The sequence below is a fragment of the Pongo pygmaeus genome, chromosome 11 (assembly GCF_028885625.2).
Source record: "Pongo pygmaeus isolate AG05252 chromosome 11, NHGRI_mPonPyg2-v2.0_pri, whole genome shotgun sequence".
NCBI lineage: Eukaryota > Metazoa > Chordata > Mammalia > Primates > Hominidae > Pongo > Pongo pygmaeus.
This window is the reverse complement of record NC_072384.2, coordinates 76,636,024-76,780,202: the sequence shown is the minus strand read 5'-3', so window position 1 is coordinate 76,780,202 and position 144,179 is coordinate 76,636,024. Positions and strand designations below refer to the sequence as shown.

The 144,179-nt window shown below is 39.6% G+C and overlaps 1 long non-coding RNA gene across 2 annotated transcripts; it reads left to right on the top strand.

Annotated features, from left to right (window-relative positions):
- The first annotated feature begins 26,480 nt into the window (after positions 1 to 26,480).
- On the top strand, positions 26,481 to 138,214 carry LOC129031525 (uncharacterized). Of its 2 annotated transcripts, XR_010122972.1 has the most exons (5): positions 26,481 to 26,550; positions 33,164 to 33,310; positions 35,702 to 35,755; positions 136,616 to 137,221; positions 137,760 to 138,214. It is a non-coding gene; the product is annotated as an uncharacterized LOC129031525 (long non-coding RNA). The 2 variants fall into 2 exon arrangements; XR_008501070.1 differs by having other exon boundaries at positions 136,616 to 138,080.
- Positions 138,215 to 144,179: the final 5,965 nt, after the last annotated feature.

The window sequence follows — 144,179 nt, the reverse complement described above, 5'->3', positions numbered from 1 at the left end:
GATTTAAAATTTTAGAATGCTGCAGTTAGATAATACTTTGTGGCAGCGTTTCTCAAACTTTCATGTGCATGTGAATCACCTGGGGATCCTGTTAAAAAGCAGATTCTGGTTTAGGTGACTGGAAGTGGGGCCTAAGCTGTGGCATTTCTCACTCATGTCTGTGTGACATGGGAGCTGCTGGAGTGAGGACCACCTTGATTGCAGTGGAGCTTTAGATCGAATACAGATGGAATGCTGCCTCTGTGCCAGACCCTGTGCTTAGTGCTGTACATTCATTGCATTCTCACAGCCTCTGAAAGAGGTACTGTTTATAATTCCATTTTACAGGTGAGTAAACTAAGGCCTAGATAAGTTAAGCATCTTGCTCAGGATCATAATGCTGGTAAGTAATAGAGGCAGAATCTGGATCTAGATGATCTGATTCCAGAAACTGTGAGCTGAATCACAATGTAATACCACTTCAAAGGCAGGATGGGGCTCAGGGGAGGACCTGCAGTTGGAAGAGGTGTTCAAGGACTTGTATTGAAGCTGTGTTTGTGTAACAACAAGGTTTTGTTTTCATTCGAGATAGCCCCTGGAAGAGGGGAATAAAAGCAGGTATTACAGAGGAGCTAAAGCACTCTAAGCCACTCCTTGGCCTGTCCCTGTAGGCCATGCCTTCATGTTTCTGGGCAGGAACAGGAGTTCATTGCAAGGTGTATATCACAATTCAATGGCAATATATTTCAGGTATCGCTGTATATCTCATAGATAGCCAGGTGGCTTCTGACCTCGTGATGACTTTCTTGTCAGAACTGAGGCCCCTTGGATCGTCATGACCTGGCCCTTGCCTGCTTTTCCCCCTCCTCTTCCACAGCTGCCTCCCTGACTTACCCAATGGCAAGCTCTAGACACATTAACTGCTTTCAGTTCCCTGACAGTATCACAATTTTATACTTCATGAATGTTGTCTTCTCTATTGGATGTCTTTGTTATCCTTTTCTTGCCAGGTTAAATGCTATCTTGTTCAACATCACGGACAATGTAGTTCTTTCAAAAAGAATTTTCTAACCCTCCCAGCCAGGATTAAGTAATTGCCCCCCTCCTTTGGTCTGCCATAGTCCCCTGTTTCTTTTAATTAGAGCACTTAAGTAATTTACTTTTCTATTTAATCAGACGGTGAACCTCTCTAGGGCTGTGCTTCATTTATCTTTGCATCCCAGGGCTTAGTATAGTATTCAGTAGGTGGTGAGAAGGCTCACAAGCATGTGTATTGAATGAATGAGTGACCCTTTTATTCCCAGTCCAGTGTTCTTTCCAATTGATAATTTGACTAAACTAGTAGTTTTCAATCCTGACTATAGGATTTTTAAAATAATCTGGATCACACCCAGGTCAGCTAAATCACAATCTCTTGGGGGTGAGGCCTAGGTGTCTGTGTTTTTAGCAAAGTTCCCCAAGTGATTCTAAGATGTAGCTAGGTTGAGAACCAAGGGATTAACCTTTCAGAGTTACTCTTGCTGTGGTTGGAGCGTAATAGTTGAAAGTATCGTAGAGGAAAATTGTTGTCTCTCTTCAAAACTGAAAAGGAGAAATAGAAGGAAATATATGGGTAAACTGATCACTTACCTAGGTCTTTTGAAAATAAATACATAAAATAACAGCATTTTAAGGCTGGGAATAAGGAAATGTCATAAAACCCAATAATCAATTACGAAGTATGACACTTCTAAAAAGTTGGGAATCATTTTTCTAAAATTATAGTGGTATATCATCCCAATCTGTGCATTTTTGGCTATTTTTATCCATATATCATTTGCCTTGAGTGCCAGTGAATGATCTTTAAAGGCTTTCAACAAATGACTCACCATTCTCTTACTTTATAATATAGTATGCTAATTGGCAGTCATCTTAGGAGTGTTAAAATATGGCAACAATAACATGAAGTTAATTGTAAAGGAAGGGAGTTGGCTCTTTGTGACTCTAGATCATTCCAGGTATAAGCAGACTTGTAAATACATCTGTTTATTCATTCTCCATGCAAACATTTAGTAGTTATCTTCTCTCGGACAAAGTGCTACATATTGGAGGAAAAAGGTTAATATAAGACTCCCTCCCAGAAGTTCTCTGTCTTAAATATGAATAATTAACAGTGCACCATGTTATGCACAATGGAGGTCCACTCCAATGACCACAGGAGGGAAGACGTGTCAGGGAAGGTTCACATGAAGCTCACTTACACGCACATAATATACAGCAGTGGTGTCAGAGGGCACGGATGACATTTCAGATGGTACTGAAAGGACAGCTCCAGGCACACAGCCCAGGTTGCTGGGATCTTGGCTCATTGCAGCCTTGACCTCCCCAGGCTCAGATGATCCTCCCACCTCAGCCTCCTGAGGAGCTGGGGCTACAGGTGCCACACCACACCTAGCTAATTTGTGATTTTTGGTAGAGACAGAGTTTCAACATGTTGCCCAGGCTGGTCTCAAACTCCTGGGCTCAAGCAGTCTGCCTGCCTCAGCCTCCCAAAGTGCTGGGATTATAGGCATGAGCCACCACGCTCAGCCTGATGTGTTTGTGTATGATTAAATCCATGGCACAAGATTTAATGTGGCACTACAAATGCTGTAATCTCAGCATTTTGGGAGGCTAGGGTGGGAGGCTCAGCATTTTGAGAGGCTGAGGTGGGAGGCTCAGCACTTGAGTCCAGGAGTTTGAGATCAGCCTGGACAACATAGCAAGACTCTGTTTCCACCTTAAACAAAAAACAACCATAGCACATCCTAGTGGAGTTTTATTGGAGACTCACTCTCAAAAAGAGCCCTAAAAGAATTCAATAATGGTATTTAACTGACAGACACATGAAAAAATCTGGTTTCATATCTCAAAGTAACAGTAACAGTTTCTTATGCCAGCAGAGGAAGATCATGTTTTAGAGAGATGGAGGTTTGACCATCTTCAGACAGTGACCTGCCCCTGCAGTATTTCAGAGCTCATCAAAGAGAGGAAGAGAAAAATGGAATCACAAACTGCCAATTACTGCTTTTGCCTGGAAACAATGCATTTCACTTCCTTTTCTCATTTCATTGGCCAGAAATAATTACATAGCTATGTATAAAATAAGGGAGATGGGGGAATTATAATCTTTGTGTGTCCTGAAGTGGAGAACACTTGAATATGGGGGAATGTTACTAATGTCTACTGTAGTCAGTCTCTTCAGCTTCACCCATGTGTGTTGGAAATAGAAGGGTGTGCTCTTCAGACATGAAGAAGCAAAAAATGACTTCATTACTATTGGTTATTATTCTTTTTATATTCTAATATATGTAGGATTGTTGCCAATAAGATTTTTATTTAAGATTAGTAACAAGACCTGTCTTCATCAATATTAAAACAATTATTTTAAAGCTTTGAAATTAAGTTAAAGGCTATTACTTAAAGCAGCATGAATATGAATTCCAAGTAACAATCAGTATGATGATTGCCTTACTAAAATAACTTTAATTTAATCAATGTGCCCATGTGGAACACCTAGGGATTACAGGAACAACTTTCATATAGAAGTTACCTCAGTGAGCTGGTTTCAAGCATGAGCCAGCAATGCAAATGCAGGCATATCACTTAAAAAAAAAAAAGAGATGAGGTCTGTCTCTCTCGCCTAGGCTGTAGCACAGTGGCAAAATCACGGTTCACTGCAGCCTAGAACTTGTGGGCTCAAAGGTTCCTCCTGCCTCAGCCTCCCAAGTAGCTGGGACCACAGGTGTGTGCCACCACACCTGGCTAATTAATTTTTTTTTTTTTTTCAGACAGGGTCTCACCGTCTTGCTCAGGCTGGTCTTGAACTCTTGGCCTCAAGTGATCCTCCCACCTTGGCCTCCCAAAGTGCTGGGATTACAGGCATGAGCCACTGTGCCAATGTGCCTGGCCCATTCGAAATACAAGATGTATGCATTGTTTTGGTTTTTTAAAATTGCTTTCAAAATCTCTCACACACTACCACTTCTTTCCCCACTGTGGTCAGGAACAAGGAAAGATTTGGGGAAGAGAAAGGATGGAATCCACTCGGGCTAGTTTTGGTGGAAGTAAAACAGTTTTCTGAGGAAAAAAGGGGACTACACTGTTTCTTTCTTTCCTCCTCCTTGGCTAACATGTCAAGTGGTTAGGGGACCGTTATTCCCCTCCTTAGCTGGCCCTCTGGAGACTAGCGCTGTCCAATAGACCTTCCTATTCCTGCAATAATGAATATGGTAGCCACTAGGCACAGACGGCTATTGAGTACTGGAAGTGTGGCTACTGCAACTGAGGAACTAAACTCTAATTTTATTGAATTTACTAACTTTAAGTAGCCATGTGAATTCAGGTGATAGGAGAGAGGGAGGTTGTTCTTATTCCTGTTTTTGGTGTAGGTTTTTCTGTACATCACAATTATTTTATCTTCTACACAAGATGTTGAAGATGAGCTGAGTCAGTGGGGGATCGGGTGGGAGTGAAGCGTGGACCGAGGCAGAGCCTGCTGCAATGCCTCCCTTCCTAGCCAGTGCAGACCAGGCTCCCTTCATGATCACTGGCGGACAGGACCAAGTGATGCCCAAAGACTTCACAGACACTAAAATGGGGACGATTACATGAATCTCAGACCTGATTTTGTTTTAAAGCCTATGACTTAGGATATGAGAAAAAAAGAAAGAGGCAAATAAACCTAGTGTGGTAACCTTTTAACATAGCATTAGCATCCATTTTTTCATAATATATTTGGATATAAAATCTTTATTGTGCTCAAAATTCTTATTAAAAATGCAGTGAACTGTAGTTTGTACATTTGCAGCCTCTCATTCCTCAAATTGTTCTTTTGTAAGAAATAATTTCTTTGATGGTCATTGTTTAATGAAAGACATGAGCAGTTATAAAAGAAAACTAATGTCATCAAACATTCATCTGGTGACTCCCATGTGCTGGTGCTATGCTAACAATGAATGGCACTTTGCAACACTAATTTTTAGCAAAATAACGACTTCTTAGCTGTAAAGTCCCCATGGATGTGTGTCCTAGAAGCCACATATTCTTTTCTATCTTTGTCTATGGTTCATTTTGGAAAACACCTACTTTTATTACACGATTGTAAAAATTAGTGCTCATATTAAACAATTTAATGAACCGAAGTACCTCAGGCCTTTCGAAGCCTGACTGGCCTCCTCTAGATCTTTGGGCAGAGGTCAATGTAGAGTGATTTGCTGAAATGCTTGGATTTTACTGTTGAGATTTAACGTGAAGGCAAGTGAGTGAAGTGAGGTAGGAAAGCACGTATGATTTCAAGATAATCTGATTTTTAAAAAGATAGAACATTTCACTTTCTGAATTAAAATTATCATCTTAAATAACCTTATCTCAAAGGAAGTCCTATTCCAAACATAATATCTAACAACATCAAATTTTTTTCTACCAGTACATACGTATAAACAGGAAACTATTTTTTAGCGGAAAGTTAATTGTTGATACCACCATATTTGTACTCAAATGCAAGACCATTTCTAGTTCCACCCTCCCCATTGTACATTCCAGAGCCCACCTTTATTTTACCCTGACATTGTACCAGCATAAGATTCCAATATGCTAATTACTTCTCCAGATCATGCCATAGTTCTGATGCCATAAGACAAATATTAAAGGTTTACTTTTTATGTTCAGAATAATTGAGTAATTGTCGTCATCCTGTGACAGGTTTCCCTTTTTCCTGAGGTCTTTTGACTAATGGTTCTATTGTTATTGTTGGAGTGGCTCATGCCCCATTGTGTCATGACGCAAAACTTGATCTGTGGTAGAAATGCCTTACACATTTATTCCCTCCAGGAAACCAAAGGGCAAGAAAGCAACATTCCAGATTGAGAACCTGGCTTTTTGCACCATGACCTAACCTGTTCCAGGTGAAAAATATTAGGCCAAAAATAGTTTCATGAGAAAATTTTTACGTGAGTTCCTGCAGTGGTTTTCAGTACTAACTGCCTGTTAATTAGTTAGTTAATTGATGGGCAGCTTAAAGCAATCACTATCTGGGCCCCACCTGAAACTTGTTAAAAAAGACTGCTTTCTGGGGGCCCCATTATATACTGTTGAAATTTAGACTCCACAGGAGGGTCCTGGGTATCTGTACTTTAAACAAAACTCCCAGATTATCAAATAAATTTGGTCAACTTGATTTAAGATATTGATCTTGGGAAAGAGCACTTCGTACTTTTTTTTGAAATAAATTTAGTGGCCTTCAAGACATATTTCTAATGCCAGTATCTTACTTGTCTTCTTTTACTTATTTGCATATGAATACTATTAAAGAAGGAATATTTAACCATAGAGAAGGTTTGTTTACATTTTTGTCTTCAGCCAAATCAAGCCTTTGATAATTTTATGTATTAAAAATAAAATTTAGATCAGACTCCCATCTCTACAAAAAATGCAAACATTATTGTAGCCAGGTGCGGTGGTATGTGCCTGTAGTCCCAGCTGCTTGGGTGGCTGAGGAAGGAAGATCGCTTGAGTCCAGGAGTTTGAGGCTGCAGTGAGCTATGATTGCATCACTGCATTGCGGGCTGGGCAACAGAGTGAGAACCTGTCTAAAATAAATTGCATTTTCAAGTTGTACTTTCAGCAGCACCAGATAGTCAGTATGCTGGAGCTTAGAGGCCAGGAGAGGAGCACTTTCCCTCTACTTATTATAAGAGGGAGCTTAATACTGATGGAGGAGTGTCTTGGGTTCTTACGCTTGGAGACCAATTTGTCATTCCATTCAACACAAAATAACAAGGGATTCACTAGTTCATACATTACTTCTATTCAACAAATGTCGTTTGACTGTCTACCGTATGCCATACTGTGTTAGGTATCAGGGATACAAAATAAAGTAAATTGGGATTTTTTTCCTGTTAGAACTGGTAGGTTAGAGCAGATATTCTTAAGGTGTGATCTCTATCCAGCAGCATTGGCATCCCTGGAAACTTGTTAGAATTGCAAATTCTCTTGCCTTACCCCAGACCCACTAAATCTGATTCTCCATAAAGCTTGAGAACCACTGGCCTCTAGGAGGAGCGATCAGTTCAGCAGAAAATTAGAGTACCTTGTGATAGATACAGCGGAGATGGGGAGGAGGCTAGGACATTAGGAATGTTTCTGGGAGGAAGAGATGCTTGAGCTCTCTAAAATAGTTGGTGCAGAGTTGGGGGAGGTGTTCCTAGAGAGGTCAGCAGGAGCCACACAAAAAGCCATGTTGCATTTTACTCTGAATGCAACATGGAATCTTTTGGGCCCTATAGTCAGTTCATTTGCAATTATCATCAATGTCAAGTTTTGGCCAAACTTTTAGCTAAGTGGTGCTGGTCTCGAGCTCTGTGTTTCAGGTGCTTCCTCAGATATGGGAAGTTAGAGAAATGCAGGTGTAAAAAATTCCTCTCGCATTAAAATCTAACACAGTAGTGTTAAATAAAGATTTGGTGAATAAACACAAATAAATGAAAGAGTGGATAAAGCTAGGATTTGGGGAAGGTAAGGAAAATGTGTAATGAAAACATAGCATAAGCACTGGTTTTTGAGTGAATTGAAAATCCCATGGCATTCAAAAAATTACACAGATCTTCAGTGGTTTAATCAAACAAAATAAGTATCTCTCCCATTTTTCAGGAGCCGGAGTTCAAAGGCTCAGAGTCACTATGTAGGACGGAGTGGGAAGAGAAGCAAGGAGAACTCTGTCAGTTCTCCCGGATTGCCTTCCTGTCTTCCTGCACATTTGCGCAGCATGGTTAGTGGGCGTTCACTGTGTTCCAGGGACTCTACACATATTATTTATAATACATTCAACACCAACAGAAAGTAGGTGTTTTCCTCCCAAGTTTTAAAAGGATCTGAAATTCACAGGGCTCTGGAGTCTGAGGAAGAAAATGGTTTATCTAGAAATTTCTGGGAAAAACATGGCTATTCACTCATGGTCAACTTGAATTGAGGAAATTGGAATACCAAGAGGTTAAGTGACTCGCTCAAAGTCAACATGCTCGTAACTAAGGATATCTGGGATCCAACACCAGGTTTGTGTAACAGCAATTTGTTCCAGTGATCTGTGTGACCAGGGGAACCCTGAGTGTCCTACCCCAAGAGATGGCCTGTTAAATGTCCCGGCTCTTCAGGATACCTTATACATTCCTCAATTGACCCCACAAAGCATTTTCACTTTCCTGGAAAATTCAATTGCCAGAAACACTTACCCCACTATGATCACACATCACTATCTAAACTCATGCAAAAGACACATATTGCCTGTTTTCAAGTACAATGAATATTGAATTTAAGCTTTTACCATATGGTAGCTAACCCAATGATTTATAGAACTTATTTTCACTTTCTGTGTCTAAACAATAAATGATTGTTTTATATTTATAGCAACATAGGAGCAATCTTCACAGATCTCAGTAACAAGTTTTTAATTTTATTGGCCTGGCATTATATGGCTCTTGAAATGGCCATAAGGTCTAGGCACAAAATGGACTGACTTCTCATGACTGAGGATTTTATAAGTAGAATTTAATTGTTGGCTTTAACTCAATGAATAAATGTTGAAAAAAATGTATGTATATGTATATAGACCAAAACTTTATTTTATAGCAAATTCTTGTACCTAGCATGAATTATGTACCACATACAGGTTTTTTATCAAAACTGACCGGGAAGGGTAATAAATCACATTTACCTTAAAAACCCAACTCACCCATTTAATTCTGTGTTTTTTCTTCTTATACTTAACAAAAAATGGTTAATAAACAATAAAAGAGATGGACTTTGGTTTTTAAAAAATGAAGCTTTCTAAAGTTTAAAGAAGTTTTATAGAAGACATGTTTCCTAACTTCCGAGATTTCTCCTCTGGTTTATTAAAAAACATGACATGATAAAAGCTAAACAATTATTAGTCACTTTCTATCATTTCAATTGAATTATAAAATTTTTTTCTCCAGACACTTGTAAATAATGTCTGTTTTTCTATAGTTGTCTACTATAGACGTTGTGGAGAAAATATAATGGGAAAATCAGAATGGGGGGAAAGCAGAAAAAATAACACCACTCTCAAATATGGGAGCAGCTGCTTCTCAGATGTATGGTGGAGTTTCCTTGGAATCAAGCAGAATTTGAGAAAGTCTGCCTCTGTCTCTTGTTACATGGCTCTTGTCATGATGGATAAACAAAAAATGAACTCAGTGCAGCTCAAGAGAAGAGTTTCCTTTTCTTTTCTTATCCTACTTACCTTTTCTGAGTTAAAACCAGCAGATAGTAACTCAGATTAAAACCCACTCTCTAGATATAAACAGCAGTGCTGATTAAATGGATCACTTTGCCAAGGGAGATGCAGCCAGAGTGCCCATTTTTCATTCAAATGTTCCAGCCTCGTAGAAGTAGCTTCCAGCTCTAAATATATTGAATCACCATTAACCTACTGGAGAAAATAGGAATACGAACACACACTTTCTTATTAGATGAGCATGGCAGGTTATCTGATAATGCAAACAATTAAATGGAAGAATTTATATCTCTCAGAGTCTTGACAAAAATTCCTTCTGTCAGTGAATCACAATTCCTCTCCCTTAGAGCAGTGTAACTGGAATCTTGAGGTGGGAATCCTTTGGAGTTTAGGGATGTGTGCTGATTTGTTTGTTTTGGATATTGGTTAGAGTGCTCAATAAGCAGTAAATGTTACAAGTAGGTCCCTGTCACTCAAAGAATGATCAGAACCACCAGTATCCAGTATTATGTGGGATTTGTTATAGCTGCAGAATCTTGAGTTCCTACTGAACTAGAATCTGAATTTTTAAAGATCCCCAGGTGATTTGTATGCACATTAAAGTTTGATGAGCACTGTTCTAGCAGTGGTTCTTATACTTTACCATGCATCAGAATCTCTTGAAGGGCTTGTTAAAATGTAGACCGCTGATCTCTATCCATAGAGATTCTGATTCAATAGGCTTGGGGTGGGATTTGTGTTTCTCATATGTTCCCAGGTGGTACTGATGCTGCTGGTCTAGAGACTACACTGAGAGCCATTGCTCTAGGGCAGTGCTGCCTGATGGAATTATGAGAGCCACATATGCAATTAACAGTTTTCTTTATTTTTCCTTTTTTTTTTTTTTTTTGAGACGGAGTTTTACTCTTGTTGCCTGGGCTGTAGTGTAATGGTGCACTCTAGGCTCGCCGCAACCTCCGCCTCCCAGGTTCAAGCAATTCTCCTGTCTCAGCCTCCGAGTAGCTGGGATTACAGGCATGCGCCACCACGCCTGGCTAATTTTTTGTATTTTTAGTAGAGACGGGGTTTCTCCATGTTGGTCAGGCTGGTCTCGAACTCCTGACCTCAGGTGATCCACCCACCTTGACCTCCCAAAGCAATGAACAGTGTTCTAGGTCGGCTGCCATGGCTCACGCCTTTACAGCACTTTGGGAGGCTGAGGTGGACAGATTGCTAGAGCTCAGGAGTTCCAGACTAGCCTGGGCAACATGGCGAAACCCTGTCTCTACCCAAAATACAAAAAATTAGCTGAGCTTGGTGGTATGTGCCTGTGGTCCCAGCTACTTGGGAAGCTGAGATGGGAGGATGGCTTGAGCCCTGGGTGTGGAGGTTGCAGTGAGCCGAGATCGCACCACTGCACTCCAGCCTGGGCAACAGAATGAGACCTTGTCTCAAAAAAAAAAAATTTTTTTTTCTAATATCTTTTCTTTAACTCTGAATACATAAAATGTTATTTCCACATCTACTCAGTATAAAAATTATTAGTGAAATATATTCTCTTTTTTGGTAATGAGTCTTTTTTTTTTTTTTTTTTTCTGATTGAGACAGGGTCTCATTCTGTGTCTCAGGCTGGAGTGCAGTGGCCTGATCCGAGCTCATTGCACCTTTGATGCCCTGGGCTCAAGTGATCCTCCTGCTTTGACCTCCCCAGTAGCTGAGACTTCAGGCATACTCCACCACGCATGGCTAATTTTCAGAATCTTTTGTAGGGATGGGGTCTCACTGTGTTGCCCAGACTGGTCTCAAACTCTTGGGCTCAAGCAATCCTCCTGCCTTAGCCTCTCGAAGTGCTGGGATTACAGGCCTGAGCCAAAATGCCCTTTGTAGTAAATCTTTAAAATCTAGTGTGTATTTTACACTTACAGCAAATCTCCATTTGGACTAGTCATATTTGGAGTGCTCAATAACTACATGTGGCTGGCTGGCTAAGGCTACTTATCAGAAAGTTTCTAAATGTTACTTCAGAGACATTGTTACTGTTTGTGAAACTGACCTGGGAGAAGTAGAAAAAATAAAGCTAAATTTACTTAATTTAATTGATTCTCTTTTATTCTGAGATTGCCTCCGTCTTCTTTTTTGCTCCTGAAATGTCCTCTCTTTAATGCAGTGGTTTTCAAAGTGTGGTTCCAAAGAGCAGTGGCAGCAGCGTCACGTGGGAACTTGTTGGAAATACGCATACTTGAGCTCTAAGACTCAGAATCAGAAGCTCTGCAGGTGGGCCCCAGCCATCTGTGCCTTAACAAGCCCTCCAGGTGATTCTGACACATGCTAGTTTGAGAACCACTGCTTGAAGGAAATGATGGTAATAAAATAAGTTGTAGAGTTTAATTATTATTTTATAACTGTAATTGGCAAAATAAGAAATTGGCAATGTTATGCCAGTCCCTTAATTAAAACATTTATTTTTCTATCGGTTATGAAATCTGAAAGCCAGAAAACCAATGCGTTGGAGGTTAGTTAAATAATACTTTGTACTGCTGTGGAGAAAATACAGTTTAAAAAATAGGGAAAGATTGGGAAAATGGTGTGTATATAAGCACACAAATGAGTCCCAGGAAGTCAATGCTTGGTTCTCATTAGTGGCACCTTTATGCAATTACTACTGGAAAATGAATACACTTACTAAACAACACTGACTAAGAAAACTCAGGTTTCCTATGCAAAATACTGAAAATGAATCAGAAGAAAAAATCCCATAAATATTGATGATCTCATTCTCTAGTTCTCTGGTAATTAGTCAATATTTGACTTTTATTGCTATAAAAGTTGTTCTACAGAAATTTTAATAACTGGTCTTTAAAAAATAAAGAAACAAAACCTTTTGGCAATTGTATATTTCCTCTTGGAAACATTACTAAGTATTTAAGGCCAAGAATCAGCATATTAAATTTGGTTCCTTCAGACAAGTAAGGGGTGGGAGAATATTGAAATGAAGTAGAGTAGGTGAAATATGAAATAATATAAGGAATTAACTGTGAATGATTGGAACCAAAAGAAAATCTAATAACCCAAAGGAACATATATGTGTGCTCAGGGTGTCGGCTCAGGGGAGCCGTGGGACTCCGAATCTTAGACCTTGGTTCAGTTTCTGTTTCTAGATGGGATGTTAGCCATTCTATTCTAAGGCTTGATTTTTCTAAATATACATAAATTTAAATGGCAGAGTATGTCAAGACTGTTGTAAGTCTGTTGATTAATGAACCAGTATTCTTAAAATTTTTTAGATTCCTGAGGAAAATGGGTTTAAGAACTCCAAAGCATTATTATTTCCCGTTTACAAGGAGTTCCTGTTAGGCCTAATTCAGAGGAAATTCAGGGATATAAAGAGAAAAGATGTGATAAAAATGACCAGTTCTATTGTTCTGTGTGAATAAGGTACCTACCTCTACTTCATGCTAAAATTAGAAATCTTTCTTGTAGTTTGGAGGCCTAATAGGCCCCAAGGCTTGGTGGGTGGTTCTCTCCTGCTAATTTCTAAAGTTGAAGCTAAGGGGATCATTATTTATCTGGAGACTATAAGGCTGTGCTGTCCAGTATGGTAGTCACCAGCCTCATGTGGCTGTTGAGAACTTGAAATGTGGCTAGTCCGGATCGAGATGTGCTGTAAGTGTAAAATACACACTGAATTTTGAAAACTGAGTAGGGAAAAGAATGTAAAATATTTCATTAATAATTAGAAAAAATATTGATCAGATGTTGAAATGTGGCTACTAGAAAGAATAAATTACATAGTTGGCTTATGATATATTTCTATTGGACAGCACGGCTGTACAGTGTTATTTCTTGGATAGCATGAATGCAATTAAGAATAAAAGGGCTATGATATAATTTTCGAGTATACTTTGAATGACTCTGAGAACCTACACTGCCTAATTAAAACCTATTGCTAAATAAACAAGTATTGTGCATACAAGTACTTATTTGAATTTTGTAATAGGGAACACCCCAAGTTCTATGACTCTCTTTTTCAAGCCCCAGAAGAGGAAACTGAAATAATTATTCTTGCAATTCAGAAAAAAATTTTGTCTGGAAAATTCAGACAAATGTTATAAAACATATTTTATAGGCAAATGTTATAAAACATATTTTTTACTATAAAACATAGCAGGCGTACAGAAGAATGTATAAAGATATATGCATTCAGTTTAAGAAAAACAAAAGGGATTACTTTAGATCTAGTATCCAGGTTGAGAAATAAAACATTACAGATACCATATTCCAGACGTGAATGTGTCCCTCTCCTTCCCTGAAAGTATCCACGATTCTGAACTTTGCTAATCCCTTCCTAACTTTTCTTTATTCTCATTACTACCTATTTATGCCCCTAAAAATTGCATTGTTTAGTTTGGATTGTTTCTGAACTTGACGTAAATAAAAACATACTGCACATATTCTTCTGTGACTTGTTTCTTTTAATTTAACATTTTATTTTTGAGATCCATCCATGCTGATGATTGTAGCTGTAGCTCACTAATTTTTATTGCTCGATGGTATTTTATTATGAAAATATACCACAACTTATTGATCCAGTCTGTTGAATGCATTTAGGTTTTTTCCAGTTTTCTGCGTTGTAAACAATACTGTTATACACTGTCTTCTACATGTCTCCTGGTACACATATACAACATTTCTCTAGGATATATACTTAGGAGTGGGAACATTGAATCATAGAGTACCTGAATATGCACATTTAATTTTACTCGGTAATGTCATGCTGTTTTCCAAAAGTGCTGTACAAATTTACATTCTCACTAGCAGGGTATGAGCATTCTCATGGCTCTTCAACCTCATAAACAGTTAATTTCATCACACTTCTTAAGTCTGGCAATTTTCGAATGGTCTTTTGTGGTTATAATTTCCCTGATTTGCCATGAGTTTGAACATCTTTTCTTGTGTTTATGGACTACTTATGCCTCATTTTTCTGCTTGGTTGTTTGTCATTTCTACTGATTTGCAAACATTTAAAAGTATTTTTTGCATTTTAATACTTTGTTAGTGTGTAGCAATCATCTCTCAGTTTGAGCTTGTCCCTTCACCATTTATAATGCTTTTTGATGAACAGAAGACGTTGATTTTAACGTAGTCAATAATTTCCTTTAAAACTTAAATCTTTTATGTCTAGTTTAAGAGCTACCTTAGTTTGAAATCATAAAGGTGTTCTACTGTATCGCCTTCCAAAAGTTTTACATTCTTGCCTTTCACATTTAGGTCTTTAATTTACCTGGAACTGATTTTTGTTTTTTGCATGAGGTAGGAGTCAATTTAATTTTTTTTTCATATTGAAACAAATTGTTCCAGCACTGTTTTTTTAATGCATTTTTTTCCAACTGACCTTCAACAGCATCTCTGTCGTATGTTAAATGGCAATTATGTGTGGGGTTGTTTCTGGACTTTTTATGCTGCTCCATTGGTCTAAGGTTCTGTGCTCCCGTCCCTTCTTGAAAAATACCTATTACATTGTATATCTCTTCATTAATTAAAGTCTTCTTTAATATCTTTCAGTAATGTTTTGTACTTTTCTCCCTAAAGTCTTGTATATCTTTGGTAGATTTATTCCTAAGCACATCATGTTTTTGATGCTATAATAAATGTCTTTTAAATTTTTTCTGCTTATTATGGATGCCTAGAAATACAATCAATTTTGAATAATGATTTTATATTAGCATATTTATTTAACTTTTAATTTTAATAATTTATCTTTATGGAAAATCATATCAATTTTGAATAATGACAGATTTGTTCTTTCATTCTGAATCCTTAGACCTTTTATTTTTTTCCTCGCTTTCTTGTACTGTATTGAGTATCCAGCGTAATTTTGCATCGAAGTAGATAGAGATACTACAGAAACTTACTTATAATATTTAAATGGAATGCTTTCAAAATTTCAAAATTGAATATGATCTTTGCTGCAAATTTTTGGGTAGATGTCTAGTATCAGAGTAAGGAAGTTCACTTTAATTCACAGTTTACTATAAATTTTTACTATAAAGGATTGTTGGATTTTTATCAAATGCTTTTTATGCATTTCTTGAGATAGTCATATGATTTTCTTTCAATAGTTAGTGTAGTCAGTTATATTTTTTCCTTCTTTAATTCACTTTTATTTCCGAATAAACCCACTTGGCCATAGTGCGTGTGTGTGTGTGTGTGTGTGTGTGTGTGTGTGTCTGTGTGTAATTTTAATACTTTGAGGGATTCAGTTCGTTAGTGTTTTATCTGGGATTTTTGCATTTATGTTCATGAGTAAGATTGGTCTGCAAATTCCCCCTTTTGAATGTCAGTGTTGAATTTTGGTATCGAGGTTATACTAGCTTTAGAAAATGCGTTGAGTAGTATCTTTTTTTTTTTTTTGCCATAATCTGATACAGTTTGCATAAAATTGAAATTGTTTCTTGAATGGTTGTTGTTTATCAATAAACTCTCCTGGACCTCATCCTTCCTTTAGGGAAAGATTTTAAACTAATGACTAAATTTCTTTAGGAGTTATAGGACCATTCAGTTTTTGCTTTCTTCTTGAGTCGGTTTAAATAAATTCTATTTTATAGGAATCATTTCAGTTACATTTTCAAGTTTATTGGAATAATGCTCAAACATCTCCTAATTATCTTATGTCTCTAGCATTAGAATTTATGCCCCCTTGTAACATCATACATTTATGTAATATTATCATTTCATAACCATACTATTTTAATTTTAATTTTTGGGTTATCTCTCTTGTTTCTTATTGTAAGAAGTTTGTAAATTTTACTAGCTTTTTCAGAGAACCAACTTTTGACTATTAAATATTTCATTTCCTATCCATTAATTTTTATTTCTATTATTTCCTTCCTTCTCTTTTCTTTGGGTTTATTCTTCTCTTCCTATACTAACTTCTTAAGATGTATATAGTTTTCATTACTTATTAGATTTTCTTATTTTATACTTTGAGCATTTAAAGCTATACATTTTCCTCTAAGTTTCCTTTAGCTTCTTTGTTTTACTTATAATGTAAGTTTTGGTATGTAATATTTTATTTGTTATCAGGTCTGAATGTTTCCTGATGTTCATTATGATATCTTCTTTGATCCTTAAGTAATTTAGAAGGACATTTTAAAATTTCCAAACATATAGGGATTTTTCTAATTATGTATTTTTTTGGGTTGCAAATCCATTGTGGTCAGAGAGCTTGATCTGTATGATACTATTTATCTTTTCAGAAACCCAGTCTGTGTATGATACTATATATATATTTATATATAATATATTATAAGATATATAATATGTATCTTATATAATTATATATAAATAATATATATCTTATAAGATATATATTATAAGATATATAGATATATATTTATATATATTTTAATTTTTGGAAGCTGCTTTATAGTTTAACATTTGATTAAAATGTTCCATGAATGCTTGGAAAAAATGTTTATTTTGAGTCATTGAAGGCCTGGTGTGGTAGCTCACGCCTGTAATCCTAGCACTTTGGGAGGCTGAGGCAGGCGAATCACTTTAGGTCTGGAGTTCAAGACCACCTTGGCCAACATGGTGGAACCCTGTCTCTACAAAAGTACAAAAAAACTAGCCAGGCGTGATGGCATGTGCCTGTAATCCCAGCTACTTGGCAGGCTGAGGCAGGAGAATCGCTTGAACCGTGCCACTGCACTCCAGCCTGGGCGACGGAGTAAGACTCTACAAAAAAAATAAATAAATAAAAAAAGAAAAAAAGAAAAAAAAAAGCAGTGTTGAGTCATTGAGGACAGTTTCATATATACCCATTAGTTTACATTTATTTATTGTGTTGTTTGAATCTTCTATAAAACTACTAGTATTTATGCCTTGTTTCAGTAGTCAGTTTCTGAAAGTATGTTGAAACCTCTCAATATGTCAGTTTCTCCATGTGGTTCTGTCAATTTTACTTTATATATTTTGGGGCTGTAATTAGGAATAATTACATATATGAATATGTAATTAATATCTCCCAGATGATTAAAATTTTAATAATTAGGTCATGATTGTCTTTGTGTTCAATAATATTTATTTGTCTATAAATGCATTTGTCTACTGGAACTGGCAGGTTTCTTTTGTTTAGTATTTGCTTCGTACATTCTTCTCTACATTTTTACTTTAATATCTTCAATCTTCCCGTATTCTTAAGTTTTACACTTGTCTCTTATAAACAGAATAAAGCAAGATTTTTTTAAAAAACATGGCTTGACTTTGTCTTTCAACTGAAGCAGTTAGTCTATTTATATTTATTATAATTGTAGACATATTTAGATTTGTTTTTACTGCCTTCTATGTTTTATATTTTTTCCACATTTTCTATACCACTTATTTTCTTCTTCCTTGTCCTTTTCTGAATTGATTATATTTTTTCATATTCTATTTTTCTTGTCTACTAGTTTGGAAGCTATACCTTTTGTTTCTGTATTTCAGTGGTTTAAAACATTTTAGCTTGCATGCTTAATTCATTAGTTGCTTTATGGTCTCCCCAATAATATAAGACTTAGAACACTTTAAATTCAATTATGCCTTGTGTGCTATTGTTGTTATGTATTTTCATTCTATTGTGTTTTTTAACCCTGCGTAATATTTTGTTTTATGTAGTTAACTTTTAAAATATTTACTGCTTTTTTTTCTCTTTATTCCTTTGCAAACATCTTTAGTGAGGGTGTGCTAATGGCAGATGTTTTCCATTTTTATTTGTCACAAAAATGTCTTCTTAATTTGTTCTCTTAAAAAGTATAATTTACTGTATATAGATTACCAAGTTAATAATTATTTTAATAATTATTTTCTCAGCATATTTTATTCTACTCCATTCTTGATTAAATTGTTATTGTTGAAGTCAGCTGTCAGTCTCTCTGTCTTTAAGGTAATCTATTTTTTTTCCTCCGGCTGCTTTTAGTATATCTTTGTCTTTAGGTTCTGTGATTTTACTATGATGTACTTAGGTGTGAATTTCTTTTTATTTTTCCTATTTGGGATTTGTAGAAATCTTGAATCTATGGGTTATTGTTTCTCATCAGTTGTGGAAAGTTCTTAGTCATAATCTCCTCAACTATTGCTGCCTCCTCCTTCTCACTCCTTTCTTATGTTTTGGAACTCTGTTTAGACATATGTTAGCCTGTCTTACTCTAATATCATAATCTTTTAACTGCATTTAAAGCCTACATTTTCCAGCCTTCCTTACATCTTTGTGTGGCCACGTGCATGAACATTTTCAGGCCAAGGCTTTTAGGAAGTAATGTGTCCCCTTTATGCTCTTTCCCCTAATGTTAGCTGAATACAGACAATATGGAGGCCTCAGGCTCAGAGGATGGCAGAGTCTTCAGATGGATGGAGGGAGCTGCAGTCACTGAACCACTGCAGGCAGAGAAGTACTCACAGACCAGGAACGCTCAACTTGGACTGTTATGTGACAGAGTAATAATAAACTTCTATTTTGGTTTGAGTAATGTTGTGTTTTGGGTTTATCTGTTTCTGTAACCTAGCTTACTACCTTAATGAATACAAGCTTTCTTTCCATTAAAAAATTTATTTATGTATAAATCACATACCATACAATTCACTCACTTAAAGTGTACAATTTAATGGCTTTTGATCTATTATATTGTTAATTTTTAGAAATTATGTTAAAGTATATATAACACACAATTTTTTATTTTAACGCTTTTTACATGTACAATTCAGTGGCATTAATTACATTCACAATGTTGGACAACCATCACCACAATTTCCAAAATTTTTCTTAGATGAAAACTCTGAAACCATTATGCAATAACTTTCCATTACCCACTCCTTCCAGCTCCTGGAAATCTCTAATTTACTTTCTGTCTCTATAAATTCAACTATTTTAGATATTTCATATAAGTGAAATCATGCAATATTTGTCCTTTTGGGCTTGGCTTATTTTACTTAGTGTAATGGTTTTAAGATTCATGTTGCAGCATATATCAAAAATTCATTCCTTTTTATTATTGTCTCTCTGTCCATATATATATATACATATATATGGATTATTTCCAACTTTTGGCTATTATGAATAATGCTGCAGTGAACATTGCCCTACAAATATGTGTTTCAGTCCCTGCTTTCAGTTCCCTTGTGTATATAACTAGGAGTGGAATTGCTGGTTCATATGATAATTCTATGTTTAGCTTTTTGAGGAAAAATGTTCTGTCAATTTTTTTTTTTTTTTTTTGAGACAGAATTTTGCTCTTGTTGCCCAGGCTGGAGTGCAATGGCATGATCTTGGTTCACAGCAACCTCTGCCTCCCAGGTTCAAGCCATTATCCTGCCTCGGCCTCTGGAGCAGCTGGGATTACAGCCATGCGCCACCATGCCTGACTAATTTTGTATTTTTGGTAGAGACGGGGTTTCTCCATGTTGGTCAGGCTGGTCTTGAACTCCCGACCTGAGGTGATTCGCCCGCCTCGACCTCCTAAAGTGCTAGAATTACAGGCGTGAGCCACCATGCCCAGCCTCTGTCAAATATTTCTATAGCTGCTGCATCATTTTACATTTCTACCAGCAATGTGTGAGGGTTCCAATTTCACCACATCCTTGTTAACATTGTTATTTTCAGTTTTTTAAAAATGTAGCCATTCTAGTAGATGTGAAGTGGCATATTACTGTCCTTTTGATTGAATTTCCCTGATGACTAATGATGTTGCACATCTGCTTATTTTGTTTTCAAATTGTCATTTTATTTTTTATGTTGTTGGTTGTTGGAAATATAGTTAGTGATTTTTCATATGTTTATTGGCCATTTGTATATGTTTGAAGAAATGTCTATTCAAGTCCTTTGCGCCACCCCCCCCCTTTTTTTTTTGAGATGGGCTCACACTCTGTCACTCAGGCTGGAGTACAGTGGCACCATCATGGCTCACTGTGGCCTCAGTCTCCTGATTTGCATGTTTTTAATTTTTTTTTGTCTTTTTTTTTTCTGTTGAATTGTAGGAGTTATTTGTATATTCTGGGTATTAGGCCTTTATCAAATTATGATTTCTAAATATTTCACCCATTCTGTAGGTTGCTTGTTCCCTTTCTTGCTAATGTCCTTTGATACAAAAAAGTGTTTTTAAATTTTGATAAAGTCCAATTTATCTGTGCTCCTTTCAATGTTTAAGTTCTTTTGTCTCCTTGATCTTCATTCTTGATAATTTCTTTTTATCTTCTAGTGACTAATTCTCTCTATTATGCTATGTTTTATCTGTTGTTAAATCTGTCAATTGAGTGCTCAATTTCAATTGCTACTTTTTAAAGTTTCTGATATTAAACATGTTAAACATACTTTTTAATACTCTGTATCTGATAATTCAAGTATCTAACATTTTTTGGGTCCTATTTTGCTATCTTTTTTTTCCCTGCTGGTTCTCACTTATAACATTGACTCCTGTGTGTTACTAATTTTGACATTTGAGTTGTTTAGTTTTCCTTGAAATTTTATCCATGAAGATTTTTTGTGTCCTAGAATGAAAGGGGACAATCCTTGTAGGAAAATCCTTTTCTTACCAGGATTTACATTTGCTTTTGTTAGGTACCTGGGATATACTAGCTTAAGACCCCTTTACATAATATTGACTTCATGTTAAAAAAATTTTTTTTAGATTGCTTCAAAAGTGTGAATTTCTGTGCAAACTTGTGTGAGGGCCAGCTTTTGGTTACAAATTCTTAGGGTATAATTTTCCCCCACTCTACACATTGCCAAGTTTTGAGGCTGTTAGTTTTCCGTGCAATTTCCAGCAGGGGTGAAAGTGGACAGTTTATTTTAGTCCCCTCTTTCGTGAGTGTATGCCTTTGGGCCCCTGTTTTATGAGGATTCTAATATAGGATACTCCAACTTGGGTGGTCCCTGAGTTGTGTCTTCTGTCTCCAGAGCATAAAAATCTATGCTCAAGTTCACTGAGGTCAGCAAATGCCCTGATAATATAGCTGATTCAGTGTTGCTTTCTTAGGTACTGCTTTCTCTTTTGCTCTCATATGGATGCCTTCTTGAAGATGTTTTTATATTTTATCCAGCATTTTTAGTCATTAGTTGGGAAGATTGGTCCTAATACTTGGTCAGCTATATTGCCAGAAACTCGACTACCTTTTTTGAACTAGAATTACCCTGATAAATCTTCACATTCAATAAAGACTTGCTTATCAATGGTAGGTTTGTGGAGGGTGTTGGTAATAGACAGAGTTTATATAATCATAGGTTCTCTGCATTGCTCAAACCTCCAGGTATAGCTGTCAAAGGAAGGAAAAGTAAAAGCAATTCAGGAAAAAATGATCAGTAATCCTATGGTCTTTAAAAGGCAAGTGTGGAAGCTGGGTATGGTGGCTCATGCCTGTAATCCCAGCACTTTGGGAGGCCAAGGCAAGAGGATCACTTGAGCCCAGGAGTTTAAGACCAGCCTGGGCAATACAGGGAGACCCCATCTCTACAAAAAAATTTACACATTAGCCAGGTGTGGAGGCACATGCCTGTGGTCCCAGCTACTGGAGAGGCTGAGGTGGGAGGATTGCTTGAGCCTGGGAGGTTGAGGTTTCAGTGAGTTGTGATTATGCCACTGTATTGTAGCCTGGGTGACAGAGTGAGACCCTGCCTCAAAAGGAGAAAAAGGCAAGTGTGGAGAAAAAGAAAACTATATATTAATCCTTTGGTTAATAAATATTAAATCATTATGCTAGTACTTTACCTATGTTACCTTATTACAATATCCCAGTAAAGCAGACATAATTACAGATTATTTTTACAGATGACATTAAGAGCTGATATTAATGTTTACTGCATGTTAGGTAATTGCCAAGTAAATTACATGTTTTTATTTCAATTAGCACCATTTTATAGATGAAGAGACAGAGGTTTAGGGAGATACTTGCTCAATGTCTCTCAGTCGCTGACCACATATCCGGAGAGTGCTTTTAAAATTAGGGTAAGATGATGGTATTTAGTATACTATTAAAAAACCTTGCTTGCTTTGCTGCCTCACATCCTCAGCAGAATAGTTTTAATTTCTTTACAGGTATTACTCATTTAATCCTAAAGACAACCCTAAGGAAGTTTCTATTATTATCACCATCCCCCTTCCAATAATGAGAAAACTGGAGTTTAGAGAGTTTAAGTAACTTGCCCATGGTCGCCCAACTGATAAGTGGGGAAGCCGGGAGTGGAGCCTGGGCGATCTGTTTCCATGGTCTGTGCACTCGACAGCAGTGTTATGCCACCTCTCAAAACATGAACCAAGACTTTGAGAATGGAAGGAGTGGAGATTCTGTTTTGCAATGGAATTAGGATTTCTTGCTAACAAGTAGCCCAGACATATTCACCAGAATGAGGGAGTGCTGAAACAAGTGAGGGGATAAAGCAAGGATGGATATCATGTTTCAGAACTCTTGATCTTAAACTATAGTATGCATCTTAGTCCATTTTATGCTGCTGTAACAAAATACCTGAGTAATTTATAAAGGACAGAGATTTATTTCTTACAGTTCTGGAGGCTGGGAAGTCCAAGGTTGAGGAGCTGACATCTTGCAAGGGTCTTCTTGCTGTGTCATCCCCTGGTGCAAGGTGGAAGGGGAATAGATTTCTAGAGGGCAAGAGGGTCAAAAATTGCTTTTATATCCAACTCACCCTCATGATAACTAACCGACTGCCAGAATAACAACATTAATCCATTTATGAGGGCAGAGCCCTCATAATGACCGAAATCACTTCTTATTGGGATCCACTTCCCAACATTGTTGCATTGGGGATTAAGTTTCCAACACGTGAACTTTGGGGGACACATTCAAACAATAGCAGAATGGAAAGGCTACCTGTCATTGCTAAGATTGATAACCAGTTAGAAAACCACTGTGCGTGTTGGGGAATAAGTGTATAGAAATAAAGAGCTCGGCAGAGAAAAACAGCCTGAGACCCACTATCAATTACTTCTTGTACTTGCATTTAGCCAGGTAAAAATTATCAGGTGAAACAGAACTCTTGTGTATGTTATTAATTTCTAAGTTTCTTTTTCTTTCCTTTTGAGTAAGAGCCCAAAGGGTTACCAATGAGTTAAAATATTTTGCAAATCATTTATGACACCATTAAATATAAGTGTTTCTGTTTGCCTGGTTTCAGGTATTCATTTACTATGTGAGAGTAGGATTTCATACTTTAAATTATTTTGGTAAAATTATATAACTGATGAAGAAACATAATGACTTGCTGTAATCAAAAAATTATCTCTCTCAAAATAATAAACCCCAAATCTTGATTAAAGAGATCTTCTCTAGAGGAAACTAGTATGTGTTGAATATGTGGACATACATCTTATAGATGCATGGGCCAGCACCTAAAGTAAAATATTTGTGAAGGGTACTGAGGAGCCTCCAAAGATACTGAAGAGAGGAAGAGCCAGGCACTACTGACAAGTAATAGAGGTCTGGTTACTGTGAGGAGCAAGTTGCCTGTAAAAATTAAACCACAAACAAAATCTAAAATTTTGTAGAACAAAGTCACAGAAACATCATGAGTTTGGTACCTTTGAGTGGATTGTCATGTCCATGTTAGTCAACATTAGGCAGAGCTCAGGCAATGTCTCTATCCCACCACACATCTTTAGCACCTCTGGTGGCAGAAGACCAGCAGTGTCTCCTGGCAGAGAGTGCATGTGGGTAATGGGACAGCAGTATCTGGTGACATGGATGCTGGAGAGAGTCATAGCAGATGCCCTGCCAGAGTGGGAGTATTCACGAGCACATCTGAATTCACCTGACTTTAGAGAGCAACTGACTTCAGAGAGCACCTCAACTTCCAGAAGCACTTGCGAAATTCTTTTATAAGGTGCTGAGGTTCTGCTAGGTGGCGACAAGAGCCAATAGAATTTGGGTTCTTATTATTAGTGTGATTCCATTTGTATTCACAGGTTGGGGAGAACTGGGGAAACTCAGCTTACAGCCATATTTGTACCAGAAGATTTTCGGTACAACTAGAGAGCACCCAGTATATATCATCATGCTGTTGAACATGCAGGTGTATTAGAATTTGGTATACTAAAAGAACTTTTGGAACATGTATTAATTGGCACATTACTGTTTTGAAGTTTAGCAGTGTTATATACATATTCTTAGGTTTTGTGTTTGAAAATAGAATTCATAAAATATGAGTAAATTAAAAGCATTATGTTAATAACTTTTAATACTTACATATTACTACTTTTCATCTCATTGAGTAGAGAAGGCTTTGAGGAAGAATGTCTAATGGCTAAGAGTCAGAAAACGAATTAGTGGTTTCTAAATTTCTACGGGTGATATAAATCATTTCCAGCACTTATTTATTTAATAGTGCATGTGAGAGAGTAGTTGGTTAATAAATATTTACTAAATAATTTTCTTCTGAGGTCAATGGGTCACAGGAAGTTTAATCTACCAGTTTCAGGTCAGCTAGCAAGGCAGAGGTCCATAAACAAATTAGGAGGACTGTTCCTTCTAGTGTGAAATTTTAAAATACATCAACATGTCCCAAACTGAAAGAAGCAAACATACAATGTGAAATTTGTTAGTCTCTTGTTACGTTCTTATTATGCATCTTTTGCTAATACAGAAACCAATGCTCCATAGATTTGGTATAAACTTTTCTTAGTTGTTACTTTTAATTAGTGGAAGTATAAATATATCTGATTTATATTTAATTTTATTTGCTACACTGTTGTCGAGCTTTACATAATTATCCAGGGAAATTCTTGTTAGAGTTGACAGCAAGCTCTGGGTGATCCCTAAGTGTCCATTTATTCTGGGGGAAGTTGGGGCCGGAAGGAAGGCCTCTGTCATTTCTGCATAAAGACTGTGGGCAGCAGGGATTAGATTATTCCTGGTGACAGCAGGGACTATAAATTGTCATTTCATTACCACTTGGTTTAATGATTGAAATAATAGAAATAGAAATTTTATGACAAAAGGGAATTTACCTGTTGACTATATTGACTGAAAATGGAGAATAGACTGATAATGTAGGAGACTCCATCTTACTTAGTAAATATTGTTAAAGTAATTTTATGGTCCTATTAGCATTTATGAAGTAGCTGCAGTGCTAAGATCTATAGAATGATGATTTGAAAACTTGTGTAAGAAAAGAACGAATCTGCACTGAGTGTCCTTCAAAAATGTCACAGTAATACTGTGTAATTTTCCTTTTTTATTTGTGTTTGCTTGTTTCGGACTAGTAATCAAAATTGTGGGTCAGGCAAGGTGGCTCATATCTATAATCCTGGCACTTTGGGAAGTGAGAGGATCACTTGAACCCAGGAGTTGGAGACCAGCCTGGACAACATAGTGAGATCCTATCTCTACAAAAATTAAAAAATTAGCCAGGCATGGTGGTGCCTGCCTGTAGTCCCAGCTGCTTGGGAGGCTGAGGTGGGAGGATCTCTTGAACCTGGGAGGTCGAGGCTGCAGTGAGCTGTGATTGCACCACTGCACACCAGCCTGGGCAACAGAGTGAGATTTAAAAAAAAAAAAAAAAAAAGGCCAGGTGCGGCGGCTCATACCTGTAATCCCAGCACTTTGGGAGGCCGAGGTGGGCAGATCACGAGGTCAGGAGATTGAGACCAGCCTGGCTAACACAGTGAAACCCCGTCTCTACTAAAAATACAAAAACAAAATTAGCTGGGCGTGGTGGCGGGCGCCTGTAGTCTCAGCTACTCGGGAGGCTGAGGCGGGAGAATGGCGTGAACCCGGGAGGCGGAGCTTGCAGTGAGCCGAGATCGTGCCACTGCACTCCAGCCTGGGAGACAGAGCAAGACCCCATCTCAAAAAATAAAAATAAAAATAAAAAAGACATCTTGAAATGCTCCTCTATTGTTCTACCATACTAATAGTGTCAATTGAAAGCCATCTTAGATGTTTTTGGGAAGCTTTGGTAGAGAGAATGTACTGCACTTTTTTCACTTTTTTACTTTATCCCATAAAGCAGGGGTCTCTAACACCCTGGCTATGGACTGATACTGGTCCCTGGCCTGTTAGGAACCAAGCCACACAGGAGGAGGTGAGCAGCAGGTGAGTGAGCAAAGCTTCATCTGTATTTACAGCCACTTCCGGTCGCTTGCACTGTGGCCTGAGCTCTGCCACCTGTCAGATCAGCAGCGTCACTAGATTCTGACAGGAGCGCAAATCCTATTGTGACCTGCACACAATAGGTTGTGCGCTCCTTATGAGAATCTAATGCCTGATGATCTGTCGCTGTCTCTCACCATCTAGTTGCAGGAAAACAAGCTCAGGGCTCCCACTGATTTCACATTATGGTGAGTTGTATAATTATTTCATTATATATTGCAATGTAATAATAATAGAAATAAAGTGCACAATAATTGTAATGTGCTTAAATCAACCCCAAACCATATCCCAGCCTGGTCTGTGGAAAAATTGTCTTCCACGAAACCAGTCTGTGATGCCAAAAAGATTGGGGACCAGTACCATAAAGTAAACTTTCTTTGGGAAAGTCCAAGAAAGTTACCTAATACTTAGGTTTCTTTAATGTGTGTATTCCACTTTACTAGGAAAGTCTATGAAGTCCATGTACACTGTAAACTATGTTTTATCATCTTTATATCCTGAATCAGAAGGCACTGCTGTATCTTTTCTTTTCTTGTTTCTCTGCTTCTGCATGTCACAGTCTTAATCACTTGCTCCTTTATTAAACAAACAAATAAACCCAATTAACAAAACAATTCCCTAATTATCAAAATGATGTAAACTTATTAATGTAACAATGAAACAATCATCCATAGTGTCATTTCCCAGGAATAACCACTGCTACTACTTTAATTTTTTTTCTTTCCAAATGGAATGAATGTGTAATTTTTGGTTTTGTTTTTAAACATCAGCATTGCAGGCGGTCTATGATCTGACATTTGCTCCCGACTGATTCAGTGTCATTACATCCGAAGTGGTTCTCACTTTTCTTGGGGCTTTTTAATCCTAAAACCTACTTAGAGAAGTGGAGTGCAATTATTATTAATTCACCTCCTTTCTTATGCTTAGGAAGATAAACCTGCACCAATAATAAAAGTCAAAACGTTCCTTAGCCAAGTCATGTTGATACATGAAAGTTTTCTCTAATTTATTTACTCAAAGCAGAGCATTGTAGACTAAAACATGTTCATTATGACTAATAGTCTTTTCCTAAGGCAAGATAATCACAACAGTGTCCTTAGGAAATCCTCTATATAATTGGAGTCAAACTCATATTCAGTTTTGTGTCAGTGTTTTCAGTAAACTTTGCATTACCAGCATTTTCCATGTCAATAAATATTTTTCAAAAACATTATTTTTAATGGCTTCAAATACCATTATTTACTTAATGACCTTCTGGTCTTTGGATATTTGGGTTGTTTGCATGTTTTAAAAACATTTATTTTGCTTTTATAACACTGTGGCAAAAACACTTGTATATAAACCTTTCACCTTAAGATGATTTCCTTGAGAATATATGCTTTAAGGATCCAATAACCTCTTAATTGGCCTCTATTACTTCAGAGTTTAGCTCCTGCCCATTGCTGCCAGATGAATCTTCCTAAAACATTAATTATGTTGTATCATTTCTTGCTCAACAGCCCACAATGACTTCTCATTGCCTAGGGAAAGAAACTTCCAAATTCTTTAGCTTGGGGATTGAGGTGCTTGACAGTCTTGTTTCTTTCAATTTCTATACTTGATTTTACCCAAAGTAACTGGGCGCTTTGGATGGCTTTGCTCTCACCTAGAACCCACCTAGAGGACTTTCACTGTTATCTTCAACCTTGCCTCCCTTATTTTCTGTTCCAAATCAAACACATAATACAGCTTCATCTCCAATGCTGATGTATGGGTGACATTGCCTATCAGAAAATAAAATAATTTAATTCATTCTTAAACATCTCAGTTATTTTCCCAAAGTTTCTCTCCTTCTAGTTAATGCCATATCTATTCCTTTTTCTTTTCTTTTTTTTTTTTTGAGACAGAGTTTCACTCTTGTTGCCCAGCTTGGAGTGCAATGGCCCGATCTCAGCTCACCATAACCTCCACCTCCCGGGTTCAAGTGATTCTCCTGCCTCAGCCTCCCAAGTAGCTGGGATTACAGACATGTGCCACCATGCCGGGATAATTTTTATATTTTTAGTAGAGACAGGGTTTCTCCATGTTGGTCAGGCTGGTCTTGAACTCCTGACCTCAGGTGATCCACCCACCTCAGCCTCCCAAAGTGCTGGGATTACAGGCCTGAGCCACTGCGCCCGGCCAGCCATGTCTATTTCTAATCAGTCTCCCCTGATACACCCTACCTGCCCCAGCTTTTCTTTTCTTGATATGCCAGGACTGTCTCTGTGTGTGTGTGTGTGTGTGTGTGTGTGTGTGTGTGTGTGTAAATGCATTATAAAATGTCTGAAAGTATATGAAATTCATGAAGAAGATTAAGGAAAACTTTTACTTTCTACTCTATATACCTCTGTATTGTTTGCACTTTTACAAGTATTTATTTTTAGCTGAAAAACAGTCATGTATATATTTGTTTTTTAAAAATATTTACAGGTTTGTATGATATAATGGAGGAAGGGTTTATGAAACTGCTTTCGAGATTTTTAAAGCTCAGATCAAATACCAATTTCATCCATGGCTTTGTTCTGATCATCTAAAAGCACTCTGCTATGTAAGTTCAACTGCTACCGTCTTTCAAAGTCCAGCTGAGTTTCTGTAGCTTATAAGAGTTGGCCTTGATTACTGAAGCCCACCGTTGCCTCCACCGATTCAAAACGTTGTATGAAATTGACTTTCTTGGTCTTCATTTGGGGCATAGGATGATGGAAAGAAAAGTTCATTTGATGGTTTAAAAAAAGATCAATTTAGCAGCAGCGTGAACCATGAAAATTGGTTCAGAATAACTTTCTGTTCATGTAACTCTTTTCTTTTTAAAATTTACTACGTATAGATCATTTATTCTTTGCTTTTTGTGTTTAGTGAGGAGCAATGATTGTAGGTACACTTCTCTCTATGTGATCCTGGCAATGTCACAAGTCCTTTTTGGTTTTCTTCATCCAGAATATGAAGGAGTTGAGCTAGGCATGTCTTCTAATGCACCTTCTGGTTCAAAAATTGTGATTCTGTTAGATGACATGATTTTGCCTGATAACTGACTTAATTTGAAAATGGTGGCCAGACATGGTGGCTCATACCTGTAATCCAAGTATTTTGGGAGTCTGAGGCAGGAGGACAGCTTGAGGCCAGGAATTCTAGACCAGCCTGGGCAACATAGTGAGACCTCATCTTTACAAAATTAAAAATAAAAAATCAGCTGGGCCTGGTGGTATTCACCTGTAGTCCCAACTACTTGGGAAGCTGAGGTGGGAGGATCGCTTAAGCCCAGGAGTTCAAGGCTGCGGTGAGCTATGATTATATCACTGCACTGCAGCCTAGGTGACAGAGTGAGGACTCTGTTTCAAAAAAAAAAAAAAAAAAAAGGGGGGGAGGAAAGAAAATGGTTACTTTTTGTTTATTTATTTATTTATTTATTTTGAAACAGGGTCTCACTCTGTCACCCAGACCGGAGTGCGGGGGTGCGATTATGGCTCATTGCAGGCTTGACCTCCTGGGCTCAAGTGATCCTGCTGCCTCAGTTTCTGAGTAGCTGCACTACAGGCATGCATCATCATGCCTGGCTAACTTCTGTATTTTTTGCAGGGGGTTTCATCATGTTGTCCAGGCTGGTCTTGAACTCCTAGGCTCAAGCAATCCTCCTACCTTGGCCTCCCAAAGTGCTGGGATTACGGATGTGAGCCACCGTGCCTGGCCTTTGGTTAATTTCTCTTTTAAAATGAAGTTATTCTAAATCTTTTTACCCCAACACACACACACACACACACACACACACACACACACACACACACACATATATATAATTCCATATAATTAATCTAGTTGACGTAGTGGAAACTGCATTGACTTTGAAATCAAAAGAACTTGATTTTGAATTCTAGCTCTACCATTACTGAATTCTGTTGTCTTAAACATGTTACTTAGTATCAGTTTCCTTACATATAAAAACAGGGTAATAATCTTCATCTCCCTGGACTATACATGTGGAGGCACCCAAGACAGTGCCTGATATATAGTATGCTCTCTGCAAATGCTAATTTTCTTTCTTCCTTTATCAGTAACTGATTTGTGAAAGGCATACTTTAAAAAGCAGCAAATGCTGTTTTATACATCTATATATCTACAAAGGAGTTTCAGAGAGAACAAAGTGGCTGCTTTAAAACAGTGATATGATAAGTATGAATATGTGCTAAGAGTTATGTAATTCTTGCTCTAACTATATGCAGAAATGCAGAGCTTTTTCCTTGTATGCTGTGGTTACTAATAGAGGGTTATAAAAGTCAAGTGCGTCTTTAATGCCTTATAATTAGTTGGTTAACATATTTAGCAACTAGGAACTTTAGATTGGGGTTTATGACAACTTGGCCTAATATCAAATACTATATAGTATATAGTATAGTATATCATATATATATATAGTATACTATATATTTGACATAGTATATCAAATGCTATATAGTTAGATGTGGGCTAACATCTAATTGGCATAGTAGACGCAGCATCTTGGGCCTACAATGCTTTTAGAGGCTTATGAAATTGTTTTAATTTCTTTTATTATTTATTTATTTATTTTTGAGCTGGAGTCTCACTCTGTCGCCCGGGCTGGAGTGTGGTGGTGGGATCTCAGCTCACTGCAGCCTCCACCTCTGGGGTTCAAGCGATTCTCCTGCCTCAGGTTCCCGAGCAGCTGGGACCACAAGTGCCCAGCACAGGCGCACGCCACCACACCTGGCTAATTTTTGTATTTTTAGTAGAGACAGGGTTTCACCATGTTGGCCAGGCTGGTCTCGAACTGCTGACCTTAAATGATCTGCCTGCCTCAACCTTCCAAAGTGCTGGGATTACAGGCGTGAGCCACCGCACACAGCCTGTTTTAATGTCTTTTAAAATCAGAAGAAAAAAATGAACTTTTAGGTCAAATAAAATGTTTTGATATATAGCATTAATATATTCATCTTTACACCAATGAGTTGTAAAACATAGTTTTATTTCTTTACTTTTCTGTGTAGGAAGGAGCCCAAGAAAGTTATAATATAGTCCTGGATACTTTAATGAAGGTTTAGACTTTCAGGAAACACATCTTCTGCCCTGGTCAGGCTGAGTGGTGTTAATGTGAACTAATTTCACCCTTTCCTGAGATGCACCAGAGAAGGAGGCTTGTTGGTGTGGTCAGAGTCCCATCCCAGCACATGGGTCTTTTTATTTTTTATTTTTGAAAAGTTTGTCTTACTTTTCTTTTTAAAAAAATTATTTTAATTTATTTATAATTTTTTTATTATTAGGATATATAATAGGTGTACATATTTATGGGGAACATGTGATCTTTTGACACAAGCACGCAATGTGTAATGATCAAATTAGGGTAATTGGGGTGTCTATCACCTTAAGCAGTTATTTCTATTTCTGGCTCCACAAGAAGGTAGGAGATAAGCCAGACATGAAAGCAAAACAATAAAAACAGATATTTATAGCAAGCCATAGAGTCTTCTAGCATAAGACTAGAATCTTAGGAGCAGAGAGTTCCCTCTTATCTCATACTTACGTAAATTTAATATATAAACTCCTTCATGAATATTAATGAATTTGTAAGTGAAGGTTTGGGAAAAAATGCAACAACAGCCAAAAACAATTGGTAATCTAATTTTGGCTGAATAAAAGAGAAATATGAACTGCTTAAAAATAGGAAATGCAGAATAGAGCTGACTTTCTTAGATATGGAAAATGGATGTTGTGGGAGGGAAGCTATGATGCAGAATGCCTCATTATAGAGCAAGCTTGTCCAGCCCGTGGTCCATGGGCCACATGCAGCCCAGGACAGCTTTGAATTCAGCCCAGCACAAATTCATAAACTTTCCTAAAGCATTATGAATTTTTTAAAAAGCTCATCAGCTATTGCTAGTGTTAGCATATTTTATATGTGGCCCAAGACAAATCTGCTTCTTCCAATGTGGCTCAGGGAACCCAAAACATTGGACATCCCCGATAGAGGGTCCCAATATAAAGAGGAACATTTAGTCAGTAAAGAAACTGACCTCAGCTCTGCCTCTTAATCTGTTGGCATTAAGGGGTGAAGTAAAATGGGAATCAGACATTATAATTCTATAATCTAACAAGTCCTTGATAGGACTTGATAGGACAAAACGAACCTGAGTGTTTTGTCTTGGGAGTCCTTGTTAATTTAAAATGCAGCCATAAGTGGAGGGGGCTGTAAGTTGGTTGGAGAGGAAAGATAGAAAGTGTCTTCTCCTACGACTGGGTCAGTGAGCTTTACTTTTCAGTTTAAATGGATGATTTTAGGTTAATAATAATTCATGTTAATGATAACTAACATATCAGGAGCACTTACTTTGTACCAGACACTAGGCTAAGCACTTTATATGGGTTGATCATTTAATCCCTGCAGCAATCCTGTGGTGTAGGATCTATTATCATTTCCATTTTACGGATGAAGAAACAACAGAATTTAGGGAGGTTAAGTGACTTCTTTTCAGTCTCATAGCCAGCAAAGGGCAGATCTGGAGTTTGAACCCAGGCAATTTGACCCTGGAGCTTGAATTTTAACTTCTGCCATTACCCAGAGGATCCCATCTATGGCAGGACTTTTAAGCAAAATGCAAGAGTATTATGGGTTGAGTTTCCCCCAACCCCAAATTTGTATTTTATTAAAGTCCTAACCAAAATACCTTAGAATGTGGTTGTATTTGGAGATAGAGTCTTTACAGAGATAATCATGTTAAAATGAGATAATTAGGGTGGGCTCTGATCCAGTATTACTGTTGTCCTTTAAAGAAGGAGACATGCATACAAGGAGAACGCCAGGTGAGCATGAAGACCATCATCTGCAAGCCAAGAGAGGTCTGGAGCAGATCCTTCAGAGCCCTCAGAAGGAACCAACCCTGCTGGCACCTTGATTTTGGACTTCCAGCCTCCAGAATTGTGAGACCATACATTTCTGTTAAGTCACCCAGTCTATGATACTTTGTTAGGCAGATGTTTAGGGGCTAAAACATCTGCTGTGTAGACTAGTCCTATAGCAAGATAAAGTCCTCCAATACTATTTTGGAAACCCTGAATGCATCTTTTATCCTCTTTGTAGACAGAGAATAATCAAAATTTGGGAAATACGATTTTGCTTTTTGTTCTTTCAGTAATTTTGGACAAATTGAAAATAAAAGTAGTCCAATAATTTAGGATCAACAGTGTAAGCACCTTGAATTCATGGCAAGTAAGACTTGGTGCATGGTAAAATTAAGTTGTCTTCTGTGCCTCTCAGACTAATATCAGACATTGTTGCCAAAATGAATTTCCAACTCAATCCAAATAAATGGCAGTGGTGATAGTAAAGTTGTCGAGCTTAAGAACATTTAGACACCCTTGGCGAAGAAAGCTATTAGACTGAGCTGAAGTGTCTTAATCACATTAAAAATATGTCCAAAGATATGCCCAATGATACTGGTTCAGATTGCATCAGATGAAGAGTTACTTTGGCACAAATCATTCAGTGGAAAAGTTGGTAGGATAATAAAAAAGCTATTTCAGGCAGACGATTTTAAAATATTTCTCTGTAAGACTGACTTAAAGTATTATAACCATAGTTGCAGCATTGCTCATATTACTTTTATACAAATTATTTGTATACTATGGAAGGGAGTAGTTTATTCTTCCTAAATTTCTCCTTCCTTCTTCTGTCACACCAAATGTATTGCTTGCATGACTCTGTTGAGGAAGTCGGAGTCTTTCCTAACCACCTTTCTGACAGGTGGCACTTTGAGAGCTCACTTGGTTTCTCAGTGTTTCCTTATAAGCCCCGATATAATATTTATTTAATTATGCTAGTCTCAAGGGGCTTTAACCAGTGAAAGTTCTCCAGAAGGAGATCAAATGCTTTTTTTCTGGCCAGGCACAGTGGCTTATGACTATAATCCTAGTGCTTTGGGAGGCTGAGGTAGGAGGATAGCTTGAGGCCAGGAGTTCAAGACCAGCCTGGGCAACATAGCAAGACCCCGCTTCTAAAATAAAAACCAAAAATTAGCTGGGCATGGTGGTGTACACCTGTAGTCCTACTACTTGGGAGGCAGAGACAAGAGCGCTGCTTGAGCTGAGGTGTTCGAGGCTGCAGTGAGCTATGCTTATGCCACTGCATTGCAGCCTGGGTGATGGAGCAAGACCCTGTCTCAAAAAAAGTTTTTTTTCTTTATTTGTTTGTTGTTTTGAAATATTGAAATATAAATGAGATTCATAGGTGAAAATAATTTCTTAAAAAATCATATATTATTACATAGGTCTTCAAAAGAAATAATTGATCAGAAGGTATTCTCTTAGTTGTTGACATAGTTTGGATATTTGTCCCCTCCAAGCCTCTTGTTGAAATTTGATCCCCAATGTTGGAGGTGGGCCCTGGTTGGAGGTGTTTAGGTAATAGTGGCAGATCCCTCATGATGGACTTGGTGCTATCCTTACTGTAACGACTTCGTTCTCATTCTATTAGTTAATGTGAGATCTGATTGTTAAAAGGAGCCTAGCACCTCCTACCCCTCTCTCTTGCTCCCTTTCTCACCCTGTGACACACTGGCTCCCCTCCCTTCTGCCATGATTGGAAGCGTCCTGAGGTCCTCACCAGAAACAGATGCTAGTGCCTTTCTTTTTGTATGGCCTGCAGAACCATGAGCCAAATAAACATCTTCATAGCAATGCAAAGTGGACTAAGACAGTTGTGATTTGAACATATAGGTAGGATGTATTTAATTGTATGTAAATTATAATTTTGATAGTCATATTAGACTAGGAAATGGCATAGAAGACATTTGTTGCACATGATAAGGGTACCAGATGCCTCTTGTGTGCCACTTGAGATTTTCTGGCCTTCACCTGTCTCCCTAGAGCTTTGGTCCTCTTCTTCTACTCCAAAGGCTGCGATGGCAACTGACTTGTAAGGCCTCAGGATGCAGGAGTTGTGAGGGAGTTGGTAGATAATCTCTTTTTCTCTTTTCCACCCGCCCGATGGACTAGTCCATGGAAAAGCTTTCTGTGCAACCTATCCCAGTGAGCATGTCTGTTTGTGAAGTGGCTGATTTGCCATCGCAACAGTTTGTAGTTGCTTCCCTTGCTAACCTGTGGCAGTTCTCTTTCCCGTCACTCACGCTGACCTGGGATCACACCTCCCAATAAAGTTTAGCACTTAAGCCTTGCCTCAGCTTCAACTTTCAAGGGAACTTTGTCTAGGGCAATAAGAGTTCCATCAATGTTTAGTAAATGGAATGGAATACAAAGTAAAATGCAGGCCAAATGGGGGCTTTTGTTAATCATTTTAATCTTTCTATGTTTCAGAAGAACTTGATCTATACCTCCTGACCTGTTCATCTTGTAGCTGCCTCTCGACAGGTAAGTGTGATGCTAGAAATAATCAGCCAGTCAATGCCTATTTCATTGGATAGTGAGTGATGAAGTCACATTTCCAAAAGGCTTATTTAATAAGGGAAGGGTGAATTATTCTGGGTGAGAACAGTCCAGATTGTGAGCCTGAAACTCATGTTTTCCTCAGAGAAATAGCTCACTTTTAGCTAATCCATCTTCTCTAGGTACCTCTACGGTTAGGCAAAACTGCTACACAAATTCTGACCTTCATTTTTCCTTGAAAAGAGAACTAAAGTATTTCTCTAGTGTTTATCCAGTTTCAGTGGATTTGTGATGTGTACATGAGACTTGAAAGACTGAAAATGTGAGGCTGCTCTGTGAAATGGACAAAAAAGAGAGAAGGCAACTTTAATTTAATTTTTTAACCACTCTCTTGCCTTTAGTAACTGAGAATTGTTAGAAATGCATAGTAACTAAAGGCAAATTGGTTAAGACATTCAAGATGTTAAACAAAGGATACATAGCATTTGTTTTTTATTTCAGTGCCTGCCTGTACTAGGGACCCAGACTTTTATGCTCTTGGGGAGGCAGGCAGGCATTATTACTATTTTTATTGTCACGACTGTTATCAATAATAAAGAAAATGGTTACAGAAATTAAAGTAAGGAGGTGCCAGCTATGCTGACCTGTATGAAATCTTTTGCAATTTAATGAAAAAAGACAAGAAGAGACAATGTTTAGAGTATGACCTATTTTTTTCATGTGTTTATTAAATTGGGTCAGGTAACTATATTTGCAGGTAACTTTTTAAAAGAATTATGTAGTCAATCATATCCATAGTAAATGAGCAAAAGTATAAATCTGTATAATTTGACAACTGAAAAGTATGAAAAGGAAAGCCTTGGTAGGGAACATTAACTTAAAAAAGGAAAACTGAAAGGTCTGCTTTTATCAAGATACATGCAGGGGAGATTTATTATAAATCAACTGATCAGACATATGAGTCATACTCATGGATGTTACTGGAACTGGCTCTTTGGTTCTTACCATCACTGGAGGTAATGCTTGATCTTTTCACTGACCATAAAGATGTTTCAAAATCAGTAACATAAGCTGCACTCTACAATAGAGTCCACCGAGGCCAACTGCAGCTACAAATGTATTGATGTCCAGCAAAGATGCGATGTTCATCTGGCTTTTACTTTTGCTATAAGGGCAGAAGTGAAAAAACATTTATTTTGACTAACATAAAGTCATTATAAATGAGGCAAGACAGCATTGGAGCATGAAGAATGAGCATCCCATCCATGCTAGTGGGAAAATTAAGAGATGGTGTGAGCTTCATGTCGGTGGAGGTGCAATGAGCAGGATTCACACGGACATCCATTGTGGTCATTTCTAGACTTTCTGGCAGGAACCTTAGACTGCTCCCTAGGAGCGTCAGGTCGTTGAGCTGTAAGTGCCACTGTGGGACAAAAAGAGAGTGTAAGCAGTAGGCAACATTGACAGGCTTCAGGTTCAAGTAGAGGAGAAACTAAGGAGTGGAATATACTGTAAAGGCAGACCATTCAACCTGGATTTCCCTTCAGTAAAGCAATCCCTTTCATTGTGTCCTGGAAAAAGTACAATCAGTAGTGTAGCCCAGTGGAAACCTAATGTCATTCTATGGGTTGGCTGCATCAGAAACTTCTAGGGAGCTTTAGAAATCAACACCTCCCAGAGGTTTTTATTCATTAGGTCTGAAGCGGGACCTGGAATTCTGTATTTTAAAAAAATTTCAGCCAGTGCAGTGGCTCATACCTGTAATCCCAGCACTTTGGGAGGCTGGGTCAGAAGAATGCCTTGAGGCCAGGAGTTTGAGGCCAGCCTGGGCAATACAGGGAGACCCCATCTCTACAAATAATAATAAAAAACTTAGCTGAGCATGGTGGCATACACCTGTGGTCCTAGCTACTAGGGAGGCTGAGGCAGGGGGATTGCCTGAGCGTGGGAGGTTGAGGCTGCAGTGAGCCATGATCATGCCATTGCACTCCAGCCTAGATGACAGAATGAGACCCTGTCTCAAAGACAAAAATAATCTCTGCAGGTATTTCTTATAATCAGTCATGTCCAGGAACCTCTGATCTAAACTCCACTTAAATGTTGACAGTAACAGGCCGGGTGCGGTGGCTCATGCCTGCAATCCCAGCACTTTGGGAGGCTGAGGCGGGCAGCTCACCTGAGGTCAGGAGTATGAGACCAGCCTGGCCAACATGGTGAAACCCCGTCTCTACTAAAAATACAAAAATTAGCTGGGCTTGATGATGCACGTCTGTAATCCCAGCTACTTCAGAGGCTGAGGAAGGAGAATCACTTGAACCCGGGAGGCAGAGGTTGCAGTGAGCCAAGATCACGCCACTGTACTCCAGCCTGGGTGACAAGGACAAGACTCTGCAGGGCGTGGTGGCTCACGCCTGTAATCCCAGCACTTTGGGAGGCCAAGGTGGGTGGATCACAAGGTCAGGAGATCGAGACCATTCTGGCTAACACGGTGAAACCCCTTCTCTACTAAAAATTCAAAAAAATTAGCTGGGTGTGGTGGTGGGCACCTGTAGTCCCAGCTACTCAGGAGGCTGAGGCAGGAGAATGGCATGAACTCAGGAGGCAGAGCTTGCAGTGAGCAGAGATTGCGCCACTGCACTCCAGCCTGGGTGACAGAGTGAGATTCTGTCAAAAAAAAAAAAAAAAAAAAAAGCCAACGATAACGCTGAGCTCATTATTTTTTGGTTGCTGGTTAGCTAAAGTGGTTATATGTTTCCATCTTATTTCAAACCAAAATCTGCATCTTTAAAACATCTACCCATTCTTTGGTTCTCTTTGGGTCTTGCAGAGTTATTTAAAAGTTTTAGACCAAGTTGGACAATTTGAATTTGTGGTGGACCTAGTCATAATAGTTCTATGATCTTATCTAGCAGCAAGGTCGTCTGGGAGTAGAGAATGAGAAATATGAAATAATCCAGATTTAGGGATTGGAATGATGGAAGATTAAGGAATTGAGGGATTGTAGGATGCTGCAGCGGGTAATGCTGAAATGACCATCCATTGCTGGGGAGAAAACTGAGGCCTTTTGAGCAGATATGGACTGGCATATGGGGAGAGACCATGTGGTTGAGGGGTGGGCTAGGCTGAGGGGGTAAAACTCAGTGTTGCCTGTGCCCATGTCTAGCTGGTCTTCCATCTATTTCTTAGGTTCTCAAACAGTATTTTTTTTACTGAGTGTGACAAAAGGCAGATTGAACAGATACATTGGGAGCAGGAGAAGAAAGTGAGGAGATTGTTTCAGAAAGGGAGAGTGACTAGAGATCTTAGAGGGCAGCAGTTCCTAGTGATGAGAAAATAAAAGTTGTGGCGAACATGCAATGGAGTTGAAAGAGCTGCTGGCAGATTCGGTGGTCAACATGGATGGATGATGCTGTTATTTTGGATAATGGTTAAAGACAGGAGAGAGAGAGGAACTGTGACTCAGGTGCTGAAGTGTTTGAGCACAGTGTTTGGAAGTGGGGTGGATGTGAAATAGAAATGAAAAGAGGATGGAAAGGGCATGGAGTGCCCAGGTGTGGCCCTGTCGTCTGGGTGAGTTTGGGCAAGTCCCACATCCACTCTGGACCTCTGTAGTTTTCAAGTGAATAACATTCTATCTCCCTTACAGAGTCATTGGAAGCTCAAGTGAGACACAGTAATGATGTACGTAAAAGCCACTTTGAAAAGATAGATAATCGTCAGGCTGAACATGGTGGCTCACTCCTGTAATCCCAGCACTTTGGGAGGCCAATGTGGGTGGATCACCTGAGGTCAAGAGTTCGAGACCAGCCTAATCAACATGGAGAAACCCCATCTCTACAAAAAATACAAAATTAGTCGGGTGTGGTGGCGCATGCTTGTAATCCCAGGAGCAGTTCCTAGTGATGAGAAAATCGGGAGGCTGATGCAGGAGAATTGTTTGAACAAGGAGGCGGAGGTTGCAGTGAGCTGAGCTTGCACCATTGCACTCCAGCCTGGGCAACAAGAGCGAAACCCCGTCTCAGCAGAAAAAAAAAAAAAAAAGATAGATAATTGTTAAGGGCTGTCCTAGTTTTAAGATCGTGCAACACAATTATTCTAGTTATGACACATCAATGTTATGAGATGTCATAAAATGTATGTATTGCAAAGCTACAATTTCACTTGAAATAAAAATATGTAAAACCAGTACTCTATAGCAGAAACAGCCAAACAACCATTAAGCTAACTGACTTTTATGTCTGGAATTTATCAGTCATGTTTAGGGAAGATGATTCTAATACTTCGTTTCCTTTCATCTAGCATATGTTGGCCCCTTTAGAAAGATCTAGAAATCCACGTGTTGTACATAAATCTGGGGCTGTTGTTACTGCACATGTACCTTCCACAACTTGATTTTCTGTGATGTCAGTGATTCAGGTAAAAATATGATGTCACTAAGTGGTCCTTTGATTTTGGCATTTCATTTTCAAATTTGTTAGAATTTGTTATAATTCTGTAACTCTGACTTGTAAGTTATAGAGACTGGGTTTCTCTCTAGTATTTATTTATTTATTTATATTTTTTGAGACAGAGTCTTGCTCTGTCACCCAGGCTGGAGTACAGTGGTGCAATCTCAGCTCACTGCAACCTCCGCCTCTCAGGTTCAAAAGATTCTCCTGCCTCAGCCTCCTGAGTAGCTGGGACTACAAGCGTGCACCACCACACCCAGCTTTTTTTTTTTTTTTTTTGTACTTTTAGTAGAGACGGGGTTTCACCGTGTTAGCCAGGATGGTCTCGATCTCCTGACCTTGTCATCTGCCCGCCTCAGCCTCCCAAAGTGCTAGGATTACAGGTGTGAGCCACTGCGCCCAGCCTCTAGTATTTCTTTATAGGTCTCTTGAGCCGTTATTCTTCTTCTGACTTTGGAATATGCAAAACTCACACACAATCTGGGGGAAGATGCAGTTACAAAGGTAACCTAAGCATTTCTTACATTGGCTTTACTTTTCACATTATTGCTTCTGCTGTGAAGTACAATCTCCAAATCTCACTAAGTCCAAAGTTGGATTCAAATATGTTTTTTATTAATTGGTCTCTTGTGTCTCATTTCTAATATGGTAGTGGCCACCTAGTCCTTTAGGAGGTTCAAGGGCTTAAAACATGAACTTTTGGTAAAGGAAGGAGGTAATCCCAGATTCACAGTGTTCTTTCTTGAAGGATACTTGACAGAAACTGAAAGTCTGTTTCCAGGAGCCTAATCCTTGGCACAGGCAATATTTGTGGCCTAGGAACATCATAACTACTGTAGGTTCTTATTTAAACCCTTCCTGGATGGTGTTGGTTCTAAGAAGCTGAAGGACAGAGGTGAAAAGAGGAAAAACATTCTTCTGAGAACGATGAGGTCAGTTTTCTAATGTTTGGAAGACATTTCATCAATTTATAACTAACTCATGCCCAATGATAATTACCATGTACATCTATTTCTCTCTGCAAAATAAAATGCAGAGGAGTTGGCTGCAATTTATACCAAACCCTCTTGCTAATGAAGTAAAAGGCATAGAAAACTTGGGGGAATCTTGTACCTAACAGAAGAAACTACTTGGGAGCTAGATTTCCCAGAAGAGATCTGGGGGAAAAAAAAGTTTAAATCACAAGGATTGAAACTGAAATTATGTTAATGGTAGCTTTCAGAAAAGGAGATTAAACAATGAAAAGATAATTTTGGCAGGATAGAATTGAATCTTTTGTATCACTTTGGTATTTTTCCTGGGCCTACATTGCTGGAAGGTGACTGTGTCATTTCCTTACTCTGTTTGGCTCAAGAGTTTTACACCCTGTAAGTATGCAAAGAAAAAGATATGTTGAAGCCCTACCCCCTCCCCTGCCCCGGACTGCCCCGTATCTCAGAACATGATCTTAAATAATTTGAAAATAGCATATTTACAGTGGTGACAGTGAAAATGAGGTCATTGGGGTGGGCCTACTCTAATGGACTGGTAACCTTGTATAAAGGTTATACAAAAAGGAACTTTGGACACAGAGGAAGACATGCATGGAAGGAAGATGGCATGAACACACATGGAAAGCACAGCCATGTGGAAATGGAAACAGAGATTGGAGTTGTACTGCCACAAGCTGAGGAATGCCTGGAGCCACCAGAAGCTAGGAGAGAGGCATGAAATAAATTCTCCTTCATAATCCTTAGAAGGAACTAGCTCTGCCAACACTTTGACTTTGGACTTGTAGCCTCCAGAAATGAGACTATAATCTCTTGTTTAAGCCACCCAGCTTGAGGTGTTTTGTTATAGCAGCCCTACAGAATTGACATACTCTACTTGCATCAAACCTAGGAACTTTCAATGTTTACACAAATCCTTCACTGGTTATTTGAGAAACAAATTTTCCAAGCTTCTAAAATGCCTGGAACTCTATTCTCCACTCTATTTCCTCCGCACAGCTGTGGATGAATGACAGGTAAATATAGTCCCTGTTGGGAAGATTCTCACTTGTTCAGAAAGGATGAACTGTGTAAGTGAAGTGAATTGCACGTGAATTGTGATGTAGATTACTTCACGTCATGACCAGTAAAACCTTAGACCTTAAGAATCTCCCAGATGAAGGAATATTGACAGATCTTATATATGGGGAGTGTGTTGCGATAATAACCAATTCAAAGCAGAATATTGCTTTTCTCCAAAGAAGATTCAAAGAGGGAGTCAATAACATTAACCTTCACATCAGCTAGTCCAAGATGAAATACTAGCTCAGACATCGACTAATCAAGAATGTCTTGTCCCTTGTGTTCTTGTGTTGAGAAATAACTTAGTTCAGTATCTTTAAGATTTATTTATCTTGTATTTGCACTGATCACATACATTGAACTGCGAAGTGGAGCCAAGAACTGTATTTCTAAAGCTGAGCTGGTGATAGACAGACTGTCTCTCAGTCCTTGGAGTCAATCCAGCCATCTTAAATATTGAAATGTTTCTTTATGATGCTCTAGAGACATTTTCATCATGCTGTATTCTTTAGAAGCAGCTGAACTTAACAATTGCATCTGAATGTTTTTCTAAGATGGGTAAATTCTCTTAGTAAAAATTACTTGAAATGCTGGTATGAATGACTGACAGAAAACACCTACATGGACATTTAAGAAATATAAATAAAATATACCTGGTGAAAAGGGGAAATATGAATATTTTAACTTGACATATCTGTATCAAATAAAAATATTTTATTAGATAAAATAAAATATAAAATTTTAACTTGACACACGCAGGTATGTGTACACTTGCATGCAAGTCTACATTTTTACTTAAGTTCAGTTTAAGTATCTATAGAGAGAAGATTGGAGGTGTAAAAGTCCATTTGCATCTTTATCAGTACTTTAAACCATTGTAGTCCTTTATCAGTCAGATATTGTTAATCACCATCGATACTACCAGTAGTGCTACTATTACTATAGTTACCAAGTACCAGGCAATGTGATAATGGCTTCATCTATGCAATGCTCTTTATCCTTTTGACAACTCCATGAAGTGTATACCTTTGTCTCTATTTTACAGATGAGGACACTAAGGTTTAGAGATATTAAGTAGCTTGGACAAGATCTCACAGTAAATGGTGGAGCTGTAATTAAAAACCCAGATCTTTCTGACTCCAGAGCTTGTATTCTTATCTATTTTGCAGTTTTGTCCCAAGTGTACTCTTGGGAGCAAAAAATTCTATTAGGACAAGTAAAGACCCTACTCTGAGAGCACAATTTTAAGTTGGCAAAGATCACGCAGAGCTGATATGTATGTAAGGAAGCTGCAGAATGCCTCAGGAACTGAACAATGCCAAAGCCGTGCCAATGGAGAGAGCAGCCATTCTTGGCACTAAATAGACAACAATAGCACCTTTAAACAAAATTAATAAAGACTCAATACCTTAGTGTATACCTAATGCAGCCATAGACAAAGACTGAGAACCTTGTGTAATATAGGTCCTGATACAGGAAGTGAACATCCAGCATGACACTGCAGGAGACAAGAACATGTAGTAGGTGCGGAACAGGCAGAAGAGGGCTAGCAATCTTGGGTGACCTAAGAAGAGGAAATGGTTGGGACTGGAACAGAGGCAACTCTCTTGGCCACTGTTGGTCAAGAAGAGGAATGATAAGTTAATATAAGAAACACATAACATGGCTGTGAACTCTTTGACACTCTTTTCATGGAGAGATAGAGCTCTGTGTCTTCTCTTTTTATATCTGGGCAGACTTGTGACTGCTTTGCCCAAAAAAGTATGATGGAAGTGATGCCATGAGGCTATGTTACTGAGGCTGGATCACAAGACCATGCAGCTTCTGCCTTATCATTCTTCAGCCCTGAGACTCCAGGTAAGAAGTCCAACTACCCTAAGGCTGCCATACTAGAAGGGCTGCATAGAAATGCTCTGGTGATAGTTCTGGCTAAGTCCAACTTTACAACAATCTGTCTTCCCTACAAGGTGTCAGACATGTGATTGAGGCCATTGGCCATCTGCCAGCTGCATACAGCAGAGTGATCACCATCAACATTTTGTGGAACGATGTGGGCTCATCAGCTGAGCCTAGTCCAAATTCCTGACAGGCAACATCATATGACATAATAAAATGGTGGTTGTTTTGAACCATTGGGTTTTAGAATAATTTGTTCCATAGCAATAGATAAATGGAACCCCTGAGGATAGAAGTCATAGTTTATGGACCATTCCCATTCATTGACCTGGTGGAATAATTGCATGTGGAAGTTTGGGGTGAGATGTAGAACTTCAAGGGTTTCCTTCATAAGTGGGATTGTGAGATTTCAGAATATCTTAATGTACAGTTTTATTGAATGACATTGGCTATGTGGGAAAGTAGTCTGCCTGGGAAGGGAATGAGTCGTGAAAGTAGAGACTCAAGTACTGGGCTAGATCTTTGTGGTTTGGACTCTAGCTTTAGTTCTCTTACTGATACACTGTCAGAACTTGGGCAAATCTTGCAACCTTGATAATGTTTGGTCATAATATCTCTCCTACCTTCCACATAGGGAAGATGTGGCCTTGAGGAAAACACTAGTCTGTATGAAAGCAATTTAAAAAATATGAAAAATATGAAGTACTATGTAAATGTATAACTTCTCCATTCATTCACTGAGTTGCATTTATACTGCTGTTTAGCACTTATCACATTGTATTGTAATCAGATGAATGCATTAACCTCTTCCCTACTCCTAGTACTTAGAATAGTACAGATCTCATAGTAGGTGCTTATAAATATTTATTGAAAATGGTTTCTTAGAATTAACACTAGATAAGGAAGACTGGAGAAAATTTAGCTAGAGACTAGTGCAGAATTTTACAAATAATGTTTGTAGTATAGAAGATGTTAGAATAAATCTACTGTCATCTATCTTAATTTTCTGATACACTCAATAGAATACCACATATTTGACCATGACAAATCTTAGTAAAAAGCCAGATGGGGGACGTAATCCAGTGGTTGTGGTGGGTACAGTACTTACCAGATCTACTTTAGAATGCCAAGAAACTTGGTAGGAGAGGAGAAAGGGATTAGATAAAGATGGATCCCATTTCAATGATTAATGAATATAGCATTGTCCAGAAAGTTTATGACTTTGGAAATCAACTTGCTAGAAACTTTGAGTGTCCTCTACTGGCAAAGAAATGCCTGGGATGCTCTGAAGAGTTACATAGAAAGTTCATGGGCCAGCGCTGCCTTAGTTCAACTAAACAGTCACCGTGAATCTCCTCTGTGGAGTATAGACATGCCAGGGACATGGTCTCTTACTTTGGGGAGGTTACAGTCTAGTAATAGTGCAGGAACATTGCTTTCAAGTTGTTTGCAAACTTAGATAGTGAAAGAGTGTTTTTGATACTCTTCTTCCTTCAGCCAGTGCTTGCTTCCTTCTAGGATTTGTGAAATCTGCTTATAAAAACAGAAAGCTATTGGGAAGCTATAGGGTTGGGGAGATTCTTTACACTTCATTTTCTTTAATCTTTTTTTGGCATTCAGTTCCTGCTCTACAAAGTAGGGATAATAGTTTCTTTACTGTGTTGGAAGTAATTAAAACATTTTAAGAATGCTAAGGTTCATTTTAAGAATGAACCTTCCTGGAATGGCAGTCAGGCAATAAATGTCCTTCCTCAGTCTCCCTTCCCCCCCTAAAATATAAAAGGTTCTGTTTGTCCATATGTCCTATAACTCATGCAGACCTCACAAAGGTGGTGGATACATTTCTGAGGTTTGGCCCAGCTCCTTCCCTCTCTGCAGAAGTGGGGTGGTGGGTGAGGAGAACGGTCACTTGTATAGAAAGATGGAAGGGTGGACTCCTCATCTCCAAGTAGCTTTACCTTTGCTGATCCCTGAAATTCCATTAGAAATTGATTTATGGGAAGTACTGGGTTTTTAGAAAATGTCTACTAAAATCCAAGATTTTGCCAGATGAGGTGGCTCATGCCTGTAATTCCAGCATTTTGGGAGGCCCAGGTGGGAGGATCACTTGAGCCCAGGAGCTTGAGACCAGCCTGGGCAACATAGTGAGACCGCCATCTCTCCAAAAAAAGTAGCCAGGTGTGGTGACACGTGCCTGTGGTCCCAGCTACTTGGAGGGCTGAGGTGGGAGGATTGCTTGAGCCCAGGAGGTCAAGGCTGCAGTGAGTCATGATCATGCTACTGGACTCCAGCCTGGGTGACAGAACAAAACTGTCTCAAAAACAAACAAACAAACAAACAAAACAACAACAACAAAATTCCCAGGTTCCTCTATACTAGGAGGCAGTGTAGTGCAGTGGAAATGGGAGTAAGCTTTAAGCTACAGAGACCTGAGTTTAAACCCCCAAATCTTCGACTTTGTTGCCCTGAACAAGTTATTTAACCTCTCTGAACTTCAATTGCTCCATTCATAAAATGCTTTGGAGGGTTGTTGTAAAGTGTACAAATGATATATGCAAAATGGTAGACAGTCAAGGAATAGTGATTATTACTCATGAGCCATCACGACAGATAACACTAACTGAAGCTACTGCAGGGTGGGTACCTTGGGAAGGAAGGGACAGCCAGAAGAGTAAAGGGGCCAAAGGGAAAGGGGAGCAGGCCTTCTAAATATTGCCTCCATCACAATTTGTCTTGAGCAGGGTATCCATGAACTTGGATGGGAAAAAAACTTGTCTTTATTTTCACTGAACTCCAACTGAAATTTAACATCGCTTTTTATAATGTATACAAGCAACAAGCCCCAGTAATATCAACAATATTTGTGAATTTGTCACCAAATTATAAATATGTTCATATAACATTATAATGGTTGCAGATATTTCAAAATATCATTTATACCAGGCACTACTTTAAAATTGTGATAGTTGTTACTCCTGCCACTGACACTTGCTATTTACTGTTACTGAAAAAGCACATGCATTACTATGCACTAGAATGTTTTAGAAAATATTTTGATAAAAGCATATCAAGATAATTAGCTCTTTTTGCAATCCTATTCATTTGTTTTACATACTCTGAGAAGGGGTCCATAGGATTCCCCTGACTACCAAGTGGGCCATGCACAAAATTAAAACACTTTTGTCTAGAGCAAGAACCAGCTGGGTAGTGTAGCTACCAAGAGTCACTGGGGAGTTTGTCTCCTTTTCTGAGGGTTGCTGGTAAAAATAGAAATATTTACCACTGTGGCCTTCCATTACTCAAGCAAATGGAAAGGGAGATATCTGTATATTGATATCTATTCCTATATGCTTTTCTCTTCTCATTTTCACACCCAGAAGTGGTGGTTGTGGACAAAAAAGAGAATTGTATTAATGGTATTCATTACAAACAGAAAGTTAAGAAGATAGGTTGTTATTTTGTCTGACCTTGAATAACATATTTATTTCTTACATGTGGGAAGAATACATATTTATTTCTTACATATTTATTTCTTACTAGATTAATCCATTGAGGGAAATGGGAACAAAACCACTTTATTATTTTTTTCTGAATAAGTTGAGATGTTCAGCCTGTTTGTTGTAGCCCCCTCCTCTGTAAGGTGGTTGAGATGTTTGGGAGGTTAGGAGAGTGGGGGATAGGGCTGGATGCAGAGAGAGGGAGAAAGAGAAGAGACCAAGGAATTTCACAGGCAATTTGACTTGACAAGAATTAACTAGACTTGTGACTTCAGACTTTTCTCATGTATTCCATAAAATAATTTTGAAAGAGTCTTTCCGAGTTGACATCTAAATATTTTTTATCATAAATTTAAATAGTTGCAAAGTGTACATTAGATGATGTATCCTTTAGATATATCCATGATTAAAGTATATTTTCATCTGAATATTGGAGCTGCAGCTTTAGCTCATTAAATTCATGGAGAGTGTCCATCATATAAATTAATTGGCAAAGCTAGTCCTTATTGTCAAGCCGTTCTGCCAATTTGGACTCACTTTCTGTCAGAAAAAAATCTTATTTCATTTTTTAAACTCAAATAAATGTATTAGAACGTGGCATTTTGGAACCTTCTTGCGTCTGAATTCTAGTTCTAAGAAATGAAAGAAGGAAACGAGGGAGACAGGGAAGGAAGAAGAAAGGAAGGATGTTGGTGCAGAGGGTTGTCATGACTTTTTTGCCTCTCTTCAATATCAATATTTCCTTCTGAAGCCCCCTTGCTTTTTTCTATGAGGACTCTCCCTCCAGAGGAAGCCGTGGAGGTTTTTGCACCCCAGGAAAATGGTACCTCAGTCAGACTGTGGTGGCTGAAGACTGAGGTGGATATTAATTTTTTTTTTTTTTTGCAAAGAAGGAAAAGGAATATTGAGGAAAAAGTATTTGTGGCACAATCTTAGGCAGATTAATTGCAGGAAAGAAATTTGCTTAAATGGAAGATTTGACAATTGATTCTGCCCGTGTACTACTTGCAAAGTCTTAATGCATCAAGGCATGTGTACCTGTACCCCTGTTTGAAGACCCGTGAGCTAGTTCAACCCCATCATGCTTATTTCAGTTTGCCCTAATTCATCTTAAATTCATGAATTAAGTGGCAGGGACCAGAACAATCTCCTGGTCCTGAGCTCTTTCCACTACTACATCCACCACTGTCCCAGGTGGCCCGCAGCCATCGGAGTTGAGGTGGGTGGGTCGGTTGAAGCACTGTGATCATGTGGAATTCACCAAGTTCAGTAGATTATTACTATTATTTTTCTTCGTAAATCCCACATTGTTAATCAGCCTTTTTTGTTTCAAAAAAATCAATGTCCTGCCGTATTTTTGTTTCTTTCTGGAAAAACAAACAAACAAACAAACAAACAAACAAAAACCCCAAAAAACACTGCCTTTGTTCCCATAGCCTCACTGGGAAGGAGGGGACTACAGCTTCTCATTTCCGTGTGGTCCTTGGCACAGAGCAGCAGCGTGGAGCAAGCACCTCTTTTGAAACACAGAAGTCATTTATGTTTGGCATGCTCAGAGGGAGAAAAGCTGAACAAATAGATAGATTTCTTTAAGTCATGTTTCCACACCCCAGTGGAGTGGGAAGGGGGTGCACCATCAGTACAAGATTGTTGGGCCAATTGCATTTTCCCCCACAGACACACATTTGCATGGAAATTGCTGCTGTATGTTGTCAGGACTCTTTTAAACATTTCACCCAAAGAATTATGCCCGACTGTGGAGTTTGCCCTCTGGGCTGTATCTCTATTGGACCAGGAAAGTGAAATTCCTCCATGAGAAAGGACTTGCCTTCGAGTCTTCAACTTACGGAATTACCAGCATAAGACTCCAGTAGATTTTATCTGTCTCCAGAGTTGCCTGTTTAAATGTGGTGAATGCTGAGAGGGTGGGGAAGGTGGGTTAGGGTTTTGTTCTTGTCTTAATGACTGGAGGAAGGTTAAAGTACTTCCCTAAATTCTTTTTTTTTTTTTTTAATTTTACTTTAAGTTCCAGGATACATGTGCAGAATGTGCAGGTTTGTTACATCGGTATATGTGTGCCATGGTGGTTTGCTGCACCTATCAACCCATCACCTAGGTTTTAAGCCTCACATGCATTAGCTATTTGTCCTGATATTCTTCCTCCCCTTTCCCCCACACTCCCGACAGGCTCCAGTGTGTGTTGTTCTTCTCCCTGTGTCCATGTGTTCTCACTGTTCAACTCCCACTTATGAGTGAGAATATGTGGTATTTGGTTTTCTGTTACTGTGTTAGTTTGTTGAGGATAATAGCTTCTAGCTTCATCCATGTCCCTGCAAAGGACATGATCTCATTCCTTTTTATGGCTGCATAGTATTCCATGGTGTGTATGCACCACATTTTCTTTATCCAATCTATCACTGATGGGCATTTGTGTTGGTTCCATGTCTTTGCTATTGTGAATAGTGCTGCAATAAACATACGTGTGCATGTATCTTTATAATAGAATGATTTATATTCCTTTGGGTATATACCCAGTAATGGGATTGCTGGGTCAAATGGTATTTGTTGTTCTAGATCCTTGAGGAATTTCCACACTGTCTTCCACAGTGGTTGAACTAACTTCCTTAAATTCTTACTCTCCTGCCTTGGTGGGCACACACACTGGCTGAGCTCCAGGCAAAATAGTGCATAACCACCTGCTTCACCCTCTCTGTGGGGCCTTACACCTGCTTCAGGGGCCCCATGTCTTTTCTTTCTCCTGTAATCAAGCTTGCTTTCAGGGACACGTCTGACATCAGTAATTGCCCTTTGGTATGGCCTTTAGTGTGTGGAAGCTTTTCCCAGGACACAGACTCCTGCACCTCTGTGGTGGAATGAAGAGGTTGGCCTGAGGTTTCAGTCACAGTGAACAGGTGGGGATGTTTTAAGTTTTTATTTTATTGTATTACTTGGGTGCATCTGATTATATAGGCAACTGCCTACTCTCTGTAGCTGTAAGATTAGCCCTATTTTTTACATCCTAGCCCTGTGAAATGGCCAAAAATTGTGACAGACCCCAAAAATGAGGGCTGCACATGCCTTAGTGCAGGTGGAGAGTTGCATTACTGAGGTGCTGCATAAAGAGCTGCACCGTTCTCACAGAGAGCTCCTGGTCAGGGCTGAAGGGACAGAACCACCAGGAGGCCGAGGAATCCCCAGGCACCACTGTGGTCCAGCTCAGAAGAGAGACTTCTGAGGTGTTAACAGCTTTATATTTGCAGAGAGGAGCTGGGGGCATGAAGAAAGTGGAGTGGTTGAATAGGGGGGAGCTGACAGGGCTCTTCACTTCAAGAACTTAAAGAGAAAAGACAGCAGACAGCATATGTATGAGGTTCCATCCAATAGGAATAAAAAAAACTCAATTCAAGCATGAGCATTTGAAATATTAATACTTATAAAGTGCCCATAGGGATAGAGGAGTCTACTAGGTACCTTTTAATGCAAGATTTGAAAGCTTTACTCATTTTGAGTTTTCATAAATTGCTTTGTTTGATTTGGGGATCATGTCTTTTTATATCATCATTATAATGGAAATTTGACACGAGGACAGCATTAGAGGAGGGAGTGAGGGTTTGGGCTGAAGGAATTAGGATGACATGAGTCAGAACAGAAGAGAGGCAGAGGAAAAGCCAAGGGGAGGGGAGAGAGGCTTGAGAGAGAGCACCATGTAATGGAGCAATGGAGTAACAGGAAAGGAGCAGCTGCCGCCATCTTCAGGGCTGAAGGTGGGAGTTGCAAACTGGCATCTATAGGTCCTATCTGCAGGCCCATAGTCAAGGGCATGTCTAACTTAACTCACATAATTTAAAAACACATAAAAATTGTCCAATTATGTTTAAAAACTCAGTGACTTCACACAAAAATTTGGGTTTCTGAGTTCTGTGGGAAAATCAGAGGAGCTGGCAACACTGGCCACCATTCCGTGTGGTAATAATCTGCTTAGGCAGAGAGGTGGCATAGTGGGTGGAGGGCAGGAGCACTACGGTTTCCACGTGGTCTCCTGATTGCTACACATCCAGCCACCTCACTCAGTTACGTCACCTGCTCTGCCTGTATGGACACTTAGTTTGTAAGCTTTGGACTCAGCCCATCTTGGCCTGGGGAAGGGAGGCTGGCCCATTGCCTGGCTTCCTGAGGGAACTGCTGGACCATACTGATGCTCTTGTTGACTCCTCAGAGTAAGCCTCTGCTGATTGATGGAATACAGATCCTGCTACCCCCAAATATGGTACCTTGGTGTTTAAGAAAACAGCAGAAGCACCTCACCTTCCCTTTGCCATTTTCCCTTGAAGCAGCTCATAAAACCTCATTTTAGATGGACGCTGCCTATATCCAGAGGAAAGGAACATCCTTATCCTCAAAGACACAGAGGAAAATCTGAACAAGCAGGCTTTGCTAAGTTCCCCCCAGTTTATTACCATTAGATCGTACCTCCTTTGTCTAATCATATACTTCTCTACCACCATCCACTCTTCTTCAAACCAAAGCATAAAAACATACAGGTTTATCTGTTTCTTTGGGTCTTCATTTCCTTGTGAAGGCACCTATGTCACATACAACTTATTAAGTAAATCTGGTTGTTTTTCTCTTGTTATTCTGTCTTGTGCTATAGGTGCCTTAGCTATGAGCCTAGTGATGAGTAAGGAAATAAATCCTGCTTCTCCTACAAGTACATGTCACAGTGTGGTGTAAGGAAAGCTAGAAAGATGTGTCGTAACATCAGGAAGGGCCCATGTAGTTGGCCCAAGCTGTGCTGGACATGCTTAATATCAGAAATTGGAAGTAGTGCTTAAGGGAAAGGAGTCTGACAAACTTAGATATAAATCACTGAAATAATGATTTTTAAAATAATCAAATGTATTAATAGATTACTATGGGAAGAGTAATTGTCCTGTATTTTATATAATTCCAGAAGTGCTAGAAAAGTAAATATGTATGTCAATTATATATAATAATAATGCAGAAAAATCATGTGTCTAAGAAATGCATCTAAGAATTCACAGATGTGATGAGATGAAAATTCAGCCCCACATGTCTTGTTTACTAAGATGTTTTATTCTCATATTCATGGTGCTATGAATTTCATGCTTTGGCATTGTTATTGTTTTAATTGAACATATTCCTGTACCTCTGCACAACAAGTGATTTAGTCTCATCTTATAACAGGGGCTGTGGAGGAGTGTTTTCCTTATAATGGGATAGTAGGCATTGTGGGCACTAAGATTAGTCTGCGCAGGATCTGAATTCAAATCCTGTTTTTGCAATATATGACTTGTTAATCTTGGGTATGTTACCTAAATTCTGTAAGCTAATTCCTAAAATGAAGATAATAATAAATAACACATTGGGCTGCTGTGGGGATTAAAGGATAAATATGTAAGGCACACAGTTTAACTAGGTACAGGACCTAGTCTCAATAAACAGCAGCTTTTATTATAATGGTGGTGATTTGTATTGCTCTTCCTGAAACTGCTTTTAGAAGGTCTCAGATTCTCTGGGTCAGACTAATTAAGAACCTGTCAAGCTGTGTAGCATCTCGATAAACTGTGGGCAAAAAACACAGATACATGATTGCTATCACCTTTTCATTCTCTCAACACCATCTTGTCTTTGCAAAACATCCATAAAACTTGTATTTGCTGAGGAATCCCAGTGGGTAAAAATAGTGAAGAGAAAGGTTAAAATGGATGGTTAGCAACAGGTATGAAATAACAAAAGAGAGAGAGTGAGAGAGAGAGAGAGCAAGAGAAAGAGAGAGAGAGCCTCCTTACAATTTTCTGAGTGCCTGGTGGAGAAGAAATTTACCTCTAGGCAGGAGAGAGTTGAGGTGCTTGGGCTTCATGCTGGGGTCTTGCTGATTGTGCTAGGGGAGCAATGGCTTCAATGCCTAACTGTGGTTTGACCTTCTGTCACAGCCTAGAGGCTAAAGGAGCATAATTAAGCTACAAGCAAGCAAGCGAACAAACGTTACTATCTGAGGGATCTTTGAAAGGTTGAGGGGCTGGGAGTGGAGGGAGCTGCTCAGTGACCAGGGAAACAGCAAGCAGTGGCTGTTTGCAGGTTCAGCAGTGATAAGGAGAGAGTAGCAAGGCGGAAACACAGTCCAAGCCAGTGACGCCTGGTGGAGTCAGCAGCCCTGTCCCAGAGCAGCTGGGAGTGGGGTCTACGCTGGTGAGAGAGCTTTCCCTGGGCTTCTTGAAACTCTGAACAGAAATTTCTTTTAATGGTAGTTAATTTTCTTTTAATAAAACTTTGTAATTCATGTGACCAATATACTTGCAAGTGGAGGTGTTGGTTCTGGCTCCCTGGGCTGTGTAAATTTCTTCAGGTTTCTGAATGGCACTCAAAGCATTAAATGCTGACCTGATCTATGGAAAGGTGCCCTGAGAACCAAGTGCAAGCATTAGAGGAGGTGTGCTTTTGAGATTTGCATACATGCAGAGACGACTCCTGCCTAAGTTCCGATGAGCCGCAGTACCTGGGCCAAACTGAAAGAAAAGAATATAAACGAATATGTTTAAGAAACTCCGCTTCCCCATCTTAGAAGCAAGTTAAGTGCCTCAAATTCAGACTTGGTGATCCAAAGCATGACTTCTGTGCCAATGTCTGCAAGTGGTTGTAGTCCTGGTTGTGCTAGAGATTGTTGGTTCACCCCTGCATATTCACTGTCCACACTTGCCCACCCTGCTCTGTGCTCTGAGAGGCTGTCTTGCACAGTGCATCAGTTCAGCTCCTCCCCTCCCCTCTGTTGCATCTGGCCAGTGAAGAGAATCAGCAAGAGAATTTGTGGTGTTTATACCTATGCTCCCTCACTTTCTGGCCATGTGCGGGCATCGACTGTGTTCCTCATGCAAGGCCACAGCTTCTGTCTGGTGGCCATCTCCTACAGCTACAGCTACAAACAACTTTCTGGGGAGAAGGTGGCTGCCCGTTTCTGCCCATCTGTCCTTCTTGCTATCTGGTTCTAGCCCCAGAGTACATTATTGTCTAGGTTGCCTTTAACTCTGCCTCTCCATTGAAAATAGTCTCTTCCTTCTACTTCTGGAATTGCTCTCCCCTTGGTCTGATTGGATACTGTCATCCTGAAGGCCAAACCGTTGCATACCTCTGCCCCTACTCTTCCCTGGACCATCCCCCAGCCGTCTTCTCCTGGTCTATCTTTTTCCATCTGGTCAATCCCCTGCCCTCATCTTACCTTGTCTTAGTGAGTCATAGATGGTGCTGCCCACCTCTCTCTGGTGTCAGCCAGAGCTGTGGTGGAGAGCTGGCTTCCAGAGGCTTCCAGTTGAGTAACTCAGGTAGAATGAGAGCTTTGATACCACAAAAATTGACCTCTGGAACTTCCCTTGAGTTTGGAATGAAGATTTGTGAGATGAAGCTGAAAAGTTTAACAATCTGTCTAAAAAATCTGAAGCATTTGCCAGAAAGCACATAGCCTTGATTTGGTATAATACTACTTGTTTCTGAAATTTGTAGGACTTTCTGAAATTTTTCCTAAAATTTGTGGAACTGAATAAAAATGTCCAATGAATATAAGTTTATAAATATGTATATATAACAATCCATGATGGTATACCATAATATACATTTTCTCCTTATTCCAAGTGTGATTGTGTGCTCTTAGCCAATGAAAGCTAGCAGACGACTGTACTGTACCCTCTCAGCTAAGGGGCATTAGTTCACCATGCTGTAAATACAGTTGGCAACGAACCCTTTACCTCTTTATCTTGAGTGGAGCATGTTCTGCAATGTGGGTGTTTACTTCCTGTCATTTGATCTAAAGAATACATTTAGTGGCTGACATAATGCCACTAGAGGATAGTGCTGGACTTGCTGCAATGAAATACAAGAAAAATTAGACCCTGGGTGTTTGTGATTGGAGGAAATTTCAAGCAAGTGGTTGAGGAAAGAGCAGGCTGGGAAGGACAGTCAATTAGGAATGGGTGGGAGAACTTTGACATCTTGAAGAGCCTCACAAACTTCCCTGAAGCCTGAGAGTATTTTCCAGAATAGTTGGCATGGTAGATGGAAGAAACAAGGCAGGAGACCTGTCATGACTTGAAGGGAGTCAAAGAGAACCAGGGAGGGTTTGTCCGTGGATAATGGCATTGGTGCTAACATGCAATGTCATAGGTCTGCAAAGAGACTATGAGCACCCAGTTCAGCAGCATGCCTGTTTCCAGCAGTGTACCCATCCTTTGCATCAGAAGGGCTCCAGGAGCCATTTCTTTTCTGCTCTTTGTAGCAGTTACCCTGAATATGCCCTGATAAATGAAACAAAGGGAAGAAAGAATTTCCAACTAGAGCTTTCCTAACAATGCTAGCTACAGCTTTGCAAAAGAGGCCAAAATAAGCAGCTGTCATGCATTCATCAAATTCAGGACTCTCCCAAGTATTAAATCAATCCTGTCAAAGCAGTTTTATTGTTGATGAATGAATGGATGGAAGGAGAAGCATTGCTTTAAAATGGCTTGCCGTTTGGAGTAGAAAGCATGCTGGGAGGCCCAGTGGCTCAGTGTCGTTCTTTAGAGCCCAACAGTATCTACTGGGTAGGTTCCAGTTCTGTTGCTCCTGGGCTCACTTTGTTGAATTGTGCTACTTTTAGAATATTCTACTTTCCATGAACTTAAGATCAAACTCAGAATATTTCCATGATTCTGGTGGTTTGTAAGGAGCCCCGCTCATTCACTCAAAATCATTAATATTCAGTCCAGGTCTTGCCCCAGCTTAGTCTTTTGGTGACTGTAGCAGAAGGAATAGTATCTGGATCTAATTTTATTATAATAAATTATCTTATTGCTTCTCTAATTAGCAACTTGACTGTTTAAATATGGGTGACACATGGAATCTCTCATCTTTGTCCATTATGGGGGTATTTCTTGGATTAGCTATAAAGCTGCTCAAAGAAGCCAAAAGATTTGACCCCTGTACACGTGTTAACCACCGAGGCATATTTTACTCAGATCTGAGAATGCTAGAAGATACTCCCCAACTCCCTGAAGATAGCTAGAAGTAAATAAGTTTAAATGGAAATAGAAAAGAGAGAGGGTTTTTTTTTTTTAATGGAAAAATTGGTAGCCACTAAAATCACCTACTTTGGAAAGGTATGGTTTCTCCTCCTAAAGACCTTTAAAAATAAGGATAGCTCTCTATTGTTCTGTGGAGTATTTAATTCATAGACATAAAGGAATGGGCTAGAGTAGGATTTTTCAATGTGTGCCCAGTGAGGGGCTTCTCAGGTTGGGGTGGAAGAGGGCCAAGTGAAGGGAGGGCCAAGCTGGTGGGACAGCACTGGCTCATCTCTGAGGCATGTGCTGCTAAACTTAGAAAAGAGATGCCATCTTCATCTCTTTGCTTATTTCCAAATCTTAAATTCAGACAAGAGATAATCAGGAAGCAAACATTTATGACTAAAAAACGTTGAGAAATTCACTGTGAAATTAGAGCGTTTCTTTTTTAGAAATTGTGCTTAAGAAAACTCTCATTCAGTTTTAGTCTATGACATTAGGGGTCTCATATAAAAAGGCTACCATGTGTAAGGCTCATAGTGGGCACTTAATAAATGCTTGTTGAACGAATAGGTGCATAGGAGGAGAGCAGATACAACAAAACACATTTGGCTTATTTATTACTTGAATGTTATTGGTGGAAGAAGCATTGAATATATTTGTTGTGTAGAAAAGCGGTCAGCCTACTTTTTCTGGAAGGTCAACATAGTGAAATTTTTGGCTTCATGGGACATACTATCAATGTCACAACTACTCAGCTCTGCCATTATCATGAAAGCAACCACAGATAATATATAAGTGAATGGATATGGTTGTGTCCCAATAAAACTTTATTTACAAAAACAGCATGCTAGATGTGGCTCATGGGCCATAGTTTGTTGATCACTAGAGTGGAGCACAGGTCTGATCAAAACTCTCAGTTTCAAGGCATATTGAGGTTCATCAATAAGAATATTAGGGGTAAGAATCATTATTTAATGGTGACTTATTGTTGGATCAACATTTTGTGTAGAGTGTTCTAGACTTCTATTTCAAAATAGCTGAATAGAAAACAACTGCATGTATATGTTGACAAACGTTCATTTCGTTTTGTCATTTCAGCAAACTTTTCCTTTCTTCTCTTTAAACTCTTGTAAGATACTTCTACATAATAAAATATTAGCAAAGTATTTATTTCTCTTTCCGAGTGACAAGTTGCTTATGAAAAGTTTTGTGTGCTGTGAATGCAGGATTTTTACTCCTTAGAATTCATTCTTTTCATCTTAAAACATATATAATCTCCTTCCTTGGGAAGGAGCCAGCAATGATGGAAACAAATGAAGTCTGAGTGTTAATACTAGGTTATCCAACAGGACTAGATTCTAGCTGTTGAGCATATTTCTGGCAGAAGCCAAAATGGCTGACTCGTAAATCAGCAAGGATTTTGTAAATGTCTCGTGTACTACAAAGCTACTCTATGGAAATCCTGACATATTTATTCTCATTCTCTCTTTGTTTCTTTCTCTGTCACTGTCTCTCTTGCTCATATACACACATACCCACCCCGCCCCCCCCCCCCACCACACACACAGGGTTCTGAATAATTACTGGCACTTTTTTCTTTTACTTAGATTACATTTTATTATTGTGGCATTCCAGTACTTTTATTGACTATGATAATACTGCATTAGTTCAAACCATTCCAAATTTGAGCTACTTTCTAAGATTAGAACATTAATTGTTTTTAAATTGGAACAGTAAAAGGAAACAATCTTTATGCTGGATAGACTTAAAATATAAGATTATCTCATTAACCTTATCTACAAAACCATTAGCACAGTAAAAAAAAAAAAAAAAAAAAAAAAAAAAAAAAAAAAAACAAAAAAAAACCTCTAGGACAATATAGCATTTCAGTGTACAACATTTTTTAAAGCAATCTACAGCTAACTAGGAATAAATTTCACTCATGAAATTCTTTTTTAAAAGAGCATCTCATAAGTAGCAAGTAGCTAATTATTATAAGCTTTCAAGACTGTGTCCAGAAAGTGCCTAAAATCATTGCAAAATTTGGTCCTGGGATTTTCTGTGGCCCTAAACAAATCTTTTAACTTTTACCTGTTCTTCCATTTGCCATGTGGGGTATAATTTTTAGAGTCACCAATTTAAGATGATAAGAAGTGGGAAGAGACCAACTTATCTGACCATATGCCTTCATTTTTATTTTATATTATTTTATTTTTACTAAGAATGTACCTGAAACTCATAAAATGACTCATTCGTGCTCTTGTATCTCAATGGAGCTTTGTGGGTTCAAAGGATCTTTTTCTATGCCAGCTTGGCCTGAGCTTTCAGAAGAAGATGGATTTCCTGGGGGAAGGCAGGCTGTCCAGGCAGAAGGCATGAGATTAGTCATTCAGTAGGTCTCATCAGTTTCCCTGTGGTTCCATTGTCCCTGCAGTCGTCTCTAAGTTTAGCCCTCCACTGGCAGAGCTGTTGACAATGGGGAGGTTCTGTCATGGCTTGTACACTGGGGACTGGTGCCCTGATTTTCCTTAGTAATCCTTCTCAACCTCAGTCATCTCAAAGAAACAGAAGCCATTTTGGAAGTACCATTTTGGAAGCACCATTTTGGAAGCAAAGAGCAGCTCTCACCAGACACTGAACCTGCTGGCCCCCAGTCTTGGACTTCTCAATGTCCAGAACTGTGAGAAATACACTTCTATTATTTGTAATAATAATTGTGCCTGTTTTGTTATAGCAGCACAAATAGACTAAGACAAATGTAAAAGACCTTTTGGATCTTACGGTGTCTAATGGGTCTTTTATTGCACAGTAGTGTAGAGATAGACAATGGAGGTATAGAACATTGAATGACACCTATATTGACTTGAACACAGAGGAGACAGATACTAAACATCTCTAGAATAAAGGTTACAAGTAGGTTTTAACGTGCTTACCAATTGCTTTTGATTGGTAAGGGCTGCTGGGAGTATGGTGCTGAGATAGATTCTTATGGATCAGAAGGAAAGAGCTTGTGAGCAATTTATATCTGCCACAGACACAAGAGGAGGGTGGTGGCCACTGGTTATGTATTGGTTATCACTGATTTAGAAGAATCTTCCAAGTCTGGCTTTTCATTTAATACAACTAAAAGTGAAGGTCAAGGGCAAAAGTAACATAGGACATACTAAAGAAGATATAAGAACAAAAGTTGGTTTGAAGACAAGTTTCTTTAATCAGCATCTTTCCTTGTGATTTGGGTTTTATAACAATAGTATGTAAACAAAACTTTCTATAGGTTGGGATTTTTAGTTGATTGAATTCTTAATAAGTGTATATTGGTATATCTGAGTCTTGTCTGATATTTATCAGATCAAAGTGACTGGAAATATATTCCAGACTAAAATTATTCAGAATAGATCTCTTTTCACTGTTCGCGATTGAGTTTTCCAGGAACTCAGTTAAGACTCCTCTGAAGGAGGAATGAGGGATGGCCACGGCCCCACTTTCTGGGAGAGAACCCGTCAGATGTGTGGAGAGACCCAGTCCCAATCCTCCTTCTTCTCTTACTAGATCTGCTGTTATTTGATGCCTTGGGCTAATCACATGGCTTCAGTGAGCCTCACTTGTAAGGTGGGGATACTCTTATCTACCTGAAGGGATTATGAAGATGAAAGGAAGAATCTTAGATTTACTGTTTCCTGGTGGTTTGGGAAAAGAGGAAAGTTACTTCATTTCTCAGTGTCTCAGTTCCTCATCTATAAAATGGGGATAATAAAATAGTATCTACCTCATAGGGTGGTTGTGAAGAATAAGTTAATATATGTGAAACAGCAATGCCAAGCACACAGTATGCATTCAGTACATGTTAGCAACTTATTACTATTATTATTATTACTACATAAAACTTTTGCAAGAAAGGAGTATATTAAAGCAAATAATTATTTATTAGCACCTAAATTAGACATGTTAGAATTGGGCTTAAGCACATTTCTCATGGTGTGGGAATTCATTAATACTTGGTAGAAAGGATTTGTTCCAAATACTACATCCTCTCTGTTTTCATTTTTTATCTTGCGTTTTACCGTAGTTTTTTCCCCTTCTTATCTTCTATTTCTCTTCAATTTTCTGCAAAATGAAAAGTGATCATGAAGTGGGAAAAAGTATATTCTTTCAACTTCTCAGAAAAAAGAGGCTATAAAACTGCAAGGTGATAATGCAAACAATAAAAATGACATGTAGTCAAATCTGAAAGCAATAAAAACAAACTTAGCTTGGCTCTGTTTTTGGTGTGGTCAATGAAAGCCTCCAAGTTTTTCAGTAGTTTGCAGGATGCAGGGGTTAATTCAGGTGGTGAGGCATCCCTGCAGTTCCACAAAATTGTTGGGGGTGGTGGAGGACTTTTTCAAATGTTTCTATCCCATGCATCAGTAAGTTTGAAATCACACAGAGGTTTATTAGATAAATAGATAAAAAGTGTTTTCAACTGTGAGTGATGTACTGGCTGAGTCTAATACTACACATACAAACTATTGGGACAACTATTTTAAGAGTGGGTGTTATAAAGGCAGACAATGGTAAGGATGTGGGTTTTGTGTTACTGAGACTACTGGAAAGTGACTAGGAGGCATTTGGATAGATGTCCTACCAGTTCCTGGTGTGTGGCTTCTGTATAATTTACATAGTTGGTTTTTTGGAGGAAGACACTTTAAGACACTTTGCCAGCTTTCTCTCAATAATGAATGGTTCTACATAGAGAAGAGGACTCTGAGACCACCAGACAGTGATTGGTACCCACCTCCACCTCCACCCCAACTCTATCTATCATCTATCTATCTATCTATCTATCTATCTATCTATCTATCTATCTATCTATCATCTATCTATCATCTATCACTTATTTATCATCTATCTGTCCATCCATCCACCCATCCATCCATCCATCCATCCATCCATGATTCATCCATCTGCCCATTATCTTAGAGTCAATTGAAATAAAAAGGGCTGTGTTACAGGAATTGTCAAGAATCCACGCTAAGTGAGGGGATACTAAGTGTCAATCAACATGAAGAATAAACTGGGAAATTGGTTTGAACAGTACACCATCTCAGTGGACTGTTACATCCACAGTTTGATGGAGAAATTACTCATTTGCAAACTGACAGTGTCCCTACTAAAGATATACGACATAACAGATAAGAGCAATACCCCAAATTACACTGGACTTGGGCGATAGTATACATATTCAAATCCCCCAACAATGTGTTTATGCAGAAAAGAGCAGCAAATGGCCTATTGAACCCATAATCTGTGTGTTAAAGAGGCCCACAGTGCACATTTACACAGCAGAGCATGGCCTGACTTCAGTAGCAATGAGCTGTAGACTGAATCTCATTGAGAGCTACCAGGCACTTCCCCTCACTTGGTATAATAGCTCCAGAGGAACCCTTATACACTTAGGATCTTAGTGTAACAAGCGGGATGAAATGAATGCATTTCTGCCTTTACTCTTACAAAGTCTTTTTTCTATTAAAGGCTTATTTCTAATGGCATTAAATAAACACAAAGATTTGCCACCTTTCAGAAATCTAAATTCAAAATGAGAGTTAAAATCCATACTAACAATCCTATTCAGAATTGAGTCATGTTGTAATATACCATATATCATAAATTGTCAAATATTGCTTTGGTTTGCAGACATAATTAATATAAGCTAGCCATTAATTGTATGATATATGATCCGGGAACCTTTAATATAACAAAAGCCAACTAATATTTATCTCTAATGTGCTATAATCTTTACTCACATCACAAAGCATTAACAAAGGGTATATTCTTTAATGCTTTACTCTCGTGGGTTTATTTGAACTTTTTTTTCTGCTTTAATTAGCTTATTCATTTTAATTAAAGTACAGTGCAACATTTACATGGTGTTTAATCTGAAAGTTAATCCTGTTTTCTTAGAAGATTAAGTACAGTAATAAATATAAAATAATGGTGGCCGTATCTCATAGGACTGGCACTTTGACTATATGAACAAATTCTGCTGCAAATAGCAGAAACAGATTTTTCTCTAGAATTCTTTCATTAAGCCACAAAATAGCTTGTAACCAATTAAGAGCTCCCACAAAAGCCAGACATGTGCCCCCATCCCTCCACCCCCACCCCATGGATGTTCACAACTTTTGAATCTGAGGCCAGACTCCAAAACCTCCTGCAGTGGCCCCACAGCTTGTATTTGTTTGCTATGGACTCCAATCCCCTAGAATGCTTCCTTCCCATGTTGAGTTCATCTTGACCAGGGGGTCTGACCTTTTCCTAGAAATGAGTATGCTTGTTGCCAGTGTTGTTTTCTAGCCTCACTCTTGTCTTAGCCCTTGGCAACTTCGATGCCTATGTGGACAACCTGTACAGTAGGCACCTTGTCTCTTAGTTGCCTGACCTCCACAGTGATGATGACTTTTCCTGCACTTCGACTTGGCCATTCACTTCCACGGTCACACTCTAGAATTGTCATTGCCAGAGACTGCCTTGTTCTGAAGTCACTTCCTCAAACTTGCCATTATTCAGCCACTACTTCGATTCTTCCCCACTTCCACTACAGCAGTACTTCATTAGAGGACCCATCCATCAACCTCTTCATCTTCTCCTATCTTTATTTTCTTCCCAGTTCACTTACATTTCATGTTCATTTAAATATCTTTCTTGCAGATACCCTCAGTTCCCTTGTCATATGCGTTCTATAATAAAATGCCTGTATTGGATTAATATAGGGCACTTTCCCTGTGTCTATGCCCAAATTGAATTTTTCCCATCATCATTCCAACATGCTTTTGTATCTCTTATTTAAAACAGTTCTTCCTAACTCTATCTTCCCCTCAATCACCTCTTTCACAGTCAATTTTCTAGGAACTCTTGTACACACATTTATTTCACTTCCTCACCTTTTATTTGCTTTTGGGCTAACTCCAATTTGGTTTTCACCACCACTTCTTCACCTAAATTCATCTTGCTAAGGTTGTCAATCACTTGGACATTATCAAATATAATTGCCATTCTTCAGTTCACCTCCTATCTTACTTCACAGCAGCATTGTCAGAGCTGTCAAGTCCTACATTTGAAATCCTTTTCTTTCTTGGCTTCAGAGACACCATGCTTAACTGGTTTGCTTCTACTTCTCTGGCCTTTCTTTCCAACTCTGCCTTGGAGACTTCTCTTCTATCCAAACTCTAAATAGAATATCTCAGTGCTTGGTCCTTCATTCTCTTATTTTCTCAAATTCCTGGGAATTTTGAATTTTAAAGATTAAGATCCATCTACATGCAAAACACAGGTCCACACAAAGACTTGTATGAATGTTCATAGCAGCTCCATTCACAGTAGGCCATAACTGGAAACAACCCAAGAGTCCATCCACAGGTAAATGGATAAACAAAGTAGGGTTATGTATACAATGGAATACTATTCGGCAATAAAAAGAATGAACTATTGATGCATACAACACCATGGATAAACCTCAAATGCATTATGCTAAGTGAAAGAAGGCTGACAGAAAGGAGCATGTACATACTATATGATTCCATTCATTTAAATTCTAGAATATGTAAGCTAATCTATAGTGGCAAAAGCTGATCGGCATTGTCTGAGGCTGGGGACAAAGGGAGGGATGGATTGCTAAGAAGAGCATAAAAAACAAAGAAACAAAAACAAAAAACAACCACCACAAAATCCTTCAGGATTATGGAAGTGTTCTGTATCTTTATTGTGAGATGATTTCATAGGTGTATACATCAGTCAAAGCACATGAAATTGAACATATTAAGTGGGTGCAATTTATTGTAAGTTATACCTCAATAAAGTTGATTAAAATCTGTATGCTGACAATTCTTGCATTTATGTCTTTAACATAGATCTCTCTTATGAGCTTCAGACACTGGATCTAACTATTCGCTTGACATAGCCATTTTGATATTTCATAGGAATTTTGAACTTAATAAGTCTAAAACTGAACCATGGATTTATTTTTCACAGGCTCTTTTTTTCTCACCTCAGTAAATTTCTGTCTCTAAGAGACCTCAAAGTACAGTGGCTTAAATAAAATAGAATTTATTTCTGTATCACAGGACAGTCTAGATATGGGTGAGCCAGGGCTGGTAGGTGACTATCATCCTAACCCCTGGATTCCATTTCTGGGTTCCAGGAATGCTTCTGTTCTCATCCCAGACAGCAGAAGCAGGAAAGGGTAGAAGTGCCTGCATGTTTCTTTTTAGAGGCATAACCCAGAAATGTTAAGTGGCCCTACTTCATAACAAGGGAGGCTGGGGACTGTTGTCTTTATGCAATCGTGTACACTATTCAGCTAAAACTTTATTGTAGAAAGGGATAACTGATGTTGAGAGACAGGTCTTCTGGCTTTCTTTAGGATGTGTGGGGAATTGAGCAAATGTTTTTGTGGGACCCCTATCTATGCATTTTAATTAAAAATATATTATAAAATCCATGGGCCTATGTGAAGTAAAGTGATTTGTCAGTGAAGACTTAGAATAATGAGTATAAAAGAGATACTTACATATTTATATACTGTCCAGTCAGTGCATATGTTCAGGCATCTCTCATGTCCTTTATTATCAATGGCATTGTTTTTGGCTAATTTTATATCTCCTATGCAAGAAAACTACAGCAACACTGCTATTACTCACAATGACATGACTCTTCAGAACTTTTTGTATTGAAACAGTATAGATCTTCTTGCCACTGCAGTACCCTAATACCATTTATTTTAATGCTGGTTATATCATGACTCATGATACTACATCATTTATCTACCTTGCCATCAGTGAATACTGGCTTCCAATGACTCTCTCAGAGATTGTTACTATGCTTTCTTGGTGGTAACTCTGTATGCTAGACTTACCCAGACTATGTAGAAACATGCAAATGATTATTTTCTTGTAGCTTTAAACCATCTATTCTTCAATTTATGGCATAAATGTAGAACAACACATCTCCCAAACGTGTCTTTTCTTCACCTCTTCAGGTTGGAATCTCTGCATTCGCAGAATGTGATCTCTTACAATGATGACTGCATCTCTGCAGGCTGCAGAGGTGAGGAACCCGTGGGCAGAGTGAGAGGCACAGTCCATTGCACAAGGAATGTCTGTCCTTTACCCAGCACAGCTTAAGACTGAGCTGAGAGAGTGTAACATTACTGCATCCACCAGGGGCAAGAGAAGGCATCCATTGGAAAGGCGTGTTGGGGAGCATGGTCTCTAAAGCCTTCAGAGGAGGTAGTCATGCCTCTAGCCTGAATGTGCACGAGATGCTTTTCTTTTCTTCTTTGATGCAGGCCCGGGGACACATGCTTTCCTCTACTTGTAGAAGGAGGCACCAGACACCTCTTACCCTGGAGTTCTTTTCTCTAGAAGATAGCCTATAGAGTGGGACATGGCATCTTCAACCTCCTGACTCTAATCACCTTTGAAGATAAGCATCCAATCCCTTTGCATTAAAGGTATGGGATTACAAGACAGACAAACAAAGGGACGCTACATGCTTCCAGAAAAATATTATGCAGTTCTCATAGTCATGATTCCTGGGTTAGGTATTATTCCTTTAGGGTACAGTAACTGGACATCTATTAAAATTCTTATTGTCAGTTTTAATTTCTAACAGTGGAATTTATCAAATCACTGGAAATACAGAAGGCTTCTTCATTGCCTTCAGGGAGACTGTCAGGCCTGGACAGCCAGCCTTAGAAGAATCTTGGTTGTCATCTTATCTCCAGCGAGCTATTTGTAGTTCTGGGGACTGCCGCACTAGATTTTACCACTTTCCATTGGTGGTGGCCTCATATAGTTTTGAGTATAAAAGAGTCTGTAGATGTCATTGCAACCAGACTAATGAAATATATCATTTGATACATTTTACAGTCATTCTGTCGTGACCCCTCACAGCAACATCATGGAGTAATAATTGTTTTATCCATTTTAGAGATGAGAAAAATGAGATGTAGAAAAAGATAAATAATTTCCCAAAGTATGTCTGACTTCAGAAACCTCAATGTCTCTACCTCAGCTGTTCTCTCAAAGGGAAGGAACAAAATGCAGTTTATGCACCTTACCCTGATGCCTATAGAGAAACTGGTTTGGAGAAATTTTGACCAGCCAATGCCAAATTGTTGTCTCATAGGCCACTTGTTCTTGGAGGTTGTGAGCTGCAAAAGGAAATATACCTCCTTAGGAGATAAAGCTGGACACAGCCTGGCCATCTGTTCTCTTGGCAAGAGCTCACATAGGCTGCCTTTATGGATGGGGAAATGGAGAAGGGCATGTCACCAGCCAACAGTGCTGCTGGCAGTGAGGCATGGAGACAGACGGACTCGAGGCAGACTGACTGCTGTCAACATCTTAGAGTCCAAGGAAGAGACATCATGAAGACTGTACATCTTTCAGAAGAGGGATGAACTGGAGTCTTGGTGGCAGTGGTGGAAGTCTTAGCTCCAGTGGTGGAAGGAGATGCCTATTTGGCCAGCGTTCCTGCTGGGTATTATGCTAAGTGCTGAGGTTAGAGTAATAGACAGGAGAGTATAGTGAGATAGAAAGACATTAAGTAAATATTAATGCACATAATTGTTTAATTATATTTGTAATAAACTCCCTGATGAAAGTAGGGTGTTCTTTAAGAACACATAATGGGGAAATCTAACTGAGTCTCTGTGTGGGGTGGTTTCAGAGGGCTCTTCTGAGAAGGTGGCATCTGTAATAAACTCTATGAATTGTTTGCAACAGACTCTATAGATTACTCATCAAATATTCATTTCCCTTCCCTCTTCCTTCGTTAGAGGACCATCCTGTGCCTTCCTCTGCTTTTGCTTTTCAGGTGTCCACCTTCCTCTAGCCATGTGCTTCAAGGGAGGCAGTCCTGGGATATGGGTCCTGATTAATCTGAGTCAATCATGGTGGTCTTAGTCCCTTGCAATTGATTGGTTTAAGCATGTGCTAGGTTAGAACATGTGATTGGTTAAGATATATTATAATTTTGGCCATTGAGACCCAAGGAAAGTCTATGATATGGCTTTTGGGAAAGGTTTCCTCACTCTTTGTAAGGAAGATGTGGCCCTTTCTGCCTCTGAATGTTGTCATATCTGACATCCTTGAGTGGAACTGACTTGAAGACAATTCCCATTCACCAAAGGCAGAGTAGAAAGATGGAAAGAATCTGGGTTCCTGCTGGCTTCCTTAACTGTAGATGTCAACCGTGGAACATCCCTAGCTTTAGATTTTTAGATGTGGGCTGGGTGTATTGGTTCACGCTTAATAACAGTGTGATATTACAAAGTGCTGGTATCACGCTTGTAATACCAGCACTTTGGCAGGCTGAGGCAAGAGGATCACTTGAATCCAGGAGTTCAAGACCAGTCTGGGCAACAGAGTGAGACCTTGTCTCTACAAAAAAATTTAAAAACTAGCCAGGCATGGTGGTTTGTGCCTGTAGTCCTAGCTACTCAGGAGTCTAAGGTGGGAGGACTGAGCTTGGGAGGCGTCAGCTACAGTGAGCCAAGATCACGCCATTGCACTCCAGCCTGGGCAACAGTGAAATCCTGTCTCAAAAAAAAAACAAAAAACAAAAAACAAAAAAACAGGAAAGAAAGACTTTAAGATGTGTTCCTCATTGTGTGAGCCAGTTGAGTTTGGGTTGCTGCCATGTGCACCTGAAAATATAAAAAGGGTTATCCAGGCAATGAGGGTAAGTGGGGAGGGCCACTCCAGACAGAACAATAGAAGCATAGTCCTGCATGGACATAGATAGGACCTATATGGCTGGAGAGCAGTGAGTGAAGAGGAATGAGGAAGAGCAAGATGAAGCTGGAGAGTTGGCAGAGGTCAGATCATGCCACTGTCATAATTGGACAATGGCAAATAATTTATTAATATAGTTGGACTCCTCACAGACATATTCAGGCTTATAACTCTTCACTCACTTTGCATAGCTCTAACAGAGCACTGGGTGATTCTTACTTTCATATCTGTATGGTGGAGAATGGGAATAATTATTATGTACCGTGATGATCTATGATATGAATTAAATTCACTAAAAATCACTCAGTTCTTTAACTTACTTGGCTCATGTAACCATAGCCTGATTTCTGTATTGTTGGCTTCTATATTTTTGCTCCTGGGCTTGCTGTCCAGTGGAACTGCCTGAGGATTGCCCAGTCTCAATGGAATTGAATTGGGTCCTCAGCACTTAAGCATTTTGAGCAGTAGTTTAGAGAGTAGTTATGCTAGTCATGTTTGTTATAATCAAGCTGGAGATCTTAAAATTCTTTAGTCTTGCGGTCTGAGGGAGAATTTGAGAATTCTCTAAGGTAATGAGGACTGAGTTCCAATAGCTCTTGCAGAAGAGTCTTCATACAGTCCCAGCAGCTGAGAGACGTGCAGGGGGATAGAGAGTCCAAAATATAGGTGCTAGGGGTATGGTTTCTAATAAGCCCAATTAACTTAGACAGGAGACCTGCCTCTCAGCTCAACCTTGCCCATTGTCATGAGCTCTTTGGCACATGTAGAGTCTTTGCTCATTTCCTACCAGCCTCCCCTGGCTGTCTGGGTCTCTGGCTGGAGAGCCTGCTATGGATAACTGCCTGTGAGACTTGGACCCTGACTTCCCATGTAGAAGAGTGTTTAGGAGTTCAGGTTTTGGAACCTGAACACCACTTAGCTGCTACATGAACCTGGGGCACAACATTTAACTTCTTCATGCTATGTTTTATTCATCTGTAGTATTGTAATAATAATAATAATTGTAGTACCTAAGTGATCACAATGTTATGAGGAGGATTAAATGAAGTGATCCATGATGAATGTTCAGCACAACACAGATGTTCAACCTGTGATAGCTATTATTTAAAATCTTTTGTTTGTTTTTTGAGACAGAGTCTCACTCTGTCACTCAGGTTCGAGTGCAGTGGCGCAATCATAGTTCAGTATAACCTCGAACTCCTGGGCTCAAGGGATCCTCCTGCCTCAGCTCCAGAGTAGCTATGGCCACAAGTGTGTGCTACCATGCCTGGCTAGCTTTTTTTTTTTTTTTTTTTTTTGTACATATGGGGGTTTCACTATATTGCCCAGGCTGGTCTTGAACTCCTGGACTCAAGTGATCCTCTTGCCTCAGCCTCCCATGTTGCTGGGATTACAGGCGTGGCTTGGTCTCAAATCATTATTGCTTATCATCATTGTCATTGGTATTTGTGGTATTTGTGGGCTGGGTCCTGATCCTCGAATGAATGCAGTATGTGGGACCTTACCATCTTTGCCATTGTCATGGCTAATACAGTGCCACAACAAAACTATTTATTGAGCCATGTACCAGGAACCATGCTGGGGTCAGAGAACTTCAGAAAGCAAACAAACAAACAAACACAACAATAAAATAAACCCCCAAACCAAACTGAAACAAAAATACCCAAACAAAAAACCAAAACCAAAAATTCAAAAACCCAGTTTTCAGAATTCATAAGCCAGGAATAGTTGGACTTTAACATGAGCCTTCATTTCTCACAATAAACTGTAATTTGAGAATATGATTGTGATTGTCTTAGTTTTTAAAACTATGACTGCAAAAAGCCCTTTTAAAACTTTCTTGCAAAAATATTTAATAATTTGATTTGTGCTCTTTGATAGGTATGTGAAACCACTTAATCTGTAGATTCATTAAAAGTGCCTCATATTCAGAGAGAGTGATTTTTTTGTTTCTTTAGTGTGTGTGGAACCTTCTGGGATGTTTCCAGCCTAAGCACAGCTCTGAGCAAACCATGCTTTGCAAAGCCAGTTATTTGTTTTACCTCTGCCAGAATATTGAAAGTTTGCCTGGTGAACATTCCCTGAAATCAAAGTGACTTATTATCAGGCTTCCTTTGCTTTTGATCCTGCTGCAGGATGGTGTGTTTTCCTAATGATGCAGAATCTCTCGTTAAGTTCAGGAAACAGGATATAAGGATAAGTCAATTGACTCAATTTATGGACATAATAAAATGGTCCCTATTACCTTCAGCAGTCAAGGCAAGACAAGGTGAAACACAGTGTTGTAAAGTTATTATGACAAAATAGTTTAGTATTTACCTGACCAAATAAAGTGAAAATACTGCATTTATTTTTGAAGCAGCATTTCAGACATTATGACCTAAAATTAATAGTGGTAGACGATCATTTATCCTGTCGCACAGGGATATTGCAGAGTTCACTCAAAGCCAGGAATATCTGCTATTAAATCATGGCAAACTAAAAAAATTTTTTTTGAAGTATTTCCTCGTGTCTGCTCTATGTCTACTGTTGGCCCCACGGAGCCAGTGTTAACAGCTAAGGCATTTCTTTTTCCATCTTGTAATATAATTAAAAGCAAATTTAGAAGCAGAATAGATGTTTTGTATGTTAGAACCCTGTTAGTTTTGGGGAAGGCATTGGCAATGCACACAGCTGTTCCTGACGATTATAAACTCAGAAAACAAAAAAAAAAAAAAAAAAAGGAAAGAAAGAAACCAAATTGACCAAATATGGTTGCTTGTGTCTTCCAGTGGAAAGCAAGTCTTTTGGATGGCCATAGGAAAAATAAGTGTAAATCAAATATTTTTAACCTGCTGTTTTTCAAAAGAGATGGACATGAAGCTACAGGGGTATAAAGCTTTCAAGTAGTTAAAGACAGGGACATATGATATTAGTAGTTTATGAAAATACTCAAGATTAGAGCTAAATTTCACTTTTGGTTATTCACTAGACTCTAGAATTTAGAATCTAAAGCATAAAGTGTTTATGCTTCTGAATTAAAATAAGACTCCAAGTCAAGTAGGGAAGACTTTGTGGGCTTAAAGCACACGTGAAATGGTTTCACTTTGAATATCTAATCATCTGTTTGCCTGTTGATTGTGAGTAGCAGAGTGACCAACAATAAAATCCTTCAGATCTTTGCTATCATCTTTTGCATCAGGCCTGCCTGCCCCTGACATCTTCATTTAAAATTGCATCCGTTTATGCTCACCTCACCCATCTTCACTCCCAATCCACTTGCCCTTCATTGCTTTTTATTTTTTATAGTTCTATCACCTTCTAACATGCTACATAATTTACTTCTTATGTTTAATTGTTGTTTCCCCCCTGTATCCCTCATGTGAAGCTGGGACCTTTGATTTTTTCATTGATTTATATCAAGCATCCACAGCAGTGCCTGGCACTTAGTAGGTGCTCAATAAATATTTGTCAAATGCCTGAATAAATCATAACCTCTTTTCCACAAAATCCTATAGTGGTTTTTCATCAGCCTTATAATAAACTCTGACTTCTTTATATGGCACATACGATCCAGACCCAGCTTACCTATCTAAATGTATTTCTTTTTCATTTGCCTCCTGAATGGTTCCAGCTCTACCAAACTATGGCCTGTCTTGCTTCTACATCTTTATACATGCTGGTTCTTTTGCCTAGAATTCTCTTTGTCCTCCTTCCTCTTGGCTGATTCTGATTTAGTTTTTAGGGCCCAATTTAGTCCCTGCTGCCCTCCCACCCCAAAGCCTTGCTTGCTTGGCCTTCCAAGTATATGTGTATTTCTAAAGCACACTATACTTTATCATAACATGTTTATATTATATTGGCATGGACTTCCCATCTGTCTATTTCTTTTTTAGGCTGTAAGCTCTGTGAGGGCAAGAGCCAAGCCTGCCTTGTTCAAGTTTTTTTCATGCCAAATGCAGTGCCAAGCACCTTGTAGGAGGTTTATTAAATATGTGTTGAATCAATGACTCATGAAAAGAAGCGTATGTAATGCAAAGCTAGGATCATCCTACCCAATAAGATCTGGGGACCAATGACCTTTCTAAGGTGTTTTGATGGTCTCTAAGGGCTTATAATTTCTGGCCCCAATTTCCCCTTTGCAATGAATTGTTATTGCCCCTCAATTTAGCATAGTGCAGTCCACTGCAGTGGTATAGGATGTAGCCCTGGAACCCTACCATCTAAGGTCAAGTATCTCTCCTCCCCGACTGCACCATTTACTAGCTTGCTAACTTCTCTCTGTCTCAGTTTCCTTATTTGTAAAATGGAGATGATTGTGATAATGATAATAATAGCACTACCTCATTGTACTTTGCAACGATTCAATTTGTTCATATGTATAAAATACAAAGAGTTTAAGATATAGTAGGTCTCAATAAATTTTAGCTCTTTCAGTCAACTATAGCATATCCGTGAAGCTATTGCACTTAGCAGAATTTTCACTGAAGGTTTGCAGGTCCCAAGATTATCTCACAGCAGGTAAGTGAAGACATTTCTGTGGGAAATGCCCTCTTGTCCATCCCACCATCAGGATTTTTCTCCAGCACTCGCTCTCTCCTCTGCTTTTGCTCATCCATAATCTATACCTCTGCACCTCTCTCTCACGATGGCAGCCAGATTCTTCCTTCTGTCTCTAATGCAGTGAATTTAAGCTCTACTGCTCCATGTTTCCTTCCAAACTGGACTCCTCATCCATCTTTATGTGTATAAAGTTCAGCCCAATGACTGGGCCATGGCCAGCCTTTGCAGATGCCCACCTTCCATTTAATAGGACCATTGTCTTTAGAAGGCAGTTGTAGTTTTAAATGGCAAGTTTCTCTTCTTCATTACAGGTAGAAGGAAAGAAATAATGATAAGCACCTTAACAGGTGTGTGTAGTGTGTGTGTGTGTGTGTGTGTGTGTGTGTGTGTGATAATCACATTCTTTGTAAAGCAAAAAATACTTGAAGACTAGCCAGTTTTCAGCTTTTGCTTTGCTTTTGAGACAATGCAGTTCCCTTCGGCATGAACAGGACTGGTAGAGGCCCCTTACCCCAGAGAAGCATCCTTTTGCCTTCCTTGCAAAGAAATCTTTGCCTAAGAGCTGTGTTGGAAGCAGCCACGTTAGCAGGACTCGGCGGCTGCAACATTGTAAATGCCAGCAAATAAAAGTGTCAGCAGCCTGGGCTGTGGGCAGCTGGCAGGGCCTGGAGTTTAGTGCTGTTCTGTGGAAATTGGCCTTTGTAGGGGGCTGGTTCATATCCAGCCCACATGAGTAGTGATTCAAAGTTATTTCCTACCAATGGCTTGTCCTGACCCCAGGAAAAGGCGTTTGGAAGTTTCCAGCCATAGCCCACCAGGAAGGAGGAATACCCACTCAACTTGAACTGCCCTCTCTCTCCAACAGATGGCCCCATCCTAGTTAATGGACAGCATTTTGAATGGTTGGTGGAAGCTTCCCTACCACTGCCTATACTGATAATAGAATTTTTGTATTACTTCTCATGGGACCCATATCCCATGAAAAAAATATAAGAAGACTCATTTTCTTTTCACCATTGGATGTATTTATTTACAAAGAGGGACTTTAAATGGCCGGAGGCACATACACTTGCCGGTAGTAAAACTCCACCTTGTGATTCACTGATTTCTCCAGCAGCCATGCTTCCTGCAGCATTGAGGCTTGGTCATATCACAGTGCTCAGAGCGGAGGTTCAGCCATTTCTGTCTTGTGCCACTGGACAGATGATTCCTGCATTTGGTGAGTTTGGCAAAAGCAAACAGTGCTTTAGGCCTAAGGGTAACTTTTACATTTCAACTTGTAAGAAAGATGCAGCTTTGGCCTGTGAAATTGACCATCGAGAAGAAAAGGCTTATTTCTGCATAGTGAATATTCAACAGTCTCACTTCCAAAGCCTGTCCACTGGTAGCAGGTGGTAGCTGTGTGGCCAAGAAAGTTCCACCAGGGTGAGGTCTCAGGGGCGAAGGAAAATAGAGCCCCATGTTGCTAAATGCTATCTGTAATGGGCATTTTGTTGTTGTTGTTGTTGTTGTTTTCTTTTTGAGACAGAATCTTGCTCTGGTGACCAAGCTGGAGTGCAGTGGCACTATCTCGGCTCACTGCAGCCTCTGTCTCCCAGTTCCAAGCGATTCTTGTGCCTCAGTCCTCTGAGTAGCTGGGATTATAGACATGCACCACCATGCCCGGCTAATTTTTGTATATATACATATACATATATATATATATGTATATATACACACACACACTATATATATATACTATATATATATATGCTATATATATATATATACACTCTCTCTATATATATTGTTTGTTTGTTTGTTTTGAGATGGAGCCTTGCTCTGTTGCCCAGGCTGGAGTGCAGTGGCGCAGTCTCGGCTCACTGCAAGCTCCGCCTCCTGGGTTCATGCCATTCTCCTGCCTCAGCCTCCTGAGTAGCTGGGACTATAGGCGCCTGCCACCATGCCCTGCTAATTTTTTTGTGGTTTTAGTAGAGACGGGGTTTCACCGTGTTAGCCAGGATGGTCTGCATCTCCTGACCTCGTGATCTGCCTGCCTCAGCCTCCCAAAGTGCTGTGATTACAGGCGTGAGCTACCACGCCCGGCCTGATTTTTGTATCTTTAGTAGAGATGGGGTTTCACCATGTTGGCCAGGTTGGTCTCGAACTCCTGACCTCAAGTGATCTGCTCTCCTTGGCCTCCCAAAGTGCTGGGATTGTGTAAACCACTGCGCCCAGCCTTGTAATGGGCATGTTAATGGCTTGAAATCATAACAGGTGTTTCAAATGATATTTTCCAAGAGCTTTTAAGATATGGGAAAATGCCTCAGATCATCAGTAAATGAAGGAAACAAATAGGATGCAAAGATACACAGTGTGATCTAACTCTGCAAAATAATAGGCATTCAAAGGTACAGACACCAATATGCTCAGAGTGGATGGCAAACTTTTTTATTTATTTTTATTTTATTATTATTATACTTTAAGTTTTAGGGTACATGTGCACAATGTGCAGGTTAGTTATGTATACATGTGGATGGCAAACATTTGACTCTAGTTTAGTTTTGTGTCTCTTAATAATGTCCTGTGACTTCCGGGCTTCCTATATTACTTTTAAAATCTGCATAAAATAAATGTTTATTTTAAAAAATGAAGTGGAACAATCTACTTCCATCGGTGACGATTTTAAAGGGTCTGATCTTCTACAATGAGGCAAAACCTATTATTATTCTCTTTTATCATTCTCTGTGGGAGGTGAAATGGCCCCAGCTTACTTCAGCCCACTCTTGTGATTTGCTAGGTATTTTCTTACCTCAAAAATAATGATGTATTACATATGACCTGAGTTAGCACATTTGTGACAGATGCCAACTTTTTGGAGCAAGTCAGGATTAGTTTGGTTTTAGTTTTGATGTCTGTGAGCTTTATCTTTTCATCTTAGAGCAGTGTGATAAAAATATCACAAACAAAAATTGCAAGATACATGCATGGAATGAATATGTTTACATATAAACATTTTCCTGTGTTATTACTGTACAATAAAGTCTTGTTTAAAAAAAGCAATCAAGTAATTCAATATCCTAAGTTGCTGAGCTTTTATTTTTGGCATCTGGCTATTTTAGGATAAAAGGGCAAGTGACTTTATTGAATAACTCCAATCTCCTTCTTCTCACCACTATAGTGAAACTGGTATATAAATTTTTAATTGGCAGTTTACAAGATATATCCTTAAGTCGTATCTATTCAGCCTAATCTCATGCACCTTTTACATTTGTATTTATGTTCTAAAATAGGACATAAAATAGGATTCTAGAAGTATATTTTGTGAAATAATTGTCCCATGACGCATTTGTGAAAAAAAGATTCTATGCTCCAAAAATTTGGAAACACTATGTACTGGAGCACTTCCCAACTCTATTTTCAAATCACATACTCACATTAAAGGCTCTGAAATGTTCTGCAGGAAAGAAAGCCTTTAAACTTTGTTTAAACCAGTATTTTATAAACTTATCCAACCAGGATATTCAGAAGTAACACTTCCAAAGCACTCCAAGAGCCTATATTATCAAATAAACATTAGATGGCTTTCTTTTGCTGCACTTAAAAAGAAGCAGGAGGCCGGGCGCAGTGGCTCACACCTGTAATCCCAGCACTTTGGGAGGCCGAGGTGGGTGGATCATGAGGTCAAGAGATCAAGACCATCCTGGCCAACATGGTGAAACCCTGTCTCTACTGAAAATATAAAAATTAGCTGGGTGTGGTGGCATGTACCTGTAGTCCCTAATACTCCGGAGGGTGAGGCAGGAGAATCATTTGAACCTGGGAGGCAGAGGTTGCAGTGAGCCGAGATTGCACCACTGCACTCCAGCCTGGTGACAGAGCGAGATTTCATCACAAAAAAAAAAAAAAAAAAAAAGCAGCAGGAAAGTAGACAAATAACATAAGCAAGATTTTCTATAAAAACAACTCAAAAATGGTTTTATGTTTAAATCATAACCCTCTGCCCCAAGCCCTTTGATTAGCTGTAGGAATCCCTCAGATTCTTATGTGACCATAGCAACCATTGCTTTAATTCAGGTCACGAAAGCACTCTAAGCCAGGGCACAGTTCTGCTTGGCCATCTCTAATAGTTTCGATTTATTCCCTAACTTGAGGGAGATGACTGCAGTAGCTGCTGCAGTTGGTGTGTTTGGTGTAGAATGTTAGCACCCCCTCCTACCCTCTTTTCTAGAAATATCTTCCTTTTGTCTCTTTTAGCTTCTTGGCTTTCTCTTTTTGTCTCAGAGCCCAAAATGACCATGTGAGTACAAGCCCCAGTAAGACCGTTTGGTCTCCCAACTCCATCATTTATGAGGGTAGGCCACTCGATCTCCATCCTAACAGGTACATGTTTGCCCTGTGTAAAAGGTTTTTAGACTTTATTAAGAGCAAAACTTTGATGATATGTCTTTGAGAATATCTGAAATCTTCTGCGACTACTTTGTCTATGACATTTATATTTTTTCAAGGACAGTGACTCTGCTTGTGCAATGCCTAATGTATCGGAATCCTCCATTATTATCTGTTGTGCTTTTGAAATCAGCCCCTGCACTTATTGAAGTGTGGGCAAATCCATAAACAAAGAGAAATGGTCAGGATGTCATGGCTGTTTTACAAAAGGTATCCATGACAAGGCTAATTGATTCAGGGGACTTTGTTTTCAATAAAGGAACAGAGATTAGTTTACTGTCGATCTTAATTATTCCATCCATCAAACATTTGTTGCCTTGGGCAACTGGCATCATCTTTGCCGCTTGCTAATTTTAGCTCATTTTATTTAGTGAGGCTTGCTTCTTTTGTTTCATTTTTTGTGTGTGTGTGGATTTGGATGGGGAAAAAAGAAACTGACATATTTATGGGTGAAATTTCAAACTGTGCTATGCTGAATGCGCCAACAGAAGACATTTGCTTCTTTTTCCCCTTTCTTCCTTCTTTTTCTTACTGCTGATTAAAATTTATGAATTATATGTTTGTAGGTGTATGTGTATAGGAGAGCCAGATATGAACCTGTAAATAAATATAAGCTGGCCTGCTTCAAACAAGCTAAAATGAGCGAGGAGAAAATACAATTGCCGTCATCACAGGGTATTTGTTCATGGTTTCAAGAGAGTGCTGAAATTCTGCCTCTTGAAACTTAAACATGGCCAGTTGCCTAGTGTCCTTTTTCTTATATTACTTTTAAATTAGTTTTGGTGTGGCTTTGATAACCCCCAAATCCCATTCCACCTTTCTGCACATCTCTCTTCTGCATCCCTGTGCCTTCATGTGCCTTTGCCCTGTGTGTCTCTGTGTACCACTGTCTTCCTAGACAGCTTTGAATACATGAAGTTTGGACAGAGGGGTCTTCTCATTGAAGCCACAGGTGGCAGGAGGAGAAGTAACAGATAGGGATTTGCACAGATAAAATACAATAAAATACTTCCAGACAAAGGACAACTACATGGCTAAAACACTAGGGACACATTTTATGATTTGATCAAGGAATGCAATATAATATAACTTGTTTAAACACTGCATTTAGATTTTTACTTGTCGAGCAGGTAACTGACTTCTTTGGAGGCAATCTTGTTTATGTTTGGACACAGAATCACCACTGCTTGGTGCCTGCTGTTCCTTCTAATTGCTTCACACTATTGGCATATGACTACACTGTGTAACTCTGACCACATATGTGTACTGTTTTCCAGTGTAATCAGATGAAATTAACAATAAGCTAATCCGACAGATTTAATTTATATCTTTTCCCTTTTTGGCTCTATGACAGTTATCACAATAGTTCCCAGGTCACATAAATGACTCCTGTCTTTGTCAGAGATCATATCTGTGACAAGGAAAGAAATTTACTTAGGGAAGCTCCAGTCAAAATAGTGCTGATTAAAAGGGTATAGGACCAATCTCATGGCACCAGTTATGAGAAATGTGCCTGGGCTTCCCAGGAACTAGAATGCCACTAGGAAGCTGCTGTCTCACTCTCTCTCTCCGTATCTCTCTCTGGGCCTGCATATTGTTTCCTCTTTGCTTATTTTCTGTAAATATACTTCATTCTCCTCTTTGGCAGGTCAGCTTTCTTTGTAAGGCTCTTGTTTCTATGCCCACCACTTTATATGATCCCACAGTTCCATGCCTATCACCATCTGATGGACTCTCACTGACTCTTTATCTTAATTCCTATGAAAGATTATTATTGATCTCTCCCACCAGACTATAAGCTCCATGAAGGCAGGAACCATAACTATTTTTCTCATCAGTGTATTCTCATTGCCTAGCTCAGCTCATGATCTTTAGTAGGTATGCAGTAAATTGGTGAGTAAATGACTAACTCCAATATCTAGATCTCCTGAGGTTTATTTCTGTTGTCTGATATATTTTCTTTTCTTGGTTTGGTTAAATGGTCTCTTGCTGAATGCTGAGCATTGTATGTGAAAGATTGAAGAGATCATTTGAGGGTCTGGATGATGTTATCACCCCCCCCCAGAGAGAATATGCTTTTGCTTCTTATGCTCACACATTAGCTGTTAGGATAGAGACTAATTATCTTAATCCAATCTGAGATTGAACTAATTCAAATTTGTGTTTAAGTCTTTACAGAGATTGTTTATTTCTAGTTACCTCTTATTCTTAGGGTGAAGACTTTCAGTGATTCTAACCAGATGTTTGGGGTGTTTTTAGGACCCTTATTCTTGGCGGGCCCTGAACTCTGATTTTGTTGTTGTTGTTGTTGTTGTCTCAACAGCAGAAAGCTCTTCTCAGCTTTTCAGCCTCTTAGCTGATGGTTAAAATGCCTCAATGAGAAAGGTATTGCCAACTGTCAGGCTAATTTCTGTGCTTTCTTTTCCTTATCTCCAGTATCTTGGTCCTTGGGTGTTTGAATCTTGGTAGCTCTTTCATTTCATTTTAATTTTTTTGTTTGGTATTTTAGCCCATCTAGCTGCTCTTGGTGAGAAGGTTAGTTTGATGCAAGTCTAGTCTACCAGAGCCAAAAGTGGAAACCAATTATTGAGTAACCATATATTCTAGAGAAGCAATCTGATAGGCCTATTGTAGATTACTGGTCTAATCATCTCTGGCCAGAGGGAATGGGATAAAGTAATACTTGGAAGAGCTGTTCTGCTATGAGCAAGGGAGGCTAGTCTAAGGGGAGAAGTTGGGCACCACAGGTATTGTCACAGTGTCTATTTCAACCATCATCATCATCATCATCCTTATCAATACCTCACCTTTGGAACCTTATGATTTATAAAACTCTGCAATTTGGGTTTTTTTGTCTAGTTTCAGTACTCTAGGATATGTAACAGATATCTTTTTAAAACATATTTATTTTAATTGACAAATAAACATTGTGTATATTTATGATGTGCAACATGATGTTCTGAAATATGTATACTTTGTGGAAGGCTAAATTGAGCTAACTAACATACTTTTGTGATGAGAACACTTAAAATTTACCCTCAGCAATTTTCAGGAGTACAATACATTGTATTAACTATAGTCACCATGTTGTACAATAGATCTTTTGGAATTATTTCTCCATTCTAACTGAAATTTTGTATCCTTTGATCACAATCTCTCCAGTCTATCCACCACTCCCCACCCTAGCCATTGATAACCACTACTCAACTCTCTGCTTCTATGAGTTTCACATTTTTAGATTCCACATATAAAAGAGATCATGTGGTATTTGTCTTTCTGTTTCTGGCTTATTTCACTTAACATTGTCTTCCAGGTTAATCCATGTTGTTGCAAGGGACAGGATTTCCCCAAATAGCTATTTATGCTAACAGTTACTCTATTATGCTTCAGTGTTTAATCATCCCTCATTTTACCATTGCCATCATCAACAGCCCTTATACCTAAAACGTGTGTCCTAGATCTTATAATGGCCAACCATCCGCTATTCCCAATGCTCTCTTTCCCCCTGCCCCACCAGTTCCCAAACTTCCCCAATCCCAGGGCTGAAAGGCCAGTGTTTGGTCATTATCTCATTTCTGTCTACCCTCTTTAACTCTTTCCACTCCTCAGATGTGAAGTTCCTGAACAGATAGTATTTGTTTTATGCCTCAAGCCAAGTGTCTAGGGGGCTGGAGAGTTTGAGGGCAAAGCATGATGACTGAGCAGTAGGGCAGAATGAGGAACCAGTGACAAACAGGGACAAACTGAGCTTCAATCTGAATTTAGAAGAGGTACCACCACATACCTTTTTTTTTTCTTTTACCTAAAATACATTGCTTGGGAGTCCCTGAACAAAGGCTCAGAATGAAAATACCTAGGTAAACATAAGAGTTGATGACAAGACATTCATTCTTGCTTGGCTGGTAGTTTAGAAATTAGGGAATAAAAATAAGAAAGAGATGCTTCATTGGGGAAAAAAGGAGGAAGATAGTTCAAAAGTGAGATTTTTCAAATTTGCAGGATTAAAAATTTGCTTCACCTTATCTTTTTTCAGAGTCTGAACAAATTGAAGCTATACCTCATAGTACTTTATGTCCTATATGGCTACCTAAATTTGTCATTTAGACATAGCAATAATGTCATCATTATCATAAGAGCTGACATCTACTGAGAACTTATCATGTTCTCAATATGCATTATTATTTAATTTTCACCACAACCCTATGAGCTAGGTATTGTCATGATTACATTTATAGATAATGAAACTGAGGTAAGTAATTTTCCCAAGGTCACATAATGCTTGGTAAGTGGCAGTGACAATATTTGAGTTCTGGGGATGGATATCAGACCCCTCACTTTTAAACACTACACTGTGCTGATTCCTATGTGCATATAATACCTATTAAAATGTTTATTTTTATGACTGTGTATACAGTAAGAAAAACACATAAGAAAGTATGATTCTCTGTAGGAAAAAGAGCCATACAGTCCAAGCTTAAATTAAAGTTGCTGTATTAGGTTATTTAGTAAACTGCCATAACAAAATGTAGTGGCTTAGTTGAGATGAATGTCCATTTCTCTTTCATATAACAGCCTACAGAAAAGCAAGGGGGCCAGAGTCATCCAAGAATTGAGGTTGCTTCTCTCTTGTTGCTCTGCCAGTCTCAAGGTTTTGTCCATGTCTGCCTGATTGAAACTTATGTTAAGTTTACATTCCAGCCATGGGAAGGGAGGAAGAGAGAGAAGGGTGAAGACTTAGGGTTCTTATAAGTAAAGAACTGGAAGTTGCACACATTTCTGCTCACATCATATTTATAAGAACTTAGTCATATGGCCATATGTAGCTGCAGGGGAGGCAGGTGGTACAGTCTTTATCTAGGTGGCTCTTTGCCTTGCTAAAACTTGGGAGGGGATTCTCTTTCTAAAAGGGAGAAGGAGCAGTTAACTGGGAGACACTTACCCTCTGCCCAGCTTTCAAATTAGTAACACAAGTAATAATATATTTATGAGTTTGGAATTTTTAAAGTTATCTGGCATGGGTAATAAATGACTCTTTTCCTTATTTATAATAAAACTATCTTGGCTTGGATATAATCCAAATAATCAGAAAATACTCTAATTCAAAGCAAGTCCTGAAGTCTAAGTGATATTAAAACCAGAAGAGATTGCAGGGCATTGTTTTAATGCAAAAAGGTAGTGTAAACACTGTTGAGATAAACTTCACTATATTATTAAAGAATATTTATAGGTAGACATTGTATAGGGTATCTAACTAGATATTTGGAAACAGCTTACAGAGATTCATTATAACCATGCTATTCCTTCTCTATTTGATTTGTAAGATAAGATTGATGGATGTGCACGCAGAACAAAAGGGGATTTAATAACAGGGTTCAGCCTCACTCCAAGTAGGCACTCTGATTTAAAAGAAACACAGCATATCAGCACAAAAGCCCATGACTCTAAGCCTCTAGGCTTGATTAGCATCCTTGGGCAAATCAAGATTTCTTAAATCCCTTGTGGAGGCCCATACAGAATGCAGTCATCTCAGCAGCTCACAGCCTAGGGAAAATGATGACATCTAGGACTGCAGTTTTTACTTCCAAGGAATGTTTGCTCTGGAAATTTCTGTGCATGAGTGTTGATGAGAATTCACAATGGTCCCATGCATCATGTAAAACAAAATGCACTTTTGGGTGCAGCTGGTCTCCAAGTTACTGCCATTTGCTGTTATTCATTGTGGTTTGGCTCCTGAAGTCAGAGCTTGTTTGTTTTGGTGATTGCACATTCTCTTCATTTCGCATAATTTTGCAGTCCTGCTTGCCTGAAGCAATCATTAGTTTTAGTTCATGGACCAGGAAGGAGCTTCTCCAGGGATGAGCACTCAAATCACAGCACATGAAGCTGTAAGCATCTCACAAGGTACAGTCCAGCAGCCTTGACAGATGAGGGAATCAAGGCCCTGGGAGGTTGAGAGCCTTCATCGTAGTTTCCTGGCTAGTTCAGAACAGTTGAGTCTAGAACTTATGTCTCTGAACTCCTGGTCCAGTGTTCTTTCCCAGGGACCCTGGCCTTTATTAATCACAAAGTTAGGCAATTTGGGAACTTACCCAAAATCTTTGAAATTCTATCTTTTTGCATAAAAACCATTTTAGAGTCTAAGGATGTTTGGATTCTCTAGTGAATTAGGCATTTCTTGGCACAGGTAGGGTCTAAGGGCCAGGAATGTCTCACCTTGCCCGAGAGCTCTTATTTAGACTTATTTCCAAGTGAGTTATCTATATCCAGTCATTGTAATTGTCTGTATGTGTGTTCAGAACATTGTTAACTATAAATATTTAAAAAGTCACAGTGTTTACAACTGTTTTAACATAATGTATTTTGTTTTAATAAAATAGGAGCCTTGATAATTGAAAGCCCTGAGGGCTTTGTGATCTGTGAGAAATGTTGAGAGGTAGTGCCAGGTGGAGGTTCAGAGTTGAGGCTGAACAGACATTTGTTGAACTGAGTTCGAGTCTTGATCAGAGAATTAAGCTTCTACTTTAACAGTTTGCTGTTGATTTCAGTCCTAGTGAAAATTGGCAAAGTACAGCAGAAGGAGCACAGGACCTGATATGAAGACATATACTTAGAACACTAATGCCATCTATGAGTTATGTAGCCTTTGGCCAATCAGTTATGCTTCCAGAGCCTCAGTTTTCTCATCTGTCATATAAGGATAAGCTCACTTGCTTCACAGGAGGGTTGTTGTGTGGCTCAAGTAAGATGTTTGTGAAAGTCCCTTATGATGGGAAGCATCATTCAAATTTGAGGCATATTGGTTTTTGTTATTGTTGTAGTAGCTTTATTATTATATTATTTCAATCATAGTTGATTTCCAGTTCAGTGGCCCATGTTCTGGTAAGTTAAGTTGTTGTAAGCCAGATGAAAAGAACGTGCCAAGCTGGTCACAGGTGCTATGGTCTAGGTATTTGTGTCTCCCCACAATTCACATTTTACCAAATCCCCATAGTGACAGTATTAGGAGCTGGGGCCTCTGAGAGGTGATTAGGTCATGAGGCCACAACCTTCAAATATGGGATTAGTGCACTTATAAAAGAGGCTCCAGAGAGCTACCTTGTCCTATCCCATGTGAGAACACGGTGAGAAGGTGTCATCTGTGAAGCAGAAAGTGAAGCTTCCTTAGACACTGAATTTTCTGGCACCCTGATCTTGGACCTCCCAGCTTTTAGAACTGTGAGGAATACATTTCTGTTGTTTATAAGCCACTCAGTTTATGGTGTTTTGTTATAGTAGCCCAAGTGGACTAAGACAATAGGAAAGCATGTTTGGCCAACGCATTCATGCAGTGATCGGAGAACCTGATGCCCAAAAGTGCACCACAATCCCTGAGCTGTCACAGGGGCCTCCCTGTCCATGGCATTGACAATCTGAAACCCTCATGCTGCCTTGACTTTGTCTTGTCTTCTCCTTCCTCTCCCACATCACACAAATCTGGAGACATTTGTTTTAGACATAAAATGCTTCCTCCAAGAGTTACCTGAGATGCTTCTTAGAGCTCTGCCTTCATTAAGGTTCTCATGTTAATCTTGCTGATGCAGATGGGAAGAAATTCTTAGTAAGAGGCCTGGCAAGAAAACTGCACATGAAAAAGCTCAGACATCATTAAGTCCCCAGAAGTCCATGTGCTTGAGGGATTCATTCTGTGAGACACTGAAGCTGGAGAATGCTTCTATACCCTGTGAAAGAAGTCTGAAGCTGCCCTGGTGGCAACAGGGAGCCAAAGAACTCTAAGTGGGGGACTGGCAAGACCAGGCTTGCATTTGATCCCTATTCCTTCTTGAACCTTTGCTTGGAGGCCCACAGAGATCCTAGAGCTCTGCTTATGGGAGCCAGAGAAGTGAGGTCTGAAGGCAAATGTTCCAGAAGAATAGCTTAGGTGAGACAGGAGGGCCAGCAATTTCCTTGCATAGGAGAAATGATAGAGGCGGGTTAGTTTTGGCTTTATGGCAGCATAGAAGACTAAGTGCTTTGAAGTCAGGAGGAGGTCCTTGTGCCAGGGCCCAGTGTAAAGGCCATGCTCAGTGGTCTTCCTAGAGCCTGGCTATGGGGCACACACGGCTCCCACTGGCTGGGGGCTGCACACTTCAAGAACAGGTTTAATGCCAATCAGCCCTGACCCAATCTGTCTACAGCCAGCTTGTGCTTTTTTCACTTTAGAAGGAACTGAGCACAGCAAGCAAACTGCATTGTAGTGAAGCCAGCCCTAAAATCAAAGGAACCTATATCCAAACCAGATGGTTCCCGCAGAGATTCACTGTATGATCCGAAGTTGTCCTACATTGTAGGAACATTCTTGGCTTCTCAAGACAAATGAAACCTTTGGCACTGAAATAATGTTTCAGTTTATGTAAAGGCATGTTTGTAGTTCTACAACAGACCTCAGTCTTAAAGGAGCTATATCCCTGAAAATAATCATGTGAAGGGGCACTGTATAATTAGAGGCACAAACTCCACCAGAAACTGGAGTCACTTGAACTAATATTTGACAAAGTTGTTTTAATAAATTAGGATATTTTAGCAGACAGTATGATGATGGATGGAATTATACCTTTGAATTGGAGAAGCGGGAAGAGCCAAAGGCAGCTTTTCATGGTTTCATAATTTTGCCTGGGTCTGGCTCTGGTCTCTTTTTTTACCCTAAGAACCAAAAGAAGCTTTCCTTTTGGAAAACCAGACTTGAGGTATGTGTGGTGTGTGTGTGTGTGTGTGTGTGTGTGTGTGTGTGTGTGTGTGTGTGTGTGTGTGTGTGTGTGTGTGTGTGTGTGTGTCTTTCTACCTCCCTGATTTCAGCTCCAGAAAAGAGAAACTGCTTTTGTCACATACAATTCATATGCAAACGTAACAGTGCATATTCTGCGGGGGTGGTTTGGGGATGGCTGATAGATTTGCAGTACTATCCTGAGAACCACTCTGCTTTCTTTTCATTGCTTCAGGGAGCGGCAATAGGACCCAAAGTGAGAGTTATGAGGAGACAAGTAACTTCTCTCAACTTAGGGACTGAGGAAGGAGAGGCCTACCTTTGGGGCCAGTCAGCTAGTTGGCTGGCATCTGTGAGGGATGCTGAGGAGGACATGGAGTCTTGCTCTGTCGCCCAGACTGGAGTGTAGTGGTGCGATCTCGGCTCACTGCAACCTCTGCTTCCCGGGTTCAAGTGATTCTCCTGCCTCAGCCTCCGGAGTAGCTGGGACTATAGGCACCTGCCACCATGCCCAGCTAATTTTTGTATTTTTAGTAGAGACGGGGTTTCACCATGTTGGCCAGGGTGGTCTCGAACTCCTGACCTCAGGTGATCCGTCCGCCTTGGCCTCCCAAAGTGCTGGGATTACAGGCGTGAGCCACCGCGCCTGGCCTGGCATTCTGATATTGGTGTAAGATTAGCTTAGAAGACTTTAACTCTAGGACTGTGCATTTTGGGGAGAGAGGGAGAGAGAAGTGGGAGAGGAAAAGGAAGGCGGAAGGAGAGGGAGAGGAAGAAAGGGAGAAGAGAGGGAGGAGGAGAGAAAGATGGAAAGGGAGAAAGAGAGAAAGAAAGATAAAAAGAGGGGAAGAAAGGAGGAAAAAGGGTGAGGGCAAGGAGTGGAGGAAAGGAAAATGAATGTCACTTATCTGAAATGCTTGGGGCCAGAAGTGTTTTGGGTTTTGGATTTTTTGATATTTTGGAATATTTGCATATACATGAGATATCTTGGGAATGGGACCCAAGTCTAAACACAAAATTCATTGATGTTTCCCATACACCTTATCACATAGTCTGTAAAATTTTATCCACTATTTTACATCATTTTGAGCAAGAAACAAAGTTTTGACAGGGTTTTAGTTGCCATCACATAAGCTCAGGTGTGGACTTTTCCACTTGGGGTGTCATGTCCATCCTCAAAAAGTGTCAGATCTTGGAGCATTTCGGATTTTTGGATTAGGGATACTCAACCTGTGCAATTACTGCCTCTCCTAATTGTAAATATGCCCAGCTGAAGCTTAGAGAGATAATTATTTCAACTACTGTGTGAGCCTAATTTAATTTCCTTTTTTTTTTTTTCTCTTTTTTCCCTCTTTTTGGGTCCTTTTCTTCTCTCACTCTGCTGTTGTTACTGTTTCTCCTCCTTGTGCTCCTCACACTCCTTTTAAGTGACTGGTAAATGGGAAAATGTTCTCTGTCTAGTACAAAGTTGCTAGGGAAAAAAATCAAGAGTTAATTTTACTTGAGGGTTTTAGAAACCTGGGCTCTCATAGAAACCTATGAGGATGTGTGGTAGAACAGAATTTAAAACATGCAGACAGTTAGTTACACAGCAATTTTAAAACTGGTGATTCTGAGGGCTGATTTGATTAGGTGATTACCCTTGTAAAGGAGTAACTTAATCTGTGAGACACTCCCCCAGCAGAAAACTCACTATACTACTCTGGTTTAAAATAATGTCTTCACAAATTGCACTTAAAAATAATTGGGAAAATTTAAAAAGCAAATCTAATTTTTCAATAAAAAATCAACTTTTAAAATTCCTCTCTGGTGGTCCAGTATTATTAAATATTCTTCGGGATTTTTTTTTAATCTTGCTTTATTGGAAGGAGAAAAACAATTATCTGTAAACATAATTTTTAATGCATGGTAATAAAAATAAATGGCATAGTTCTGCCGCAGTTCACCTAAATCTTCTTCCCTGGTGGTCTAGTGGTATTAAATAATCAGTAACACATGTATTCATCATTTGCTGACAGCAAAAGAAAAACTTTGGCATTTTATTGTCTAAAGAAACAAGCATGATGTTATTTAGGCTTCTGGAGGCGACTTTGTTGATGGTCTGTGAAGAAACCTTCATTTTCCTTGCTGGTGGGCTGTGCTTTTTGTTAATTTACATGGCAATTAGTATAAAACAAGAGACAGGTACTCTTTCCAAGGTTGATTTGAGTCTCTCTTGCAGGTTGCCCAAAGAATGATTTAGCTTCTTTTCTGCATTAATTGGGGCAATGAAAATGTGTTATATATTGCCAGTTCTGTGTTTGGTGGGAAACTATTGCAATTGGGAAGCATGAGAAAATGGTAATTATTGGTGAATAAGTACCGCAATTATTATTATTATTATATTTCACAATTGTGTAGAAGATGCACTATTAGCAACTTCAGGAGAATGCTTCAACATAGCTTCCTTGTGCTTATTCCCTTCATTTGAGTGAGGCTGAATTATTATGACTTGTGAAAATAGAAAATTTCAAACTTGAAAGTTGTGTTGATGAGTCAAACTCTGTAAAATATTTGAAGAGATTTATTCTCAGCCAAATATAAGTGACCAATGGTCCATGACACAGCCCTCAAGAGATCCTGAGAACATGTGCCTAAGGTAGACAGACTCCAATTTGGTTTTATACCTTTTAGGGAGATATAAGCCATCAATTAACACATGTAAGATGTACATTGGTTTGGTCCAGAAACGTGGGATAACTGGAAGCGGGGGCTCCCAGGTCAGAGGTGGATTCAAAGATTTTCTGATTGGCAGTTGGATGAAAAAGTTAATTAATTGTCTAAAAACCTAAAATGAATAAAAGAGAATGTCTGGGTTAAGATAAGGGGTTGTGGAGACCAGGGTTCCTGTTATGCAGAAGAATCCTCCAGGGTAGCGGGCTTTCAGAGAGAATAGATTGTTAATGTTTCTTACTAGATTTAAAGTCTGTTCTATCAGTAATTCCAAAACGGAGGAGGGGAGAATGAGGCAAGTCTGGCTCCCCCTTCCCATCATGGTTTGAACTAGTTTCTCAGGTTAACTTTGGAATGCTCTTGGCAGAGACGAGGGGTCCATTCAGATGGTCGGGGGGCTTAGAATTTTATTTTTGGTTTACACTTGATTCACATTTCCATGTATATGTATTAGAAACAATGCCTTGTTTGCTTGTGTGGAAAAGGATAGACTTATAAGAACTTAAGTAAGAAAGTTGAAGTCAGTTCCCTTACTGGTCTAAATAATAAATACAGTGTTTATCTGGAGCATAAGAGAGCACATTGGTTGCCTTAAGCACAAAGATGTGCTCTGTGTGTCAGGTTTTTAGAAGGTAAAATGAAAAGCAATTCAATCTTATTTGCGTTGTTATTTTTCATCCTTTATATATACACATATAAATACTAAAAACACAATAGAAACACTAAAATATTATATATGTAAAATGTACACACACACACACACTAAAAACAGCTATAATTTAAAAAATCACAAATGAACAAATGGTTTCCAGATTGTCTATTATGGGTCTTTTGTGAGAGTAAATGTATCTGCATTTTTAAAAGAGTTGGGAAAAATCACCTTTGTAAGCATTAAAATTTGTATAGCACAATAATGCCAGAACACTGAATGAGCTACCATTGCTAAGGTCAAAAGTGATTAAGCACTTTCTCCCCTAGAAACACACGCCTTATGTAATTGAAGTGATTGGTAAAAGAATAGAGGTATGATGATTATGGAAATTTATGTTTAATGGAGTGGTGGTTTTGTCGTGACTCATCAGTAAAGGGAAACTGAGCTACCACACCAGTGTGTCTACCTTGTTATTTCTTAAGGGGTGGCAGCATGTCATAGCAATAAACTCCCGGTGTTGAGTTCAAATGCTGCCACCATTACTTATTAAACTCATTGAGCCTCAATTTATTCACTTATAAAATGGAGGATAAGAACATGTGCCTCATTGAGTGCTGTGAGGACTAAGTGATCTCTCTCTCTCTTTTTTTCTTTTACTTTCTTTCTTTTTTTTTTTTTTGAGAAGGAATCTTGCTCTGTCACCCAGGCTGGAGTGCAGTGGCATGATTTCAGCTCACTGCAACCTCCGCCTCCCAGGTTCAAGCAATTCTCCTGCCTCAGCCTCTCGAATAGCTGGGACCACAGGTGCGTGCTGCCACGCCCTGTTAATTTTTTCTATTTTAGTAGAGACGGGGTTTCACCGTGTTGCCCAGGCTGGTCTCCAACTACTGAGCTCAGGTAATCCGCTTGCCTCGGCCTCCCAAAGTGCTGGGATTACAGGCATGAGCCACCGCACCCGGCCCCCAAGGGATCTCTTAGCACAAGGGCTGGTATGTGCTGTAGTCAATGTGTGCTAGCTTTTAAAAAAGAAATTTATAGAGTGAATTACTACTTTTCATGTTTTGAGGGAATCTGTTGTTTTGAATTTTAAATACCATTCTCCAAAATGGTTCTAGTCTTGGATCATTCCACAAAAACAAGATTTTTTAAAAAAACAGGGGATAATGCCTTGTAAACTTATAAGGTTGTATGGCTCCAGATCACCAAGACATAGCAGCACTCCCTGAGCCCATTTTCCTTAGAAGTTCCCCAAACCGACTTCAGAGCTACCTTATTTATCACCGTAAGCTCTGGAGACCACAGAATGTGGACGTTCAGTGTTGTCTCAAATGTCCAGAGCTTGACATGTTTCAAAGAGTCTATAAAATAAGAAGTACCCATTAGATTGTTATGAGATGCAATTTTGATTTTACTATTTCAAGAAGTTGCAATAACTCAAGGAATTCAAACCAAAGGAGGAAAACAGATTTTATTTTACCAGGGACTCAGCACTTTCCCAGCACCTTGCTGAGGGTGGTCCATCTTTCTTCCTAATAAGTTCAACTACATGAGCTCTAGACATTTTTCCCCTCAAAGAGTTTCTCCTAGGCTAGCAGCATAAAACAATTAGCTTTACCTCTGATCGAAATCTTCGGTTTGTAATTGGAAACATGTGTGCTAGGATTGAGTCACTTGCTGCCGCCAAGCTGTGTGTGGCAGGAGTGAATCTCTACTGAGCACCAAAGCATTCCGCGTTTTATGGCAAGTCAGTCTCTCCACTGGGGTCCTTATTCATAGGTTTTATTTAGGTGGCTTTTTAGTGATCAACCAGAGAGAGAAAAGCTCTTTGTAAAAGGTTTGAAAAGCAGCCTGGAAGCCCTGAAGGGAACAGGTTTTAATTTTGTGGTGTTTTGATTTTAAATGATATTTGATGCTGTGGTTTCCCTCTAAACTTCTCCCCCAGTTGATGCCAGCAGTGTCCCTTGACTTGTGGGGGAAACTCCCTCACAATGTAGCAATTACTGATTTATGTTCTAGTGATAAGAATGTGTTTTATTGTGGTTGTAATATTTGTTCAATTTAACTGCTATGTACTGTAAAGTATCGTAAAAACTTCTCCGCTGATCAAATGTTATGAGACAAAGGATCATAAACCACTCTTAATCCATGCGCCCCACTCCTGTGGTATCTGTGGGCAAGCCACCATGTAGAGAGGACAGACTATGGCCCCGAGGGTAAATGCCTGTGTCCTCCTCCTCAGTTTTAAACTCAGTCCCCAGTATAGGTCGTTTAAGTGTCTCTGATGCTCTCTGTTCATCTGTTGGACTCCCTTGCCAGGCTATTATCTATCCCCTTTGTAAAAAAGTTCAGAAAAAAGTCATTGTAAAAAAGACTCTCACGTTCTCATGGCTCAATCTCAACTTCTCATCTTTCCCCAGAATGTCCCTTTTGAAAGTTATGAATTCCACTGAATTTTGCTGTCAGCATTTGAACCTCACTTATATTCATGTATATTCTGTGATCATAGCTAAAGAAAAGGGAAAAACAAAAAGACCCTTTACCGCCTCTTACGCTTTCTTTTGATCTATTATAATGTGGGACAATGAGGCAGCTTTTCTTAAGCCAGTGCTCAGTTCCCTCTTCCATCTAGGACCTAGCTGAGGAAATAATACATAGACAGGCTTCTTTCCCCAGTGCTAGGTCACCATACAGGTTCTAGGGAAGGGACTTCTCATTCGTCTGCATTGCTGCTTCCAGAATGATTCTGTGGTCTTCCCTGTTGAGGATCCTCCAGCCATTCTCCATAGAGAGTAGGGTCTGGACACCCAGTGGTCCAACCCCTGCTGATATCTTTGGATTCATCTCAACGACTGCCCCCTCTTGCCCTCCCCATCTCTTTTACCCACCACCCCATCCTGCAGTCATAGAGAGCTACTTGGATTCTTTGAGACCAGCTTCTTCGAGAAGCCTTTCCTGCTGCTCCATGGGTTTCCATAGCATCCAGTGTGGACCAGCTGGAGCAGGACTGGCGAGGGAATGAACTGGATATTGCAGCAGAACCACCTCGTCGGGATTGTACACACTGATCCCGATCCAGTTAAATATGAAGTCAAACAAGAAATGATTTGGTGCCCCTCTGTATCTCCCAATAGAATGACAAGAATTGCGTTTTCCGCATGTGCTTTTCATAACTCAGTGCTCCATTTCCCTTCCAACTAGGACTGAGCTGAGGCAATCAGCCTGTTTCTCAGGGGTACTGCCTAAGAAATTCCAGGATTGACAGAAAAGGGTGGAAACTATTTTCATGTTTCTGTGTAAAGTGTTCTGTGTACAGGATACCCCTTTGTCATTTTTCCCCTGCAAAATGTGGTAGCTTGAGTGGTGGCTGATGAAGGTTTGCTCCATCGTTTAGCCCTGGGTCAAGGGAGAAGCACAGATGCAGACAAGGGTGGGATGCTGTCAGAGGTGAAATTTCCTTCTGGGTAATAATTTATATTCATCTTTTGAGAATAGGTATTTATATTAACAGATGATATAGTTACAAATTTGGTCTCTGTAGATTTTAAATGTCAGTTTTATTACAATGCTGATAATTCATTATATTTTAAAAGTTAATCATTGAACCCTTAATAACTTAACTTGTAATCATTAGGCCTGATAGTCATAGAAGGATTGTGGAAGGGAACAGGGAGATAGGTTGAAGTAGGGTAGCACCATGGTTAAGCAGCAAGCTCTGAAGACCTGCTGTGTGGCCTTGGGCAAGTTGCTTAGCCTCTCTGTGGCTCAGTTTTCTCCTCTGTGAAAATGGGGAATGATAAAGATACCTTACTGAGTTGTTATGAAGAATACATGTGTTATTCATAGAAAGTGCTTACATTGGTGCCTGACACTTAGCTAATATTTACTGAGCACTTCCTGTGATATTATGGTCATTTATCTGTTTTTGATATAGTAGCTGCCTCTCTTCAAATACCTCTGAAAAGATACTAAGTCTGTTTACTTGCCTTTCTCCCGACTAGACTCTGAGTCCCGTTAGTCATGTTTGTATCCCTAGCATTTACCGTGCAGGAAACCCCCCATAATTATTTCTTGAGCAAATTAAAGAGGGAATCGCAGTGAACTGCTGCTTCTTCCTGCTTCTCCATCACATTATGGAAGAATGAAAAAGGAGCACAAATCTGCCATGGTGTAGGATTACTCTCTGGGGGTTGTCTGACCACCGCAATTAAGAATTCACAAAGATGATTAATCTTATGTGGCTATGCTAGTAAAATAACTTTGATAGGCTCATTGAACTGGAATTTCCCTAAAGGGTCATAGAAGCCATCTCCCTGCTTTTGGGCAGGTGGTTCTAATATAATGTCGAAATGTTAGCTGTGTACTATTTCTAATAAATCTCCAAAAGGAAGAATTCCTTATCTTTCTGGCTGCTAATATATAATAATTTAGTGGCCCATATTTCTTAAATGAGAAATTCATTGGGTAGTTTTAAAGGCATTAAAGATTTAGGTGAGGTACAATGAAAATGAATGTCAGACTTTAGAATGAATGTTCATTCAGGTAGCTGTCTTTGCAACTTTAGAGATTCTTGAAAATAAGCTGGGTGAGTATCAATTCTGTGCGGATTAATTGGAATCCTAACAAGAGGCTCATTGATATGCCAGTTGGTGTTGCTTTATCAGGCATTTATTGAGTGCCTTCTACATATTAGGTTGGTGCAAAAGTAATTGCAGTTTTTGAAATTACTTTTAATAGCAGGCACCATGCTCCAGGCTAAGACATATTAATGCATACTGTGCACATGGTCCTTGCCCTTTTGGAGCTTGTAGTCTAATGGTAAGGCTAGACTTGAACAAGCAATTAAAAGTGCACTGAGTATTTTGGTCAAGAAATCCTTTCTAGGGGAGTGACCTTTAAAGAATGGAAAAGAGGAGAAGTTCACTCAGACAAGGCTGGAGAAGTAAAGACAGAGGCCATATCATGGCAGGTCTTCTGGACCATATGTGGTGGTTTTGGAATTTCTCCACTTAGTTGATCTGTGTCATATTTTCCAGAATTCCCATCCTCGTATGGTTCTGGGTTAGTATGGATCACAAGAGACATTTCATGGGAGATTTGGAAAGCAGAAGTGTTGCAACAGCCATGCTTTTCATGCTCAGGCATTGGTGCAAAGCCCCAGGTGCTGTGGCAGCTCACAATGCTGTCCGAGATCTGTAAGTTCACCTCCCTGGCTGGGGAGCAGTGGGAAGCACCTGGATCTGCTGCTCTGCCACCTCCCGCCAGATCTCCTCCTTCAGCTTCTTTGAGTCCTGAGCCAAGTGCACAGGCAGCTCCATGCCTATGGTTGAGGTTGAAGATGGTGAAAAACAAATGCAGGTTCCAGTTTGTCCTCACAGTTTCCGTTGTCTTTGTGGATCCCCATTCATTTGTATCTCCATTTGGATGGGTTCCAATCTGTTCTTGTTCTTGTCCACATCCAGCTTGCCTTCTGATCATTAGTCTGGTTGATCTATGATAACTTTAGGCTTGGAACTAGATGCAGAGGCAATGGCCAACAGGGACTGCTCCAACAGCTCTCACAATTGTGTAAGGTCTACTCCCTCTAATAAATCCTTTGTTGTTCATCATGGTGGTTCCTCTAATCTGATGAAACCCTGACTGATACACCATGAAAAGGATTTTGGTGTTTATCCCAAGAGGAATGACAGCCATTGTAGGGTTCTAAGCCATACAGTGATGTGATCAGAATTTTTCCCCATTCTGTCTGCAGTGTAAAGAATGGCTTGGAGTAGGGTGTTTAGGACAAGAGCAGCTGTGAGGAGGTCTGTGGGCAGATAATGCTAAACTTAACCAATAACTATGCTTGTTTTTTCTTCCTGGCCCAGATTTGGATACTTCTTCAGGCGTTTCACAATTTGGTGAAACCATGTAACAGAATCCTAGCTTATGGAATGAGAGTGGCGATTCCTCAGGCATCTAGAACTAGAAATACCATTTGACCCAGCCATCCCATTACTGGGTATATACCCAAAGGATTATAAATCATGCTGCTGTAAAGACACATGCACACGTATGTTTATTGCGGCACTATTCACAATAGCAAAGACTTGGAACCAACCCAAATGTCCAACAATGATAGACTGGATTAAGAAAATGTGGCACATATACACCATGGAATACTATGCAGCCATAAAAAATGATGAGTTCATGTCCTTTGTAGGGACATGGATGAAGCTGGAAACCATCATTCTCAGCAAACTATTGCAAGGACAAAAAAACCAAACACCGCATGTTCTCACTCATAGGGGGGAATTGAACAATGAGAACACATGGACACAGGAAGGGGACCATCACACACTGGGGACTGTTGTGGGGTGGGAGGAGGGGGGAGGGATAGCATTAGGAGATATACCTAATGCTAAATGACGAGTTAATGGGTGCAGCACACCAACATGGCACATGTATACATATGTTACAAACCTGCACTTTGTGCACATGTACCCTAAAACTTAAAGTATAATAATAATAATAATAATAATAATAATAAAAGAGAGTGGATGTGATGTTTGCCACTCCCAAGCTTGGCTACCTTCCATCTTCTCTCTTCCCTCATCTGCTAGACAGAAGTAGTAGACTCAGTAGGGGACTCAGGTGCCCTAGAAGATTGCAAAGCAACAGGATAGAAAGAGGCTGGATCCCTGAACAATTGTTTGCAGTAGGAGTCCCACCACCAACTCTCATTGAATTCTGCTGGGTCGAGAAGTAAATTTTTATTGTGTGAATTCACCTAGATTTTGAGCTTCTTTGTCAAAGTAGCAAATGCTATTTAACCTGAGTAATACAGAACGTAGATAATAGGTAATGATGAAATAAGATACCAGCAATAGAAATGAAGAAAGATTTTTAGAAACTTGAAACAGTTCTTGATGGTTGATTAGATGGAATGGTGATAGAGAGGACAAGTTAATAATGAGCCTCAAATTTGTAATTTGGGTAACAGTTTGAATACTAGTGCCATTAACTAAGATGATGAACACTAGAGGAAAAGCAGATTTCTAAAGGAAGGGGTAAAAATTCAGTTTTGTATGTGGGGAGTTGTTTGAAATGCCCTGAAAACCTTCAAGTGGAGATGTTTTTGTTTATTTCTCTTCATTTTTCCTTCTGGGAACTTCATATTGGCCCTGACCAGTAACTTGTACTATATCATGATCTATAGGAAATCTGCTTTGTTTTTCCTTCTACTTCTTGAGACCTCTCTGAGATTATATTGCACACTCTCATCTCTATCAATTTCTAATTTACAGATATAAGAGGCCACCCTGTAGAGGAGGAAGGAGGAAGTTGGCCGTGATTGACCTTGCTAGGTCATCTTCCTAATCTTTGTCCTTTCCTGCCCCCCAAAGGGAAGATAAAAGGCAATGCAAGATAAGCATCCTCAGAGACATCGTTTTGTTTGGGTTTCATGGATTGCAATTGCCAGAGATGCTTAGGCTGCCTCTAGATGGAAGATGATTGATTGTTAACCTATGTGGTCCAACCAAATGTCTTAGGGGTTATTGATAATTAAAATGGACAATAGCAGTTTTCCATTTCTTCTGGCTTTGGGTGCTGGCGTGTGGAAGTGGTATTAATACTCATGACCAAATAGGCACTTACCGACTTCAGTTTTCATAAGTTGCCTACCAAATGCAAACTAGTAACCCAGACATGGGAGACCTAATATTCCATTGTTAATCTTTAGGTCCATAATTTTTATTTCCTCTACTTGGCTCTTCTTCTTTCCTCTGCATAATGAGTTGGGCTTATATAGTTGCACCCATTTACTCACTCATTTGTTCAATCAATTATTTGTTCCTATTTTATGCCAAGTAATGAACAGAAGGTGTTGGGGAAGCAAAACCCAACTAATTGGAATTTCTATGTTGCAGGAGCTTATACTTTAGTGAAATTATAGACAAATTATTATACAGTTTTAATCCAGAATAGTAAGTGCTATGGGAGCATGCACAGAGGAAACTTAACCCAATCTTAAGGAATCAGGAAGGTTTGCAGAGGACTGACAGGAAAAGTGGGCAGGTCAAGAAGATGGTCAGTGAGAGGAGGAGTGGAAGCACTTTTGCTAGGGAAAAGCATGAATAAAGGGGATAATTTTCTGCTCTTACCCCTGGGTGATCTTTGCGTGGTACTGTCCATCACACATGGGAGAGACGGCTCCTCAGAGCTGCTCCACACTGTTCAGAGGATGCCATTCCAAGGAAACTGGGGAATAGGGAAAGTCTTTAGCTTATTCCTCTTTGAGGTTTGTTTGAGATACAGTTCCTTCAATATTTTGAGTCTATGAAAACATCATGTTGTATACTTAAATATATACCACAAAAAAATAAAAAATTTGCAATTTAAATATCTCTGTGTGTGTGTGTGTGTGTGTGTGTGTGTGTGTGTGTGTGTGTGTCTACTATACCCATCTCTCTACTTTAAAAATATTTCTCCTCTGAAGTCTTCAGACCACAGAAAATGGTCCTTATGGGGAAAGATGTTGGTGCTGGATTCAAACTTAAATTGTTTTCATTCTTCTATAAGTGCCTGAATATGACATAAGGGAGACAATGATTAAAAACACAAGGGGAAGGATGTTTACGTTTTTAGGTAAAAATGTAAAGGGACAAATGTGCTTAAAGATGCTAGTTCAAAAAACATGGCTCCAGAGGTAAGTGTGCTGTTCTGATTGACAGGCATGTGATGGAGATTTTGTGTCAATGCAGGAAAAAGCTGAAGTAACTGGGCATACACGATATATGAGGTTTCCCTGGAATTTCCATGGAATGCTCAGGTGATTCAGATGCAGAGGTCCACGGAGCACAATTTTAAGAAACAGTGCTCTAAAAAATGAGCTGAAAATGAGAGGTTTAATTTCTTTTTTCCTGCAGTTCCATGGAATTGTTTTCTATTCGTTTTTGGCTCTTCCTGAAGACATTTCCACATGATGACATAGGGAGAACACATTTGCAAATCACATTGAGGGTTGTGAGAGATAATGAAATTGAAGTGTCAGCAGTTTGCAAGCAAGAGGAAGGCATTTTTTTCCCCCAAGCTCTGTTATTACCTTATTCAATTTGCACTTTATTTTGAAGCACATGTATAGAAATAAGCAAATTATTAATTCAGGCTTGTCTTCAATTTTGTGCTTGGCCTGCAAACCTCTAACATCTCTCCCAGTTCCCCAGGCGAACTGCTGAAGGCTTGGTGATAGGCTGAGGCGGGCATATTCATTATTCAGTATGAGCTGCAAGCAATCTGATATTTCATGTGAGCATGTGGCAGAGCTGAGGAGGAGGGGGAAGTGTCATGCAGGGGAATATGGTCTTGACTGTTACCATTTTCACGTTTAGCTGAAGGCTTAACATTAGCTGTGCTCACATGTTTCAAGGATAAGGATAATTCCATTGAGAACCTGGGCTACAGCCAGGTGTTTTTGTCTCTGTGACACATCCTATTTCTCTGTGCAGAAGAGCCCTTTTTGAGCCAGGCCATATGCTCAGCATCGTGGTGGAGGGGGGAGCTTTGTGTGTTCCCTCTGGAACCCTGGGAATAATGAGATCCTGAACAGCAAAGGGCAGAGTCCCTGAAAAGCAGCCATACCTGGTGCACGTGGGAAATGTGCATAACCCCCAGCTCCTGAGGTTCTGGAAGCATTTCTAGATAGTGTCTGCATCATCTGTTAACACCTCCATTCCACTGGTGGGCACCCATTCCCTTGAAAGGGTCCTGTTATTAGAGAAATTTGCCCCACATTCTTCCTTCTTCACATATCTACGAATGTGTTTTCCTCTGCTTATATACTTACAGGTTACGCCAGCCTTTAGGATCATAGAATTTTACAGTGGAAAGGTCATTAGAGTTCATTTGTTTTAGTGTCCCCATTTTTACCTAGGTAGAAACAGGATTAGAGAGGTTAAGTGATTTGTCCAGGGACACATGGCTAGTTAGATGCAGCCTGGGAACCAGATCCCAGATATCTGGCATCCCCAACTGAGTGCTCTTTCTAAGATAGCAAATACCTAAAATAAAGCCTGAAACACAGGGACAGCACAATTTGTGTGTGCTGAAATGATAGTTTTTGTAAACCATAATATTTTTCACAAATGTTCAATCCAAGATGTATTCATTTTCCATCACGTCAGCGAAAGATCTGAGAAATGCCTTCTCGGCAGTCTGAGAGAGCATGTTGCATGTCTGCAGTGTTGGAGGCCTGGAGGCTTCACTGTCCCCCAACCTGCACTTTCCTGGTGCTTTGCAGAGGGATGGCTCAGCCTTCCCTGGCTGATCTGTTAACTGAGTAATATCACTGGTCACTTTGGGATGAGAATAGTCTGTGTGTTTGGAATAACAATGAGCAAACTGATATTGAGCCATCAGACAAAACCAAAAAAGTCTGGGATGCCCTCTACACAGCCATTCTAAATGGTTTCCTTAGGCAACAGCGGCTGATTGTCTGGGCCGCTGCTCTGGCGCGTTTTCCTTGCAGCAGACTAACGGGCCTAGTTAATTGGCAGACAAGGACATGAAGGGCACAAACAGAGTGCAGCTAAGGAGTGTAGGAGGTAATGGTGGTTTAGCAGAGCTGCTGGGGCAAATTAGCATAACGCCCCATTAATGTGAAAAGTGATGTTAGAAACATGAAGACTTAAAAATCTACTTTCCTTGGAGCAATGTTAAGAAGCTTTCAGACTCCCATTCCGTATTCACTTTGGTTCTCAGTTTTTATGCACACACGGGCATGCACATGCACACACACTTGCACACATGATTATGATTATTGTCAAACTTCAGGTGTGACTCTAAAGCAGGAGTTTTCCCAGTATGGTCTGAGGAACCCTTGGGATGCCCAGTATTTTTTGGGTCTGTAGGCTCAGAACTATTTTCATTATCACACTAGGACATTATCTGTCTTTCTCACTCTTATTCTCTCATGGCGTACAGTGGAGTTTTCCAATGACGTGACATGTGATACACAACAGTTTGTAGGAGCAAGTATGAGAATTTGGCTGGCTTTTATGAAGCCACATGTTAAAGGGATTTGCAAAGATGAAAAACAATCCCATTACTCTTGCTAAATTTTGTTTTGTTTTGAAAGATGTAATAATTTACATAAAATATGCTGTTTATATTAACATGTAGTGGATTTATTATTGTTATTTTAAAATGAATCAATGACATTTCCCAATTTTAATATTGTATAGTGCTTTACATATCTCTTAGGAAAGAGAAATCTCATAATTTTTGTTAGAGCCACCTTTTGCCAGCACCCTCTGCAGGTGTAGCATCCTCTGCAGGTGTAGCACCCTCTGCAGGTGTAGCACCCTCTGCAGGTGTAGCATCCTCTGCAGGTGAATTAGCAGGATAGCTGTGGTGGCGTCCATGTCCAGATTGAAGGGTTAAATGCAATTATTACTCTGAACAATAGAGGGTTACCTTCTCAGCTTTCCAGAGAGAGATATGAGGTATTGATCCAGTTCTGCCATGAGGCTATTTGCTTTATCAATGAATTTGAAATAGAAAACATCTTGAATATGCAGAGACTGGTGACTTACTAGGATTAGAGGCACTTTCAGAAACATCAGATGTGGACAGGTTTTGAGTTTGCAATATAGGGGCCCAGACCTACATTCCTGTATTATCTAATGTTAGTGCTTCTTTTTTTTTTTTTAAGGTGGGAAACTACATGGGTAGATAGATTATAGACTGCCTCTTTCATCTATTTACCCATTTCCACTCATCCTGTTGCAATCTCTCACACATGTGATTTACTTAGAGGTCCTGGCATAGCACGTGTTCAATGAACATCACTGAAAACAAAATGGGGAGCAACTGAACACTTCTTCCTGTGCTTGTTTTCTTGAAAACATACATGTTATCATTATCATTTTTGTGTTCATATAAGTAGTATTTTGTTTTTGGTGTGTATGATTATCATTTTATCACTTCCCAGTCAAGAACCCTGAAGTGCAGGTTAAGTGACTTGTCCAAAATCACAGGCTAATGACGGAGTTGAGATTCAAGCAGAGTCTGTTTGACTCCAAAGCACAAACTCTTTGCAGGATATCAAGCGTTATTATCCAATAAAAAAGTCCATTGAGATGGAAGTTTTGTTTTTGTTTTTTAAGTGAAATTGCCTAAGCATTACTTTGAAAAATACATCCTGGTGATTTTGGTGTATTATGTTTTGGTGTATTATGTCTCCCAAAATATACTGCTTAAGTTCATGAACAGAGAGGTGAGCATGGATTAGGGAAGGGAGAGCTTAGTTACTTCCTTGGGGAGGGGCCTGCGTTGGGCTAGAGAGGCAAGGCAGTAGCCCAAGACTTGTTTCTACTTCCTATATGTGTTGTATTAGTTTCCCATAACAAATTGTCATAACAAATTGTCAAAAACTAAGTGGCTTAAACTAACACACATTGTTATGGTTCTGTAGGTCAGAAATCTGACACGGCTCTCAGTGGGCTAAGAAAGTTGTCAGCAGGGCTGTGTTCCCTTCTAGAGGCTCTAGAGGACAATCTGTTTCCTTGTTTTTTCCAGCTCCTAGAGGTCACCCATGTTCCTTGGCTTGTGCCCATCCCCCCACCTTTATTTTCAAAGCCAGCAATGTTGCATCTTACACTCATCTTCTGCAATCACACTTCACACTGCCCTTCACTGACTAGGGAAAGGGTTTTATTTTTAATTTTTTAATTTTTTTGCTTTTAAGAACTTGTGATTAGATTGGGCCTACCTGAATAATCCAGGATAATTTCCCCATCTCAGGACTTTTTTTTTTTTTTTTGGAGACAGAGTCTCACTCTGTCACCCAGGCTGGAGTGCAGTGGTGTGATCTCAGCTCACTGCAACCTCTGCCTCCTGAATTCAAGCAATTCTCCTGCTTCAGCCTCCTGAGTAGCTGGGACTACAAGTGCATGCCACCACACCTGGCTAATTTTTGTATTTTTAATAGAGGTGGGGTTTCGCCATGTTGGACAGGCTGGTCTCAAACTCCTGACCTCAAGTGATCTGCCCGCCTGGGCCTCCCAAAGTGCTGGGATTACAGGCGTGAGCCACTGCGCCCAGCCTCAGGACTCTTAACCTTAATCATATCTGCAAAATCCATGTAAAATAATATATTAACAGGTTTAGGAGGATTAGGGCATGGGCATCTTTGAGGGGCCATTATTCTGCCCACCACATGTATGAAACCTGACAAAACGTGTTGTTGTACCATCACTGAAATGTACTAACCAGTTTTCATAGGGATGTCTGGTGTCAAAATGAACCAAGGTTAATTCTGAATCAGTGACTTTATTGAACAAGTATTTATTAAGCCTATTGAGCACTCAGTATTTCTTGAGATCATTGTTTTTTAAAAAATTAATAAACTTTAGTTATTATTTTAGAGCAGATTTGGCTTTCCAGAAAAATTGAGCAGAGGGTACAGAGAGCTCCCATATACTCCCATTCTCCTTGCTTTCATTTCCCCTATTATTAACACCTTGCATTGTGGTACAGTTTTTACAATTGATGAAACAATCTTGATATATTAATGTTATCTTTAAAATCCATAGCTTACATTAGGGTTTACTCTTGGTGTTATACATTCTATAGGTTTTGACAAATGCATAATGCCAGGTATACACCATTATAATATCTTACAGAATAGGGTTACTGCTCTAAAAATCCTCTGTGTTCCACCTATTTATTCTGTTCACTTGCCTCCCAACCCCTGGCAACCAATGATCTTTTAATTGTCTCTGTAGTTTTGCCTTCTTCAGAATGTCACATAGTTGGCATCATACAGTATGAAGCCTTTTCAGACTGGCTTCTTTCACTTAGTAACATGCATTCGAGGTTTCTCTAGGTATTTTTATGGCTTTGTAGCTCATTTCCTTTTATTGCTGAACACCATTGCATGGTATGGATGGAATAGTATCATAGTTTGTTTATCCAGTTACCTACTGAAGGTCATCTTATTTGCTCCCAATTGTTGCTAATTGTCAACAAAGCTGCTGTTAACATCTGTGTGCAGGTTTTTGTGTGGACATAAGTTTTCAACTTATTTAGGTAAACAGCTAGGAGCATGATTTCTGGATCATATGGTAAGACTACATTGAGCTTTATAAGACACTGCTAAAAGATCAGTGTTTTTTAACTGACAACTTTAGAGTACCTGGAGAAAGTCGAGCTGGCAGTGTTTTGGGTCTGCTTTCAAAACTTAGATAAGAAAGGTTCTGATTTTATGAACTTTGTATATTGAGGTTCTGAGTATGATTGCATTTACAAAAGGATTCTACTGCTAAAAAGCAGGTAAAAGCTCTTGAAAACCTAATATTTTGTTGCAAATACCCTCTCCTCTCATCTTCACCTCCTCTCTTCACCTTGACTGGGAACCCAAAAGGTGAATTGCATTGCAAAGGAGGTAATTAGAATGACTTTGAATGTCATACTGCAGTGGACCAGGCACAGCTCCCACTGGTGAGAAGGCAGGCAAATCTTGCCTCCTGGGGAAAGATAACACTGCAGTCTGAAAACGAAATTATGGTCCTAACAATAACATGTGAGAGTGCTGTGCAGCAGAACATAACTCCCCAAGGGCTTACACCTATGCAGCTATTTGTCTAGATAAACACACACATCACACACCACCCACTCACATATACTCCACTGATGACTGATATGCACAGCCTTCCTTTGACTCTTTATGTTGCCACAGAGACTATGTCTTAGTAGTTGAGAGGGTGGCCTCAGCACAGAGTTGAATCCCAGTTCCACCACCAACTTTCTGCATGACTGTGAAAATGATTTATCCTCTCCAAGATTTAATTTCCTTGTCCATAAAATGGAGGTAATAGTTGTATCTACCTTGTAGAGTTATTGTATAGATATAAAAAGAAGATGCATGCAAAACTCAGTTCCTAGCACATAGTGAGTTCTTAATAAATGATAGCCATGTAGAAAACAGCCTTTCTTCTTAAACTTCCACCTTTTGGTGAGAGGGGAGATATTTTCCCCCAAATGAGATCCCTGAGGAAGGATTAGGCAGGATGGTATTTAATAGACTTCATGTTATTCCACCCAAGAATCCCTTTCACCTTGACAGCTGCATTTATTGAACCCCCGTCCTCCACTCCATCCACTTTTCCAGCTCAGTCCATCCCCAGATTTCAGTTCCATTCCTGACTCTAGGAAGATGGTTTTAGGGAGTCTAAGGATATGTGTCCACTAATTTGGTTTGGTCGGTTTTTACATCTGGTCTCATTCTGAGCCTGACAGTCCAGCTCTTTGTGACTGAGTCCTTGCCTTATGGGCTTCTTCCTCAGTGATATTAGAAGGTTTTTCTCCAGCGTTTTATTTTCTGCGTGGATTTCTGCCTCTGAACTGAAGTTCTCATCACAGTTGAATTATCACAAACCTGCCTCTGACAACCATCTGCACTCCTGGATCCCCATTAAATGCCTCTCATTAGGCCATAAGCTGATCACCTGCCCTGCGCCAGATTGGAACAGCACTTGGCACTTGTACTAATGGTTCTTTACACTCTTATCCTGGGTGGGACATATCTGTAGCTTCACTTTGCAAGGTAGTCATGCCTCTTAGTCCAATTCCCCCTTTAAAAAATTCCTAGACTTGCTGTATCTTGAAATCTCTCTGCTGGACATTTGTTCTAACCCTTTCCCAGCTTGATCTATCCCACCATGGTTAAGGCCTGGTTCTGTTATTAGAACTTGAGCAATTGGTCATAGGCCCTGGTGTTACCATAAGATATAGCTTATAAATTGATCAAAGCTGTAAATTTTCATATAAGAAGTGAATTATTCAAGACTTTGGCAGGAAACAGATGTCATATTCAAGATGGGTGATTGAAGAGAGTTTAATAATGGGCTATTTAAGAATGAGTGGATAGGGTTTGAAAAAAGCAACAAAGCATAGTTGCCAACAGAGAGCTATTACATCACTAAACCCAGTGGAACAGGGGAAAAAGTGGTTACTGGAACTCAGAGAGAGACAAACTGTTACAGGGAGAGGATTACTTGACAAGTACTGGAGCCTTCAGCTGAGGCGTACAGCTAGTTCAAAGCCACCATGCTGAGAGGCAGCCAGTAATATAAATATCTTATCTCATTCTCCTCCTTCCCTTTGATCAGCTGATTCTATTTGCTGAACCCACCTGGAAGCCTGTGCTCAAGGGAGCCCATCAAGTCAGTTCAACAGAATAGTGAGAATGGGCTACCTGGGATAGTGAGAAGCACGGGTAGTAGGACCCGAAGAGGCAAACAGAAGCAAGGAGGCACCAAGTTGTACATAATATCTGGCCAAGGTCAGCTATGTTCTTTGAGAATTTCAGGGTAATTATGTCCCTGTTCATATTAAAGGGACATAATACCTACCAGTGACTTAATGGCTTTTATTGGCTGGCTATGACAGCTGACTACAATTCAGGCAGAATTGTATAAAATTGCAGATCCAGTGCTTCAGCAGTAATAACAGTGTTGTGTTGATCCTATACTTTTTGTGATAGATTAAAGGTAATGACACCTTAGAAATGATACATTGAGGATGAAAAGAGAATCTATTGTTTTATTTATGGTTATTAAGTAAATTTTATGGGCTGAGTCACAGTACTGGGGTGGGGGGAGGAATCTCCTTTCTTCAACTTCTGTAATTATAATTTTACACTCTTGTGGAAGTATACAATCTGTATTTCCAAATTCGAGGGTGCGTTGCTTGAAAATAAATCAAATGGGTCAAAAATGTCTAGATTTTAAAAATAGGTAAATGGGGGGGTTATTCATACCAATAAAGTGTTCTTTGCTTCTCAAAGTGATTGACTACACATTCTCCTGAAGTAGTAGAACCATAGTAATTGAAAAGGAAATATGACTTTATTTACCAGAATGTAACTTTCAAGGATGCATCTTTAAGTGAAGAAAAGTAGATTGATGTTAATAATACTTGTAATGATGCATAGAATTTAGGATTAGCAATAACTTCGTAGACTCTGGTTGAAAGGGTCCTTGAGGGTACATGGTACAACTACTCAGCTAGACCTGGAAACCCTTGTCTATACCCCATACCCCAAAGGTCATCCAAGCTGTGCTTACCCATCTTCGGCTCCCTGGAAGTCCACTGACATAATTTCCTCAACAAATATCAGCCATCATGATTCAGATAAACATAGTCTTAATGTATCGTAATGTGGTTAATTGCATTATAGTTATTAATATCTACTGTTGAGATAGAAGTTTACTAGTGATATGAAAAAAATGCCTCCTTAATCAATCAAATTTGAACTGTAAGAGCTTTCATTTATATTAGATAGTTTTAACTGGGGGATGGCAGAGTAGAGGACTGGCTGAATTGAAATCAAACTGCTCAAGGAGACCTCAAGAGAGTGAGGGGCCTATATCTTGCTTTAGGCAGGTAAATTAGATACCTTGATGCCCATTTTATAGATGCTAGGAGAGGCCCCCACCAAGGGATAAGTATGATACCCAAAGTCATGAAGTTGGTGAGCAGGAACTTGAGCGCAGAGCACCCTTCTTCAGGGCAGGGTTCCTAAGGAGATGAACTTCTAAAAGGCAGGAAGTGTGAAGAGAGGCTTCCCCTGGCCAGGGTGGGAGTGGATTCTGCAGAGTGTCCTTCTGCTTCTTGGCATTATTATGAAGCCTCCACTTAATAAAGGGGAAAAAGAGCTCAACATTAAGCTGGACTTTAACACGTGTTAGATTGGATTTAGGAGCTGGCCAGAGTTCATTCTCATTTCTGGGGGAGGAAAGGAAAGGCCTTTATGCACACCTGTAAATCCTGTCTTTAACAATAGCTTAATGGAATGAAGAAATTAAAAATAGTCAATGCCATTTTCTTACTTGATACAATTAGTAGATCAAATATCTCAATTTGGTAGGTTCAGCTGATTGAATTGAAGCTAGAATCCTGTTTAGCAAAAATGTAACCATGGTTAATACAACTGATTCTTTTTCTTCATTTTGTACATATTATTGTGGCTTCTGCTTTTTCTGGTAAATGAATCCCCTCAAACTTCCATTCTGACTTGCCCACATTGGGGGAAGGAGCTTAGTGGATTGTGTGATGATCCCAGAGGTCAGTTTGTTGGCCATCCCTCACCTGGCTATGTTAAATCACTGGGGCAAATTCCCAGGCTTCTCTCTCAAGATTCTGGCCCCACAGAACAGATCCCAGAATCTCTATCTCTATCTCTATCTCTATCTATCTATCTATCTATCTATCTATCTATCTATCTATCTATCTATATTTTTGAGACAGACTCTTGTACTGTTGCCCAGGCTGGAGTGCAGTGGTGTGATCTTGGCTCACTGCAACCTCCGCCTCTGGGGTACAAGCGATTCTCTTGCCTCAGCCTCCTCAGTAGCTGGGATCACAGGTGTCCACTACCATGCCTGGCTAATTTTTGTATTTTTAGTAGAGATGGGTTTTCACCATGCTGGCCATGATAGTATTGAACTCCTGACCTCAGCTGATCCGCCCACCTCAGCCTCCCAAAGTGCTGGGATTACAGACATGAGCCACTGTGCCCGGCCCCAGAATCTGTATTTTCAACAAGCTCCCCAGATAATTCTGAAACCCCTCTAGGTCGGGGGATTCATGATCAAAGAATATGTTTCCAGGGGCTTGAAATTCCAACTATAATTTTCCCCCAGCCTCTAAGAGTCCTCTGAAAGCACGTGAGTATTTTGGCTAATACTTCAGGCCTTTCATCTTGTAGGGGCAAGCTGGGGGTCTGGGTGGGTGGGGCAGCAGAGAGATAGTGGGGTAGGGGGTAGGGTGAAAAATGATGGTGATGAGGCCCGAGGAATGAGGACTCAGCAAGCAAAAGGCTGGTGGGAGAATAAAGAGAAACTTGGCCCATTTGACAAACGTGCTCAGGGCCAGCTCTGGATGAGTGAACACAGCTTGTAACCTTTGCTATCTTACTTCCTTTGAGATGAAGATGATAATAGTCAATGGGGGTAGAGGGTTGTTAGGTTTCAAGAATTTATATGGTTTTGTGATTTTTATCCTCTTTCCAACCTAAGAAGTAAAACAAAATTGAACTGTTATGTAAATGAACCAGCAAGTCTGAGTACGGAAGGCAGTCTTTAAGAACTTCCATTAGAATTTATTAGATGTGAAAATATCTGACTTCACCAGGAGGAGGCTGCTTTTGTCATGTGACGGTGGGAAGTGGAATGTTCCAGTTTGTGAGTATTGTATTTTTCTGAATGCCAAAGAAAGCAGATACGCAGTAATTGAGCATACTCAGCAGTCCTAAAGGAAACAGGGAATGTTGGTGTATTCACTGAGTTTCTCTGGGGCAGTCCTGGCTACTTGGGCTTTGGGCTGAGGCTGGAGAGATGAAGGAGACACCAGCCAGGTGTCTCCCAGGTTTGTGGCCCCAAAGCCCAACAATAAGCAATTCAGTTGACTGAGAAATATTACCATTTTAAAAAAGTTACTGATACTGTTTACTCAAGAATTAGAAACAAAAAAGACCCCATTTTCTCGAGTATTTTAACAATTCTTAGGCTATATTAGATTTCTTCCCAAGCTTAAGGTGTTAACTTCCCCTTGAATTGTGCCTTGAACACTTTTTTTAAAAGAAAGATTATGACATGTTAAACTGTGATTTACTCATTTCTGTAATTAGATGTAGTGATTAGAATCCCCTTTATCTTACTCTGCAGTTTTCCTTTATGGGAAATTATGAAAGAATAATAGGTAAAAAGTTCAGAATGGGAGAAAGAATAAACAGAATGCTGAATGGTAAAAGGAGACAGAATGCTGAATGGATAATAAAATATTTAGTGCTTTTCAATTAACTGTTCTCACGATTAGTACACTAGTATATTATATCATAAAAATCATGTCTATTAATTTTTTGCAGCCATTATCTTGACTGTGATTTACTCCTCTCAAATCATTAACAATGCCATTAAAAAGGTGGCTGGAGATGAACGTCCTGGATAGAGTTCAGGGATGTAATAGGATTATTGTTCAGGGTCACAGGGAGATTGAAGACCAGCAAACGGAGGGAAGGGGGTTTGAGAGTGCAGCGCTGGGTAAGAGGAGGAAAGAGTAGAGGAAGGCACACAGCCCTGGGGTTTGAGAGGCAGGTGGATCACTCAGTGTGAGCGTGGGGGCGGGGAGAGTCCTTTAGATGAGGCACTGCATTACTTTAATCCGAGGACGACGCAGGTTGTGAAAAGCCCAGTGACTTGGAGAACATGGGCTTTCCTCACGGTGGAATTTCATATGCACAGGGAGGAGAAGATAAATATGTGTGTGTATAAGAGTCCCCAGGGTCCTATCGGAGGCAATGAAGCATTCTTGTGCCAGGTTATGCTGGCGGCTTGAGGGCAGCATTTCCATCCAGCCAAAGAAAGGGCCATGACTTTTCATAAATAGTTCTCTTCTTGGGAAAATGAGATAAGCTGTATAAGCAGAAAAGTGTTAACCAAGTAGACCGATGAAAGCTGAGTTGTGTGGAGTTGCAATGCTGCTGTGCATTCTGAGGAGATTACTCAAGGAAACTGCATGTCTTCACTTTAACTACCTGTCTGGGTGTCTATCTTCAAATCATTGGTTAATCAATGTTCAATTCATCAACCTATTATTGGTTATACTTGTTAGCATCTTGAAACATCTTTTGGCTTACATAAACAAACACACAAGTTGTATTACTATAAAAAGGTTTGGAAGATTTTTGTTTGTTTGTTTTCTTTTTTTCTCAGTACTTGGGACAACAACACAGCCTTAGTGAATACAGAGTCTATTTGAATTCAGGGTCTGAAATTCTAACTTCCTACCTTAGCTGCTCAGAGTACATGTTGGAGATGGGCCAATGAGTCCTCTTTGCATTTTCACTGTGCAAATCAGTGGTAGAGGCCAAAGTCAAAAGCCTCTGGCTTTTCAGTTTTAAATGGGTCTTTTCCAAGTGAAGTTTGGCCACAAGACATGTCTTCATAAAGCAAATGATCTGTCACAGTTTCATAAGCAGGAAATAGGAAACTGGAACTGGCTAATCAATCACACAACGTTTTTAGCAGCTTAGTAGACATTATGAGTTAGTATCATTTTAACATTGTTCATTATAACTGGGAAACACAACATTTCTCTTTATTGTTAATACCAGCTGTGGAAGTTAGCACTGGTGCTCATTGATGCCCATAGCCTGATCTTGAAAGACTGGACTGAAACCCCAAGAAATACTTCTTTAAAGTTCTAATAATATTTCACAATAATATTCTATAAGCCAGAGTTCAGAGTTATATCTTTCTAGATTACTGTCTTCTTAATTTCCATTATAAAATTATATATGATATATATATTATTATTGTCTAATGACAGTATAAATATATGTGTGTGTGTGTATATTATATATATATGAAACTAACCAGGTAAATGGATAAATAAATAATCGTCCAAACCATACATTGCTGTCACTTTCATGATCACTTTTGATCACTTCACATGAATGAAATCATAGGCATTTTTAAGCTTTGGAATCTATAGTGGACAGCTTAGCTGTGTTGAGTTCTGATTATTGGTGTAACTCGAGTCACAAGTGACAGTGGAATGAAGGTGTCTCTTATCTTATGGTCCCAATTCTTATAATGGTTAGAGCTCCTTCTATAAATGTGGGGAAATCTCCTTAATGGAGAATCCAGCAGGCTGGCATCAGCTGTCCAATTTACGAGAAATCTATTCACAAGAATGTTTCAAGAAAATCTTAGAGTTTCACGTCTAGTGAGAGGTAGCCTACAGAAGGCCTTCTCCAAAGCCCTGAGTGAAGACTGTTTTTGTGCCAGGGCCATCTGTGGTTGTAAAGTCTTCCACGAAGCCAGCAGCCCCCTCTTCATTTCTCAGTGGGCATGCTAGACTGGTGGTTCTCATCCTTGGCTGCATATCAGAGTTTTCGAAATACAAATTCTTGAGGCTTACCCCTGGAGATTCTGATCCAGTCCCTTTGGGGTGGAATTTAGGCATTAGTATTTTTTTAAAAGCCTCATAAGTGGTGATTCTTATTCCCAGACAAAGGATGACTGCCCTAGGTAATGGAAGGCAAGCCTAATACATCTTATTTGCATATAAAGTAGGTGACTGTAAAATTCTGAGGACTCACTGCAGAGCGGTGCCTTCTCATAGAGTATCAAACACTGTCCTTCCTGCAGCCTTACCGTTTACAAATAAAAGTGGTTGAGCCTTCTCCCCTGACGATGGTGTCCTGCCTACCTCTCGACAATGGAAACTGATGTCGCCTCCCTCAGAAGCCACCTTCTTCCAGCCTGGAGGTGTGCAGAACCTTTGATTGTTCCCGGTTGAACCCTCACTAGAAAGAGAGTGGCCACTGTTAGAAAGATGTCATTGTCAGAAGGATCCTGGTTGTTGTCCCCATCCCAGATGGATGTCTGGGCTCTGTAGCTCTTGGGCATCTCAATGGTGCATTCCCTGTGGCTGGGAGAGGCCAAGCTCAGGGCCCACACTCTTTCAAAGCACAGTCGCATTTCTTTGGACTGCATCTGGTCTAGGACCAGTTGGTAAACATTACATATCCTGACTTCAAGACAGGGAATAATTCACTTGAATGATATACCACATGCTATTTGATATCTCTAGGGGAGGGTTTCTCCACAGTAACACTACTGGCATTCTGGCCCAGTTAATTCTTTGTTGTGGAGATTGTCCTGTGCAGTTTAGGATGTCTAGCAGCATCCCTGGCCCTTCTCCAGCAGATGCTGGTAGCAATTCCTCATCCTTCCAGTCATGATGATCAAAAATATCTCCAGACGTTTCCAAATGTCCCCATGAGAACAAAGTACCCCCACCTTACCTCTGGTTGAGAATCACTACTCTGAGGGGAAACTTTGCAAATTAATCATTAAGAATCATAACAGAGGTCAGCATTAGCTCTTTTAATGTTATATTCCATCTCCTTTGTCACTGCATTTAGAAGGAATGGCACACCTTTCTCCAGATTTACTGTGGTTACTGCTTGGATGTTGTCCTTGGATGTTTGGTTACCTGGATACAGACTCTGAGATAGAGATTTGTATAAAGGAGGTTTACTGGAGAATTCTCTTAGGAACACTTGCATGGAGTAGGGAAGAGATTTGGGCACAGGGGAGACATTGAACTGTCGAGCAACACAAATAGGGCCTCAGCTAATCCTAATGGGAGCTCTGGAGCTGGGATAACTTTTCAGAGTTGTCCAAAATTTAGATGAGGGGGCCAGACCTTTATATCCACTCCAGCAGCAAGTCACTGGATGTGAACAGCCTCCCACCCTCTGTCCCCAGGGATGGGGGCTGACCCCAGCAAGCCAACTGCCTTCAGACAAGGGCAATTCCTGATGAGAGACTTAGCTGTGATGTGGTCAGAGACCAACACTCTGGGCAGCAGGGGGATGAGAGACTCTGCCATGAAGCGTCATCTGAGCTGTGCACCACAGTCTAAAAGAAAATGAGTTTATTTAAGTCATTTTACCAAGTCTGTGAAGCTGAGAACATGAGAATATAAGAGGGATTCTAGCCCAAATGGAACTTCACTTGGAGGCTTTGGTTGGTTGGTGTCATCAGAAGCTGGTACCTACCTAAGGTATCCATATGAGGGTAATATACACTCTTCTGGCTTCCTTTAGAGAATGATCTTGTCTTTGTCCTCCCTGATCTATCTCAGAGCCAGAAATTACATTAGCTAAAGCACTTTTTGAATGGTGTTGAAAGAACATGATCTCCATGGAAAGGCAGGTAGTCCTAAGGGGTGACCTATGATGGATCTTCCCTGACACTGGTTAGGCAAAATATTGCCTGTCACCATTGTGTGCCAAGAGTACAAAATAAGAAGATTGCTTACCACAGTAGACTATTGGCAGCATTGTGGGCAGGTTCTCATGGCCACAGAGACCATGATTGTGGCACAGTTGATGTTTTGAAGTAGCACACTTTTGCTTTGGAGCATGTAGCTATATGCTTACAATGTGATATGGGTTGAAATGGTGGGTTAAACTTCTGTGTGCAGCATGCATTATTCCTTAATGTCAGGGAAGCTCAGAGGTGCACAGCTGGCTCTTAGATTCATTTCAGTTATACCAGAAGGGAAAAAAGTGGGTAGAGGAGGGGAAGGGGAAAGTGAAGATGGTGAGAAAAAAAAAAAAGAGCAAGAAGAGACTAAGGGAGGAGGTGCTGAAGATGACACCAGAATGCCTTGTTCTAGGGCTAGGTGCTTGCTGTAACTGGCTTTTTGCTTACAGAGCTGCAGACATTTTGCATTGTTTCACCTTACACGGGCTTTTAGTATAAAGGTTTGTTCATGGCGTTTACTCTCTTTACACACACGTGCACACACACACACACACACCCTTTAATTTTTTTTTTTTTTTGAGACATGGTCTCACTCTGTTGCCTGGGCCAGAGTGCAGTGGCGCGATCTCAGCTCACTGCAGCCTTCATCTCCCACTTCAGCCTCCCACCTCAGCCTCCCGAGTAGCTGGGACTACAGGCACATGCCACCACACCCAGTTAATTTTTGTATTTTTTGTAGAGCTGGAGTTTCACCATGTTGCCTAGGCTGGTCTTGAACTCCTGGGCTCAAGCGATCTGCTGGGTTTGGCCTCCCAAAGCACTGGGATTATAAGCGTGAGCCACCACACCCGGCCCAACCCTTATGTTTTAATAACTTTTTAAATGCTTCCTTTTTTTTTGCCATCTCATTTTGTTTCTCATGTTGATTTTACTCTTCTGGGTAGTTTCTAATTTACACCCTGGAACATCCTGTGCTTAGTGGTGGCTGCATTATGATTATGTAGAAGAGTCTTGGGGGGCCTGCTTGGACAGGAGGAGCACAGTGAACTTGTCTCCAGGCAGCACCTGTGTAGCACACATGCTATGTCTACTTATTGGGGTCGCATTGGAGGAGGCTGAGCCCCACCCTAAGCCACTTTTGGAATGGCCATGCCTATGATATGACAAGAGTGGATGATATTACTTTATTTCACAGAAATTGGGAACTGAACCAAATTTCTTATTACCAAGGCATCTGCAGGTTGTTCTTTATCAGAAGCCACCAGTTCCTTTCCCAGCCACCTGAAAACACTTACCTGGAGTCTGTTATCATGGCATAACTAGTTTCTGGTGATGGAATTACTGCTACTGCCTCTACTGTCATTACCATCCAATTCCCCCACCCCTGGGGACAGATCCTCAGATTAATTGCTATAGCCCTTTTCCTGAGATGTGGGTGCTTTTTCAGCAGCTTGCTTGGTATGTGACATCAGAGTTTTCAGCATGGTGAGGAAGCGGAGGGGAGGGACTGGAGGTGGCAGGTACAGATGGGCAGTCTGTGGGGAGCAGAGATCAGCGATTTACACAGACGGCCTAGCTTTGCTGTGTGGGCCTTGGTGAGAGCGTCTCATTTTATCAAACAGCACTCTACCTCCATTTCCACAACCCCCCACAGTCACTCTTCCAAGCAGCGTGGGAAGACAAAAACAGCTGTGCACGTTAGCAGCTTCAGATGTTCCCACAGCAGTGCTACACTGCAGTAGCCCAGGGGTCATCAAATATTTAGGAGGATGTTGTAGACCTTTGTATCATGGCCAGAAATGCCATGTGCTCAGGTTTGGATTCCACTGGGTTCTTGTTCATGCTAGCAGAAAATTGAGGGAAAAGGAAGTGGCTCTTTTACCAAATTATGTAGTAATATGGGCTCAACAGTACTTTATGTTTACTATACAATCAGCTTTTCAGTTTCTTGTTCAAGGCAATAACAAAATAAGAACAATACTGGAATAAGAGCCTGTTCATCCCAGTTGAAAAACACTTTAGAATATTTATTTCTTATTATAATCTATTCATTAAATGTCATAGCTTGGCACTCTGGGGAGAGTCATATACTACAACCCATAGTGGAGACGAGATTGTACATTTACAAGCTGCCTGAAAATTCCCTGGTGACTGTGGATGCTGGAGAATGCAGCTGGGGTTGCTGAGAAAAGCATGTAGTATTATAGTTCAGTGTGGTCTAAATTTGCGCTAACTATTTCCTTTCAGATGTGCAACCTCTTTCAGGGAGAGATATATACCTTTTGGTTTTTTAATTTTATTTTATTATTATTATACTTTAAGATTTAGGGTACATGTACACAATGTGCAAGTTAGTTACATATGTATACATGTGCCATGCTGGTGTGCTGCACCCATTAACTCGTCATTTAGCATTAGGTATATCTCCTAATGCTATCCCTCTCCCCTCCCCCCACCCCACAACAGTCCTCAGAGTGTGATGTTCCCCTTCCTGTGTCCATGTGTTCTCATTGTTCAAGTCTCACCTATGAGTGAGAATATGCGGTGTTTGGTTTTTTGTTCTTGAGATAGTTTACTGAGAATGATGATTTCCAATTTCATCCATGTCCCTACAAAGGACATGAACTCATCATTTTTTATGGCTGCATAGTATTCCATGGTGTATATGTGCCACATTTTCTTAATCCAGTCTATCATTGTTGGACATTTGGGTTGGTTCCAAGTCTTTGCTATTGTGAATAGTGCCACAATAAACATACGTGTGCATGTGTCTTTATAGCAGCATGATTTATAGTCCTTTGGTTCTTTTGTAATCAGGGACTAGAATATCCATTTTAGGTAAAAAAAAAAAAAAAAAAAAAATTCAATTTGAAGTTTTTTTCCTTAACACAGCTAACATAACTTTATGGCCTTGGAGTTTTATTTTATCTGGAAGACTGAAAAGACAATTTTTAGAGCTCTGCATTGTAGCTTAATATTGTGTAATAATATATAATTTGTTCAGTGTCAGCCAATGGGAAGATTAAGTGGATTTCCATAATGGCCATCCTTGGTCTAGTCCTAGTCAACATTTCCTTAAAGATCAGGATGATGGAATAGGAATTTTTTCATTAAATTTGCCAATAAAAACAACTGAGTGAGGTGGCTTATCTCTTAAAGAGCCAGTCTAAAACTGTTTGTTTTTTTTAAAGAAGAAATGGGTGGTTGAAAACTACAGAAGTTTAGAAGGTGGTTGTCATATAATATTAGGGAAATCATCAAACTGCATAGCACAAGAGGGGTAACCTGGAGGTTATAACACACCCCAAACTATAGCAAGTAGAAAATCAAGACTTTTGTCTTGGAATAACCAGGTCAGCATCTACATTTCCAACACTAGGTCTTTGACTACTGTCTGGTTATGAAACATTTACTCAGCGTAGTGAAAATAGATCTCTTTACAATTTTGATGAGGGCTGGTATTGACTTTATGAAGTCCAGATTGCAGGGAGCAATGATATACTGGTATGCTGGTTTCAGTGGAAGAAGGGATCTAACTACATATATGGATTTAGAGTAAGGAAGATGTCAGTTGGGCACGGTGGCTCAGGCCTGTAATCCCAGCACTTTGGGAGGCTGAGGCGGGCGGATCACCTGAGGGCAGGAGTTCGAGACCAGCCTGGCCAACATGGTGAAACCCCATTTCTACTAAAAATATTAACAAAATTAGCCAGGCATGGTGGTGGACACCTGTAATCCTAGCTACTCGGGAGGCTGAGACAGGAGAATCACTTGAACCTGGGAGGCGGAGGTCGCATTGAGCCTAGATCGCGCCATTGCACTCCAGCCTGGGTGACAAGTGTCTCCAAAGAAAAAAAAAAGAGTAAGGAAGATGTCAAGGCCCTCAGTTGAGTCAAAAGATTCATATCCTGGCTCAGGCTTTGACTGTAAATAGCTAAGTGACCTTGAACAAGTCCTCCAACATCTTGGGTCTTCAATTTCTTATCCTGAAAATGAGTGGTTAGATTAGTACAGTGATTCTCAATCTTTGGTCCTCCAGGAGCAGTGGGAGACTGTGAACTCTATTTTCAGTGCTATAAAGGCATAAAGAAATAGTGTATTTCCTAGTAAGGAGGCCACATAGATTATTATTTAATAAATGCAGCTAGTAGATGAAATCTTTTAAAACATGAGTACACACAATAAAAATATTAAGAGTCTTCTTGCTGGTCAAAAGACAGGAAGCAACAGCTGAGCATGATGTCATGTGCTTGTAGTCTCAGCTACTCAGGAGGTTGAGGCAGGAGGATCCCTTGAGTCTAGGATCAAGCAAGTCAAGGCTGTAGTGCACTATGATCATACCTGTGAATAGCCACTGCACTCTAGCCTTGGCAACATAGCGAGACCCTTCCTCTTAAAAAGGAAAAAAAAAAAAAAAACGAGAGAAAAAGTAAGCATTTTAGTGTCTAAACTAAGGCTTGTGATGACTCTGGAATCTCAACAAAACTGAGAAATCTTGAGGTTACTGCATTTGTACTGAATAAACAGGGAGCTAGGGAAACAGTTACTTGTGGGTAGGTGGGCTTTGTTTGCAAGATAAGAAAAAAGGTAGGGATTATCACTAATATTAGCTATGTGCCAGCCGCTTTTCTAGATGCATCAATTCATTTAATCCTCAAAACCACTTTATAAGGTCCGTACTGTCAATATCCCACCTTAGAGGTGAGGAATCTGAAACACAAAGGTAATGCTTATTAAACTAGTTAGTATTAGTGATTGTTACTAGTGATCTGGATTGTTCCCAGTGATATGTGGCCACTAATCCCACAGAAATGAGAGGGATAGATAAAGAGTGCACAGACAGGGCTTCTCATCTTCAACCTTCTCCAAGAATAAAATTAAATCTGTGTACTGGAGGGCCTGTATTACAGATAACCCTCTGGTACAAAATACCTGTGTGAGCTTGAATGAGTCATTCTACCTTTCTGAATCTTAATTTCCTAATTCCTAAAATGGGGTAATATTCTGCCCTGTTACACCCCAGAATTATTGAGAAAACATGAAATAACACATCTGCGAGTGCTTGGGAACCTAGAAGGCAATACAAACATGGGAGAATGAGGGATGGCCTCCTGCCTCATGGAGCTGCTTCCCGGTGACATCTGTCTCTCAATCAGCATTCATGGTATGCTAATTATGTGGGGGCAGAAGGAAATTAAGATCTTAAGGTAACCCTTGTATCCTGTCTTTAAATGAAAAAGTGGCAAGGGGCTCTGTCACTCTGTTCTTTGCTTAGGTATTTTTGCTATAAAATAATATCATTAGGGGACCATGTTCCAAATTTGCTTTTACCTAGCTCTCTCCCATTACATAATCATCTTAATTGGTGAGTAGTTCCATTTTCTTGCTTCTATCCCATTAGTCTCAATGGTGTGTTTGTCATTGCTGCTCAGTCTCAAGGGTTGCTTTGTGAGCTGATCCTAGGATTTTACTCCATTCTTATATCTCATCCTTCCTCTCCAGAAAATGAGGGGAGACCAATATCAAGACCAGTGAAAAGGTCTCGATGTCCCCTTTGGGAGGTAGGGTGAGCAGAGACACTTACATGTGCAGTTTCCCATTTGAGTAAAACCATGGGACGGGTGCAGAGAGGCACACATTCATCTTCATAGTTGAATGTTGTTTCTGGTTGCGTGATAGGAGTGGGATAAGACAGAAGGCGAATGATTTCTCATTCTTACACACTGAGAACATAGTCTTGTTTCAAATGAAATGCCCTCAGCTTTCTGCTGTGATAAATTATATCCATATAATACCCAACATCTCAGGTCACAGGTGATATACTAATTAATGCCATCGTGGTATTGGAAACTCCATATTGAGCAATGGAATCCAGAAGTTCCCTGCTTGTTATATAACATCTCACTAGGGCTCTTTTTCTACTCCAGGCCACAAATAGTTGATACATTACACTAGACCAGCACATCCTAGCTTAGTTGGAGGGGGAACCCAGGAGAGGTGGGGATGTAAGGACGGGGTACACATATGTGGACAAAAAGTCTTAGTTTTAAAAAAAGAGAAGTCAAAATAGAGACCACAAAAATCCAGCAACTCAGAAAACAGCTGCCTTTAAAATGAATGTGAGTGTTAAAAGAAAAAAATTTAAATATACACACAAACACACACCACTGGGTAGTTTTAAAAAGAGTATACTATAACTAGGTGGAGTGAGAGGGAGACTAAAAATGTACAACATGAATGTTTCTTACATTCAAGCCTGTATGTTCATGATGGTATCTTGTGATTTTTTTTAGATATATATTTTGTTGCAGATCTTAAGGACCTAGCAGCTTGTTTCCTTGCTATTACCTATTAATGTCTATGAACTTCAGAGAAACATTCCATGTTCTCTATCTCCTTTGACTATCTACAGTATTGTGTGTGTCCCTTCATGAAATTTTAAAAATTGTAATTATTCCCAGAGTTGTTATGTTCATTGGGGCAAAAGTTATCCTTATGACAAGTTCAAGGGTTTTGTATCTATGGAGAGACCTGGTTTTGAATCATGGTTCTGTCACCTGCAAGATGTGGGACTTTGGGCATGTTATTTTGTCTCTCCAAGCCTCTGTTTCTTCTGATATAAAATGAGTAAAAATATGTATCCCCATCACTTGGGAAAAATAAATAACATAGTATAAACAAAGGTATCTGGCACTTCAGCCAACAGATATTGTTTCTCTTTGTGTGTTTCTCTTAGCTTCTTGAGGTCTGGAGCCTAGACTTGTTCATCCGACATATCTGCTCCTTTGGATCCTCTGACTTACATCTCCTCATTACTTCTCTCCCCCTCACCCCTGGTAACCACTGTTTTATTCTTTATCTTTGTATATTTAAAGTTTTTCCATTTTTTTAGATTTCAAAGTGAGATCATGCAATATTTTTTTTTCTGTGTTTGATTTATTTCACTTAGCATAATGTTCTCCAGGCTCATTTATGTTGTGGCAAACCTTGTTTGTTTTTACGGCTGAACAGTATTCTGTTTTATGTATAGGGATACAATTGCAAGTTGGGTTCCAGATCACTGCAGTAAAGCAAATATTGCAATAAAGTGAGTAATACACATTTTTTGGCTTGCCAGTACATATAAAAGGTATGTTGACACTGTACTGTAGTCTATTAATTGCATAATAGCATGATGTCTAAAAATTGTACATAATTAAAAATATTTTACTGCTAAAAACTGCAAACAATCATCTGAGCCTTCAGCAAGACATCTTCTTTTTGTGGGTGGAGGGTCTTGCCTCAATGTTCATGGCTGCTGACCGATCAGGTGGTTGCTGAAGGTTAGGGTGGTTGTGACAAAATATAAAATACCTTATAAAACATAAGACAACAATGAAATTTGTTACATCAATGGACTCTTCCTTTCATGAAAGATTTCTGTCCAGCGTGTGATGCTGTTTGATAGCTTTTCAACCACAGTAGACCTTCTTTCAAAATTAGAGTCCATTCCCTCAAATCCTGCTGCTGCTTTATCAACTAAGTTTATGTAATATTCTAAATATTTTGTTGTCATTTCAATAATGTTTACAGCATCTACACCAGGAATAGATTCCATCTCAAGAAACAACTTTCTTTGCTCACCCATGAAAGCAACTCTTCATCCATTCAAACTTGATCATGAGATTACAGCAATTCAGTCACATCTTGAGGCTCCACTTCTAACTCCAGTTCTCTTGCTATTTCCACATCTATAGTTACTTCTCCCACTGAAGTCTTGAACCCCTCAAAGACATCCATGAAGGTTGAAATAAACGTCTTCCACATTCTTGTTAATGTTGATATTCTGACTGCCTTCCATGAACCACAGTGTTCTTAATGGCACCTAGAATGGTGAATCCTTTCCAGAGGTTTTCAGTTTAATTTTCCCAGCTCCACCAGAGGAATCATTATCTATGGCAGCTATAGCCTTACAAAATGTATTTCTTAAGTAGTAAGACTTGAAAGTCAAAACTACTCCTTGTTCCATGGGCTGCAGAATAGATGTTGTGATAGCAGACATGAAAACTATAGGAATCTCCTTGTGCATCTCCATCAGAGCTCTTTGGTGACTGGGTATATTGGCAATAAGCAGTAACATTTTGAAAGGACTTTTCCTCCTAAGCAATAGGTCTCAACAGTGGGCTTAAAAAATTTTAGGAAACCATGCTGTGAACAGATATGCTGTCAACCAGGTTTTGTTGTTGCATTTCTAAAGCACAGGAAGAGTAGATTTAGCATAACTCTTAAGGGACCCAGGATCTTTGGAATGGTAAATGGAGATTGGTTTCAACTTAAAGTCACAAGCTGCATTAGCCCCTGGCAAGACAGTCAGCTTGTCCTTTGAAGCTTTGAAGCCAGAAATTGCCTTCTCCTCTTTAGCTGTGAAAATCCTAGATGGCATCTTCTTTTAATAGAAGGCTGTTTTGTGAAAGTCTGTTGTTTAGTGTAGCCACCTTCATCAATGGTCTTAGCTAGATCTTCTGGAGAACTTGTTGCAGCTTCTTCATCAGCACTTGCTGCTTCACCTGGCACTTTTATGTTATGGAGATGGCTTCTTTCCTTAAATCTAATGGCCCAACCCCTGCTAGCGTCAAACTTTTCTTCTGCAGCTTCTTCACCTCTCACAGCCTTTGAAGAATTGAAGAGAAATAGGGCCTTACTCTGGATTAGGCTTTAGCTTAAGGGAATATTGTAGCTAGTTTGATCTTCTATCCAGACCATAAAAAGCTTTCTTCCTATCAGCAATAAGGCCATTTCACTTTCTTATCATTCATGTGTTCACTGGAGTCATACTTTTCATGTCATTCAAGAACTTTTCCTTTGCATTCACAGCTTGGCTGATTGTTTGACACAAGAGGCCTAGCATTCGACCTGTCTTGGCTTTCCATGTGCCTTCCTCACTATGCTTAATCATTTCTAGCTTTCGATGAAAAGAGAGAGAGACTTATGGCTCTTTCTTTCACTTGAACATTTAGAGGCCATTGTAGGGTTATTAATTGGCCTAAATTCAATATTGTTGTGTCCCAGGCATTGGGAAATCCTTATGAGAGATAGAAGAACGGCTGGTTGGAGGAGTAGTCAGAACACATACAACGTTTATTGATTACATTTACCATCTTATACAAACACTGTGGTGCCCCTAAATGGTTATAATAATAGTAACATGAAAAATGACTCATCCCAGATCACCATAACAGATATAATAATATGTTTGAAATAGTATGTGAATTATAAAAATGAGTCACGAAGTGAGCACATGCTGTTGGAAAAATGGTGCCGATAGACTTGCTCGATACAGGGTTACCATAATCCTGCAAATTTAAAAAAAAAGCAATATCTGCGAAGTGGAAAAGTGAAGAGCAATAAAATGAGATATGCTTGTATACCACAGTTTCTTTGTCCAGTCATCTGTCAATGGACACTTAAGTTTTTTTCCCTATCTTGGCTATTGTGAATAATGTTACAATCAACATGGAAGTGCAGATATCTTTAAGAGGAGGTGATTTTATTTCCTTTGGCTATATACCCAGAAGAGGAATTGCTGGGTCTTATGGTAGTCCAATTTTTAATTTCTTTAGAAATCTCCATACTGTTTTCCATAATGGCTGTACGAATCTACATTCCTATCAACAGTGTAAAAGTGTTCCCTTTTCTTCACACCCTCACCAACATTTGTTATTTTTTGACTTTTTGGTGATAGCTGTTTTAGAGGGTGTGAGGTGATATCTCATAGTGGTTTTGATTTGCATTTCCCTGATGATTAATGATGTTGAGCACCTTTTCATATTCTAGTTGTATATGGCCATCTTATCATCTGTGCTGAGCAGTGTAAATCATTCTCACAGTGCTGTGAGTTGAATTAGAACACCATGATTAAGTACACCAAGTTGATGTTACTTGAATTTTACTGGTTTTGTAAGCTTATTTGTATTTAATTCATAAATAATTTTTGATTTGTAGTTCTTTAAGAGCTATAAGCATGAGTTTTTTCTTTTATCAAGTTCATGTTTGATCATATTTAGTAACATTGTAATTATATGATTTAATTCAACATTGGGCATGTGAAATAATATATTTCCTTTAGAAGGAGTATATATATTTTACTCAAATTTGAAAAACAATTGGCTAGAGAGGGGGCTGGCAAACATTTTCTGTAAAGGGCCAGATAGTAAATATTTTAGGATTTGTAGGTCAAGAGGCAAATATTGAAGATATTATGTAGGTGCTTATATAATAAAAGAGAATGGAAATGTCAAAAAATTTGTTATTGATGAAATACAAATAATAATATTTAAGTACAATTTTTTTTGTAATACATGTCTATTAAGTATGAATTTCTTTTTTGGGAGAGATAATGTTTTACTTCATTGGGGTTCAACCTTAGTGTTCCTTTTCATCACATAGATCAAAACACTCATGTGTGAAAGCAATTCTTAGCTTGCATGTTGTACAGAAATAGGCAGTGGGCCAGATTTAGCTTGTGCTGTGGGCCATAGTTTGTCAACATTCAAATTAGAGTATAAAGGATTTATTGGGGCTAGGGAAATTTACCCAACCTCTCTGAACCTGTTTTATCTTCTGTGAGCTCTTCCATAAACTGGGGACAGTAAAAGCAGCAACCTATCTGGGCTGTTGTAAAGACTGTTTGATAATTCATGAGAGATACCTAGATCACTGTCTTATCGTCATTACATTTCAGAGAATGTTTTATACTTTGGAAAGTCATATAGGTCACTGGAGGATATTGAACAGAAAATAGCCAAATTGAACCTGTGCTTTTGAAGAGTCATCTGGCAACAGCATGGGATGGATTAGAGTAAGGGAAGGCCAGGAACACATGAGTCCAACTAGGAGATTGTTAAAATAGTTCTTAATTCCATCATGGCTCCTTGGCAATTTGCTCATGTTGTTTATATCCACTCCAGGCAAGTGGGGAAAACCAATAGTGGTTGGCAGAATAATGGTCCTTTAAGATGTGTACCCCTGATATGGTGTGGATGTTTGTACCCTCCAAATCTCATGTTGAAATGTGATTCCCAGTGTTGGAGGTGGGGCCTGGTGGAAGGTGATTGCATCACGGGGCGGATCCCTCATGAATGGTTTAGCACCACCCCCTTGCTGATGCGTGAGTTCTTGCTCAGTTAGTTCATGCAAGATCTGGTTGTTGAAAAGTCACTTTGAGGGTGAGGTACTCTGATGTTAGCATCTAAATGTAAGGAAAGAATACCATTGTCTGCTTATGTATTGATAGCAACACAGTGCAAGCCAGCATAATGCATTTGTCTTCGTGAATTCACTATGGTGACTTGGGGAAATGTGGCTGCTAAGTACTTGCTTCTTGTATGGATCAAGGCAGTTATTTTGTGAAAACTATCAGAAGACTAAAAAAAATTGAAAGACAAAACATGAGAGAAAGATGAACTAACCTAAAGTAATTGAATATCCGTGAATAACAGAAGCCTCAGGATGGTTGTCCTGAGTTTCTGCTGCAAAGTGCTTGTCTGCAATACAGCCTGCAGAACTGTGAGCTGATTAAACCGTTTTTGTTTATAAATTACCCAGCCTCAGGTATTCCTTTATAGCAATGCAAGAGCAGCCTAACATACCCCCTACTATCCAGAACCTGTGAATATATTACCTGACGTGGCAAAAGGGGCTTTGCTGATATCATAAAGGCTAAGGATCTTGTGATGGGTGAGATTATCGTGGATTATCCAAGTGGGCCTAATCACATGAGTCCCCCAAAATGGAGAACCATTCCCTGCTATGGAGAACCAGGGAGATGGCTTTGTGAAGACTCAGCCCACCATTGCTGGCATTGAAGATGGAAGAATGGGGCTGTGAGCCAAGGAATGTTAGTAGCCCCTAGAAGTTGGAAAAGGCAAGAAAACAGATTCTCCCCTTGAGCCTCCAGGAAGGAATATAGTTGTTGACAACTTAATCTTAGCCCAGTAAGATTTGTGTTGGAGTTTTGAACTACAAAGCTGTAAGATAATACATATGTATTGTGTAAGCCACTAAATTTTGGTAATTTGTAATGGCAGCAATAGAAAATTAATACACCGGTATGATCCAGTTATCTATGATAATGAGAGGGTAGAATAAAAAATAGTTCCAAATATGTCTAAATACTATGTTTCCTAAGCATATTCCTTATTTTAAGCATAAATAATATTATTATTAATAGACAGTTTTTCTTGATGTCACTGATTAAATAATAAACCCAATATTTAAAGAATATATATTTGAAGGTGCCAAATCATTGGCATACACTGGGTCTTAGCTTGGAAACATGGAGAAGTTTACCCAACGTTGGTTCAACAAATTCAACTGATATGAACACTTCATCCCAGAGGGCTTTCATTAGTAATTATTTGGTAGTCTCTGCTGACAAACTAGTGAGCCAGGTATGGCTATGAGTAGAAATATGAATCAGGATGACAAGCTCAAAGTTTCTAGGTATTCCTAGGAAGTGAGGATGATGCCACAGCAGGTGACATTCTTAGAGATGACCCTGGGCTTGGTCTGCAAGGATGAGTGGGAGGGGCCAGAGGGAGAAAGAGCCAAGGCAGAGGGACCTGGAGTACAGAAAGATGAATGTGAGGAATCCCAGGCAGTCCCAGAGAGCTCCGACACTCACTTGACCAGGCTGGGAGTCTCCCCAAACCCCCATGGCTGAGGCTTGGGAAGAGGTGTCTTGGCAGTAGGTCGTCTTATCTGCGTACTGCATCTTGCCTTGGCCTATCCCAGGCTCTCTTCCCACGCTGGTCCATTCAGCATTTGCAAACATTGGGAAAAAAGCTATTATTTGTATAATATCAGCAAATGTTTTCTTTTGTTTTATAAAGGGAAAGGATATTTAATTAGTCCTTCTGTGGGCCTCATTATTAACAGTAAGTTACCTCAGTAGAGTGTAGAACTGTGGATAGAGTAAATTGAACAATATTCCTAAATATTGCATAAACTGATCATTTCTGACGAACCACCTTGGGCTTAGGAGAGTGGGAAGGTACGTCCGCACCTGGGATGGAGGAGAAAATGAATGAGGACAGAGACTCAAGGGAAGGTAACCTTGGAGGGGGGTTGATGAGGACCTTTCTTAACTTCGACATTTTCTTCAGGCGAAGTCATGGCCTGGAGGTTCCTTTCCGAAGTCTGTGAGTCTCAGACTTTGAGCTGTGGAGAAATTGCTAAACGTCGTAACTCATTCATTATCATATTCTTAGCTGGATCTGCATAGTAACTCATAAAGCTGTCTCCTAGCAGCTTACACATAAGACACATGACTCACAAGATAGCATCATGTACTTCATGGTTTCTGTGGGTCTGAATGGAGTCTGCTTGCTTCTTGAGCAAATCCGACTTTAACAACAAACCCAAGTCAGTCAATGTCATTATCATCATCACACCACCATCATCAGCAGCAATAATAACAAATACCTAACATTCCTAAAATAAAGGGCAATTTACAAATACGTTTACATGTCTTAGCCCTTGTGCTCTTCTCACTCTGCTTCCTAGCTAGGTGGAATGTTATCAGGACACCTGGTCACCACCTGGTGTGAGTCAACCAAAACTGTGATGTTGAACTAACTATAAACTTAAATGAGATCTTTTTCTGAGGTTCCCTTTCTTGAACTTGCCTTGCGCATTATGGATAGAAGGGGAAGTCTGTAGTTTAAGCATAAAAACAGCAAGAATGGAAATATAGAAGAGAAGAAAAGAATTTTACACGTACGTGTTGAACCCCTGAGTTTCTCTAGAGACAACAGTGATTCAGTGTCAAAACAGGAATGAGATCACACATACTTCACCAAGATCTAAAGTAATCCCTGGGACAGTTCTTGGAGGATGAGGTACTCTGTGATGTTTAGCATTTAAATGTAAGGAAAGAACCCCATTGTCTCCTTATGTATTCATAGCAACACAGTGCAAGCCAGCATAATGCATCTGTCTTCATGAATTCACTGTAGTGACTTGGGGAAATGTGGCTGCTAGGTACTCTAGGCTCTAGTATGCATCGAGGCAGTTATTTCCTGAAAACTATCAGAAGACTAAAAAAATTGAAAGACAACACACAATAAGAAAGATGAACTAACCTGAAGTAACTAAATATCTGTGAATAACAGAAGCCTCAGGATGGTTGTCCTGAGTTTCTGCTGCAAAGTACTTGTCTGCAATATTTTAAAGACTTAATAGAATTTTATTTTAAAGCCATGACATTAGCACAGTTAAGCCAATCAATGTTTTTTAATAGCCTTTTAAAGGTGCCTTTTTAATTGTGCTCTGTGGGAGGGAAAGGCACATGAAGACTGAAAAACATCTAAAAATGGCTTAGTCAGATCTTTCAAAAATATTTGCAAATGCACATTTTTGCCTTGGTTCGATTGCTGTAGAAGTGGGGTTAACACATAAGATCTAAAGGGCTTATTCCCCGTGAAAAAACAAAGATTTAACCCTTGTGTAGGTTCATTCAGTTCAGCATCATAGCAAAATATTTGAGATCTGCACTGGTTTCCTTTTGGGGCTCCAAGAGAGTTGTGGTTTCTGTTAGAGAAGGAATGACTATGCAGAAACTTCCCTTCCCTCCTTGGGGCCCAGGAGACACAGAAAACACTCATCTTGTTCCTTCTAGCAGTCCTTTAACAGTCTGAATGTTTGCCAGTGACCACTTTGGATTTATAGTTAGAATGTGTCCAAACATCTGGATAAATAGCAAAAAGTGCTATTAACTTTTTAACTTGCTTGCTGGCACAATGCCCATGTTATTTGCACAATTAGAGCGCATCTCCCTTTCTTCATAACTTACTATTGTATGATGCTTTATTGTTTAAAAAATGCTTTCATATTTATTTTCCTGTTGGGAGCCCCACAATAGTCATGTATGACAAGAAAGTTATTATTAGTTTCTGTTTGATAGATGTAGAAACTGAAGCTTGGAAATATGGAGAGGTTTACCTAAGGTCGGTTCAACAAATTCAACCAATATTTCATGAGTACTGTAGAATGCTTTATATATCCCAGGGGGCTTTCAAAAGTCATTATTTTATAGTCCCTGCTAACAAAGTGGTGAGACACATAGTTACCAAATCTTCTCACTTCCTTTCCAGTACTATGTCCATGAAATTATGGGTCTTTCGCGTGACCTGTAGAATTATATGAAGAATTTACTTCTTTAAAAATTTTCAACCCAAGTATTTGTTGGTTTGGAGTTGCAGCATAAAGACAGCTGAATGTACAGATAATTAGAGGGGGAATGAATTAACCAATAGAGAAGGGTATTTGGTCTTGCTTTTTGCTTTAATTATTTTTGATTATTTTCTTGAAGAGGAGTCATTTGGGGAGTTTTTTTTTTCTTCTTCTTTTTTTTAACCAAGCATTTCATTGCAGTGTTTCATCACAGTACTGTGTACTGCTGTATTGATCTGATATGCTCAGTTCTGGCCAGGGGCCATCAGTGTACACATGCAATGGAACAAACTGACTGAGGTAGGAAGACAGATTGGAGATGAGGGCAAGTGCCTGGAAACTGGGCTGCCATGGGCATCTGTGGCCAGGCTGGGATCACACTAGCAGATTTCAATGCATTTTTACGTGGCCTTATACTAGGCTGGTCCTATTAGCACATGACATGCTTAATGGTTAGTTGTTTTTCTTAATTTCCTGGAGAGAAGATCCTTTTGAAAACTCCAAATTTTTCTAAGTTGAGCTAAGAGGAACGTTCCCTTCCCCCCCACTCCCTTACTTCTCAGTTAGTTTTGATTAAGGGTCCTTAAGGAGAAGTTCAGAGGAACCAGAAAATGGGAGTAGCTGTCAGGCATGACGTGCCAGGCATGGTATAGTATTGAAACCAAGGAAAGAGTCTGTGCTAGGGCAGAAGAGTGGGGTGCAGTCTCCCAGAGCTGAAATAGCACCTTAACTCTGCTGCGTGATCCTTAGACATTTAATCTTTCTGGGACTCTGTTTCCTTAAAGTACAATTGAGGTAATATGCATATTCTAATTGGCTATTACTGAAATAATATTATGTGAAGGGTTAAGCAGAGTCCATGACATATAGCAGGTACTCAATAATAAAAGCAGCTACTACTACTATTACTATCACTGTCACTACCACTAGTGTAATTGGGGTCAAGAGAGCAAGAAACCAGATTAGCTCTGCTCCTCTCCCTTTTCCACCCTCTCACATCCTGTTATTATGAGTAGAAAGGGAAAGCTCTTGAGGCAAAAAATCACAGTTAGAACCCATGCCTCAAGTATTTTAGCTGAAGATGTAGGAACTGATTCCCAGGAACTACAAGGACTTTACTAATGGTATTTTTAGATTGGTCTACTCTGCAGGCTACGTTGGGCACTAGAATTTTAGACTCCAGATACATTCTCAGTTATAATTCAACTGTTCATTCGCTGTGGTGAAATACCTTAGTTTTCTGAACTTCCTTTTGTCTTGTGCTAAATGAAAATGAAAGTATGTCTAAATCAAATCAAATTGGTAGAAACGTTTGAATGGTACAGGCCAAAGCATCCATGCATGATTTTCATGTGTTTTCTCCATTCCCTTGTCCTCACTGTCAACACAGTTTGCATATTCCTTTTCATTTGTTCTTTTCGTAATAAATGTTTTGGTATACTAAAGACACAACAGGGAAGTTCATGCTTTTATTTATTCATTTATTTAAAGAGCTTCTTTGGGCACCTAGTACATCAGGCATTGACCCATTTAGGGAAGTGCTTAGGTTCTCCCAGGCATTGTAATGGGCAGCAAATGAATCATGGTTTCATATATGATCTGGCAGCATATGAACTTAGTCAGTGGAAACAGTGAGTCAGGAAGCCAAAAGGCAAAGTCCATCTCTGCACAAGGAAAGAGACTGAGCTGGGAATGATGCACTGTGGTCTGGGAACCTCATTATTAGCAAGTTGGAGACATACTGGAGAGTGTTCAGAGAAAAGTAACAGGGATGATAAACGGGCGGAAAGACTGATTTATGAAGACTTACACAACAAAATATGTATTCTTGGATCAACAAAGACTTCAGAAGAAATGTGATCACTATCAACTACTCTCTGAAGGTTGTGAATACCCCAGAGGAATACACGATGTTTAGCCTGATATTTGAAATGGTGACAAGGAATTACAGGATGGCAAATTTAACCTGCGGATCAGAGAAATATGAGGCTCACAAATTTATCTTATGCCTTATTGACAGAAAGTGGCATCAAAGGGCAGCATCCTTAATCTATTTTACCTTCAATCTATATTTCTGCAGTTGTCATTATATTTAATCATTTGTTTTCTGTTTGTGCTCAGGGATTTTATGTGTGTTTCCTATTTACATATACCTTCCTTGAAGACGTCAGAAATAAAATATTTGATTTTTTTACCTTCTACTTCAAAGGCTCAAAGATAAAAGCAGTTAAAAACAGTTTTTTTTAAACTGAAGTTTGCATACTTAACCTTCATTGAAGGTCATTGCCATAATGAAGGATTTTATTTCCATGGAAAGCCAAATGGGTGGAGTGACTATAAAACTATTCTTTAGAGCCTTATTTAATCACAAGTTATACACACACACACACACACTCTCACACATGCTATAGTAGAAAACTTTCAAAGGGTATAAAATCAATTTAGGGGCAGAATCCAATCCCTTGCAATTTTATGTATTCCGGATTCCTACAAAAGGGGCCATTTTAGCTATGGGGTGGAAGTGTACAACTTCAAGGAACTAACCTGATTGGGGCTGGGCCTAGGATTCAGGCCACAGAAGCCCTCAGAAGATCTGGGTCCTGTGGACTGGTAAGGCTGCCATCAAATCTCTTGAAATATCTGTGGACTCCACAGTCCACATGGGTATCCAAGTGGTTTCTGGGCAGTGACTCCATGTCTGGATTGGGGCTGGGTTGGGTTACAGGGTGAAGGCACAACCCAGGCTAAGACTAAGAGCTTGGTTCATTTCCCAGCCACAGTGATTGGCTGCGGGGGTCAAGGCAGGGGCCAGGAGGGCGGATTGTGACTCAAACTGGGATTTGCAGGATATTTTCTGGGAAGGCTGGGACTCAGACCTCTTCTGTTGGTCAGTGCAGCACACAGATAGGAAGGCTGGGAATGCTGGGGTAAATCATGCTGTGATGATGGGAGCCAGCCTGGGAATGAGGCCCGAGCATGGGCCAAGGCAGAGCCAGAGGAAAACCACAAGGAAATGGAGGCAGAGCCCCAATGACAAATGAGTATCCAGATCAAGCTCACGCAGATGAAGTTCTGCCTGTCTCTGCTGCTTTCAGTTATTGGAACTAATAAGTGTCCTTTTTGTATTTAGCAATTTGACCTGGGCTTTAGTCCCTTATAAAAAAGAATCTTAATGAACTTTTGAGTAAGTACCAAGTTGTGTGGTATAGATCACAATTTCTCTCTAAGTGTGGAGGAGAGAAGGTCCCTGTAAGCTAGGAGAGCAGTTATAATGAAAGCTATGGCATGGGGGTGGGAGAAGGGAGTGGGCAGGAGGTGACTGAGCGTCTAGTGTCCACCAGGTTCCAGGCACTGGGATGGGCCTCACAGTCTATCTTTATGGCAAACCTGCCTTTTGTGTCTCATTATTCTATTTTGTAAATGAAGAAACTAAGGTGCAGACAAGTTAAGCAACCTGAACTAGTGGCACAGGCTAGTGAATGAAATGTCCAGGATTTGAACCTGTGCTCTCCCCATGACTCCACCCTTCCTCAAGTCTACAGAACAGACTAGGTTAAGAACATCCTGGTCTCAGTTCTAGTTGTTCAATCTTGAAGTCACTTACATTCCCCATGTCGTAGTTTCCTCCACTGTACAAAAGTGATGATAATGCCCACCTCTGAGGATCGTTATGGAGGCTAGTATGTGGGAGACACTTTGCAAATTGGGAAGTGCTAGGTGAATGTGAGACATTATTTTTATTGGGGCAGGGCTTCAGGGAGGAAAGAACACTTAACCTAGAGATAGGAGATTAGAATAGATTTTGTAGGGAGTTAGTGGGGAAAGGGTGAACTGTTCAGATCAACTTGGGCAGAGGCATGGAACACAGCTGAACATGAGTCTTTGGTGCAAAAGAAAATAAACTGCCTTTGTAGTTTCTGATGGGAAGCTTTGGGGAATGTGGTCCAGGGTAGTGTTCCTTTTGTTGTTTGTTTGTTCATTTACCCATTTATTTCTTTAAGGACAAATATACTTCCATAACTTCATTTAATCTTCTTTCTCCTGCTAAGAATGAGTGTTCTACTGCATTACTTACTATGTGTAATTTTTCTAGCTTCTCTATACAAAATGGCTTTCTTTTCCTCCTTATCACCTTTATTACTATCTCGTGTACTATTTTTATATTTTACTTATTTAGCTTGTTTATCTTTTTCTTTCAAGAATATAAGCTCCACAAAGGCAGCTTTTTTTTTATTGTTATGCTTTAAGTTCTAGGGTACATGTGCACAATGTGCAGGTTTGTTACGTAGGTATACATGTGCCATGTTGGTTTGCTGCACTCATCAACTCATCATTTACATTAGATATTTCTCCTAATGCTCTCCCTCTCCCAGCCCCCCACCCCCCAACAGGCCCCCATGTGTGATGTTCCCCTCCCTGTGTCCATGTGTTCTCATTGTTCAACTCCCACTTATGAGTGAGAACATGCGGTGTTTGGTTTTCTGTCGTTGTGATATTTTGCTGAGAATGATGGTTTCCAGCTTCATCTATATCCTCACAAAGGACATGAACTCATCCTTTTTTTATGGCTGCATAGTATTCCATAGTGTATATGTGGAGGGCAGATATTTTTTTCTATCTTGTTTACAGTTGTATCACAGCACTTTGAACAGTGTCTGGCACATACACAGTAGATGACCAATAAATATTTGTTGAATCAAAGAATGAACTCCTTATTTATGTCTATAATAACTGGGGTGGGCAGTAAATGGGTATGGTTCATAAAAAATTTTAGCCTTGGACAATTATTCCTCATAATATGCATAGAGATTGTCAGTAAATGTTTTTCTCCTTGTCCCATTAGTCCATCTAACCTCATCTTAGAAGAAGGATGTGGGAATTACCTTCTCTTTCTGGTCTCTCTTCCAGTTTTCCTTTCTACAATTGCATTAGCCTATTTCTAACCCTCTGCTCTCCTTCCAGGTTGCTGACTTTGCCTGGAGGGGCTCTATCAGGTTTGTTTAGGTTCTCTGTGTCACTTAAGGAGGGCTTGTGTCTTTCAGTTTCAGAGTATAAGATCTACAAGATAGACTTTTTTCCTGCCAATGTTGATCTTCTCTCAGAGTCTAACTTTGATACACCAACATACGTTCAAAACTTCTCTTTCTTAAGTCCTTCAAAAACAGCCCCCTTTGTAGAAGAGGATGAAGAAAATCGGGAAAGAATGATGAAAAAGAAAAAAAAATTATACATGTCATTCTGTCATACCTGTACCCCGATTCCCTAATTAAGAGAAGGGATAAAAATTGGACTCCTGATTTGTCTTGAATTGGACTGAGAAAGCACATTATCAACAGACCTAATATTGGATTCATTAATTTTATTTATCTCATCCCTACCTCCTTTTTGATTTAATCATGGCTTGTACTAAGTAAAAATTAGAAATACACTGGAATATTTTTATTAGTGCAATGGCTAGAATATTGCTTCAAACCAATGTGAAATATCTGTTTATATCCTCTTCTAACATTTCTTTTTAAAAAAATTTTGTTTTTAATTGACACATAATGATTGCCCTTATTTATGGGGTACAGAGTGATATTTCAACGCTTGTATACAATGTGTAATGATCAAATCAGGGCAATTAGCATATCCACCAGCTCAAACATTTAACATTTCTTTGTACTGGAAACATTCACAATTCCTCTCCTCTAGCTATGTGAAAATATAGAATAAGTTATTGTTAACTATTGTCACCCTATAGTATTAATACTATAAAACACTAGAATTTATTCCTCCTATTTAGCTGTAGATTTATCTATTCATTAACCAACCTCTTTTTACACCCCTCTCCTTTCTACTTTTCTTTGCTTCTAGTAACCACAATTTAACTGTCTACTTCCAGGAGCTCAACATGTTTTTTTGTGTTTTGTTTTGTTTTGTTTTTTGTTTTTGTTTTTTGAGATGGAATCTCCCTCTGTCATCCCGGCTGGAGTGCAATGGTGCATTCTTGGCTCACTGCAACCTCTATCTCGCAGGCACAAGTAATCCTCCCACTTCAGCCTCTTGAGTAGCTGGGACCACAGGTGCACACCACCATGCCAGGCGACTTTTTTGCATTTTTTGTAGAGACAGGGTTTCACCATGTTGCCCAAGCTAATGAGCTCAACTTTTTCTGCCCTCACAAACAAGTATTTATTAGTCTTTCTATACCTGATTTGTTGTGAGTTTTTATCATGAAAGATGTTGAATTTTATCAAATGCTTTTTCTGCATCTCTTGAGATGATCACATGGTTGTATTCTTCATTCTGTTGATGTGATGCAGCATGTTTTGCTGATTTGCATGTGTTGAACCATCCTTGCATCCCTGGGATAAATTTCCCTTGATTGTGTTGTATAACCTTTTTGGTGTATTCATGGGTTCAGTTTGCTAGATTTTGTTAGAATTTTTGCATCTGTGTTCATCAGGAATATAGGCTGTAGTTTTTTTTTTTCTTATTGTGTCCCTGTCTGGTTTTGGTATCAGGGTAATAATGTTGGCCTTATAGAATAAGTTTTCAAGAATTCTCTCCTCTTCAATTTTTTGAAACAGTTTGAGAAGAACTGGTGTAAGTTCTTCCTTAAAAGTTTGATAGAATACAAATAATAAAAATACAAAAAATAAAAACTGTGAAACCATCTGGTCCTGGACTTTTCTTTGTTGAGTGCTAACATTTCTTGCATTAGGTAAAACTTAGCTAATTTTACCAAATTTTACCTATTTGTTTTCACTAGGCCACTCCAGATGTTCAAATCAAATCATTTTTTAATTAAAATATGTATTGTGAGCAAGTGGAACCGTAAAGTCAAGAAGGTGGTCTTTGTCAAAGGATAGCAGAAAAAAATCAAATTAGTAAAGCAGCAGGTGCTAAGGATTTTGCTGCATTCATTTGTTCTAATCCCTCAGAATTTTAGTTGGAAATTTCAAAGAACCACAGCATGAGATGGACAAATACTATTAGTTCTCAATATCTGTCCTTTGTCAAGATTCTCCCTTCAGGGCCCATGCCTTGATGCTGTTTCTGTTCTGGATATCCATTTAACAGACAGCTCCTATGAGGCACTTGTGCTTAAGTTAAGTGTAAAGCACCCACCTCTACAGCATTCCCTTTGTGGGGCTTTGACTTGGCTATTCTCTCTGTGAGGCTAGTGTTGCCTATGTGAACTCAGCATTCACTTTGGCTAAAAAGAGCACCTGTGTCAGGCTTTGGCCAGGAATAAACCACTTGGTGATAAACAAGGATGATGCGATTATTCTAGTCACTTCTTGGTGCTGTCAAGCCTGGGCAAATCTCACTAGTGCAGGCTTCCTGGAAGGCTTTTAGTGTTTCCGACTTCTGGCTAGAAACTTGGAATATGCTAACAGTGAAAGATAATAGGGTGAGGGAAGTGGTCTGTTAATGTGTGCTGGTGGTGTTTAGGGGAAAAGATTTTGTTTGGGGATTGATTTTAGTTACATGAACCATTAATCTTGGTTTATGACTTTCAGGGAAAATGAATATTTTTCTTTTTTTTTTTGAGACAGAGTCTTGCTCTGTTGCCGGGCTGGAGTGCAGTGGCACGATCTCAGCTCACTGCAACCTCCGCCTCCCGGGTTCAAGCGATTCCCCTGCCTCAGCCTCCCGAGTAGCTGGGACTACAGTGTGCACCACCACACTGGCTAATTTTTTTTTTTTTTGTATTTTAGTAGAGACAGGGTTTCACCATGTTGTCCAGGATGGTCTCGGTCTCCTGACCTCGTGATCCGCCCACCTCGGCCTCCCAACAATAATTTTTATTCAATGTGTGCTTGTGCCATAGTATTAATTGCCAGGTGAAAGCTTTATTTTCAACAACATCCTTTCTTTCCTACTTGCCGAATTGTGCTAGTATTAATTCTCAAACTCCAGGAATACATGAGCATAAAAGCAGAAGACTAGACTCAGATGGGAAATACAGTCTTTGAAGATCTACTACACTATACAATTTAAAGTGCTTACTTAATTATTATAATTTGTATTTCAGGAGAAACAAATGCCAAACAGTGAAGGTCAAGAAGGCCAAAGTGATATATGCAAGTTCAAAAAGCGGAAGAAGCTTTTACACAGAGAAATATCAACCAGCCAGCTTTTCATGACTGATGCCTGAAAATATCATTCACCTGTGTCTCTGAGCATACTTGGCTTTGACTCTTAGTGATATTACATGTAATGTCATGGCTAGATATTTCAATTTCAGAAACAAATGATTCCACTGAATAGTAAGACATTTGCCAACTGGACAGTAATTCATAAGGAGAGGTTCAGAAACCGTAAGTTTTATTATGAAAAGGTAAGGAAATCCAACCCTAGATGGAGGTAACTTGAAAAGAATGATTGGTTGTTTTGTGTAACTCTAAAGGGCATAACTAGGACTAACAAGTCAAAGCTTTCAGGAAGAAAATTTCTATATAACGTGCAGAAATTTCAAACAGTTGATCAGTTGCTTTTGTTATTATTGTTAGAGACAGGATCTCACTATGTTGCCCAGGCTTGATTCTAACCTCCCCCACCACCAACCCCCTGGCTCAAGCAATCCTCCTGCCTTAGCCTGTTGAGTAGCTGGGACTACGGGCACACACCACTGCACCAGGTCAATTTCTAACAGCTCAAAGTGTTATAAAGGAATAGGTCACCTAGTAGCATGGTCCGTGGTGTCTGTAAGACTTCTCGTCAGTCAGGCTGTGGTATGGGATTGAAGTGGAAGATCACTAAGAAATGGAGGGAATGAATTTCGGAATGGGTGGGGGGTTGCAGGGTGTTGGGTCAATAGCTGTCTTATCAATGGAGCTGAGAATGAAAACCTAGGAAAAGTGACACTGGTGCTAGAAGGGAACTGGGCCATCCACTTTATAGACCATCTGCTAATTTGTTGCTCATTTGTTGGTGAAACTTGGGAAGGTAATGGATATGTATTAGCTCTCTCAGAACTTGCCTTGTTGCCTAATGGATATCTTTGACTTTTCCAACTCCAAGTATCTGTAAGAGTTCCTAATTTCCTGATAGACTTGTAAAACCACTCAAACCCACCAGGCCCTTATTCTGTTTCCAAGACCACCTTTCAGGTGTCACCGTGTTGACAAGTTATTTGGAGCTCTATTGACCTTGTCTCATTATTGGAACTTTTCTAGTATCTTGAATGCAGATGGAAGGAAAGGAGACAATAACAACAAAAAAATAAAACTGCAACAGCATGATTTATTATAGTACATATTTCTCAGAAGAGACAAAAACAGCATCAATGAAGAGCAATCATAGAAGGTTCACAGTTGCCTCAGAACCAATTCAACAATTCATAGGGGGTTGGCATCACGTAAACAGCTGGGGAAAAGCAGTTAAATGATTTTCTACATGCTCTTAGGGAGAGACTGTGTCTAATCTGATGCAGTTGCTCCAAAGGAGTGCAGCTAATGACATCTACACCAAATATCAGTTCAATAAATCGCTTCCTTTCATTAATCCCAGTGTCGGTGTCTGCATTAATGGTGTTAACACAGCAGAAGGTCTAAAGGAGAGATAATAAGGACCTGTTTTTAGTGACATGTGGGGGTGGCCCTGTGAAAACAAGCAAATATATAACTGGTCCCTTGACTCTGGTGAATCAAAATCATTTCATTTATTCATTCTGTCACTCCAAAATTATTCTTTGGGTGACTACTATGTGCCTGGTCCTGGGCTATGTCCTTATGTACCAATGAACAAAGGGCCTTCAGGGAGCTTATAGTAGGTGGGGAGGAGGCAGAAGTCATCACCTGCATTCATAATTGACTGTGATGAGGGATAAGAAGGGAAAATATGCATTTCTTTGAAAGAATGTAACAGGGGAATACCTTTAGATGGAGACTGACCATCTTTCTAGAAAAATCAGGGCTTTAGGCTAGAAGAGTTTGTAGTGTATGGGTGATTATGACTCCTTTGGGAGTCCAGACATACATGAACACCGTGCGTTTACCATCAAATCTGTATGTGACTATGTTTTACAGTGGGCGGGCCTAAACAAACTTATCCCCCTCCCTCCCCAAGGCCAAGGAAGCTGAGAGGCCAAAGAAAAAAGCCAACATATCCAGTCTCTTAGAAATAAACATTCAATAGGGACTTGGCGAACAGAAGCCATGTCTCTATCTCAGGTGGCAGTGAGACAAGATGGTGGATCCCTACACCATTACCCCTCAGACCCAGGGCTTATATGCTATAGGGAAAGGGTGATTCAGAAAGGATGCATAGGACAATTGAAGTGTGATAACATCAAGACTGTTTGGCCTAAGGGCAGGATTTACAGTTAAGTATCTGTTCTTACACAAGGAGCAACAGACAAACTGGAAATTGTAGAGGCCTTTCCATAGCTGGGTTTAATCAGAAGCCAACATGGAAGATGAGCATCCAGGATGGATTTACTTTGGTCTCCACAAACTGTATTGGGAAAATACAACTTTCCTTACCTTGATTATTAAATTATACATTATGGTTAGGTGCTTATAAATGAAGATAATGACCATTTCTGTAATCGGCAATGTACTGTAAATGAGATGGAAACACAGTGTATCTCTGGGCAGGTGTGTTATATTAAGGCCTTCCCTTTCCTTCCACCCTCAAGGCTTGAGTGGATTAAAAGTCTCTGGTCGCTATGGCACCTGCTGACCATTGATGAGCATCACTTCAAGAAAGAACTAGGACTGTCTCTGGGCAGAGCATTTTTTCTTTGAACTCTGGTGTCTGTGAAGTGGCTCACCTGATTCAGGCGCTCTGTAGCTTCCAAGATTCATCTTGAGAATGACATCAAAGGTCCTGAATCTGACTGACCATCAGGGTATGCAGAAGAGAGAAGGGTGCCCTGGCTAAGCACTGGCTGCAATGCTGGTCCAAGAGGGAGAAACTACATGGCCAGGAAAATGCAGCTCACTGGTGGGAATGTCATAGCACCTGGAGGAACTCATAAAATAGCATAGGAATATGCCTATACCATTTCTGCTTCTATTTCATTGAGGGAGTGAATATGATAACATGTCATCAGGTGACTGAATGTATCATTAGCGTTCTCCTTATGGATTACATTTATTGAAATCATCTTGTATGTCAGGCACTGTTTTAAGCTCTGTCATCCATCTGTCTGTCTAAAACCTCATTAAATTGTCACAACTGATTGCTAAATGTAACTCTTCAAAACAGGAATATTCAAATTTGTTTTTGTTATGACTGAGAAGATATTTTTAGGTTTCCAAAAAGAAAGAGTTAATGTTTTTAATAAAAGGTGTTCCCATTCTCTGCCTGCCCACTTGTCTCTTAGGTTGTTACTCAGAATTTGATGCCATGTTTGGTTTCAAGGACAGGAGGAGGCTAGTGTAGGGTGAGGAAATCTGTCAGGTTCTTTGAGTTCACAGGTGCTTAGCCGCATAATATATGACTGTATATCCAGTATTGTTTCCCAACAATGTTCTGAGGTTGACAGTGTAAGGCTCATGAGGACAGGTATTTCATCCACTTTTTCAATGCTTTTTCTCTACTCACTAGAAAATATCTGGTACATAGTAAGTGTTCAGTAAATATTTGTTGAGTAAAAGAATTTTGTTGAATAAGAGAAGGAAAATCTAGATTTTCTCACTGGAATTGCTCCCAAATCTCTATGTAATATTGGCCAAGTCATCTAATACTTGTTTCCAATTTACTCCCTCTTAACATATTTGGCATGGCTAGAAATGAAATAGTGGTTGGATGCCTCAGAGAGCTGAGAAGGTAAACGGTGCCCTTAAGATCTAAATTTTTTCATTGATTCATCAGAGGTAAATGAAACAAGCAAAGTCACCAAGTGACATTAATATCTTGGTATGTATTCATCTATGTTTTACTATAATGCATGTCACTGGAGAAGCTATATTCCCTAAATCTTCCTCTACTTTGTATCACACTGCTGGTGATGAAGATTAGGGATGTCATCAAGGCATTTGTGGACATACTTGGTGTCTTTCAGCTTAGCAGTATTGGCTTGGGATCCTCAGTGCCAAAAAGATGTCATCTGCCCTTAGTATTTTATGAGCCTCTTAAAAGGGTGAGTATCCAGGAATGATACTCCAGCAGTTTGTCAGGGCACTATGCAATAACTACCTTGAAGAGCTGCTTCTTGGACTGAAATCAAATTGCAATGGCTCCACACAGCCGAGGGAGGTTTTAATATCAGTCCAGTCCATCACCCACAGAGAACACTATTAATAACCAGGTAAAAGCCTTTGTGTATAAGCAGATTCCATTTACAGTTATATCATGTCAGGCGGATGTCAGCGTCCTATCTTGTCTTAGTCATAATGACGGCTAATATGATCCATACAGGATAATAGATGGGGTGGGAAGGATTACGGAGTTAAAAATCAGTCAAGGCTTTCTCATACATTTCTATGCTTTTGTGGCTGGTTAAATCATCAAAGTCTCAAGATTGATTTTTTTGCTTTAGCAATCAATCCTTCACAATCTGTTACTTTTTTCTTCCTCCTTCTCCCCGCCTCCCTTTTTAAAAACATGTAGACAAGAGTTAAATTCTTTCTCTGGATAAATACAGAGATGCATTCTTTGCCCCAAAGGGAAGATTTATCACATTTTGAAGGCAGAACTGAAAAGTTGAGCATGCTACTATACTGGACGGGCTAGATATGGCAGTTGATAAGTATGAAGTAGTTTGTTCTTTTCAGAAATACGTCATTTATACTTGGATAGTTGGTATTTTATTTTCATCAGCTAAAGCAGAGGCTAGGTTCATATCTCCAAAGGAGATCTGGTTGTAATGTTTGTACAATGACACACGTTAGCATGAAACACCAGCATCCTCAAGCACTGAGTGCAGCAACAGACCATGTCTTGTTGGCTTTGAGATGTATCTGATATATATGTGTGTGTGTATTTCCAAGGTTCTAAGACACAGTGATAAGAGTGCTAATTTGATGTAGAACAGCTCAGAGGGGAAGGCCATACATATATCTGCTATTTCTGAGAAGTGAGAGTACTTTGAGCAAAAACTATAAAAATCCAGGCAATTATCTTAGAATAGTTTGGCAGCCTTAACTAGGTTTCTAAGGGGGCAAAAGAGGAGAGAGTGAGACTTAGAGACAGACAAGAGGTGGGACAGGAACCCTGTGATGGGCACATCTGAGGAACTAGGAGGACAGCCAGTGTGTCAGCCAACTTGTGCTGTGGAGGTACCTGTTACCTGTCTAGGAGTTGGTGTCAAGGAGATCTAACATGGAGGGACAGAATTTTACAGGAACCTGGAAGGGGCTGTTCATTCATTCACTAATCACGATCTTTCATTATGCAGGTATTATCCCGGGAGCAGCAGATACAAGTGGACATCCTTAAAAAGTTCATTGTCTGATGGGGAAAAGGGATAACAAATAATTGGAATGCAAAGCAATAACTTCCACAGTTCATGAGTGCACAAGACTTAGAACGAGCAGGTAGGGCAGAAGGCAGGAAGCCTAGCGTTCACTGGCAATACTACTGTAGGGGAGGCTAGCAGGAACGATCTAGTAGCCATCTCCACAGGACCGCCAAACATATCAAGTACCCAATATCTTTCATTTGTCCCTCCACAGCCACTCATCCTTCTTTACTCTGTATGGACCAATCACTGGACTTGCTTTCCCTCTGGCCAATAGTGAGTGGTGGGGAGAGGGGGCGTGGGTCAGGATGTTTATGCCCCTGTTGGCCTTCCAAAGCAGAAGCATAGGCTTGGGCTGGTTGTACCCTCTGCCTGAAGGTCAGAGCTGCTCTTGAGGCAACTGTCTTACACACTTTTTCCTTCCAGGTTCTGGTAGCCTGCCTTCTCTTTCCCTTTGGACCCAGGGGTAACAGCCTTGGGCTACTGCATAATCCCTGTGGTTTTTTAATACGAAGCTCACACATTAGTTAATTGTCACTTTTTAAACTCAAATTATCTTAATTTCTGCATGTGGTTTGCTTCCTGTTGCAACTCAGCCTGATATACATCCCAATTCATCACTCTCTCCATCTCCACTGCTACTACCCTGGTCTGAGCTGCCCTCATCTCCTGCAAGTTTGCTGCAGTAGCCTCCTACTTCACTCCTCGTTTCATTCTAGTGTTTGTACAGCCTATTCACTCATTCGCTCACTATACTTCAGTCAAAACAATCTTTTTAAAATTGTAAATCAAATCATAATAATCTGCTGCTTACAACCTGTGAATGGCTGCCCAGAACTTTCATAAAATCCAAAGTTCTTACCCTGACTTAGGAAGCCCTTCTTGAAGTAACCCCTTCTTTCTACTCTGACCCCATCTGTGACTGCTGTCCACCTCAGGACTGAGTTTCAACTACCCTGGTCTTCCCTAATCACTCAAATACTCCAGTGATTTTCCTCCCTGGACATCACATGGCTGCTTTTTCTGTCATCCAAATCTCAGACGTGTTGTCCATGACCACCAGTCACTTTCCATGACATCAACTTATTCAAATTTTCTGCATAGCTTACTGCCTCCACTAAAAATTATCTATCATCTATATCTATCTATCTATCTATCTATCTATCTATCTATCTATCTATTTATCTATCAATCCTTGATCTATCCGTCATCCCACTAGAATATTAGCTCTACTGGAACAGGGAACTTTTCTCTCTTGTTCTTTCTGCACTATATTGCACGAGCTCCCCGCCCCCCCACAACATCACATGGTACCTGACACACAGTAGACCCTCAATAAATACTTATTGAACGAATGAGTAGTGAATCAGAGGATCTAGTCCTAGAAGGAATAAAGAATGAACTGTTTTCTAAGACAGAAATTCAAGCAGGAAAAACAGGGTTTGGGCTACTAGCATTGTAGTACTGTACTTGACAGGACCAAGTAGAAACCATTTTTAGGAACTGGGTTATATGATAAGGGCCAGATATGAATTCCAGTCATGTTAGAGTCAGGGTTCTTCATCTTTTGTGTGTGTGTGTGTGCCTTTTTTTGGTGTGGCTTCTTTAGAGGTCTGATGAAGCTAATAAAGCCTTTCTCAGAAAAGTGTTTTTATGTACAATATAAAATATCTAGAATAACAAATACCTAGCATAATAAATTATAAACCTCAATGTAATTATAAAACTAATTATGACATAGTTACCAAAATATTCCAAAGTTGTGATATAGTAACACACGTGTATTAGTAGATTAATAATAAAAGCTAGCAATGGATTTAATAACTACCAGAATTTTGAAGTAGTGATGAGTGTAAATGGTATTTTGAGATATCTACAACAATAATGGTGATATGAAAATAGATATGATTTCTGTAAGTCCTAGGTGTGCTAATTCTACTCTGGTTTGTTGTCTATGTTTGCAATTTAAGGAAATAGTAAATTTATTTATTTATTTATTTTTGATACAGGGTCTCACTCTGTCACCCAGGCTGAAGTACAGTGGCTTGATCATGGCACACTGTAGCCTCAACTTCTTGGGCTCAAGTGATCCTCCTGCCTCAGCTTCCCAAGTAGCTGGGACTGTAGGCATGCACCACCACACCCAGCTAATTAAAATTGTTTTTAGAGATGGGGTCCCACTGCCCAG